Source organism: Mustela putorius, unplaced genomic scaffold, assembly GCF_011764305.1.
Source record: "Mustela putorius furo isolate JIRA1106 unplaced genomic scaffold, ASM1176430v1.1 tig00537275_pilon_pilon_pilon, whole genome shotgun sequence".
Classification (NCBI taxonomy): Eukaryota; Metazoa; Chordata; class Mammalia; order Carnivora; family Mustelidae; genus Mustela; species Mustela putorius.
Genome location: NW_025422413.1, coordinates 1,619,674 through 1,763,228, shown reverse-complemented (window position 1 = coordinate 1,763,228; position 143,555 = coordinate 1,619,674).

Genomic DNA, 143,555 nt, shown 5'->3' with positions numbered 1-143,555 from the left:
ATCCAGCATGTGAGAATGGCCATGACCCAAATCTGTCATCTCTATGCATCCTTGGTATTCAGGCATCTGTCCCCAGACCTTTGCTGTAATCCCTGCCTATGGGGGAACATGAAGCACAATAGATATTTCCTCCTTCCCCATGGCTGGAAACCTGGCCATTGGAATGTGTGTCCATCCCTCAGGGTGGGAGCCAGAACAGGACAATGGGACCACACCCACTCCTGAGGGCCGCCCTGGGCACAAACAGGCATTGTAATGCTCAGCCTGAGCATGCTTTCAAACAAGCCCTCTCAGTTGCACCACCAAGATCCTGCATTGCAGGCCTGGTCTGCCATAAGCCCAAACCCAACCCTTGGTGGGATATTCCAGGTGCCCAGACCTAGAGCCCATCTCTGGAATCCCTGTTTTGGGGCACACCTAAGAAAATAGCACTCTTCCCATCCCAAAAAGTCATCAAACTATTGGGAGCGGCCAGTGTCCTTAGAGGAAAAATCTCCCATGGACCCATGAGACCACAGCTGCATTCTGAGGCCACCCTGGACATACAATCCAGATATAAAAGCCTGTGCTTCCGCCTTCGGGTCATTCCAGTTACTGTTCCTGACGAGTAGCCTTTCAGGTCTATGCATTGCCCTGCGATAACCTAGCCACTAAACCTAACCCGAGTTTGTGTTTGCAGACTTCGCTCCCAAAACCATGGCTCACATGCCCTCCAGTCTCTGGAGCCACACCACAGGACTGTGCTTGTCATCCCCATGGAAATTGTGCCTGTCACAGTTAAGCAAACCCTCCAGAGTTGGTTGAAACATGCAAGGTCCCTGTGGCCACCCCAATATTGGAGGCTACTCTGGACATAAGTGAGCAGTCTGAAACACCCTGATCACCTACATCCTGGCAGACACCCAAGTCAACTGTCCTAAGTCTGAAGATTGAACCTCTCATGCCCCTGGGACTCATTGGAACCCTAGATTAGCTTGTCAGGCATCTGTCTTCCGAGGCCTGTTCTTGAATATGAACTTATGATACAGCATGTGGTCCCTGAGCCACACAACACTACATCTCCTGTCCCCAGAAGGTAACCGTGCTCTTCGACCTGTGTTAAACCCTCAGGGTAGGAGAATACTGCAGGCACCTTAGCCACCAACACATTCTAAGATCTACCTGGTAAAAATCCAGCATTGTAACCCATCTGCAAGAGATTCCATGTCAACTCAAGACCTTGGTGCTTCGCCCCAGAGGCACCGTAAAGAACCAGCATGTTCGTCAGCTGCATTGGTCAATGGAGGTGTGCTTTCCAGGCATCCATGTGTAAGGGCTCTGCTACCCATACTTTTCATATGGGGGGCCCTGGAGCAAACAAACCAGACTCTAACTGTCCAGTAGAAAAAACAAGCTTGCTGTTTGGAGCATCCCACATGCATCAGCGTGGGGAATCCTCCATGGCCTCTTGATGCCTCTCCTCCATTTCTCGGTCATCATAGACACAAACTCCAGTGTGCGCAAACATCTGAAATCCACCTTTATTCAGGTGCTGGATATTTCATTTGTTGTCCACGATAGATACAAACTCTATCATGAGCAGACATCTGACCCTCACCCGTACTTAGATGCTGGATATCTCAAAACAACCGCTGCACATTGGAACGGCCATGTTCTCGGCACTGAGCTTAAGCATAGATTGTGTTTTCAGCCTTCTGTTCTTACACTCCTCGCCTTCAATCCCCCTATATTGGGAATTTGGAGCCACAATGCAGCCTTCTGCCTGCCCACCAGAAAGAAGAGGTGCCCTATGGGTCTGCGTGAAACCCCATATAAGGTTCCACCAGCACAGCCCTCTATAGCACCACAATATCATAGGCCACCTTGTGAACTAATGCTCTGTCTGACACAGCTCAAGCCCCGACCTCCTGGTAGCCACCCAGATAGCGGGACCCATATCTGGCAGGTGTGACCTGCCTTGACCTGAGTCCTTCATCTCAAACCAACCTGGTTATTCACATACCAGTCCCAGAAAATAGCTCAAATTACTGTGCATGGGGGAACCTGAAGCACAAAAGAGTACTCCTCCTTCCCCATGGAAGGAAAATTAAATGTTGATATGGTGGTCCAACCCTCAGATTGGGATCCAGATGCATGGAACAAGAGCCAATGCCCACTCAGGACGGGCAGCTGAGCACAAACAGGCATTGTGACCCTTACCCTGAGACCCATTTCCAACAAGTCCCCATGGGAGCTGGACCAGGGCCCCACAGAGCCAGGCGGTCAAGCCCCTAGGCCCAAATCCTAAGCCTTTGTGGTGTTATCCAGGCACAGGGACCTAGAACCCATCTCTGTAATCCCTGTGTTGACAGGAACCCTGAAACAGTAAACCGCGCTTTCTCCTTCCCAGTAAGACACCAAACTCTTGGGTACTGGGCAGAATCTCCAGAGAGGTAGAATATCCCATGGACACATGAGGACACCCCACCATTCCAAGGCCATCCTAGACACAATCCAGACAGAAAAGACCTTGTTCCTGCCTCCCAGCCACACGAATTTCAAATCCTGAGGAGCTGCCCTCAGGGTCTGCAGATCGGGGCTGCCATCACCTCGCTCCTAACTCATACGCAATTTTGTGTCTGAAGACTTTGGTCCCAGAGCCCTTAACCACGTGCCCTGCAGGATGGGGCTGCCAGAACCACACTACATCACTGGGCCTGCTCTCTGGAGGAAATTCTGCCGTCTCAGTTGCCCAAACCCTCCAGATTAGGAAAAACCTGCAAGGCCCCTGAGCCCACCCCAATTTCATAGGCCACTCTGGAAAAAATGCACAGTCTGACAGCCTCAGCACCTACCTCCAGGAAGACTCGCAGGTCAAAGTCCCTAAGTCCGAAGGTTGAAGATGACATGCCCCTACAACCTCATAAGAACCCTAGCCTAGATATTCAGGCCTCTGTGCCCAGAGACCTGGTTTTGAAATCCAACATATGATCCGACATGTGGTCCCTGAGCCATACAAGAGAACCCCTCCTGTCCCAAGAAGGGAACCTGGCTCCTGGGAACTGGGTCTAACCCTCAGGTAGGAGAATCCTGCATGGCCACAGACCCACCACCACATTCTTTTTTTTTAAATGAATTTATTTATTTATTTGACAGAGAGAGATCACAAGTAGGCATAGATGCAGGCAGAGAGAGAGAGAGGAGGAAGCAGGCTCCCTGCTGAGCAGAGAGCCCGATGCAGGACTCGATCCCAGGACCTTGAGATCATGACCTGAGCCGAAGGCAGCAGCTTAACCCACTGAGCCACCCAGGCACCCTCACCACCACATTCTAAGGTCTCCCTGGACACCCAGCAGCATTGTGTCTCATTAGACTGAGAACATCCGTCAACTTAGATCACTTGGAAATTTGAACGAAAACCAGTAGATCAAGCCTGCCATTGTTCCTCAGCTACAATGGTAATGCAAGGAAGACTTCCGAGGCCCCCATTCGAATCTTTCTATATGGGGGACCCTGGAGCCTTGTAAGCGGACTTCCCCTGTCCCACAGTAGGACACCTTGCTGTTTGGAGCAGCTCACAAGGTCCTGCTTGGGAAAATCTCCAAGAATTCTTGAGGCCACCCCACAATTCGTTGACCATCATGGATGCAAACTCCAGTGTGAGCAGACATCTGACCCTCGCCCATACTCAGGTGCTGGAAATCTCGAAACAACCACTGCACAAGGGAATGATCATGTGCTCGGCACTGAGCTTATCCGTGGCTTGTGTTTTCAGACTTCTGTCCTCACACTCCTCGCCTACAAGCCCTCCATATTGGGAATTCTGGAGCCACAGTGCAGCCTTCTGCTTGCCCACCAGAAAGAAGAAGTGACCTATGGGTCTTCACAGAAACCCACATGAGGATCCTCCTGCACGGCCCTCAATGGCACCCCAATATAATAGACCTACCTCTGCATAAATGGTCTGTCTGACACTGCCTGATCCCCGACCTCCTGTCAGCCACCCAGATAGTGGGCCCCATAACCTCCAGGTGGGTCCAACCTTGGCCCAAGGCCATCATCTTGAAGCAACCTGGATATTCAGGTACCTGTCCCAGACTTAGCTCAAATTCCTGCCCATAGGGGACTCGGAAGCACAAAAGAGTGCTCCTACTTCCCCATGGCCAGAAAACTGAATGTTGAGATGGCTGTCCAACCCTGAGTGGGAACCAGGTGCATGGTCCATGAGACCACGCCTACACAGGATGGGCAGCTGGGCATAAAAAGGCACTGTGACCCTCAGAATGAGACCCCTTTCCAAAGATCCCCCTTGGGATCTGGACCAGGAACCCACAGAGAGAGCATGTCATGCCTCTAGACCCAAAATCGAAGCTTTGGTTAAGTTTTCCCAGCGTCTGGACCCAGAACCCATCTCTGGAATCCCTGTTTGGACAGGATCCCTGAGATGGAAAACAGTCTTTTCCTCTTCCCCAGAAATAAAGCAAACTCTTGGGTGCCAAGCAGAATCACCAGAGTGGAAGAATATCCCATGGACCCATGAGGTCACCCCTCCATTTAGTGGCCATCCTAGACACACAATCCAGACAGAAAAGCCTGTGCTCCTCCCTCCCAGCCACCTGAATTTCAAATCCCGAGGAGCTTCCCTCAAGGTCTGCAGATTCGGACTGCCATCACCTCACTCCTATCTCTTATCTGAGGTTGTGTCTAAAGTCTTTGGTCCCAAAGTCCTGACACACATGACCTCCAGGATGGGGCCTCGAGAAACACATGACATCACTGGGCCTGCTCTCCTGAGGAAACCCTTCCCGCCTCAGTTTCCCAAAACGTCCAGATTAGGAGAAAACTGCAAGGCCCCTGACTGCACCCCAATTTCATAGGCCACTCTAGAAAAAGTGCACAGCCTGACACAGCCTCAGCACCTACCTCCAGGATTACACGCAGGTCAATGGCACTGAGTCCGAAGATTAAACCTGCCATGCCCCTAAAACCTCATCAGAACCCTAGCTTAGGTTTTGAGGCCTCTCTCCCTAGAGGTCTGTTCTGGAAATTCAAGCTAATGGTCCAACCTGTGGTCCGTGAGCCATACAAGAGAACACCTCCTGTCCCGAGAAGGAAACCTGGCTCCTGGGTACTGGGTCTAATCCTCAGGATAGAGAATCCTCAATGACCAGAGAGCCGCCACCACATGCTAAGATCTCCCTGGACACCAAGCAGCATTGGGACATGTTAGACTGAGAACTTCCATCAACGCAAATCACTTGGAACTTGGAATCAGTGTCATTGGTTCAAGCTTACCCTGTTCCTCAGCTGCAATGGTAACACGAGATTGGCTTCCCAGGCCTCCATTCAGAGAGCACTGTATCGAAGCTTCCATATGGGAAACCCTGGAGCCCTGTAAGAAGACTTCTGCTGTCCCTCAGTAGGACACCTTGATGTTTGGAGCAGCTCACAAGCTCCAGCTTGGAAAAACCTCCAAGAATTCTTGAGGCCTCCCCACCATTCGTTGGCCATCATGGATACAAACTCCAGCGTGAGCAGACATCTGACCCTCGCCCAGGTGCTGGAGATCTCGAAACAACTGCTGTACATAGGAATGGACATGTGCTCGGCACTGAGCTTAACCTTAGCTTGTGTTTTCAGACTTCTGTCCTCACACTCCTCGCCTGCAAACCCTCCAACTTGGGTATTCTGGAGCCATAATGCAGCCATCTGCCTGCTCACCATAGAAGAAGTGAAGAAAGGTTCTGTGCAGAAATCCCCCATGAGGATCCAGTTGCACAGCTCTCAAAGGCACCCCAATATCATAGGCGAACTCTGCACGAATGTTCTGTCTGACACAGCTCGAGCCCGACCTCCTGTCAGCCACCCAGACAGCAGGCCTCATTGTCTGCAGGTGGGTCCTGCCTTGGCCCGAGGACCTCATCTCAAAGCGAACTGGGTATTCAGGCACCTGTCCCAGAACTTAGCTCAAATTCCTGCCCATTGGGGAACCTGAAGCATAAAAAAAGTACACCTTCTTCCCCATGGCAGGAAAACTGAATGTTGAGATGGCTGTCCAACCCTCAGAGTGGGAGCCACGTGCATAGCCCGTGTGGTCAAGCCCACTCAGCATGGGCATCTGGGCACAAACAGGCATTGTGACCCTCAGAACGAGACCCATTTCCAACAAGAACACTCGGGAGATATACCAGGAAAACATAGAGCAGGTCTGTCATGCCCCTAGGCCCAAATCCTAAGCCTTGTTGGGGTGATCCAGGCTCCAGAACCCAGGACCCATCTCTGGAATGCCTGTTTGGATGGGATCCCTGACTCAGAAAACTGGGCTCCCCCCATCCCCAAGAAAGACACCAAACTCTTGGGTGCTGAGCAGAATTCCCAGAGAGGTAGAATCTCATATGGGCCCATGAGGCCACCCCTCCATTTCATGGCCATCATAGACAAACAAGTCAGACAGAAAAGCCTGTGCTCCTGCCTCGCAGCCGTCCGAATTTCAAATCCGGAGAAGCTTCCCTCAGGGTCTACAGATCGGGTCTGCCATCACCTCGAACATAACTCTTAACCGAGTTTGTGTCTGAAGACTTTGGACCCAAAGTCCTGACCCATATGCCCTCCAAGAAGGGGCCTCCAGACCACAAAACAGCACTGGGCCTGCTCTCCCGAGGAATGTCATCCTGTCTCAGTTTCCCAAACCAACCAGACTAAGAGAAACTTGCAAGGCCCCTAAGCCCACCCCAATTCCATAGGCAGCTCCAGAAAAAATGGACAGTCTGACACAACCTCAGAATATACCTCCAGGAAGACACCCAGGTCAATAGGAAGGGATGAAATGGCCTATGTCATGGTGGGTTCGATGTGCTGGGTATGCAGCCAACTGTCTCAGTGTGTGTCAGAAGGTCTGGGTTCAGGCTAGGTAGGACAGAGCATAGTGTTTAGGGTAGCCTAAGCAATTGGGGTGTTGCCAAGGGCTGAGCAGGTTGATTTTCATTTGGGGTTTCTGAGCAATGCAATAGACAATGTTTTTCTTAAGGGGGCAGGCAGAGTGCTTCATTGTGGCCCCAGAATTCCCAGTAGGGAGGGTTTGTGGGCCAGGAGTGTGAGGACGGAAGTCTGAAAACACAAGCTAGGGTGAGGATTGGATCCAAGGGCAGAGCAGGCCCACTCTGCAGAGGCTGAATCGAAATCTCCTGCATCTGAAGTCAGGCCGAGGATCAGACGTTGGCTGAGGCTGGAGTTTGTGTCCATGATGGCACCTTCATGGTGGCCTCATGAGGCCAAGGAAGTTTTCCCACGCTGAGTTCGGAGGTTGCCCCAAATCACAAGGTTTCCTTCTGCGGGACAGTCGAGTCCTGTTGGATGGCTCCAGTACATACCATACAGAAGGACTGGAGAGCAGGGTTTGAAGGATGGATCCCTGGAGGTTGTGTGGGTCCAGGCTGTGGGCAAAGAAGTCTGAAAACACAAACTCAGCTTATGGGTGGCACCGAGGGTATGGTAGGCCGAATGTACAGAACGAGAGGGAGCTCCTCGGCTTCTGAAACAAGGATGAGTGGTAGGGGTTCCTTCAGGCTTTTGTCTCTGGATGTTGTGTCCAGGATAGCCGTGGTTTGTAGGGGTGGCCTCAGTGACTGTGGACGAGTCTCCCTCTCTGGGGATTTATCCCAGATCCCAAGAGTTTGGGGTCATTTGGTGGGAAGGGTGGAGTCCTGTTGTCTGGCTCATGTGTCTCTCCAAGCAAGGGATTCCAGAGCAGTGCCCCAGGTACGGGTGGGGTGACTGGAAAACTCAAACACTGTTGAGGATTGGGTGCATAGGGGCTTGGCAAGCCCCATATGCGGGCTCTTGGTCCAGGCCCTGACAGGCCTTTCTTTGACATGGGGCTCATGCTGAGGGTCACAGTGTGAATTTGTGCCCAAGGCGGCACACAAGTTTGGGCGTGGCATCAGGGGCCATGAAGGTTTCTGCCACCCTGACTCCATGCCACGAGCAAGCTTTACAACCATGGGAAGGAGGAGTTCTGATTTGTGCTTCAGATACCCAACTGTGTGGGGAATTGAAATAATGTCTAGGTTCAGATATCTGAAAACCAAGTTAGGAAGAGATGACGGCATAAGACCATGGCATGTCCGAAGTGCTGGGTGTGCGGCCAGCTGTTTCCTTGTCTGTCTGGACGTCTGGCTTCATGCTGTGTCAGACAGAGCATTAGTGCCCAGAGAAGCCTATCCAGTCGGGTACTGTCGAGCCCCGAGCAGGTTGATCCTCATCTGGGGTTTCTGGAGACCCCCAAAGAGAAACGTATTTCTTCCAGTGGGCAGGCACTGGGCTGGGTTGTTGTTCTGGAGTTCCTAGTCTGGAGGGCTTGTTTGCCAGGAGTGTGAGGAAGGAAGTCTGAAAACACAAGCTAGCGTGAAGTTTGGGACCGAGGGCACGGCAGGCCCACTCTGCAGAGGCAGAATCGAGATCTCCTGCATTGAAGTCATGTCAACTATGAGATGTTCCTGAGGCTAGAGTTTTTGTCCATGATGGCCTCTTCCTGAGGAGTGTGGGGGCTTCATGAAGCCAGGGAGGTTTCCCTACAATGGGATTTGTGAGGGCTTCATGAGGCCAGGGAGGTTTCCCTACAATGGGATTTGTGAACTACTCCAAACTTCAAGGTTTCCTTCTGCACGACAGTCGAGTCCTATTGGATGGTTTCAGGATGCCCCATACGGAAAGACTCGAGAGCAGGTGTCTAAGCATGGATGCCTGGGAACGCCACCTCATATTCCCACCCTTGAGTCAGGACAAGGCATGCTCAATCTGCGGGCTCTGGGGTGAGGTACCCAAGGGGGTGAGTTGAAATGGACTCTCCTGAAGATGAGTCCTACTGTGGGTTGGTGGCCTGGGAGACCCTGGAATGTGGAGGTGGCTCAGGGACTCTGCAGGATTCTCCAACATGAGTTGTTTGACACGGCTCCAACAAGGAAGCTTCCCATGTGGAGACGAGAGGTGTTCTGTTCAGTGCCTCAGGAAAGCCCCTTATCCTGTTCTTCGAACCAAAGCCTCTGAGGAGTGACACCGGGAAACCAAAGCAAGAGTTGAGATTAGGGCCTGAGGACCTGTCCGGTTCAACCGTCTGTCTCTGTGCACATCTGTGTGCATGCCTTCGTTTAGGTAGCTGCTCCGCTTGTGTCAGAATGCCCCTGTGTGTCCATGGAGGCTTCCAGTAGTGGGATGTCCTCGGGGGCCTTGAGGTTTATCATATTCTGGAGGTGTGTGGCCAAAGGAATGGACACAGTTTCCCAGGAGAGAGCAGGCATGGTCCTGTGGAATGGCTCCAGAGGACCCAGCCTAGAGGCTGTGTTTGCCAGGGCTGTGCGGACAGATGTCTGAAAAAACAAACTTGGCTCAGGTAGGGGCCAATGTAATGGCAGGCCTGATCTCTAGTCCGTGATGGAGATCCTGTGTATATCAAAGGAGGGCAAGTGGGAGGCAGTAGCTCAGGCTTTTGTATCTGGGTGATGCGTTCACAATGGCCATTCAGGGTAGGGGTTGCTTCAGGGGCTGAGGAAGAGCCTTCCTCACTGGGGATTGTCCAAACTCCCAAGAGTTTGGGTTCTTTCTGTGGGAAGGGAAGAGTACTGTTTTCTGCCACAGGTGACATGTCCAGTAGAGGTATTCTAGAGCACAGCAGTGGGTTCCCTCAACTGGAATACCCGCCATCTAGTTAGGCCTGGGTGCCTATGGGCATAGCAAGCCACATATGCGGGCTCTTGGTCCAGTAACTGAGAGGCATTACTTGAATAATGTACTCACGCTGAGGGTCACAATGTGTGTTTGTGCCCAAGGCGGCCCTCACGCATGGGCGTGGCCTCATGGCCCATGCCGTTTTCTCCTACACTCAAGGTTTGACAGACTGCCAGCAGGAAGGTTTCTTGTCATGGGGAAGGAGGGGTTCTGACTTGTGCATCAGGTTCCCCCCTGTTCAGGGATTGGAGATAAGGTCTAGGTTCCGATGACTGAAACCCAGGTTAGGAATGGATGGTGGCCTAAGGCAGTGGCAGGTCCAATGTTCTGGTTTTATAGCCAGCTGTTTTGGTGTCTTTGGAAGGTCTGGACTCAGCCTATGTGTGACAGAGCATCAGTGTTGAAGTTCGCCTATGCAATTGGGGTGTTGCCGAGGGCCAAGCAGTTTTATCCTCATTTGGGGTTTCTGGGCAGCACCATACACAATGTTTTTCTCCTTGGAGGCAGGCAGAGTGCTTCATTGTGGCCCCAGAATTCCCAGTAGGGAGGGTTTGTGGGCCAGGAGTGTGAGGACGGAAGTCTGAAAACACAAGCTAGGGTGAGGATTGGAGCCAAGGGCAGAGCAGGCCCACTCTGCAGAGGCTGAATCGAAATCTCCTGCATCTGAAGTCAGGCCGAGGATCAGACGTTGGCTGAGGCTGGAGTTTGTGTCCATGATGGCACCTTCATGGTGGCCTCATGAGGCCAAGGAAGTTTTCCCACGCTGAGTTCGGAGGTTGCCCCAAATCACAAGGTTTCCTTCTGCGGGACAGTCGAGTCCTGTTGGATGGCTCCAGTACATACCATACAGAAGGACTGGAGAGCAGGGTTTGAAGGATGGATCCCTGGAGGTTGTGTGGGTCCAGGCTGTGGGCAAAGAAGTCTGAAAACACAAACTCAGCTTATGGGTGGCACCGAGGGTATGGTAGGCCGAATGTACAGAACGAGAGGGAGCTCCTCGGCTTCTGAAACAAGGATGAGTGGTAGGGGTTCCTTCAGGCTTTTGTCTCTGGATGTTGTGTCCAGGATAGCCGTGGTTTGTAGGGGTGGCCTCAGTGACTGTGGACGAGTCTCCCTCTCTGGGGATTTATCCCAGATCCCAAGAGTTTGGGGTCATTTGGTGGGAAGGGTGGAGTCCTGTTGTCTGGCTCATGTGTCTCTCCAAGCAAGGGATTCCAGAGCAGTGCCCCAGGTACGGGTGGGGTGACTGGAAAACTCAAACACTGTTGAGGATTGGGTGCATAGGGGCTTGGCAAGCCCCATATGCGGGCTCTTGGTCCAGGCCCTGACAGGCCTTTCTTTGACATGGGGCTCATGCTGAGGGTCACAGTGTGAATTTGTGCCCAAGGCGGCACACAAGTTTGGGCGTGGCATCAGGGGCCATGAAGGTTTCTGCCACCCTGACTCCATGCCACGAGCAAGCTTTACAACCATGGGAAGGAGGAGTTCTGATTTGTGCTTCAGATACCCAACTGTGTGGGGAATTGAAATAATGTCTAGGTTCAGATATCTGAAAACCAAGTTAGGAAGAGATGACGGCATAAGACCATGGCGTGTCCGAAGTTCTGGGTGTGCAGCCAGCTGTCTCCATGTCTGTCTGGACGTCTGGCTTCAGGCTGTGTCAGACAGAGCATTAGTGCCCAGAGAAGCCTATCCAGTTCGGGTACCGTCGAGGCCAGAGCTGGGGTTTCTGAAGAGCCCTACAGCGAAACTTTTTTCTTCCAGTGGGCAGGCACTGGGCTGGGTAGTGGTTCTGGAGTTCCTAGTCTGGAGGGCTTGTTTACCACAGTGTGAGGAAGGAAGTCTGAAAACACAAGCTACCGTGAGGTTTTGGACCGAGGGCATGGCAGGCCCACTCTGCAGAGGCTGAATCAAGATCTCCTTCATTGAGGTCATGTCAACTATGAGACGTGCCTCAGGCTAGAGTTTTTATCCATGATGGCCTCTTCCTGAAGGGTGTGGGGGCTTCATGAGGCCAGGGAGGTTTGCTTCGATGGGATTTGTGAACTACTCCAAACCTCAAGGTTTCCTTCTGCATGACAGTCTAGCCCTATTGGATGGTTCTAGGATGCCCTATACGGAAAGACAGGAGAGCAGGTGTCTAAGCATGGATGCCTGGGAATGCCACCTCAAATTCCCACCCTTGAGTCAGGACAAGGCAGGCTCAATCTGCGGGCTCTTGGGTGAGCTACCCAAGGGGGTGAGTTTAAATGGACTCTCCTGAAGATGAGTCCAACTGTGGGTTGGTGGCCTGGGAGACCTTGGAATGTGGAGGTGGCTCAGGGACTCTGCAGGATTCTCCAACATGAGTTGTTTGACACGGCTCCAACAAGGAAGCTTCCCATGTGGAGACGAGAGGTGTTCTGTTTAGTGCCTCAGGAAAGCCCCATATCCTGATCTTCGAACCAAAGCCCCTGAGGAGTGACACCTGGAAACCAAAGCAAGAATTGAGATTGCAGCCTAAGGGCCTGTCCGGCACAAACTTCTGTCTCTGTGGACATCTGTGCGCATGCCTTCGTGGATGTAGCTGCTCAGCTTGTGTCAGAATGCCCCTGTGTGTCCAGGGAGGCTTCCAGTAGTGCGATGTCCCCCGGGGGCCTTGAGGTTTATCATATTCTGGAGGTGTGCGGCCAAAGGAATGGGCACATTTTCACATGAGAGAGAAGGCACGGTCCTGTGGAATGGCTCCATACGACCCAGTCTAGAGGCTGTGTTTGCCAGGCCTGTGCGGACCGATGTCTGAAAAAACAAACTTGGCGTAGGTAGGGGCCAAAGTAATGGCAGGCCTGATCTCCAGTCCATGAGGGGAGATCCTCTGGATATCAAAGGAGGGCAAGTGGGAGGCAGTTGCTCAGGCTTTTGTCTCTGGGTGTTGCGTTCACAATGGCCGTTAAGGGTAGGGGCTGCTACAGGGGCCGAGGAGAGCCTTCCTCTCTGGGGATTGTCCAAGCTCCCAAGTGTTTGAGTTCATTCTGTGGGAAGGTAAGAGTACTGTTTTCTGTCACAGGTGACCCCGCAGTAGGGTGGTTCTAGAGCACAGCAGTGGGTTCCCTCAGCTGGAATACTCGCCATCTAGTAAGGCCAGGGTGCCTATGGGCATGGCAAGCCACATATGCGGGCTCTTGGTCCAGTCACTGAGAGGCGTTACTTGAATAAGTTACTCACGCTTTGGGCCACAATGTGTGTTTGTGCCCAAGGCGACCCTCATGCATGGGCGTGTCCTCGTGGTCCATGCCATTTACTTCTACACTGAAGGTTTGACTCACTGCCAGCAGCAAGGTTTCTTGCCATGGTGACGGAGGGTTTCTGACTTGTGCATCAGGTTCCCCCCTGTGCTGGGATTGGAGATAAAGTCTAGGTTCCGATGACTGAAAACCCAGGTTGGGAATGGATGGTGGCTTAAGGCAGTGGCGGATCCAATGTGCTGGGTGGGCAGCCAAATGTGTTGGTGTCTGTTGGAAGGTCTGGGCTCAGGCTATGTGCGAAAGAGCATTAGTGTTTAAGGTAGCCTATGCAATTGGGGTTTTACTGAGGGCCAAGCAGTTTGATCCTCATTTGGGGTTTCTGGACAGCATCATAGACAATGGTTTTCTCTTGGAAGGCATGCAGAGTGCTTCATTGTGGCCTGAGAATCCAAGTTGGGAGGGTCTGTGGGCAAGGGTGTGACGACAGAAGTCTGAATATCACAAGCTAGGGTGAGGATTGGAGCCAAGGGCAGAGCAGGCCCACTCTGCAGAGGCTGAATCGAAATCTCCTGCATCTAAACTCAGGCCGAGGATCAGATCTTGGCTGAAGCTGGAGTTTGTATCCATGATGGCACCTTCAAGAAGTGGGGGCCTCATGAGGCCAAGGAAGTTTACCCACGCTGAGTTTGGAGGTTGCCCCAAACCACAGGGTTTTCTTCTGCGGGACAGTCGAGTCCTGTTGGATGGCTCCAGGACATCCATACAGAAGGACTGGAGAGCAGGGTTCGAAGGATGGATCCCTGTATAGCATACCTCACATTCCCATTGGCCCTTAGAACAAGATATGTTTGATCTGCTGGCTCTGGGGCACACTGCCCAGGGGGCTGATTTGAAATGGCCTCTCCTGAGGATGCATCATAATGTGTGTTTGTGTCCATGGATACCTTGGAATTTGCTGGTAGTTCAGTGTCCCTTCGGAACTCTCCTACCTGAAGGGTTTGATACAGCTCCAGTAAGAATGCTCCCCATGTGGTCCTGTGCCTCAGAAAAGCCCCATATGCTGGTCTACGAAACCAGTCCTCTGAGGATGGACACATGGAAACCAAAGCTAAGGTTCAGATTAGGGCCTAGGGGCTTGTCCATTTAAATCTTCTGTGTCTGGGGACACTGTCTGAGAGTCTAAGTGGAGATAGTTGCTCCGCTGGTGTCAGAGTGCCCCTCTTAGTCCAGGGCGGACTACACTATCGGGATGGCCTCAGGGGCCTTGGAGATTTTCCCTAACCTGTAGGGTTGTGGTCCATTGAATGGGCACACTTTCCTTGGAGAGGGCAGGCACAATCTTTCGGTGTGGCTCCAGAGGCCCTACCCTGGAGGTTGTGTGGGTCCAGGCTGTGGGCACAGAAGTCTGAAAACACAAACTCAGCTTATTAGTGGCACCGAGGTTATGGCAGGCAGGAGGTACAGACCGAGAGGGAGCTCCTCGGCTTCTGAAACAAGGGCGAGTGGGAGGCGTTCCTTCAGGCTTTTGTCTCTGGATGTTGTGTCCAGGATAGCCATAGATTGTAGGGGTGACCTCAGGGACTGTGAACTAGTCTCCCTCTCTGGGGATTTGTCCCAGCTCCCAAGAGTTTGGGGTCATTGTGTGGGACGCGTGGAGTCCTGTTGTCTGGCTCATGTGTCTCTCCAAGCAAGGGATTCCAGAGCAGAGCGTCTGGTCGGACGGGGCGACTGGAAAACTCATACGCTGGTGAGGATTGGGTGCATAGGGGCTTGGAAAGCTCATGTGTGGGCTCTTGGTCCAGGCTCTGACAGGCCTTTCTTTGACATGGGGTTCATCCTGAGGGTCACAGTGTGAATTTGTGCACAAGGCGGCAGTCTAGTTTGGGCGTGTCATCAGGGGCCATGAAGGTTTCTGCCACCCTGACTCCATGGAAGAGCAAGCTTTACAACCATGGGAAGGAGGAGTTCTGATTTGTGCTTCAGATACCCAACTGTGTGGGGAATTGATATAATGTCTACGTTCAGATATCTGAAAATCAAAGTTAGGAAGTGATGACGGCATAAGACCATGGCGTGTCCGAAGTGCTGGGTGTGTGGCCAGCTGTATCCTTGTCTGTCTGGTCATCTGGCTTCATGCTGTGTCAGACAGAGCATTAGTGCCCAGAGAAGCCTATGCAGTCGGGTACCATCTAGGACTGAGCAGGTTGATCCTCATCTGGGGTTTCTGGAGAACCCCAAAGGGAAACGTTTTTCTTCCGGTGGGCAGGCACTGGGCTGGGTTCCTAGTCTGGAGGGCTTGTTTGCCAGGAGTGTGAAGAAGGAAGTCTGAAAACACAAGCTAGAATGAAGTTTGGGACCGAGGGCACGGCAGGCCCTCTCTGCAGAGGCTGAATTGAGATCTCCTGCATTGAGTTCATGTCAACTATGAGACGTGCCTGAGGCTAGAGTTTTTGTCCAAGAAGGCCTATTCCTGAAGAGTGTTGGGGCTTCATGAGGCCCGGGATGTTTGCCTACGATGGGATTTGTGAACTACTTCAAACCTCAAGATTTCCTTCTTACGACAGTCGAGACACGAGACATGAGAGCAGGTGTCTAAGCATGGATGCCTGGGAACGCCACCTCATATTCCCACCCTTGAGTCAGGACAAGGCAGGCTCAATCTGCGGGCTCTTGGGTGAGGTACCCAAGGGGGTGAGTTGAAATGGACTCTCCTGAAGATGAGTCCTACAGTGGGTTGGTGGCCTGGGAGACCCTGGAATGTGGAGGTGGTTCAGGGACTCTGCAGGATTCTCCAACATGAGTTGTTTGACACGGCTCCAACAAGGAAGCTTCCCATGTGGAGACGAGAGGTGTTCTGTTCAGTGCCTCAGGAAAGCCCCATATCCTGATCTTCGAACCAAGGCCTCTGAGGAGTGACACCTGGAAACCAAAGCAAGAGATGAGATTAGGGCCTAAGGGCCTGTCCGGCTCAACCTTCTGACCCTGTGGACATCTGTGTGCATGCCTTCGTGGAGTAGCTGCACAGCTTGTGTCAGAATGCCCCTGTGTGTCCAGGGAGGCTTCCAGTAGTGCGATGTCCTCGGGGGCCTTGAGGTTTATCATATTCTGGAGGTGTGTGGCCAAAGGAATGGGCACATTTTCCCATGAGAGAGAAGGCACGGTCCTGTGGAATGGCTCCAGACGACCGAGGCTAGAGGCTGTGTTTGCCAGGGCTGTGCGGACAGATGTCTGAAAAAACAAACTTGGCGCAGGTAGGGGCCAACGTAATGGCAGGCCTGATCTCCACGCCGTGAGGGGAGATCCTCTGGATATCAAAGGAAGGCAAGTGGGAGGCAGTCGCTCAGGCTTTTGTCTCTGGGTGTTGCGATCACAATGCCGTTCAGGGTAGGGGCTGCTACAGGGGCCGAGGAGAGCCTTCCTCTCTGGGGATTGTCCAAGCTCCCAAGTGTTTGAGTTCATTCTGTGGGAAAAGAAGAGTACTGTTTTCTGTCACAGGTGACCCCGCAGTAGGGGGGTTCTAGAGCACAGCAGTGGGTTCCCTCAACTGGAATACTCGCCATCTAGTTAGGCCTGGGTGCCTATGGGCATGGCAAGCCACATATGCGGGCTATTGTTCCAGTCACTGAGAAGCGTTACTTGAATAAGTTACTCACGCTTTGGGTCACAATGTGTGTTTGTGCCCAAGGCGACCCTCCCGCATGAGCGTGTCCTCGTGGTCCATGCCGTCTACTCCTACACTGAAGGTTTGACTCACTGCCAGCAGCAAGGTTTCTTGCCATGGGGAAGGAGGGGTTCTGACTTGTGCATCAGGTTCCCCTGTGTGCTGGGATTGGAGATAAAGTCTAGGTTACGATGACTGAAAACCCAGGTTGGGAATGGATGGTGGCTTAAGGCAGTGGCGGGTCCAATGTGCTGGGTGGGCAGCCAAATGTGTTGGTGTCTGTCGGAAGGTCTGGGCTCAGGCTATGTGCGAAAGAGCATTAGTGTTTAAGGTAGCCTATGCAATTGGGGTGTTGCCGAGGGCCAAGCAGTTTGATCCTCATTTGGGGTTTCTGGGCAGCATCATAGACAATGGTTTTCTCTTGGAAGGCATGCAGAGTGCTTCATTATGGCCTGAGAATCCCAGTAGGGAGGGTTTGTTGGGAAGGGTGTGACGACAGAAGTCTGAATATCACAAGCTAGGGTGAGGATTGGAGCCAAGGGCAGAGGCTGAATCGAAATCTCCTGCATTTAAACTCAGGCCGAGGCTTAGATCTTGGCTGAGGCTGGAGTTTGTGTCCATGATGGCACCTTCAAGAAGCGGGGGCCTCATGAGGCCAAGGCAGTTTACCCTCGCTGAGTATGGAGGTTGCCCCAAACCACAGGGTTTCCTTCTGTGGGACAGTTGAGTCTTGTTGGATGGCTCCAGGACATCCATACAGAAGGACTGGAGAGCAGGGTTCGAAGGATGGCTCCCTGTACAGCATGCCTCGCATTCCCATTGGCCCTTAGCGACAAGATATGTTTGATCTGCTGGCTCTGGGGCACCATGCCCAGGGGGCTGATTTGAAATGGCCTCTCCTGAGGATGCGTCATAATGTGGGTTTGTGTCCATGGAGACCTTGGAATGTGCTGGTTGTTCAGTGGCCCTGCGGTACTCTCCTACCTGAGGGTTTTGATACAGCTCCAGTAAGAAAGCTCCCCATGTGGAGACGAGAGAGGTTTGGTCTGGTGCCTCAGAAAAGCCCCATATGCTGGTCTACAAAACCAGTCCTCTGAGGACGGACACATGGAAACCAAAGCTAAGGTTCAGATTAGGGCCTAGGGGCCTGTCCATTTAAATCTTCTGTGTCTGGGGACACTGTCTGAGAGTCTAAGTGGAGATAGTTGCTCCGCTGGTGTCAGAGTGCCCCTCTTAGTCCAGGGCAGACTACACTATCAGGATGGCCTCAGGGGCCTTGGAGCTTTTCCCTAACCTGTAGGGTTGTGGACAATGGATTGGGCACACTTTCCTTGGAGAGGGCAGGCACAATCTTTCGTTGTGGCTCCAGAGGCCCTAGCCTGGAGGATATGTGGGTCCAAGATGTGGGCACAGGGAGTCTGAACACACAAACTCAGCTTATGATTGGCGCCCAGGGTATGGCAGGCCGGATGTACAGACCGAGAGGGAGCTCCTCAGCTTCTGAAACAAGGGCGAGTGGGAGGCGTTCCTACACGCTATGTCTCTGGATGTTGTCTCCAGTATAGCCGTGGATTGTAGGGGTGGCCTTAGGGACTATGGCCGAGTCTCCCTCTCTGGGGATTTGTCCCAGCTCCCAAGAGTTTGGGGTCATTTTGTGGGAAGCGTGGAGTCCTGTTGTCTGGCTCCTGTGTCTCTCCAAGCAAGAGATTCCAGAGCGGATACCCACGTATAGGTGGGGCAACTAGAAAACTCAAACACTGGTGTGGAATAGGTGCATAGGGGCTTGGAAAGCACCATATGCGGTCTCTTGGTCCAGGCCCTGACAGGCCTTTCTTTGACATGGGGCTCATGCTGAGGGTCACAGTGTGAATTTGTGCCCAAGGAGGCACTCAAGTTTGGGCGTGGCATCAGGGTCCATGAAGGTTTCTGCCACCCTGAAGGTGTGACTCCATGCCAAGAGCAAGCTTTACAGCCAAGGGGAAGGAGGAGATCTGATTTGTGCTTTAGATACCCAGCTGTGTGTGAAATAGATATAATGTCTAGGTTCAGATATCTGAATACTAAGGTTAGGAAGAGATCACGGCATAAGACCATGGCGTGTCCGAAGTACTAGGTGTTCAGCCAGCTGTCTCCTTGTCTGTCTGGACGTCTGGCTTCAGGCTGTGTCAGACCGAGCATTATGGCCCAGAGCAGCCAATCCAGTTCGGGTACCTTCGAGGCCCGAGCAGGTTGATTCTCATCTGGGGTTTCTGGAGCGCCACACATGGAAACGTTTTTCATCCGGTGGGAAGGCACTGGTCTGGGTTATGGTTCTGGAGTTCCTAGTCTGGAGGGCTTGATTGCCAGGAGTGTGAGGACGAAAGTCTGAAAACACAAGCTAGCGTGAGGTTTGTGCCCGAGGGCACGGCAGGCCCACTCTAGAGAGGCTGAATCGAGATCATCTTCATTGAGTTCATGTCAACTATGAGACGTGCCTCAGGCTAGAGTTTTGTCCATGATGGCTTCTTCCTGGAGGGTGTTGGAGCTTCATGAAGCCAGGGAGGTTTGCCTACGAAGGAATTTGTGAACTACTCCAAACCTCAAGGTTTCCTTCTGCACGACAGTCGAGTCCTATTGGATGGTTCCAGCATGCCCTATACAGAAAGACATGGGAGCAGGTTCTAAGCATGGATGCCAGGGAACGCCACCTCATATTCCCACCCTTGAGTCAGGACAAGGCAGGCTCAATCTGCGGGCTCTTGGGGAGCTACCCAAAAGGTGAGTTTAAAAGGAATCTCCTGAAAATTAGTCCTACTGTGTGTTGGTGGCATGGGAGACCCTGGAATGTGGAGGTGGCTCAGGGACTCTGCAGGATTCTCCAACCTGAGGTGTTTGACACGGCTCCAACAAGGAAGCTTCCCATGTGGAGATGAGAGGTGTTCTGTTCAGTGCCTCAGGAAAGCCCCATATCCTGTTCTTCGAACCAAAGCCTCTGAGGAGTGACATCTGTAAACCAAAGCAAGAGTTGAGATTAGGGCCTGAGTTCCTGTCTGTCTCAACCTTCTGTCTCTGTGCACATCTGTGTGCATGCCTTCGTGGACGTAGCTGCTCAGCTTGTGTCAGAATGCCCCCGTATGTCCAGGGAGGATTACAGTAGTGGGTTGTCCTCGGGGGCCTTGAAGTTTCTCATATACTGGAGGTGTGTGGCCAAAGGAATGGGCACAGTTTCCCAGGAGAGAGTAGGCACCGTCCTGTGGAATGGCTCCAGAGGATCCAGCCTAGAGGCTATGTTTGCCAGGGCTGTGGGGACAGATGTCTGAAAAAAAAACTTGGCTCAGGTAGGGCCCAAGGTAATGACAGTCCTGATCTCCAGTCCATGAGGGGAGATCCTCTGGATATAAAAGGAGGGGAAGTTGGAAGCAGTCGCTCAGGCTTTGGCTCTAGGTGTTGCATTCACAATGGCCATTCAGGGTAGGGGTTGCTTCAGGGGCCGAGGAAGAGCCTTCCTCTCTGGGGATTATCCAAGCTCCCAAGTGTTTGGATTCATTCTGTGGGAAGGGAAGAGTACTGTTTTCTGCCACTGGTGACGCCCCAGTAGAGGGATTCTAGAGCACAGCAGTGGGTTCCCATAACTGGAATACCCACCATCAAGTTAGGCCTGGGTGCCTATTGGCATGGCAAGCCACATATGCGGGCTCTTGGTCCAGTCACTGAGAGGAGTCACTTGAATAAGTTACTCACGCTTTGGGTCACAATGTGTGTTTGTTCCTAATGCGGCCCTCACGCATGGGTGTGGCCTCATGGGACATGCCGTTTTCTCCTACACTGAAGGTTTGACTCACTGCCAGCGGCAAGGTTTCTTGCCATGGGGAAGGAGGCGTTCTGACTTGTGCATCAGGTTCGCCCCTGTGCAGCGATTGGAGATAAGGTCTAGGTTCCGATCACTGAAAACCCAGGTTGGGAATGGATGGTGGCCTAAGGCAGTGGTGGGTCCACTGTGCTGGGTGCGCAGCCAGCTTTGTCGGTGTCTGTTGGAAGGTCTGGGCTCAGGCTATGTACGACAGAGCATCAGTGTTTAAGGTACCCTATGCAATTGGGGTGTAACCGAGGGCCAAGCAGTTTGATCCTCATTTGGGGTTTCTGGGCAGCACCATAGACAATATTTTTCTCCTTGGAGGCAGGCAGAGTGCTTCATTGTGGCCCCAGAATTCCCAGTAGGGAGGGTTTGTGGGCCAGGAGTGTGAGGACATAAGTCTGAAAACACAAGCTAGGGTGAGGATTGGAGCCTAGGGCTGAGCAGGCCCACTCTGTAGAGGCTGAATTGAATTCTCGTTCATCTGAAGTCAGGCCAAGGATCAGAAGGTGGCTGAGGCTGGAGTTTGTGTCCATGATGGCATCTTCATGAAGCGGGGGCCTCATGAGGCCAAAGAAGTGTACCCATCTGAGTTGGAGGTTGCCCCAAACCACAGTGTTTCCTTTTGCGGGACAGTCGAGTCCTGTTGCATGGCTCCAGGAAATACCATACGGAAGGACTGGAGAGCAGGGTTCGAATGATGGATCCCTGTACAGCATGCCTCGCATTCCCATTGTCCATTAGGGACACGATATATTTGATCTGCTGGCTCTGGGGCACGCTACCCTGGGGGCGGAGTTGAAATGGCCTCTCCGAGGATGCGGCATATTGTGGGTTTGTGTCCATGGAGACCTTGGAATGTGCAGGTTGTTCCTTGGCCCTGCGTAACACTCCTACCTGAAGGGATTTTTACAGCTCCAGTAAGAAATCTCCCCATGTGGAGATGAAAGAGGTTTTGTCTGGTGCCTCAGAAAAGCCCCATATGCTGGTCTACGAAACCAGTCCTCTGAGGATGGACACATGGAAACCAAAGCTAAGGTATGGATTAGGGAAGAGGGGCCTGGTCATTTCAATCCTGTGTCTCTGGGGACACTGTCTGAGAGTCTAAGTGGAGATAGTTGCTCCTCTGGTGTCAGAGTGCCCCTCTTAGTCCAGGGCGGACTACATTATCGGGATGGTCTCAGGGGCCTTGGAGCTTTTCCCTAACCTGTAGGGTTGTGGTCAATGGATTGGGCACAGTTTCCTTGGAGAGGGCAGGCACAATTGTTCGGTGTGGCACCAGTGGTCCTAGCCTGGTGGTGGTGTGGGTCCAATCTGTGGGCACAGAAGTCTTAAAACACAAACTCAGCTTATGAGTGGCACCGAGGGTATGGCAGGCCGGAGGTACAGACCGAGAGGGAGCTCCTCAGCTTCTGAAACAAGGGCGAGTGGGAGGCTTTCATTCAGGCTTTTGTCTCTGGATGTTGTGTCCAGTATAGCCGTGGTTTGTAGGGGTGGCCTCAGTGACTGTGGACTAGTCTCCCTCTCTGGGGATTTGTCCCAGCTCCCAAGAGTTTGGGGTCATTTGGTGGGAAGGGTGGAGTCCTGTTGTCTGGCTCATGTGTCTCTCCAAGCAAGGGATTCCTGAGCAGAGCCCCATGTAGGGCGGGGCGACTGGAAAACTCAAACACTGGTGAGGATTGGGTGCATACGTGCTAGTTAGCCCCATATGCGGGCTCTTGGTCCAGGCCCTGACAGGCCGTTCTTTGACATGAGGTTCATGATGAGGGTCACAGTGTGAATTTGTGCCCAAGGCTGCACTCAAGTTTGGGCGAGGAATCAGGGTCCATGAAGGTTTCTGCCACCCTGAAGGTGTGACTCCATGCCAAGAGCAAGCTTTACAGACATGGGGAAGGAGTAGTTCTGATTTGTGCTTCAGATACCCAACTGTGTGTGGAATTGATATAATGTCTAGGTTCATATATCTGAAAACCAAGGTTAGGAAGAGATGACGGCATAAGACTATGGCGTGTCTGAAGAGCTGGGTGTGCGGCCAGCTGTCTCCTTGTCTGTCTGGACATCTGGCTTCAGGCTGCGTCAGACAGAGCATTAGTGCCCAGAGAAACCTATCCAGTTCGGGTGCCGTCGAGGCACGAGCAGGTTGATCCTCATCTGGGGTTTCTGGAAAGCCCCACAGAGAAACGTTTTTCATCCGGTGGGCAGACACTGGGCTAGGTTGTGGTTCTGGAGTTCCTCGTCTGGAGGGCTTGTTTGCCAGGAGTCTGAGGAAGGAAGTCTGAAAACACAAGGTAGAGTGAGGTTGGGGCCCGAGGGCCCACTCTGCAGAGGCTGAATCGACATCTCCTGCATTGAGGTCATGTCAACTATGAGACGTGCCTCAGGCTAGAGTTTTTGTCCATGATGGCCTCTTCCTGAAGGGTGTGGGGGCTTCATGAGCCCAGGGAGGTTTCCCTACGATGGGATATGTGAACTACTTCAAACCTCAAGGTTTACTTCCACACGACAGTCAAGTCTAATTGGATGGATCCAGGATGCCCCATATGGAAAGACTCGAGAGCAGGTGTCTAAGCATGCATGCCTGGGAACACCACCTCATATTCCCACCCTTGAGTCAGGACAAGGCAGGCTCAATCTGCGGGCTCTTCAGTGGGTTGAGGATTGGAGGATTGGAGCCAAGGGCAGAGCAGGCCCACTCTGCAGAGGCTGAATCGAAATCTCCTCCATCTTAATTCAAGCCGAGGATCAGACGTAGGCTGAGGCTGGAGTTTGTGTCCATGATGGCACCTTCAAGAAGCGGGGGCCTCATGAGGCCAAGAAAGTTTTCCCACGCTGAGTTTGAGGTTGACCTAAAACACAGGGTTTCCTTGTGCGGGACAGTCGAGTCCTGTTGGATGGCTCCAGGACATACCATACGGAACGACTGGATAGCAGGGTTCGAAGGATGGCTCCCTGTACAGCATGCCTCGCATTCCCATTGGCCATTAGTGACAAGATATGTTTGATCTGCTGGCTCTGGGGCACACTACACAGGGGGCTGATTTGACATGGCTTCTCCTGAGGAAGGGTCATAATGTGTGTTTGAGTCCATGGAGACCTTGGAATGTGCTGGTTGCTCAGTGGCCCTGCGGAACTCTCCTACATGAAGTGTTTGATACAGTTCCAGTAAGAAAGCTCCCCATGTGGAGACGAGAGAAGTTTGGTCTGGTGCCTCAGGAAAGCCCCATATGCTGGTCTACAAAACCAGTCCTCTGAGGACGGACACATGGAAACCAAAGCTAATGTTCAGATTAGGGCCTAGGGGCCTGTCCATTTCAATCTTCTGTCTCTGGGGACACTGTCTGAGAGTCTAAGTGGAGATAGTTGCTCCGCAGGTGTCAGAGTGCGCCTCTTAGTCCAGGGCAGGCTACACTATCAGGATGGCCTCAGGGGCCTTGGAGCTTTTCCCTAACCTGTAGGGCTGTGGTCAATGGATTGGGCACACTTTCCTTGGAGAGGGCAGACAATCTTTTGGTGTGGCTCCAGTGGCCCTAGCCTGGAGGTTGTGTGTGTCCATGCTGTGGGCACAGAAGTCTGAACACACAACCTCAGCTTATGAGTGGCGCCGTTGGTATGGCAGGTTGGATGTACAGACGGAGAGGGAGCTCCTCGGCTTCTGAAACAAGGGCGAGTGGGATGCGTTCCTTCAGGCTTTTTTTTCCGGATGTTGTGTCCAGATTAGCCGTGGATTGTAGGGGTTGCCTCAGGGACTATGGGCGAGTCTCCCTCTCTGGGGATTTGTCCCAGATCCCAAGAGTTTGGGGTCATTCTGTGGGAATGGTGGAGTCCTGTAATCTGGCTCAACTGTCTCTCCAAACAAGGTATTCCAGATCAGAGCCCCAGGTATGGGCGGGGAGACTGGAAAACTCAAACACCGGTGAGGATTGGGTGCATAGGGGCTTGGCAAGCCCCATATGTGGTCTCTTGCTCCAGGCCCTGACAGGCCTTCCTTTGACATGGGGCTCATGCTGAGGGTCACAGTGTGAATTTGTGCCCAAGGCGGCACTCAAGTTTGGGTGTGGCATCAGGGGCCATGAAGGTTTCTGCCACCCTGAAGGTGTGACTCCATGCCAAGAGCAAGCTTTATAGCCAAGGTGAGGGAGGAGTTCTGATTTGTGCTTCAGATACCCAACTGTGTGGGGAATTGATATAGTGTCTAGGTTCAGATATCTGAAAACCAAGGTTAGGAAGAGATGACGGCATAAGACCATGGCGTGTCTGAAGTGCTGGGTGTGCGGCCAGCTGTCTCCTTTTCTGTCTGGACTTCTGGTTTCAGGTTGTGTCAGACAGAGCATTAGTGCCCAGAGCAGCCTATTCAGTTCGGGTACCATCGAGGCCCGAGCAGGTTGATCCTCATCTGGGGTTCTGGAGAGCCCCACAGGGAAACGTTTTTCATCCGGTGGGCAGGCACTGGGCTGGGTTGTGGTTCGGGAGTTCCTGGTCTGGAGGGCTTGTTTGGCAGGAGTGTGAGGAAGGAGTCTAAAAATACAAGCTAGCGTGAGGTTTGGGTCCGAGCACACGGCAAACCCGCTCTGCAGAGGCTGAATCGAGATCTCCTGCATTGAGGTCATGTCAACTATGAGACGTGCCTCAGGCTAGAGATTTTGTCCATGATGACCTCTTCCTGAAGGGTGTGGGGGCTTCATGAGGCCAGGGAGGTTTCCTTAAGTTGGGATTTATGAACTACTCCAAACCTCAAGGTTTCCTTCTGCAGGACAGTGAAGTCCTATTGGATGGTATCAGGATGCCCCATACGGAAAGACTCGAGAGCAGGTGTCTAAGCATGGATGGCTGGGAACGCCACCTCATAACCCACCCTTGAGTCCGGACAAGGCAGGGTCAATCTGCAGGCTCTTGGGTGAGCTACGGAGAGGGGGGAGTTGAAATGGACTCTCCTGAAGATGTGTCCTACTGTGGGTTAGGTGCCTGGGAGACCTTGGAATGTGGAGGTGGCCCAGGGACTCTGCAGGATTCTCAACATGAGTTGTTTGACACGGCTACAACAAGGAAGCTTCCCATGTGGAGACGAGAGGTGTTCTGTTCAGTGCCTTAGGAAAGCCCCATAACCTGTTCTTCGAACCAAAGCCTCTGAGGAGTGACATCTTGAAAACTAAGCAAGAGTTTAGATTAGGGCCTAAGGGCCTGTACGGCTCAACCTTCTGACCCTGTGGACATCTGTGTGCATGCCGTCGTTGAGGTACCTGCTCAGCTTGTGTCAGAATGCCCCTATGTGTCCATGGAGGCTTACAGTAGTGGGATGTCCTCGGGGGCCTTGAGGTTTCTCAAATTCGGAGGTGTGTGGCCAAAGGAATGGGCACAGTCTCCCAGGAGAGAGCAGGCACGGTTCTGTGGTATGGCTCCAGAGGACCCAGCCTAGAGGCTGTGTTTGCCAGGGCTGTGGGGACAGATGTCTGAAAAAACAAACTTGGCGCACTTAGGGGCCAAAGTAATGGCAGGCCTGATCTCCAGTCCGTGAGGGGAGATCCTCTGGATATCAAAGGAGGGCACGTGGGAGGCAGTAGCTCAGGCTTTTGTCTCTGGGTGTTGCGTTCACAATGGCTGTTCAGGGTAGGGGTTGTTTCAGGGGGGCCGAGGAAGAGCCTTCCTCTCTGGGGATTATCCAAGCTCCCAAGTGTTTGGGTTCATTCTGTGGGAAGGGAACAGTACTGTTTTCTGCCACAGGAGACCCGCGATTAGAGGTATTCTAGAGCACAGCAGTGGGTTCCCTCAACTGGAATACCCGCCATCTAGTTAGGCCTGGGTGCCTATGGGCATGGGAAGTCACATATGCGGGCTCTTGGTCCAGTCACTGAGAGGCGTTACTTGAATAAGTTACTCACGCTGAGGGTCACAATGTGTGTTTGTTCCTAAGGCGGCCCTCACGCATGGGCGTGGCTTCAAGGGCCATGCCGTTTTCTCCTATACTGAAGGTTTGACTCACTGACAGCAGCAAGGTTTTTGCCACGGAGAAGGAGGAGTTTTGACTTGTGCATTAGGTTCCCCCTGTGCCAGGATTGGAAATAAGGTTTCGGTTCCAATGACTGAAACCCAGGTTGGGAATGGATGGTGGCCTAAGGCATTGGAGGATCCAATGTGCTGGGTGTGTAGCGAGCTGTGTCGGTGTCTGTTGGAAGGACTGGGCTCAGGCTATGTGCGACAGATCATCAGTGTTAAAGGTAGCCTATGCAATTGGGGTGTTGCCGAGGGCCAAGCAGTTTGATCCTCATTTGGAGTTTCTGCGCAGCACCATAGACATCGTTTTTCTCCTGGGAGGCAGGCAGAGTGCTACATTGTGGCCCCAGAATTCCTAGCAGGCATGATTTGTGGGCCAGGAGTGTGAGGACGGAAGTCTGAAAATAAAAGCTAGGTTGAGGATTGGAGCCAAGGGCAGAGCAGGCCCACTCTGCAGAGGCTGAATCGAAATCTCCTGCATCTGAAGTCAGGCCGAGGATCAGACATTGGCTGAGGCTGGAGTTTGTGTCCATGATGGCACCTTCATGATCGGGGCTTCATGAGGCCAAGGAAGTTTTCCCAGTCTGAGTTTGGCGTTTTCCCCAAACCACAAGGTTTCCTTCTGTGGGACAGTCGAGTCCTGTTGGATGGCTCCAGGACATGCCATACGGAAGTACTAGAGAGCAGGGTTCAATGGATGGATCCCTGTACAGCATGCCTCGCATTCCCATTGGCCATTAGTGAAAAGATATGTTTGATCTGCTGGCTCTGGGGCACACTCCCCAGGGGGCTGAGTTGAAATGGCCTCTCCTGAGGATGCGTGATAATGTGGGTTTGTGTCCTTGGAGACCTTGGATGTGCTGGTTGTTCAGTGGCCCTGTGGACTCTCCTACATAAAGGGTTTGATACAGCTCCAGTAAGAAAGCTCCCCATGTGTAGACCAAAGAGGTTTGGTCTGGTGCCTCAGAAAAGCCCCATATGCTGGTCTACGAAACCAGTCCTCTGAGGATGGAAACATGAAAACCAAAGCTAAGGTTCATATTAGGGCTTAGGGGCCTGTCCATTTCAATCTTCTGTCTCTGGGGACACAGTCTGAGAGTCAAAGTGGAGATAGTTGCTCCACTGGTGTCAGAGTATCCCTCTTAGTCCAGGGTGGTCTACACTATCGAGATGGCCTCAGGGGCTATGGAGCTTTTCCCTAACGTGTAGGGTTGTGGTCCATGGATTGGGCACACTTTCCTTGGAGAGGGCAGGCACAATCTTTCGGTGTGGTCCCAGAGGCCCTAGCCTGGAGGTTGTGTGGGTCCAGGCTGTGGGCACAGAAATCTGAAAACACAAACTCAGCTTATGAGTGGCGCCGAGTTAATGGCTGCTGGATGTACAGACCGAGAGGGAGCTCCTTCACTTCTGAAACAAGGGCGAGTAGGAGGCGTTCCTTCAGGCTTTTGTCTCTGGATGTTGTGTCCAGGATAGCCGTGGATTGTAGGGGTGGCCTCAGGGATTATGGATGAGTCTCCCTCTCTGGGGATTTTCCCAGCTCCCAAGAGTTTGGGGTCATTGTGTGGGAAGGGTGGAGTCCTGTTGTCTGTCTCATGTGTCTCTCCAAGCAAGGGATTCCAGATCAGAGCCCCAGGTATGGGCGGGGCGACTGTAAAACTCAAACACCGGTGAGATTGGGTGCATAGGGGCTTGGCAAGCCCCATATGCGGTCTCTTGCTCCAGGCCCCGACAGGCCTTCCTTTGACATGGGGCTCATGCTGAGGGTCACAGTGTGAATTTGTGCCCAAGGCGGCACTCAAGTTTGGGCATGGCATCAGGGGCCATGAAGGTTTCTGCCACCCTGAAGGTGTGACTCCATGCCAAGAGCAAGCTTTACAGCCAAGGTGAGGGAGGAGTTCTGATTGGTGCTTTAGATACCCAAATGTGTGGAATTGATATAGTGTCTAGGTTCAGATATCTGAAAACCAAGGTTAGGAAGAGATGACGGCATAAGACCATGGCGTATCCGAAGTGCTGGGTGTGCGGCTAGCTCTCTTCTTGTCTGTCTGGACGTCTGGCTTCAGGCTGTGTCAGACAGAGCATTAGTGCCCAGACTAGCCTATCCACTTCAGGTACCGTCGAGGCCTGAGCAGGTTGATCCTCATCTGGGGTTCTGGAGAGCCCCACAGGGAGAAGTATTTCTTCCAGTGGGCAGGCTCTGGGCTGGGTTGTGGTTCAGGAGTTCCTAGTCTGGAGGGCTTGTTTGCCAGGAGTGTGAGGAAGGAAGTCTGAAAACACAAGCTAGCGTGAGGTTTGGGACCGAGGCCACGGCAGGCCCACTCTGCAGAGGCTGAATCGAGATCTCCTGCATTGAGGTCATGTCAACTATGAGATGTGACTCAGGCTAGAGTTTTTATCCATGATGGCCTCTTCCTGAAGGGTGTGGGGGCTTCATGAGGCCAGGGAGGTTTCCCTACGATGGGATTTGTGAAATAATACAAACGTCATGGTTTCCTTCTGCAGGACAGTCGAGTCCTATTGGATGGTTTCAGGATGCCCCATAAGGAAAGACTCGAGAGCAGGTGTCTAAGCATGGATGCCTGGGAACGCCATCTCATAACCCACCCTTGAGTCAGAACAAGGCAGGGTCAATCTGCGGGATCTTGGGAGAGCTACACAGAGGAGTGTGTTGAATGGAGTCTCCTGAAGATGAGTCCTACTGTGGGTTGGTGGCATGGGAGACCTTGGAATGTGGAGGTAGCTCAGGGACTCTGCAGGATTCTCCAACCTGAGGTGTTTGAAACGGCTCCAACAAGGAAGCTTTCCATGTGGAAACGAGAGGTGTTCTATTCAGTGCCTCAGCAAAGCCCCATATCCTGTTTTCGAAATAAAGCCTCTGAAGAGTGACACCTGGAAACCAAAGCAAGAGTTGATATTAGGGCCTCAGGGCCTGTCCGGCTCAACCTTTCTCTGTGGACATCTGTGTGCATGCCTTCGTGGAGGTGGCTGCTCAGCTTGTTTCAGAATGCCCCTGTGTGTTCAGCGAGGATTACAGTAGTGGGATGTTCTCAGGGACCTTGAGGTTTCTCATAGTCGGAGGTGTGTGGCCAAAGGAATGGGCACAGTTTCCCAGGAGAGAGCAGGCACCGTCCTGTGGTAAGGCTCCAGAGGACCCAGCCTAGAGGCTGTGTTTTCCAGGGCTGCGGGGACAGATGTCTGAAGAAACACACTTGGCTCAGGTAGATGCCAAGGTAATGGCAGGCCTGATCTCTAGTTCGTGAGGGGAGATCCTCTGGATTCAAAGGAGGGCAAGTTTGAGGCAGTCACTCAGTCTTCTGTCTCTGGGTGTTGCGTTCACAATGGCCGTTCAGGGTAGGGGTTGCTTCGGGGGCTGAGGAAGAGCCTTCATCTCTGGGGATTGTCCAAGCTCCCAAGTGTTTGGGTTCATTCTGTGGGAAGGGAAGAGTACTGTTTTCTGCCACAGGTGACCCCCCAGTAGAGGGATTCTAGAGCACAGCAGTCGGTTCCCTTAACTGGAATACCCGCCATCTAGTTAGGCCTGGGTGCCTATGGGCATGGCAAGCCACATATGCGGGCTCTTGGTCCAGTCACTGAGAGGCGTTACTTGAATAAGGTACTCACGCTGAGGGTCCCAATGTGTGTTAGTGCCCAATGCGGCCCACACGCATGGGCGTGGCTTCATGGGCGATGCGGTTTTCTCTTCCACTGAAGATTTAACTCACTGCCAGAAGCAAGGTTTCTTGCCATGGGGAAGGAGTGGTTCTGACTTGTGCATCACGTTCCCCCCTGTGCAGGGATTGGAGATAATGTCTAGGTTCCGATGACTGAAATCCCAGGTTGGGAATGGATGGTGGCCTAAGGCAGTGGTGGGTCCAATGTGCTGGGTGTGTAGCCAGCTGTGTCGGTGTCTGATGGAAGGTCTGGGCTCAGGCTATGTGCGACAGAGCATCAGTGTTTAAGGTAGCCTATGCAATTGGGGTGTTGCCGAGGGCCAAGCAGGTTGATCCTCATTTGGGGTTTCTGGGTAGCACCATAGACAATGTTATTCTCCTTGGAGGCAGGCAGACTGCTTCATTGTGGCCTCAGAATTCCCAGTAGGGAGGGTTTGTGGGCCAGGAGTGTGAGGACATAAGTCTGAAAACACAAGCTAGGGTGAGGATTGGAGCCAAGTGCAGAGCGTGCCCACAATGCAGAGGCTGAATCGAAATCTCCTACATCTGAAGTCAGGCCGAGGATCCGACGTTAGCTGAGGCTGGAGTTTGTGTCCATGATGGCATCTTCATGAAGCGGCGGCCTCATGAGGCCAAGGAAGTTTTCCCATGCTGAGTTTGGAGGATGCCCCAAACCAATGGGTTTCCTTCTTTGGGACATTCGAGTCCTGTTGGATGGCTCCAGGACATACCATACGGAAGGACTGGAGAGCAGGGTTCGAAGGATTGATCCCTGTTCAGCATGCCTCACATTCCCATTGGCCATTAGCGACAAGATATGTTTGATCTGCTGGCTCTGGGGCATGCTCCCAGGGCGCTGAGTTGAAATGGCCTCTCCTGAGGTTGCGTCAGAATGTAGGTTTGTGTCCATGGAGACCTTGGAATGTGCTGGTTGATCAGTGGCCCTGAGGAACTCTCCTACCTGAGGGTTTGATACAGCTCCAGAAAGAAAGCTCCACATGTGGAGACGAGAGAGGTTTGGTCTGGTAACTCAGAAAAGCCCCATATGCTGGTCTAAAAAACCAGTCCTCTGAGGACGGACACATGGAAACCAAAACTAAGGTTCTGATAAGGGCCTAGGGGCCTGTCCATTTCAATCTTCTGTCTCTGGGGACAAAGTCTGAGAGTCTAAGTGGAGATAGTTGCTCTGCTAGTGTCAGGGTGCCCCTCTTAGTCCAGGGCGGACTACACTATTGGGATGGGCTCAGGGGCCTTGGAGCTTTTCCCTAACCTGTAGGGCTGTGGTCAATGGATATGGCACACTTTCCTTGGAGAGGGCAGGCACAATTTTTCGGTGTGGCTCCAGAGGCCCTAACCTGGAGGTTCTGTTGGTCCAGGCTGTGTGCAAACAAATCGGAAAACCCAAACTCAGCTTATGAGTGGCGCCGAGGGTATGGCTGGCCGGATGTACTGACCAAGTGGGAGCTCCTTGGCTTCTGAAACAAGGACGAGTGAGAGGCGTTCGTTCAGTCTTTTGTCTCTGGATGCTGTGTCCAAGATAGCCGTGGATTGTAGGGGTGGCCTCAGTGACTGTGGACGAGTCTGCCTCTCTAGGAATTTGTCCCATCTCCCAAGAGTTTGGGGTCATTTTGTGGGAAGCGTGGAGTCATGTTGTCTGACTCATGTGTCTCTCCAAGCAAGGGATTCCAGAGCAGAGCCCAAGGTACGGGCGGGGAGAATGGAAAACACAAACACTGGTTAGGATTGGTTGCATAGGTGCTGGCAAGTCCCTTATGCATGATCTTGGTCCAGGCCGTTAAAGGAGTTTCTTTGACATGGGGCTCATGATGAGGGTCACAGTGTGAATTTGTGCCCAAGTCGGCACTCAAGTTTGGGCGTGGCATCAGGGGCCATGAAGATTTCTGCCACCCTGAAGGTGTGACTCCATGCCAAGAGCAATCTTTACAGCCTTCTTGAAGGAGGAGTTCTGATTTGTGCTTCAGATACCCAACTGTGTGTAGAATTAATATAATGTCTAGGTTCAGATATCTGAAAACCAAGGTTAGAAAGAGATGACGGTATAAGACCATGGCGTGTCCGAAGTGCTGGGTGTGCGACCAGCTGTCTCCTTGTCTGTCTGGACGTCTGGCTTCAGGCTTTGTCAGACAGAGCATTAGTGCCCAGAGCAGCCTATCCAATTCGGGTACCGTCGCGGCCTGAACAGGTTGATCCTCATCTGGGGTTTCTGGAGAGCCCCACAGGGAAACATTTATATACAGGTGGGCAGGCACTGGACTGGGTTGTGGTTCTGGAGTTCCTAGTCTGGAGGGCTTGTTTGCCAGGAGTGTGAGGACAGAAGTCTGAAAACACAAGCTAGCATGAGGTTTGGGCCCGAGGGCACGGCAGGCCCACTCTGCAGAGGCTGAATCGAGATCTCCTGCATTGAGGTCATGTAAACTATGAGACATGCCTCAGGCTAGAGTTTTTGTCCATGAAGACCTCTTCCTGAAGGTTGTGTGGGCTTCATGAGGCCAGGGAGGGTTCCGTAAGATGGGATTTGTGTACTACTCCAAAACTCAAGGTTTCCTACTGCACGACAGTCGAGTCCTATTGGATGGTTCCAGGATGCCCCATACGGAAAGACTCGAGAGCAGGTGTCTAAGCATGGATGCCTGGGAAGGCCACCTCATATTCCCACTCATTAGTCAGGACAAGGCAGGCTCAATCTGCGGGCTCATGGTTGAGCTACGCAGAGGGGTGATATGAAATGGACTCTCCTGAAGATGAGTCCTACTGTGGGTTGGTGGCCTGGCAGACCTTGTAATGTGGAAGTGGCACAGGGACTCTGCAGAATTCTCCAGCCTGAGTTGTTTGACACGGCACCAACAAGGAAGTTTCCCATGTGTAGACGAGAGGTGTTCAGTGCCTAAGGAAAGCCCCATATCCTGTTCTTCAAACCAAATCCTCTGAGGAGTGACTCCTGGAAACCAAAGCAAGAGTTGAGATTAGGTCCTAAGGGCCTGTCCGGCTCAACCTTCTGTCTCTGTGGACATCTGTGTGAATGCCTTCGTGGAGGTAGCTGCTCAGCTTGTATCAGAATGCCCCTGTGTTTCCAGGGAGGCTTACAGTAGTGTTATGTCTTCGGGGGCTTTGAGGTTTCTCATAATATGGAAGTGTGTGGCCAAAGGAATGGGCACAGTTTCTCAGGGTAGAGTAGGCATGGTCCTGTGGTATGGCTCTATAGGACACAGCCTAGACGCTGTATTTGCCAGGGCTTTGGGGAGAGATGTCTGAAAAAACAAACCTAGCTCACGTAGGGGCCAAGGTAATGGCAGGCCTGATCTCCAGGCTGTGAGGGGAGATTCACTGGATATCAAAGGAGGGCAAGTGGGAGGCAGTCGCTCAGTCTTTTGTCTCTGGCTGTTGCGTTCACAATGTCCGTTCAGGGTAGGGGTTGCTTCAGGGGCCGAGGAAGAGACGTCATCTCTGGGGATTGTCCAAGCTCCCAAGTGTTTGGGTTCATTCTGTGGGAAGGGAAGAGTACTGTTTTCTGCCACAGGTGTCCCCCCAGTAGAGGGATTCTAGAGCACAGCAGTGTGTACTGGTAACTGGAATACCCGCCATCTAGTTAGGCCTGGGTGCCTATGGGCATTGCAAGCCATATAGGCGTTGTCTTGCTCCAGTCATTGAGAGGCGTTACCTGAATAAGGTACTCACGCTGAGGGTCACAATGTGTGTTTGTGCCAAGGCGGCCCTCATGCAGGCCGTGGCCTCATGGGCCCTGCCGTTTCCTCCTACACTGAAGGTTAGACTCACTGCCAGCAGCAAAGTTTCTTGCCATGGGGAAGGAGGGGCTCTGACGTGTGCATCAGGTTCCCGCCTGTGCAGGGATTGGAGATAAGGTCTAGGTTCCGATGACTGAAAACCCAGGTTGGGAATGGATGGTGGCCTAAGGCAGTGGTGGATCCAATGTGCTGGGTATGCAGCCAGCTATGTCGGGCTCAGGCTATGTGCAACAGAGCATCAATGTTTAAGGTAGCCTATGCATTCGGGGTGTTGCCGAGGGCCAAGCAGTTTGATCCTCATTTGGGGTTTCCGGGTAGCACCATAGACACTCTTTTTCTCCTTGGAAGCAGGCAACGAGCTTCATTGTGGCCCCAGAATTCCCAGTAGGGAGGGATTGTGGGCCAGGAGTGTGAGGACGGAAGTCTGAAAACACAAGTTAGGGTGAGGATTGGATACAAGGGCAGAGCAGGCCCACTCTGCAGAGGCTGCATAGAAATCTCCTGCATCTGAAGTCAGGCCGAGGATCTGATGTTAACTGAAGCTGGAGTTTGTGTCCATGATGGCACCTTCATGAAGCGGGGGCCTCATGAGGCCAAGGAAGTTTTCCCACGCTGAGTTTGGTGGTTGCCCCAAACCACAAGGTTTCCTTCTTTGGGACAGTCGAGTCCTGTTGGTTGGCTCCAGGACATACCCTTCGGAAGGACTGGAGAACAGGGTTCAAAGGATGGATCCCTGTATAGCTTGCCTCGCATTCCCATTGGCCATTAGCGACATGATATATTCGATCTGCTGGCTTTGGGGCACGCTCCCAGGTTGCTGAGTTGAAATGGTCTCTCCTGAGGATGCATCATAATGTGGGTTTGTGTCCCTGGAGACCTTGGAATGTGCTGGTTGTTCAGTGGCCCTGAAGAACTCTGCTACCTGAAGGGTTTGATAGAGCTCCAGTAAGTAAGCTCCACATGTGGAGATATAGAGGTTTGGTCTGGTGCCTCAGAAAAGCCCCATATGCTGGTCTACGAAACCAGTCCTCTGAGGATGGACACATAGAAACCAAAGCTACGGTTCAGATTAGGGCCTAGGGGACTGTCCATTTCAATCTTCTGTCTCTGGGGACACTGTCTGAGAGTCTAAGTGGAGATAGATGCTCCGCTGGTGTCAGAGTGCCCCTCTTAGTCCAGGGCGGACTACACTATCGGGATGGCCTCAGGGGCCTTGGAGCTTTTCCCTAACCTGTAGGGTTTTGGTCAATGGATTGGTCACACTTTTCTTGGAGAGGCCAGGCACAATTTTTCGGTGTGGCTCCAGAGGCACTAGCCGGGAGGTTGTGTGGGTCCAGGCTGTGGGCACAGAAGTGTGAAAAGACAAACTCAGCTTACGAGTGGCGCCGAGGGTGTGGCAGGCCAGATGTACAGACCGAGAGGGAGCTCCTCGGCTTCTGAAACAAGGGCGAGTGGGAGGCGTTCCTTCAGGCTTTTGTCTCTGGATGTTGTGTCCAGGATAGCCGTGGATTGTAGGGGTGGCCTCAGGGACTATGGCCGATTCTCCCTCTCTGGGGATTTGTCCCAGCTCCCAAGAGTTTGGGGTCATTTTGTGGGAAGTGTGGAATCCTGTTGTCTGACTCCTGTGTCTCTCCAAGGAAGGTATTCCAGAACATGGTCCCAGGTACGGGCGCTGCGACTGGAAAACACAAACACTGGACTGATCTCCCGTGGTAAATCTGCCCGTCACAGTTTCGCAAAATTTCCAGATAAGGAGGAACTTGCAAGGCCCCTGAGCCCACACCTATTTTGTAGGCCGCTCCGGAAAAAATGCACAGTCTGACACATCCTCAGCACATACATCCAGGAAGAACGCAGGTCAGTGGACCACATTGGATCCCAAGCTTAGGTTTGCAGGCCTGTGTCCCCAGAAGGCCTGTTCCTGAAACCAACATACGGTCAATCATGTGGTCTCTGAGCCCTACAACAGATACCCTCCTGTCCTGAGAAGGAAACCTGGCTCTTGGGAACTGGGTCAAGCCTCAGTGTAGGAGAATCCTGCATGGCTTCAGGTCCACTGCCACATTCTAAGGTCTCCCTGGATACTAAGCAGCATTGGGAACTATCAGACTGAGAAACTCCGTCTACCCAGATCACTTGAAACTTCTAACCAGAGCCTACAGATCAAGTCTGCCCTCTCCCTCAGCTGGAATGGTAATGGGAGTAGGGCTCTTCAGGCATCCATTCAGAGAGCTCTGACGTTGAATCTTTCCATATGGGCATACCTGGAGCCCTCTAAACGGATTTCACTTGTCTCACGGAAAGGCACCTTGCCATTTGGAGCAGCTCACAAGCTCCAGCTTGGGAAAGCCCCCAAGGATTCATGAGGCCACCCCGCCAGTTGTTCGATCATGCATACAAACACCTGCATGAGCAGACATCTGACACTTGCCCTTTCTCAGGTGCTGGAGATCTCGAATCAGCCACTGCACATTGGAAATGCCATGCATTTGTCACTGAACTTAACTGGAGGTAGTGTTTTGAGAATACCTTCCTCACATTCCTCCCCTCAAACCCTCCATATTGGAAATTCTGGAACCACAACACAGCCTTCTGCCTGCCCACCAGAAAGACGAAGTTCCCTATGGGTTTGCCCGAGGATCCACCTGCACGGCCCTCATTGGCACCCCAATAGCATGGGCCACCCTGTGCACTAATGTACTGGGTGACACAGTCTGAGCCAGGACCTCCTGTCAGCCACCCAGAGAGCGGGCCCCATATCCTGCAGGTGGGAACTGATTTGGCCAGAGGCCATCATCTCAACCAACATAGGTAGTCAGGTCATGTCCATAGAACATAGCTCAAATTCCTGTCCAGTGGGCAATGGAAAGCACAAAAGAATACACCTCCTTCACCAAGCAGGATAACTGGATGTTGAGATGGTTGTCCAACCCTCAGAGTGAAAGCCAGCTGCATGAGACATGAGAACACGTCCACTCAGGAGGGGCATCTGGGAAGAAACAAGCATTGTGACCCACAGCGTGAGTTCCCTTTCAAAAAAGTCCCCTCCTGAGCCAACAGTGTGGGCTTCACATGCCCATAGCCCAAGTCCTAATCCTTGCTGTGGTTTTCTGGCGACCGGACACAGAACCGTCTCTGGAATCCCTGTTTCGCCAGGACCCCTGAGACGGATAACAGCACTCTTCCCATCTCCCAGAAAGACACCAAACTCTTGGGAGCCGGGTAGAATCCCAAAACAGGAAGGATCTCCCATGGATCCATGGGGCCACCCGTCCATTCTGTGGCCATCCTAGACACACAATCCAGACAGAAAAGCCTGTGCTACTGCCTCCCAGCTGCACGAATTTCAAATGCTGAGGAGCTGACCTCACGGTCTGCAAATGTGGCCTCCCATCACCTCGCCCCTAACCCTTACCTGAGTTTGGGTCTAAAGACTTCTGTCTCAAAGCCCTGACCCAGGTGCCTCCACGATAGGGCCTCCAGAATCACACCGCATACTGGGCCTGCTCTCCCGAGTAAAATCTGCCCGTCTCAGTTGGCCAAATACTCAATATAAAGAGAAACCTGCAAGACCCTGAGCACACCCCAATTTCGGAAGCCTCTCTGGAAAAAATGCACAGTCTGACACATCCTCAGCACATACGTCCAGGAACACACGCAGATCAATGTCACTGAGTCTGAATATTGAACCTGACATGCCCCTAGGACCTCATTGGATCCATGGCTTAGGTGTTCAGGCCTGAGTCCGGGGAAGCCCGTTTAAAGAAAACAAAACAAAACAAAACAAAACAATCAAACCAAAAAAACTTATGACCCAACTTGTGGTCCCTGATCCATACAACAGAACCCCTCCTTTACCGAGATAGAAACCTTTCTCTTGGGAACTAGGTTCAACCTTCAGTGTAGGAGTATCCTGCATGGCCCCAGAGCCATCGCCACATTCTAAGGTCCCCCTGGACACCAAGTACCATTGGGACTCATCAGAATGAGAACCTTGTCTACCCAGATCTCTTGGAACTTCGAACCAGAGCCTTCGGATCAAGCCTGCATGGCTGCTCAGCTGCAATGGTAACATGAGTAGGGCTCTTCAGGCATCCATTCAGAGAGCACTGTTGTCGAATCATTACAATAGGCGAACCTGGAGCCCTCTACTAGTCTTCCTCGTCCCACAGAAGCGCACCTTGCTGTTTGGAGCGGCTCACAACCTCCAGCTTGGGAAAAACTGCAAGGATTCTTGAGGCCACCCTGCTATTTGTTGGATCATGCATACAAACTCCAGCATGAGCAGACATCTGACACTCGTCCTTTCTCAGGTGCTGGAGATCTTGAAACAGCCGTTGCACATTGGAATTCCCATTCGCTCGGCACTGACTTTAACTGGAGCTCGTGTTTTCAGACTTCCATCCTCACACTTCTCACTTGCAAGCCCTCCATATTGAAAATTCTGGAGCCATGACACAGACTTCAGCCTGCCCACCAGAAAGCTGAAGTGTCCTATGCATTTGCACTGAAACACCACGTGAGGATCCACCTGCACGGCCCTCAATGGCACCCCAATATCATGGGCCGCCCTGTGCAGTAATGATCTGTGTGACACAGCATGAGCCCCATCCTCCTGTCAGCCACCCAGGTAGAGGGCCCAATTTCCTGCAGGTGGGAACTGCTTTGGACCGAGTACATCATCTCAACCAAGCTGGGTATTAAGGTTATATCCTCAGAATGTAGCTCTAATTCCTGTCTGGGGGGAACCTAAAGCCCAAAAGAGTACTCCTCCTTCGCCAAGCACGAAAACTGGATGTTGAGATGGTTGTCCAACACTCAGAGTGTGAGCCAGTTGCATGGCGCGATAGACCACTCCCACTCAGGTGGGCAGGTGGGCAGAAACAGGCATTGTGACCCTCAGCGTGAGACCCCTTTCAAAACCCCCCCATGGGAGACGGGTCGAATCCCCAGACAGGAAGGATCTCCCATGGACACATGAGGCCACCCTTCCATTCTATGGCCATCCTAGACACACAATTCAGACAGAAAAGTCTGTGCTACTGCCTCTGAGCTGCACGAATTTCAAATTTCGAAAAACTGACCCTAGTTCCTTCAGTGGTGAACTGCCATCATCTCGCTCTTAACCCTCACCTGAGTTTTGGTTAGAAGACTCCCATCCAAAGCCCTCACCCACATGCCTCCAGGATGGGGCCTCAAGAACCACACCGCATCACACGACCTGATCTCCCCAAGAAAATCTGCCCGTCTCAGTTGCCCAAAACTTCCAGATAAGGAGGAATTTGCAAGGCCCCTGAGCCCACACCAGTTTCGTAGCCCGATCCTAATTTGGGGTCAATCTGTGGGATGATAGTAGTCCTTTCAGTTTGGTTAACTCAGGTGTCCCACCAAAGGAGTGATTCTAAAGCAGAGCACTGTGGAGGGGCGAATTGACAACCTTAATTATGGTTAAAAATTGGGGCTTAGGGGCATGGCAAGCCCAATATGCCATCTCTTGTTCCAGCCACTGAGAGTCCTTACTTGGGGACTGGGCTCACGCTGTGGGTCACAATGCATATTTTTGACCAACGAGGCCCTCAAGCATGGCGGGGTCACAAGGGCCACACAGGTTTCAAATACACTGAACAATGGGCAACATGCCAACCACAAGATTTCTTGCCATGGGGAAGGAATTCTGATTTCTGTCTTATGTTCAACCATGGGCTGTGATTGGAGAAAGCGTCTAGGTTCTGAAGCCTAAAAACCGAAGTTGGGAACAGATGACGACCTGAGGCTTTGGCAGGTCTGATGTGTTCAGTGTGCATCCAGCTGGCTGGCTGAGGGTCAGGAGGTCCAGGCACAGGCTGTGTAAGAAAGGGCATTAGTGCCCAGGGCATGCTGTAGAATTGGGGTACAGTCAAGTGGCCAGAATTTTTATCCTCATTTGGGGTTTCTGGGTAGCCCCAGAGGGCCATGTTTTTTCTTCTGGAGGGCAGGCCAAGGGCTGCATTGTAGTTCTGGAATTGCCAAACTGGAGTGCTTGTGGGCCAGGAGCTGAGGACAGAACTCTGAAAACACAAGCAACCTTAGGTTTCTGGGCGAGGACATGGCAGGTACGCTCTGCAGAGCTGAAACGAGATCTTGTGAATCTGAAGTCAGGCGAGGATCCGATGAACACTCAGGTTGGAGTTTCTGTCCCTGATGGCCCTCTTCATGAAGAGGGGGAGGATCACAAGGCCGTGGAATTTTTCCCACGATGGAAGTTGTGACATGCTCCAAACCGTAAAGATTCTTCTGCAGGACAATTGAGACCTGTTGGTTAGCTCGAGGACTTCACATACAGAACGATTCAGAGCAGGGTTCTAAGGATGGATGGCTGGCAGCCCGACTTTCATTCCTCTTGTGTCCTAGTGACAAGACAGGTTAGATATGCTGGATCTGGGGGAGAAACTGAGGGGGTTGAGTTGAAATTTATTCCCTTGTGGATGGGTCCTAATGTGGGTTTCTGTCCATGGAGAATTAGGAATGAGGCAGTGGCACAGGGTCCCTGAAGGGTTTTCCTAATCAGAGGCTTTGACACAGCTCCAACGTGCAAGATTCCCACATGGAGACGAGATTTGTTCTGATGGGTGCCTCAAGAAACAGCCATATGCTGGTATTGGAATCCAGGCCTCTGAGTAGAGATACCTGGACAACAAAGCAAAGGATCCGATTAAGATCTAGTGGCCTACTCATTCCAATTTACCTCTGGGGATATCTGTCCGCCTTTCTAAGTGCAGGTAAATGCTCCGCTGGTGTCAGACCGCCCTTGTTTTTCCTAGGCAGCCACACTATTGGGATGGCCCCAGGCACATTGGAGGTTTATCCTATTTTTAGGTTTGTGGCCAATGGAATGGTCAGAATTCCCAGGTACAGTCCTCAGGTTTGGCTCCAAGAACCTGTGCCTGTAGGTTTTGTGGGCCAGGGCTGTGGGGAAAGTTGTCTGAAAACACAATCTCGGCTTAGATTTCACATCGAAGGTATTGCAGGACTGATCTACAGCTGTGAGGAGAACTCTTCAGGATATGAACAAAGGGCAAGTGTGAGACGCTTGCTCAAGATTTTGTCTCTGGATATTGTGTCACTGATGGCCATGGCATGTCTGGGTGGCCTCATGGGCTATATACGAGTCTTCCTCTCTGGGAATTTGGCCCGATCCAAAGAGTTTGGGGTTATTCTTTGAAATGGGAAGAGTCCGTCTCGTTTTGTTTTTACCTCAGGTGTCACACCAAAAGAGAGTTTCCAGAGGAAAGCCCTGGGGAGGGGCGACTGGACAACCAGAAATCTGGGTAAAACTTAGGGCCTAGGGGCAAAGCAAGTAAATTATGAAGTCTAATGGGCCACCCACTGAGAGGACTTACTTGAGGACAGGACTCACGCTGAGGGTCACAATGCGTGTTTGTGCCCTCTTCGTACTCAAGCATTGGCAGGGCCTCATGGTGAACGCTGGTTTCTCCTATACTGAACGTTGGACAACATGCCAACCACAAGGTTTCTTGCCATGAGGAAGGAGGAGTTCTGATTCTACATCACGTTCACCCCTTGGTGGTGTTTGGATTTAAGGTCTCTGTTCTGAAGCCTGAGAAGCTAGGTTGGGAATAGATGACGAGCTAAGGCCATCGCGGGATGATGTGCTCAGTGTGCGGTCAGCTGTCTGGTGTTGGTCAGGAAGTCAGGGCTTCAGGCTATGTCAGACAGTGTATTATTGCCCAGGTATGTCGATATAATTTGGTTACAGAAGGGTGCCGTGTAGGTCTAGGCACATTTGGGGTGTCTGGGAAGCTCCATAGGGCAAGATATTTTTTTTTTCTTCTGGAGGGCAGGCAGAGTGCTGCATTGTGGGTCCAGAATTGTCAAACATGAGGTCTTGGGGAACAGGAGTGTGAGGACGGACATTGGAAAACAGAAGCTTCACATAGGTTTAAGGGTGAGGGCAAGGTCGACACACTCTGCAGAGCTGAATAGATATGTCATGCATCTAAATTCAGGCCGTGGATAAGACGTTGGCTCAGGTTGGAGTTCCTGTCCATGATTTCCCCTTCAAAAAGGGGGTGGGGGATTCAGAAAAGCCATCACGGTTTTTCCATGTTGGGAGTTGTGAGATCCTCCAAAACACAAGGATTCCTTCTGCAGGACATTTGAGACCTTTTGGATGGGTCCAGAATGTTCCATATGGAACGACGCCAGAGCAGGTTTCTACGGATGGAGGCCTGGGTAAGTCGCCTAGCATCTCAATTGTCTCCTAGCGACACGACAGGTTCTATCTGCTGGCTCGGGGAGAGCAACCAAGAAGCCTGAGTTGAAATGGACTCTCCTGCGAATGGGGGCTAATGTGGGTTTGTGTCCATAGTGACCTTGGAATGGGGTGGTGGCTCTGGGCACTGAAGTGTTCTCTTAACTAGAAATTTGACACAGTTGCTACCTACAAGTTTCCCATTTGGAGACGAGATTTGCTCTGATGGTGCCTCCAGAAACCCCCCCCCCCCCCCCATGCTGGTATTTGAAAACATGCCTCTGAGGAGAGATGCCTGGACACCAAAGCAATGGATCCAATTACAGCCTAGGGACCTGTGTGGTTCAATCTAATTCTCTGGTGACATCCAGCTATGGTATGAGGGAGGTAGATGCTCAGCTGGTGTCAGACGCCCTTGTTTGTCCCGGGCAGCCTACACTATTGGGATGGCTTCAGGGACTTTGGAGGTTACTCCTAATTTGTAGGCATGTCATCAAGTGAATGGGCAGAATTCCATTGGAATGGGCAGGCACACACTTGATGTGTGGCTCCAGAGGCCCCAGCCGGGAGGGGGTGAGGGCCAGGACTATGGGGATAGAAGTCTGAAAACACTAACTCGGCTTACGTTTGGGGACGTAAGTATGGCAGGCCCGATCTACACACCGTGAAGAGAACTCTTTGGGATATGAAGCAAGAATGAGTGTGAGGCATTTATTCAGGCTTTTGTCTCTGGATTTCGTGTCAGCAATGGCCATGGAATGCCAGGAGGCCTCATGGGCCATGGACAAGTCTTCCTCTCTGTGGATTTGGCCCGAAACCAATTGTTTTGGGTCAATCTTGGGGATGGGTGGAGTCCTTTAAGTTTGGTTACTGTCAGGTGTCCCAGCAAAAGAGGGATTTCAAAGCAGAGCCCTGGGGAGGGGCGAATGGACAAACAGAACTATGGTTAGTTCCAGCCACTGAGAGGCATTTTTTGAGGACAGAACTCACGCTGAGGGTCACAATGTGTGTTTATGCCTTCTAGGAGCTCAGGCATGGGCGGGGACTCATGGTGCACACTGTTGTACCTACACTGTACATTGGGCTCCATGTCAACCACATGTATTCTTGCCATGGGGAAGTAGTAGTTCTAATTTTTTCATCTCTTTCACCCCTTGGCAGTGATTGGAGTTAAGGTCTAGGTTGTGTAGTCTGAAAACCGAGCTTGGGAAGAGATGACAACTTAAGTCCATGTCGGGTCCAACGTGGTCAATGTGGAGCCAGCTGGCTGAGTATTGGTCGGGAGGTTCAGGCCTAGGCTGCGTCAGACCAGGCATTAGTTTTCACGGTATATTGTATAATTGGGGGAGAGTCGAGTGCCGTGCAATTTAATCATCATTTAGCATTTCTGGGTAGACCCAAGGGCAATGTTTTTCATCTGGAGGGCAGGCAGAGTGCTGCATTGGGGCTCCGGAATTCCAAACTAGATGCCCTGTGGGCAAGGAGTGTGAGGATGGAAGTATAAGAACACAAGTTAGGCATAGGTTTCAGGGCGAGGGCACGGCAGGCACTCGCTGCAGATCTGAAACGGGACTTCATGCATCTGAAGTCAGGGCGAGGTTCAGACCTAGTCTCAGGTTTGAGGTTCTGTCCATTATGGCCCTTTCTTGAAGGGGGCAGCATCTCGAGGCCATGGAGGTTTACCCAGGATGGGAGTTGGGATATGCTCCAAGACACAAGGATTTTTTCTAATCAGCAATTGAGAACTGTGGGATCGCTCCAGGATGTCTCATACGGAACGACGCCAGAGCAGGGATCTAAGGATGGATGCCTGGGCAGGCTGCTCACATTCTGTTTCCTAGGTAATAGACAGTTTTGATATGCTGGCTCAAGGGGAGCAACCGAGGTGGCTGCTTTGAAATGGACTCTCCTGAGGATGGCTAATGTGGGTTTGTGTGCATGGAGACCTTGGCATGGGGCGGTGGCACATGGATCCTGAATGTTTCTCCTTACCAGAGGTTTTGAGTCATCTCCAAAGACAAGTTTCCCATGTGGAGACTAGATTTTTTGTGATTGGTGCCTCAGGAAACCCCCACAAGCTGATATTGGAAACCAGGCCTCTGATGAGAGATAGCAGGAAACCAAAGCAATGGACCCAATTAGGGCCTACGGGCCTGGCCCGTTCAATCCCCTTCTCTGGGGACATCCATCTACAGTATGAGTGGAAATTGATGCTCATCTGTTTCCAGACAGCCCTTGTTTGTCCCAGGTGTTCTATACTATTAGGATGGCCTTGGGGACTTTGAAGGTTTCTCCTAGTTTGTATGATTGTGGTCAATGGAAGGGGCAGAATTCCCGTGGAGTTGACACGCACAAACCTGATGTGTTGCTCCAGGGTACCCAGGCTGGTTGTATGTAAGCCGGGAGTGGGGGCACAAAAGTGTGAAAACACACACTCGGCTTGTTTTGGGTACGAATGTATGGCAGTCCCGATCAACAGACCGTGAGGAGAACTCTTTGGGATATGAAGAAAGAGCAAGTGTGAGGCACTTATTCAGGCTTTGGCTCTGGATTTTGTATCAACAATGGACGTAGAATGTTGGGGAGGCGTCATGGGCCATGGATCTGTCTTCCTCTCTGTGGATTTGGCCCGATCCCAATTTGGGGGTCAATCTGTGGAATGGGAGGAGTCCTTCAGGTTGGTTACCTCTGGTGTCCCACCAAAAGAGGGATTCTAAAGCAGAGTACTGGCAGGGGGGCGAATGGACAAACCAAACTCTCGTTAGTTCCAGCCACTAAGAGGCCTTTCTTGAGGACAGAATTCACGCTGAGGGTCACAATGTGTGTTTATGCCTTCTAAAAGCTCAGGCATGGGCGGGGACTCATGGTGCACACTGTTGCTCCTACACTGAACGTTGGACTCCATGCCAACCACATGTATTCTTGCCATGGGGAAGTAGTAGTTCTGATTTTTCACCTCTTTCACCCCTGGGCAGTTATTGGAGTTAAGGTCTAGGTTGTGTAGTCTGAAAACCGAGCTTGGGAAGAGATGACGACTTAGGTCCATGTCGGGTCCGACGTGCTCAGTGTGGAGCCAGCTGGCTGAGTGTTGGTCGGGAGGTTCAGGCCTAGGCTGCGTCAGACCAGGCATTAGTTTTCAGGGTATATTGTATAATTGGGATACAGTCGACTGCCGTGCAGGTTGATCCTCATTTAGCGTTTCTGGGTAGCCCCAAGGGCAACGTTTTTCTTCTGGAGGGCAGGCAGAGTGCTGCATTGTGGCTCCGGAATTCCCAAACTGGATGTCCTGTGGGGAAGAAGTGTGAGGTCGGAAGTATAAGAACACAAGTTAGGCATAGGTTGGGGCGAGGGCACGGCAGGCACTCGCTGCAGATCTGAATCGGGACTTCGTGCATCTGAAGTCAGGGCGAGGTTCAGACCTAGGCTCAGGTTGCATTTTCTGTCCATTATGGCCCTTTCTTGAAGGGGTAGCATCTCGAGGCCATGGAGATTTGCCCAGGGTGGGAGTTGGGATATGCTCCAAGACACAAGGATTTTTTCTGATCAGCAATTGAGACCTGCTGGATCGCTCCAGGATGTCTCATACGGAATGACGCCAGAGCAGGGATCTAAGGATAGATGCCTGGGCAGCCCGCCTCACTTTCTAACTGTCTCCTAGCTAATAGACAGTTTTGATATGCTGGTTCTAGGGGAGCAACTGAGGGGGCTGTGTTGAAATGGACTCTCCTCAGGATGGGTCCTAAGGTGGGTTTGTGTGCATGGAGACCTTGGCATGTGGCGGTGGCACACAGACCCTGAATGGCTTCTCCTAACCAGAGGATTTGAGTCTTCTCCAAAAGACAAGTTTCCCATGTGGAGACTAGATTTTTTCTGATTGGTGCCTCAGGAAACCCCCACATGCAGATATTGGAAACCAGGCCTCTGATGAGAGATACCAGGAAACCAAAACAATGGACCCAATTAGGGCCTAGGGGCCTGTCCCATTCAATCTCCTTCCTGGGGACATCCATCTAAAGTAAGAGTGGAGATGGATGCTCAGATGGTTGCAGACAGCCATTGTTTGTCTCGGCCTTTCTATACTATTGGGATGGCCTTGGGGACATTGGAGGTTTCTCCTAGTTTGTATGATTGTGGTCAATGGAAGGTGAAGAATTCCCGTGTATTTGTCAGGCTTAGACCTGATGTGTGGCTCCAGGGTCCCCAGGCTGGAGGGCATGTAAGCCAGGAATGTGGGGACAGAAATCTGAAAACACAAACTCGCCTTGTTTTGGGGACGTAGGTATGGCAGGCCCAATTTACAGACCGTGAGGAGAACTCTTTGGGATATGAAGAAAGAACGAGTGTGAGGCGATTATTTAGGCTTTTGTCTCTGGATTTTGTGTCAACGATGGGCATGGAATGTCGGGGAGGCCTCATGGGCCATGAATGAGTCTTCCTCTCTGTGGATTTGGCCCGATCCCAATTTGGAGGTCAATCTGTGGGATGGGAGTAGTCCTTTCAGGTTGGTTACCTCAGTGTCCCACCAAAAGAGGGATTCTAAACCAGAACCATGGGAGGGGTGAATAAACAACCCGAACTATGGTTAAAAATTGGGGCCTAGGGGCATGGCAAGCCCAATATGCCGTCTGTTGGTCCAGCCACTGAGAGACCTTACTTGGGGACTGGATTCACGCTGAGGGTCACAATGCATATTTGTGACCAACGCGGCCCTCAAGCATGGCGGGGTCAGAAGGGCCACACTGGTTTCAACTCCACTGAACATTGGGCAACATGCCAACCACAAGATTTCTTGCCATGGGGAAGGATTTTTGATTTCTGCCTCATGTTCAACCCTGGGCAGAGATTGGAGAAAACGTCTAGGTTCTGAGGCCTGAAAACCGAAGTTGGAAAGAGATGATGACCTAAGGCTTGGCAGGTCCAATATGTTCAGTGTGTGTCCAGCTGCCTGGATGTGGGTCGGGACGTCCAGGCTCAGGCTGTGACAGATAGGGCATTAGTGCCCAGGGCTTCCTTTAGAATTGGGGTACAGTCAAGTGGCGAGAAGGTTGATCCTCATTTGGGGTTTCTGGGTAGCCCCTGATGGCAATGTTTTTTTCTTCTGGATGTCAGGCAGAGGTCTGCATTATAGTTCTGGAATTGCCAATCTGGAGGGTTTGTGGGCCAGGAGTTGAGGACAGAAGTCTGAGAACACAAGCAACCTTAGGTTTCTGGGCGAGTGCATGGCAGGTATGCTCTGCAGAGCTGAATGGAGATCTTGTGCATCGGAAGACAGGTGAGGTTCCGAGGAATGCTCTGGTTGGAGTTTCTGTCCCTGATGGCCCTCTTAATGAAGAGTGGGTGGATTATGAGGCCATGGAATTTTTCCCACGATGGGAGTTGAGAGATGCTCCAAACCGTAAAGACTCTTCTGCAGGACGACTGAGACCTGTTGGTTGGCTCCTGGACTTCCCAAATGGAACGATTCTTAGCAGGGTTCTAAGGATGGATGGATGGGCAGCCCGACTCTCATTCCTCTTGTGTCCTAGGGACATGATATGTTAGATCTGCTGGCTCTGGGGCGCTACTGAGGGGGCGGAGTTGAAATGGACTCTCTAGGGATGTGTCCTAATGAGGGTTTGTGTCCTTGGAGACCTTGTAATGAGGCAGTGGCACAGTGTCCCTGAAGGGTTCTCCGAACCAGAGGCTTTGACACAGCTCCAACGTGCAAGATTCCCACGTGTAGACGAGATTTGTTCATATGGGTGACTCAAGAAACAGCCATATGCTGGTATTGGAATCCAGGCCTCTGAGGAGAGATGCCTGGACAACAAAGCAATGGATCTGATTAGGATCTAGGGGCCTGCTCATTCCAATTTACCTATGGCGACATCTGTGGACGGGTCTAAGTGCAGGTAGATGCTTAGCTGGTGTCAGACCACCCTTGTTTATCCTGGGCAGCCAACACTATTGGGATGGCCCTGGGCACTTTGGAGGTTTATCCTATTTTTAGGTTTGTGGCCAATGGAATGGTCAGAATCCCCAGGTACTGTCCTCAGGTTTGGCTCCAAGAACCTGTGACTGTAGGTTTTGTGCGCCAGGGCTGTGGGGACAGTTGTCTGAAAACACAAAACTCGGCGTATGTTTCGGGTCGGTGGTATTGCAGGACTGATCTACAGACCGTGAGGAGAACTCTTCAGGATCTGAACAAAGGGCGAGTGTGAGACACTTGCTCAAGATTTTGTCTCTGGATTTGTGTCACTCATGGCCATGTAATGTCCGGGTGTCCTCATGGGCCATGGACGAGTCTTCCTCTCTGGGGATTTGGCCTGATCCCAAGAGTTTGGGGTTATTCTGTGAGATGGGAGGAGTCTGTTTTTTTTTTTTTACCTCAGGTATCCCAACAAAAGAGAGTTTCCAGAGCAGAGCCTGGGGAGGGGTGACTGGACAACCAGAAATCTGGTTAAACTTGGGGCCTAGGGGCATGGCAAGCCCATTATGACGTCTAATGTTCCAGCCCCTGAGAGGACTTACTAGAGGACAGGACTCACGCTGAGGGTCACAATGCGTGTTTGTGCCCTCTTCGTACTCAAGCATATGCGGGGCTTCATGGTGAACGCTGGTTTCTCCTACACTGAAGGTTGGACAACATGCCAACCACAAGGTTTCTTGCCATGGGGAAGCAGCAGTTCTGATTTCTGCATCAAATTCACCCCTTGGCGTGGTTTGGATTGCAGGCCTATGTTCTGAAGCCTGAGAAGCTAGGTTGGGAATAGATGACGAGCTAAGGCATGGCGGGTCTGATGTGCTCAGTGTGCGGTCAGCTGTCTGGTATTGGTCAGGAAGTCCGGGCTCAGGCTGTGTCAGGCAGTGTATTAGACCCAGGTTTGTCGATATAATTTGGGTACAGAAGGGTGCCGTGTAGTTCTCATTTGGAGTGTCTGGGAAGGTCCATAGGGCCACCTTTTTTTTGTTTCCTCTGGATGGCAGGCAGAGTGGTGCATTGTGGGTCCAGAATTGCCAAACCTGAGGTCTTGGGGGCCAGGAGCGTGAGGACGGATATTGGAGAACAGAAGCTTAACATAGGTTTAAGAGTTAGGGCAAGGCCGGCACTCTGCAGGCCTGGGCAAGGCCAGCACACTCTGCAGAGCTGAATCGAGATCTCCTGCATCTGAATTCAGGGCGAGGATCAGTCGTTGGCGCAGTTTGGAGTTCCAGTCCATGATTTCCCCTTCAGAAAGGGGGTGGGGGCTTCAGAATGCCATCACGGTTTTCCCATGTTGGGAGTTGTGACATGCTCCATAATGCAAGGATTCCTTCTGCAGGACATTTGAGACCTTTTGTATGGGGCCAGCACGTTCCATATGGAATGACGCCAGAGCAGGGTTCAAAGGATGGAGGCCTGGGCAACCCGCCTCCAATCTACATTGTCTCCTAGCGACAAGACAGGTTCTATCTGCTGGCTCTGGGGGAGCAACCAAGAGCCTGAGTTGAAATGGACTCTCCTGCGAATGGGGGATAATGTGGGTTTGTGTCCATGGAGACCTTGGAATGGGCTGTGGCACCGGGCCATGAAGGATTCTCCTTCCCGGAAGTTTTGACACAGTTCCAACCTGCAATTTTCCCATGTGGAGAAGAGATTTGCTCTGATGGTGCCTCCAGAAACCCCCGAATGCTGGTATTTGAAAACATGCTTCTGAGGAGAGATGCCTGGAAACCAAAGCAATGGATCCGATTACGTCCTAGGGACCTGTGCGGATCAATCTCCTTCTCTGGTGACATCGAACTTCGATATGAGTCGAGGTAGAAGCTCAGCTTGTGTCCGACCCCCTTGTTTGTCCCGGGCCTCCTACACTATTGGGATGCCTTCAGGGACTTTGGAGGTTTCTCCTAAATTGTAGGCATGTGGTCAAGTAAATGGGCAGAATTCCATTGGAGTGGGCAGGCACAGGCCTGATGTGTGGCCCCAGGCGCCCCAGCCTGGAGGGTGTGTGGGCCAGGACTATGGGGATAGAAGTCTGAAAACACTAACTCGGATTTCGTTTGGGGACGTAAGTATGGCAGGCCCGATCTACAAACCATGAGGAGAACTCTTTGCGATATGAAGAAAGTGTGAGTGTGAGGCATTTATTCAGGCTGTTCTCTCTGGATTTTTGTTTCAACAATGGCCGTGGAATGTCGAAGAGGCCTCATGGGCCATGGTCGAGTCTTCCTCTCTGTGGATCTGGCCTGAACTCAATTGTTTTGGGTCAATCTTGGGGATCGGAGGAGTCCTTTCAGTTTGGTTACCTCAGGTGTCCCACCAAAAGAGGGATTTCAAAGCAGAGCCCTGGGGAGAGGCGAATGGACAAACCAAACTATGGTTAGTTCCAGCCACTGAGAGGCCTTCCTTAAGGACAGAATTCACGCTGAGGGTCACAATGTGTGTTTATACCTTCTAGGCGCTCAGGCACGGGCGGGGACTCATGGTGCACACTCTTGCTCCTACACTGAACATTGGGCTCCATGCCAACCACATGTATTCTTGCCATGAGGAAGTAGTTGTTCTGGTTTTTTCATCTCTTTCACCCCTGGGCAGTGATTGGAGTTAAGGTCTAGGTTTTGTAATCTAAAAACCAAGAATGGGAAGAGATGACGACATAAGAACATGTCGGGTCCGACGGGCTCAGTGTGGGTCCAGCTCGCTGAGTGTTGGTCGGGAGGTTCAGGCCTAGGCTGCGTCAGACCAGGCATTAGTTTTCAGGGTATATTGTATAATTGGGGTACAGTCGAGTGGCGTGCAGTTTGATCCTCATTGAGCGTTTCTGGGTAGCCCCAAGGGCAAAGTTTTTCTTCTGTAGGGGAGGCAGACTGCTGCATTATGTCTACAGAATTCCCAAACTGTTTGCCCTGTGGGCAAGGAGTGTGAGGACAGAAGTATAAGAATACAAGATAGGCATAGGTTTCGGGGAGAGGGCACGGCAGGCACTCGCCGCAGATCTGAATCGGGACTTCGTGCATCTGAAGTCAGGGCGAGGTTCAGACCTAGGCTCAGGTTGCATTTTCTGTCCATTATGGCCCTTTCTTGAAGAGGTCAGTATCTCGTGGCCATGGAGATTTACCCAGGGTGGCAGTTGGGATATTCTTCAAGACACAAGGACTTTTTCTGATCAGCAATTGAGACCTTTTGGATCGCTCCAGGATGTCTCATACAGAACGACGCCAGAGCAGGGATCTAAGGATGGATGCCTGGGCAGCCCGCCTCACATTCTAACTGTCTCCTAGCTAATAGACAGTTTTGAAGTGCTTGCTCTAGGGGACCAACCGATGGGGCTGCGTTGTAATGGACTCTCCTGAGGATGGGTCCTAAGTTGGGTTTGTGTGCATGGAGACCTTGGCATGTGCCGGTGGCACACGGACCCTGAATGCTTCTCCTAACCAGAGGTTTTGAGTCTTCTCCAAAAGACAAGTTTCCCATGTGGAGACTAGATTTTTTTTGATTGATGCCTCAGGAAACCCCCACATGCTGATATTCGAAACCAGGCCTCTGATGAGAGATACCAGGAAACCAAAACAATGGACCCAATTAGGGCCTAGGGGCCTGTCCCATTCAATCTCGTTCCTGGGGACATCCATCTAAAGTAGGAGTGGAGATGGATTCTCAGCTGGTTCCAGACAGCCATTGTTTGTCCGGGGCATTGTATACTATTGGGATGGCCTTTGGGACTTTGGAGGTTTCTCCTAGTTTGTATGATTGTGGTCAATGGAAGGTGAAGAATTCCCGTGTATTTGTCAGGCTTAGACCTGATGTGTGGCTCCAGCGTCCCCAGGCTGGAGGGCATGTAAGCCAGGAATGTGGGGACAGAAATCTGAAAACACAAACTCGCCTTGTTTTGGGGACGTAGGTATGGCAGGCCCGATCTACAGACCGTGAGGGGAACTCTTAGGGATATGAAGAAAGAGCGAGTGTGAGGCGATTATTTAGGCGTTTGTCTCTGGATTTTGTGTCAAAGATGGGCATGGAATGTCGGGGAGGCCTCATGGGCCATGGATGAGTCTTCCTCTCTGTGGATTTGGCCCGATCCCAATTAGGGGTTCAATCTGTGGGATGGGAGGAGTCCTTTCAGTTTGGTTACCTCATTGTCCCACCAAAAGAGGTATTCTAAAGCAGAGCACTGGGGAGGGGCGAATAGACAACCCGAACTATGGTTAAAAATTGGGGCCTAGGGGCATGGCAAGTCCAATATGCTGTCTCTTGGTCCAGCCACTGGGAGACCTTACTTGGGGACTGGGCTCATGCTGAGGGTCACAATGCGTATTTGTGACCAACGCGGCCCTCAAGCATGGCGGGGTCAGAAGGGCCACACTGGTTTCAACTACACTGAATGTTAGGCAACATGCCAACCGTAAGATTTTTTGCCATGGGGAAGTAGTAGTTCTGATTTTTTCATCTCTTTCACCCCTGGGCAGTATTGGAGTTAAGGTCTACGTTGTGTAGTCTGAAAACCGAGCTTGGGAAGAGATGACGACTTAACTCCATTTCGAGTCCGACGTGCTCAGTGTGGAGCCAGCTCGCTGATTGTTGTTCGGGAGGTTCAGGCCTAGGCTGCGTCAGACCAGGCATTAGCTTTCAAGGTATATCGTATAATTGGGGTACAGTCGACTGCCGTGCAGGTTGATCCTCATTTATCGTTTCTGGGTAGCCCCAAGGGCAACGTTTTTCGTCTGGAAGGCAGGTAGAGTGCTGCATTGTGGCTCTGAAATTCCCAAACTGGTTGCCCTGTGGGCAAGGAGTGTGAGGACAGAAGTAAAAGAACACAAGTTAGGCATAGGTTTCGGGTCGAGTGCTCGGCATGCACTCTCTGCCGATCTGAATCAGGACTTCGTGCATCTGAAGTCAGGGCGAGGTTCAGACCTAGGCTAAGGTTGCATTTTCTGTCCATTATGGCCCTTTCTTAAAGGGGGCAGCATCTCGTGGCCATGGAGATTTACCCAGGGTGGGAGTTGGTTTATGCTCCAAGACACAAGGAATTTTTCTAATCAGCAATTGAGACCTGTTGGATCACTCCAGGACGTCTCATATGGAACGACGCCAGAGCAGGGATCTAAGGATGGATGCCTGGGCAGCCCGCATTCTAACTGTCTCCTAGCTAATAGACAGTTTTGATATGCTGGCTCTAGGGGACCAACAATGGGGCTGCGTTGTAATGGACTCTCCTGAGGATGGGCCCTGAGTTGGGTTTGTGTGCATGGAGACCTTGGCATGTGCCGGTGGCACACGGAACCTGAATGCTTCTCCTAACCAGAGGTTTTGAGTCTTCTCCAAAAGACAAGTTTCCCATGTGGAGACTAGATTTTTTCTAATTGGTGCCTCAGGAAACCCCCACATGCTGATATTCGAAACCAGGCCTCTGATGAGAGATACCAGGAAACCAAAACAATGGACCCAATAGGGCCTAGGGGCCTGTCCCATAAAATCTCCTTCTTGGGGACGTCCATCTAAAGTAGGAGTGGAGATGGATGCTCAGCTGGTTCCAGACAGCCCTTGTTTCCCGGGCATTGTATACTATTGGGATGGCCTTTGGGACTTTGGAGGTTTCTCCTAGTTTGTATGATTGTGGTCAATGAAAGGGGCAGAATTCCCGTGTATTTGAAAGGCTCAGACCTGATGTGTGGCTCCAGGGTCCCCAGACTGGAGGGTATGTAAGCCAGGAAAGTGGGGACAGAAATATTAAAACACAAACTCGCCTTGTTTTGGGGACATAGGTATGGCAGTCCCGATCTACAGACCGTGATGGGAACTCTTTGGGGTATGAAAATAGAGCGAGTGTGAGGCGATTATTTAGGCTTTTGTCTCTGGATTTTGTGTCAACGATGGGTATGGAATGTCGGGGAGGCCTCATGGGCCATGGATGAGTCTTCCTCTCTGTGGATTTGGCCTGATCCCAATTTGGGGGTCAATCTGTGGGATGGGAGTAGTCCTTTCAGTTTGGTTACCTCAGTGTCCCACCAAAAGAGGAATTCTAAAGCAGAGCACTGGAGAGGGGCGATTGGACAACCCGAACTATGGTTAAAAATTGGGGCCTAGGGGCATGGCAAGCCCCATATGCCATCTCTTGGTCCAGCCACTGAGAGACCTTAATTGGGGACTGGGCTCACGCTGAGGGTCACAATGCGTATTTGTGACCAACCCGGCCCTCAAGCATGGCGCGGTCCGAAGGGCCACACTGGTTTCAACTACACTGAACGTTGGGCAACATGCCAACCACAGGATTTCTTGCCATTTGGAAGGATTTCTGATTTCTGCCGCATGTTCTAGCCTGGGCAGAGATTGGAGAAAACGTCTAGTTTCTTAATCCTGAAAACCGAAGTTGGAAAGAGATGATGACCTATGGCTTTGGCAGGTCCGATATGTTCAGTGTGTGTCCAGCTGGCTGGGTGTGGGTCGGGAGGTCCAGGCTCAGGCTGTGACAGAAAGGGTATTAGTTCCCAGGGCATCCTGTAGATTGGGGTACAGTCAAGTGGCGAGACGGTTGATTCTCATTTTGGGTTTTTGTGTAGCCCCAGTGGGCAATGTTTTTTCTTCTAGAGGGCAGGCAGAGTGCTGTATTGTAGTTCTGTAATTGCCAAAGTGGAGGGCATGTGGGCTAGGAGTTGTGGACAGAAGTCTGAGAACACAAGCAACCATAGGTTTCTGGACGAGTGCTTGGCATGTACGTTCTGCAGAGCTGAATGTAGATCTCGTGTATCGGAAGACAGGTGAGGATCTGCCTAACGCTCTGGTTGGAGTTTCTCTCCCTGATGGCCCTCTTCATGAAGAGGGGGTGGATCACGAGGCCATGGAATTTTTCCCATGATTGGAGTTGTGAGAAGCTCCAAACCGTAAAGACTCTTCTGCAGGACGATTGAGACCTGTTGGTTGGCTCCAGGACTTCCCAAACGGAACGATTCTGAGCAGGGTTCTAAGGATGGATGGCTGGGTAGCCCGACTCTCATTCCCCTTGTGTCCTAGGGACAAGACAGGTTAGATCTGCTGGATCTGGGGGAGCTACTGAGTGGTGGAGTGGAAATGGACTCTCTTGTGGATGGGTCCTAATGTGGCTTTGTGTCCTAGGAGAACATGGGCTGAGGCAGTGGCACAGTGTCCCTGAAGGGTTCACCAAACCAGAGGCTTTGACACAGCTGCAACGTGCAAGATTCCCACGTGTAGATGAAATTTGTTCAGATGGGTGACTCAAGAAACAGCCATATGCTGGTATTGGAAACCAGGCCTCTGAGGAGAGATGCCTGGACAACAAAGCAATGGATCCAATTAGGATCTAGGGGCCTGCTCATTCCAATTTACCTCTGGGGACATCTTTCGACGGGTCTAAGTGCAGGTAGATGCTCAGCAGGTGTCACACCTCCCTTGTTTATCCTGGGCAGCCAACACTATTGGTATGGCCCCGGGCACTTTGGAGGTTTATCCTATCTTTAGGTTTGTGACCAGTGGAATGTGCAGAATTCCCAGGTACTGTCCTCAGGTTTGGCTCCAAGAACCTGTGCCTGTAGGTTTTGTGGGCCAGGGCTGTGGGGACAGTTGTCTAAAAACACAAACTCGGCGTAGGTTTCGGTTCGTGGTATTGCAGGACTGATCTACAGACCGTGAGGAGAACTCTTCAGGATCTGAACAAAGGGCGAGTATGAGACGCTTGCTCAAGATTTTGCCTCTGGATATTGTGTCAGTGATGGCCGTTGAATATCCGGGTGTCCTCATGGGCCATGGACGAGTCTTCCTTTCTGGGGATTTGGCCTGATCCCAAGAGTTTGGGGTTATTCTGTGAGATGGGAGGAGTCTGTTTTTTTTTGTTTTTTTTTTTTTTTTTACCTCAGGTATCCCAACAAAAGAGAGTTTCCAGAGCAGAGCCTGGGGAGGGGTGACTGGACAACCAGAAATCTGGTTAAACTTGGGGCCTAGGGGCATGGCAAGCCCATTATGACGTCTAATGTTCCAGCCCCTGAGAGGACTTACTAGAGGACAGGACTCACGCTGAGGGTCACAATGCGTGTTTGTGCCCTCTTCGTACTCAAGCATATGCGGGGCTTCATGGTGAACGCTGGTTTCTCGTACACTGAACGTTAGAGAACATGCCAACCACAAGGTTTCTTGCCATGGGGAAGGAGGAGTTCTGATTTCTGCATCACATTGAACCCTTGGCGTGGTTTCGATTTAAGGTCTATGTTCTGAATCCTGAGAAGCTATTTTGAGAATAGTGACGAGCTAAGGCCATGGTGGGTGATGTACTCGGTGTGCGGTCAGCTGTCTGGTGTTGTTCAGGAAGTCTGGGATCAGGCTGTGTCAGACAGTGTATTAGTACCCAAGTTTGTCGATATAATTTGGGTAAAGACAGGTGCCGTGTAGTTCTTTCACCATTTAGAGTGTCTGGGAAGCTCCATAGGGCAACATATATTTTTTTTTCCTCTGGAGGGCAGGTAGAGTGCTGCATTGTGGTTCCAGAATTGCCAAACGTGAGGTCTTGGGGGCCAGGAGCGTGAGGACGGATATTGGAGAACAGAAGCTTCACATAGGTTTAAGGGCGAGGGCAAGGCCGGCACGCTCTGCAGAGCTGAATCGAGATCTCCTGCATCTGAATTCATAGCGAGGATCAGACGTTGGCTCAGGTTGGAGTTCCTGTCCATGATTTCCCCTTCAGAAAGGGGGTGGGGGCTTTAGAAAGCCATCACGGTTTTCCCATGTTGGGAGTTGTGACATACTCCAAAACGCAAGGATTCCTTCTGCAGAACATTTGAGACCTTTTGGATGAGGCCAGCACGTTCCATATGGAATGACGCCAGAGCAGGGTTCTAAGGATGGAGGCCTGGGCAACCCGCCTCGCATCTCCATTGTCTCCTAGCAACAAGACTGGTTCTATCTGCTGGCTTTTGGGGAGCAACCAAGAAGCCTGAGTTTAAATGGACTCTCCTGTGAATGGGGGCTAATGTGGGCTTGTGTCCATGGAGACCTTGGAATGGGGTGGTGGCACCGGGCCATGAAGGATTCTCTTAAACGGAAGTTTTGACACAGTTCCAACCTGCAATTTTCCCATGTGGAGACGAGATTTGCTCTGATGGTGCCTCCGGAAACCCCCACATGCTAGTATTTGAAAACATGCTTCTGAGGAGAGATGCCTGGAAACCAAAGCAATGGATCCGATTACATCCTAGGGACCTGTGCGGTTCAATATCCTTCTCTGGTGTCATCCAACTTCGGTATGAGTGGAGGTAGATGCTCAGCTGGTGTCAGACGCCCTTGTTTGTCCCGGGCGGCCTACATTATTGGGATTGCTTCAGGGGCTTTGGAGGTTTCTCCTAAATTGTAGGCATGTGGTCAAGTAAATGGGCAGAATTCCATTGGAGTGGGCGGGCACAGACCTGATGTGTGGCCCCAGGGTTCCCAGGACTATGGGGATAGAAGTCTGAAAACACTAATTCGGCTTACGTTTGGGGACGTAAGTATGGCAGGCCCGATCTACAGACCGTGAGGAGAACTCTTTGCGATATGAAGAAAGAGTGAGTGTGAGGCATTTATTCAGGCTTTTGTCCTGGATTTTGTGTCAACAATGGCCTTGGAATGCTGAGGAGCCCTCATGGGCCATAGACGAGTCTTCCACTCTGTGGATTAGGCCCGAACCCAATTGTTTTGGGTCAATCTTGGGGATGGGAGGAGTCCTTTCAGTTTGGTTACCTAAGGTGTCCCACCAAAAGAGGGATTTCAAAGCAGAGCCCTGGGGAGGGACGAATGGACAAACCGAACTATGGTGAGTTCCAGCCACTGAGAGGCCTTCATTGAGGACAGAACTCACGCTGAGGGTCACAATGTGTTTTTATGCCTTCTAGGCGCTTGGGCATGGTCGGGGACTCATGGTGCCCACTGTTGCTCCTACACTGAACGTTGGGCTCCATGCCAACGACATGTATTCTTGCTATGGGGAAGTAGTAGTTCTGATTTTTTCATCTCTTTCACCCCTGGGCAGTGATTGGAGTTAAGGTCTAGTTTGTGTAGTCTAAAAAACGAGCTTGGGAAGAGATGTCGACTTAAGTCCATGTCGGGTCTGACGTGCACAGTGTGGGGCAGCTCTCTGAGTGTTGGTCAGGAGGTTGAGGCTTAGGCTCTGTCAGACCAGGCATTAGTTTTCAGGGTATAATATATAATCGGGGTACTGTCGAGTGCCGTGCAGGTTGATCCTCATTCAGCGTTTCCTGGTAGCCCCAAGGGCAATTGTTTTCTTCTGGAGGGAAGGCAGTGTGCTGCATTGTGGCTCCGGAATTCCCAAACTGGATGCCCTGTGGGCAAGGAGTGTGAGGACCGAAGTATAAGAACACAAGTTAGGCGTAGGTTTCGGGGCGAGGGTACAGCAGGCACTCTCTGCAGATCTGAATCGGGAATTCGTGCATCTGAATTCAGGGCGTGTTTCAGACCTAGGCTCAGGCTGGCGGTCCTACATGTGGAAAGTTTGGGTAGCAGAGCTCTCCCACATGGATGCCTGGAATGCACACCTCCATTGACCTTTGAAGCTGAGGAACATGGCAGGTTCGTTTTAATGGCTTTAGGGGCAGTACCAAGGCCTTGAGTTGAGAGATAATTGGTTGCAGATGGGTCAAAATGCTGGTTTGTTACTAGTGAGATCTTAGCATGTGCTGATGGCTAAGGGGCTGTGCAGGATTCTCCCACCCTGAGGGTTTGACACAGGTCTAAGAGTACGGTTTCCTTATGTGAATTGACGTTCTGTTGTGTGGCTCAGGGACCACATGTTGTATCTTATGTTGGTATTCCAGAACAGGCCACTGAGGACAGAGGACTAAAAACCTAATCTAGGTTTCCAATGAGGTCCTAGGGGAATGTCAGGTTCAATATTCTGACTCAGGAAGATTGTTTTAGTGTCTGTCGGGATGGAGGTGATCAGGGTGTTACAGACTGCACATTTGCATCCTGAGCAGCCTCCAATATTGTGGTGGGCTCAGGGGCCTTGCAGGTTTCTCCTAATCTGGAGGGTATGGGCAACTGAGACAGGCACATTTTCCTTGGGAATGGCAGGCACAGTCCTGTGGTGTGGATCCAGAGACCCAATCCTGGAGGGCATGTGAGGCATGGTTTTGGTTGAGAAGTCTGCAAACACAAAATCGGGTTAGGGTAATTGGTGAGGTTATCACATGCCCTATGCATAGACCTGGAGGGCAACCCGTCAGGAACTGTAATTACGGTGACTTGAAGGCGGTCCACAGGCTTTTCTATCTGGATTGTGTTTCCAGGATGGTTCGGAATGCAGGTGTGATCTCATGGATCCTTGGGGGATTTTTCCTCTTTAAGTATCCCAGCTGTTCCCAATACTTTGTTGGCTTTCACAGGGAAGGGAAGAGTGCTATTTTCCATCTTAGAGTGTCCCAAACAGGGATTCCTGAGATGGACTCTGGGTTGGGAGCATGGAAATTCCCACCAAGATTTAGGATTTGCGCCTAGGGGTGTACCAGGCCTTCAAGGCTAGATGATGGTGGTGTAACTAAGAATGCTATCTTTAAAGCATGCTCAAGTTGAGGGTCTACATGCCTGTTTGTGCCCAGGGCGGGGCCCATGAGTGGGAGTGGTCTCATTGGCCATGCAGCTGGCTCCTACTCTGAGGGTTGGAAAACCATCCCAAAAGCCTTGTTTCCTGCCTTGGGGAAATAGGAGTTCTCTATTGTGCTCAAGGTTTCCTCATTGGCAGGGATTCCAGCACAGGTCTGAATACAGATGCCTAAATACCAAGAATGGGTAGAGAGGACAGACGTTGGCCATGGCCGGTCTTACATGCTGGATACGGGCCCGACTCTGTGTGGCTGAAACGAGGTCGGGACTCAGGTTCTGTCAGACACAACACTAGTGGCCAGTGATCCTATAAATCGGGGTTCCCTCGAGGGCTGAGCAGACAGATCCTTTTGTGGGATGTCCTGGCAGTCTCTCAGGCACTTCTTCTTTCTATGGGGAAGGCAGAATGTTGCGTTTTGGCTCCAGAATTCCCTATCAAGAGGGCATGGTGAAGAGTAGGGTGAGAATGGAATTGTAAACCAAAAAGACACGGTTAAATTCAGTGCCCGGCTAAAGTATGTTCTAATGTGCAGCGATTTTTCGAGATATCCAGCTCATGAGAACGGGCGGATGTCACATGTTTGCTCACACTGGAGTTTGTCTCTATGATGAGCAAGAAATGGAAAGTTGGCGTAAAGAGGCCCTAGAGGATTTTCCACACTGAGGCTTGTGAGATGCTCCAAACAGCAAGATTTCCCTCTACTAGACAGGTGGAGTCTGATTTGATTGCTCCAGGGTCCCCTATGTGGAAAGTTTGGGTAGCAGAGCTCTTCCACATTGATGCCTGGAAAGCACATCTCCATGGACTATGCAGCTTAGGAGCATGGCAAGTTCATTATGGTGGCTCTGTGATGAAGTACCATGCCCTTGAGTTGACATGGCATCTCTAACAAAGGGGTCACCATGCTGGTTTGTTACAAGGGAGATCTTATAATGTGTTGGTGGCTAAGGTGCCATGCAGGATTCTCCTAACCTGGACGTTTGACACAGGTCCAAGAGCACTGGTTCCTTCTAGGGGCAGGAGTTTTTCTGTTGTGTGGCTCAGAGACCACATGCTGTATTATAAGTTGTTATTCCAGAACATACCTCTGAGGACAGATGCCTGAAAACCTAATTGGAGTTCCAATGCAGTACTAGGGGCGTGTCAGGTTCAATCTTCAGACTCGGAACCATTGACTTGGATGTCTGTCTGGATGTAGGGAATTAGGGTGTTTCAGAGTGCGCATTCACGTCCAGAGCAGCCTCCAATATTGGGGTGGACTCAGGGTCTTTTCAGGTTTCTCCTAATCTGGAGGGTTTGGGCAACTGTAATGGCCAAAGTTTCTTTGGGGATGGAGACACAGTCCTGTGGTGTGGCTCCAGGGACGAGATCCTGGAATGCATGTGAGCCATGGTTTTGAGAGAGAAGCCTGCCAACACAAACTTGGGTTAGTGATAGTAGGGAGGTGATCGCAAGCCCAGTGCGTAGACCTGGAGCACAGATTGACAGGAATTGTAATTAGGGTGACTCTAGGCGGTAGCACAGGCTTTCATATCTGGATTGTGTGTCCACAATGGCCTCAGAATGCAGGTGTTGTCTCATGAATCCATGAGATTTTTTTTTTCTCTCTCAAAGGATCCTGGCAGTTCCCAATAGTTTGGTGGCTTTTTGGGGAAGGGAAGAGTGCTGATTTCGATCTTTGAGGTGTCCGAACACAGTGATTTCAGAGAAGGGCTCTGTTTCTGGGCGCCTGGATAATCCAACCAAGTGTCAGGATTTCGGCCTAGGGGTGCCCCTGTCCTGCAATGTGGTATCCTGGTGGTGTAACTGGGAGGGATTTTTTGAAAGCATGCTCAGGTTTAGGGTCAACATGCCGGTTTGTGCCCAGGGCGGCTCTCAGGACTGGACGTCATCTCATTGGCCATACAGCTGGCTCCCAATTTGAGGGTTGGACACCCATCCCAAAAGCCAGGATACCTGCCATGGGGAAGGAGGAGTTCTCCATTGTGATTCAGGTTCCCCCATTGTCAGGAATTCCAGCAAAGGTCTAGGGACAAATGCCTGAATACCAGGATGGGTAGAGACAATGGCCTTGGGCCATGGACGGTCTTACATGCTGAATTCGGGCCACGCTCTCTGGAAGGCTGACATGAGTTCGTTGTTCACACTCTGTCAGACACAACACTAGTGGCCAAGGCAGTCTATAAATCAGGGTTCCCTCAAGGCAAGAATAGATTGATCCTCATGTGGGGTTCCTGAGAAGACTCACCAGGCACTACTTTTATGGGGAAGGCGGAATGCTGTGTTGTGGCTCAAGAATTCCCAATCAAGTGGGCTTGGGGACCAGTAGGGTGAGGATGGAATTGTAAACTCAAGCTACAGTTAAATTCAGTGCCAGGTGGAAGGCAGTTCCAATGGGCTGCTTATTATGCGAGATATGCAGCATGTGAGTAAGGGTGGATGTCAGATGCTTGCTCCACTGGAGTTTGTGTCTCTGATGACTGACAAATGGAGGGTTGGCATCCAGAGGCCAGGAGGATATCCCGCACTGTGGTTTGTGAGATGCTCCAAACAGGTAAGGTTCTTTCTACTGGACAGTTGGAGTTTGGCGTGTTAGCTCCAGGGTTCCCCATATGGAAATTTGGGGTAACAGAGTTTTCCCACATGGATACCCAGAAAGCATATCCCAATGGACCATGCAGCTGAGGAACATGGCCATTTCTTTCTGGTGGCTCTGGGGTGAAGTACCAAGGCCTTGTGTTGACATGGAATGTCTTGCACAGGGGTTACAATGCTGCTTTGTTACCAGGGAGAACTTGGACTGTGCTGGTGGCTAAAATGCCATTCAGGAGTCTCTTTCCTTGAGGGTTTGACACAGGTCCAAGAGCACGTTTTCCTTCTGCTGTGTAGCTTAGGGACCACATGCTGTATCATAAATTGGTACTCCAGAACAGGCCTCTGAAGACAGATGCATGAAATTCTAATTGGGGTCCCAATGAGGTCCTAGGGGCATGTGTGTTTCAATCTTTAGATTCCGGACCATTGACTTGATTGTCTGCTTAGATGTACGGACTAAGGGTGTTTCAGACTGCGCATTTGCATCTAGAACAGCCTCCAATCTTGGGGTGGGCTCAGGGGTCTTGCAGATTTTTCTAATCTGGAGGGTTTGGGAAAGTGGGTTGGGCAAAGTTTCCTTGGGTATGGCAGGCAAAGTCCTGTGGTGTGGCTCCAGAGACACCATCCTTGAGGGAATGTGATCCATGGTGTGAGAGGGAAGTCTGGAAACACAAATGAGGGCTAGGGTTAATGGTGAAGTGATTGCAGGCCCAGTGTGTAGACCTGGAAGGCAGTTCATCAGGAACTTTAATTATGGTGATGCGGGGCAGTAGTGCAAGCTTTTATAATAGGGCTCTTGTCCCGGATGGCCTCGGAATGCAGATGTTGTTTCATGGGTACATGGGAGATTTTTCCTCTCTTAGGATCCTAGCCACTCCCAATAGCTTGGTGGCTTTTTTGGGGAAGTGAAAAGTGCTGTTTTCCATCTTAGGGGTGACCCAAAACAGGGATTCCATAAATAGGCTCTCGGTCTGGGACCCTGGAATATCCCAACAAGAGTTAGTATTTGGGACTAGAGGCATACCAGGCCTTCAATGCGGGATCTGGGTGGTGCAACTGAGAGGGCTTGTTTGAAAGCATACGCAGGCTAAGGGTCACAATGCCTCTTTGTGTCCAGAGAGGCTCCCATGAGTGACCGTGGCCTCATGGACTGTGGCCTCATGGGCCACGCAGCTGGTTCCCACTCTGAGGGTTGAACACCCATCCTAATAGCCAGGTTTCTTACCATCAGGAAGGAGAAGTACTCCTGGGCTTCAGTTTCCCCCATAGGCAGGGATTTGAGCTATGGTCTGGGGAGAGATGCCTGAATATCCAGGTTGAGTAGATGTGACTGTTTCGTGCCGTCAGGCTTTGGGCCAACAGGTCCCACCTGCAGAATATTGGACCCACTGTCTGCGTGGCTTAATGGAGGTCATGGCTCAGGCTGTGTCAGACAGAGCCTGAGTGCCCAAGGCGGCCTCTGATATTAGGGATCCCTCAAAGGTTATGTAGGTGGATCCTCATGTGGGTTTTCTTGGCAGACTCACCAGGCACTTTTTTCTGTGGGACAGGCAGAATGCTGCATCATGGCTCCAGAATGCCCTATCAAGAGGCCTTGGGGAACAGGAGGGTGAGGATGGAATGGTAAACACAAACTACGGTTCAATCCAGTGCCACACAGAAGGATGATTCGAGCTATCCAGCACCTGAGTAAGGGCGGATGTCAGATGTTTGCTCACACTGTAGTTTGTGTCTATGATGAATGGCAAATGGAGGGGTGGCACAAGGGTCCATGGAGGTTTTCCCATGCTGTGATTTGTGAGATGCTCCAATCAGCAAGGTTTCCGTTTACTGGGCAGGGGGATTTTGGTTTGTTTGCTCCAGAGTCCCCCATATGGAAAGATTGGGTAGCAGAGCTCTCCCATGTCGATGCCTATAAAGCACACCTCCATGGTCCATTGCAGCAGAGGAAATGACAGGTTCGATCTGATGGCTTTGGGGCTAAGTTCCAAGCAGTCTGAGTTGACATGGAGTTTCATGCTGTTGGATCACAATGCTGGTTGGTATCAGGGAGAGGTTAGAATATTGGTGTGCTCAGAAGGCCATGCAGGATTCTCCTACACTGTGTCTTGGACACAGCTACCAAGATCAAGGTATCCTTCTGGGGACAGGAGGGGTTCTCTAGTGTGGCTCAGGGACCACAAGTTGGAATATAAGATGGTATTGGGAAACAGGACCCTGGGAATAGGCAACTGAATATCTAAGCTCGGGTATTGATGAAGTCCTAGAGACATGTCAGGTTCAATCTGCTGACTCAGGGCCTTTGACTTGGATGTCTGCCAGGAGGCAGGGTCTCATTGTGTGTCAGAATGCGCATTTGGGTCCAGAGCATTCTTCAAAATAGAGGTGGGCTCAGGGTTTTGTACCTCACTCGTAATCTTCAGGGTTTTGGGAACAGTGAGGGCAGAGTTTCCTTTGGGAGGATAGGCACAGTCATCCAGTGTGACTCGAAAGGCCCCATCCTGAGGGCATGTGGGTCAGGGCTTTGGGGACAGAAATCTGGAACACGGACTAGGGTTAGGGTGAGGCCGAGGTGATCGTAGGCCCGATCTGCAGGCCTTGAGTGCAGCTCATATTGTACTGAAATGAAGGTGCCTCCATAGAGGCAGTAGTGCAGGCTTTTCTGTTGGGATTGTGTGTCCAGGATGGTCGCAAAATGTAGGGGTAGATTATGGGACCAGAGAAGATTCTTTGTCTCTGGGGATTCTGATCAGATCCAGAAAGTTTGGTGTGTTTGGGGGAAGGGGAAACTGCTGTTTTCCGTCTCAGGAGACCCCCAAAAGAGGGATTCCACAGACAGGTTCTGGGTGGGTTCCTGGAAATCACAAACGAGGGTGAGGATGTGGCCCTAGGAACCTGGCATGACCCTCTGTGGGCCCCTGGTCCAGCTACCGAGGTGGTGTGTTTGAAAGCAGGCTCATGCTGAGGGTTACAATGCCTGTTTGTGCCCAGGGCGTCTCCCTTGTGTGGCCATGTTCTCATGGGCCATGTAGCTGGTTTCCACTCTGAGGGTTGGACACCCATCACAACAGCCAGGTTTCCTACCATCGGGAAGGAGGAGTTCTCCTGGGCTTCAGGTTCCCACATAGGCAGGGATTTGAGCTACAGTCTGGGGAGAGATGCATGAATATCCAGGTTGAGTAGATATGAAGGCTTCGGGCCTCGGCAGGTTCCCCCTGCAGGATATGGCAACCTCTGTCTGTGTACCTGACTGGAGGTCGTGGCTCAGGTTGTGTCAGACAGAGCCTGAGTGCCCGTGGAAGCCTATGATATTAGGGTGCCATCGAGGGCCATGTTGGTGGAACCTCATGTGGGGTTTACAAGCAGACACACCAGGCACTTCTTTCTGTGGGGTAAGCATAATTCTGTGTTGTGGCACCAGAATTCCCTATCAACTGGGTTTGTTGACCAGGAGGCTGAGGATGGAATTGTAAACACAAGGTTCGGTTATTCAGTGCCAAACAGAAGGCAGTTCCAGTGTGCAGTGGCTGTTGTGAGATACCATGTACCTGAATAATGGTGGATTTCAGATGTTTGCTCACCCTGGAGTTTGTGTCTATGATGACCACCAAATGGAGGGTGACGTAACAAGGCAATGGAGGATTTCCCACACTGGGGCTTGTGAGATGCTCCAAACAGCAAGGTTTCCTTGACTGGACAGGGGGATTCTGGTTTTTTTTTTGCTCCAGGGTTCCCCATGTGGAAAGTTTGGTAGCAGAGCTCTCCTGCATGGATGCCTAGAAAGCACAACTCCATTGACCATTGTAGCTCAGGAACATGGCATGTTCGATCTGTTGGCTCTGGGGCGATTTTCCAAGCAGGCTGAGTTGACATGGAGTTTCATGCTGTTGTATCACAAAGCTGGTTTGGGAGACGTTAGAATGTTGGGGTGGTCAGGGGTCATGCAGGATTCTCCTACACTGAGTCTTGGACACAGCTACCAAAGCAACATATCCTTCTGGGGACAGAAGAGGTTCAGTTGTGTGGCTCAGGGACCACATTTTGAAATATAAGTTGGTATTGCATAACAGGCCCCTGGGGATAGGCACCTGAAAACCTAAGCTTGGGTATAGATAAGTCTTAGAGGCATGTCACGTACAATCTTCTGACTCAGGGCCTTTGACTTGGATGTCTACCTGTAGGCAGGTCCTCATTGTGTGTCAGAATGTGCATTTGTGTGCAGTTTTCCTTTGAATTGAGGTGGGCTCAGGGGCTTTGTACTTTGATCCTAATCTTCAGGGTTCTGGCAACAGTTAAGGGCAGAGTTTCCTTTGCAAACATATGCACACTTGTCCAGTGTGGCTCCATAGACCCCATCCTGGAGGGCATGTGGGCCTGAGCTTTGAGGACAGAAATCTGCAAATGCAAACTAGGGTTAGTGTGAGGGACGAGGTGATCAGAGGCCCAATCTGCAGGCCCTGAGGGCAGCTCATATTGTACTGAAATTAGGGAGTCGTGGAGGTGTTAGAACAGGCTTTTCTGTCTGGATAGTGTGTACAGGACGGTCGCAAAATGTATGGGAGTCTTCATGAGGCCATGGGAGATTCTTTATCTCTGGGGATTCTACCCAGCTCCCAAGAGTTTGGTGTCTCTGGGGGAAGGGAAGACTGCTGTTTTCCGTCTCAGGGGAATGCCAAAAGAGGGATTCCAGAGACAGTTTCCGGGTCTGGATGCCTGGAAAACATGAATGAGTGTGAGGCTTTGGCCCTAGGGACCTGGCATCCCCGCTCTGAAGGCTCCTAATCCAGCTACCAAAGGGGTTTCTTTTAAAGCAGGCTCACGTTGAGGGTCACAATGCCTGTTTGTGCCCAGGGCAGCAGCCATGATTGACCGTGGTCCCATGGGCCATGCAGCTGGTTCCCACTCTGAGGATTGGACACTCATCTGAACATCCAGGATTCCTGACATAGAAAAGGAGGAGTCCTCCTGTGCTACTTTCCCCCGTAGACAGGGATTTGAGCTATGGTCTGGGGAGAAATGCCTGAATAACCAAGTTGAGTAGATGTGACGGTTTTGGGCCACAGCAGGTCACACCTGCAGGATATGAGGTCCACTGTCTGTGTGGCTGACTGAAGGTCATAGCTCAGGCTATGTCAGACAGAGCCCGAGTGCCCATGGTGGCCTAAGATATTAGGGTCCCATCAAGGGAAGACTCACCAGGCACTTCTTCTTTCTGTGGGGCAGGCAGAATGCTGCGTTGTGGCTCAAGAATGTCCTATGAAGAGGGTTAGGGCAAAAGGAGGGCGAGGATGGAATTCTAAATACAAGCAAAGGTTATTGCAGTGACAAGCAGAAGGCAGTTCCACTGTGCAGTGGCTGATACGAGATATCCAGCACGTGAGTAAGGGTGGATATCAGATGTTTGCTCACACTGGAGTTTGTGTCTATGATGACTGTCAAATGGAAGGGTGGCATCATGAGGCCATGGAGGATATCCCACACTGTGACTTGTGAGATGCTCCAAACAGCAATGTTTTATTTTCTACTGGACAGGTGGAGTCTGGTTTGTTTGCTACAGGTTCCACATTATGGAGAGTTTGTGTAGCAGAGCTTTCCCTCATGGATACCTGAAAGCAAAACTACATTGACCATTGAAGCTGAGGAACATGGCAGGTTTGATCTGGTGCCTCTGAGGCTAAGTTCCAAGAGGCTTGAGTTGACATGGAGTTATATGCTGTTTGGTCACAATGCTGGTTGTTATCCAGGGAGACGTTAGAATGTTGGGGTTGTCACGGGGCCATGCAGGATTATCCTGCACTGAGTCTTGGACACAGCTACCAAGAGCAAGGTATCCTTGTGGGGACAGGAGGGGTTCTTTTGTGTGGCTGAGGGACCACATGTTGGAATATAATTTGGTATTTAAAAACAGGCCTCTGGGTACAGGAGCCTGAAAACCTAAGCTAGGGTATCTATGAAGTCCTAGAGGCATGTCAGCTTCAATCTTCTGACTCAGGGCCTTTTACTTGGATGTCTGTCAGAAGCAGGTGCTCATCGTGTATCAGAATATGCACTTGGGTCCATAGCGTTCTTTGAAATTGAGCTGGACTCAGGTGCTTTGTACTTTGCTTATAATATTCATGGTTTTGGAAAACGTGAATGGCAGTATTTTCTTCGGGAGTGTAGGCACACCCATCCGGTGTGGCACCAGAGGCCCCATCCTGTAGGGCTTGTGGGCCAGGGCTTTGGGGACAGAAATCTGCAAATGCAAACTATGGTTAGGGTTAGGACGGTCGCAAATGGTAGGGGTGGCTTCATGAGGCCAAGTGAGATTCTTTGTCTCTGGGCATTCTGCCTAACTCCCAAGAGTTTGGTGTCTCTGAGGGAAAGGAAGACTGCTGTTTTACGTCTCAGGGAACATCCAAATGTGGAATTCCTGAGACAGGTTCTGTGTCTCAGCGCCATGATAAATGAACTAGGGTAAATATTTGGTACTAGGGACCTGGCAGGCATGCTCGGCGGGCTCCAGGTCTAGCTACCAAGGGCGTTTGTTTCAAAGCAGGCTCATGCTGAGGGTCACAATGCATGTTTGTGCCCAGGGCGCCTACCAAGAGTGTCCATGGTCTCATGGTCCATGCAGCTATTTCTCACTCTGAGGGTTGGACACCCATCTCAACAGCCAGGTTTCTTGCCATCTGGAATAAGGAGTACTCTTGTGCACCAGGTTCCCCCATACTCAGGGATTTGAGCTATGGTCTGGGGAAGGATGCCTGAATATCCAGATTGAGCAGATGTGACGGCTTCAGGACAAGGCAGGTCCCACCAGCAGGTTATGGGGCCCACTGTCCATGTGCCAGACTAGAGGTTGTGGCTCAGACTTTTTCAGACAGAGCCTGAGTGCTCTTGGTGTCCTATGATATTAGGGTGCCAGCAAGGGCCAGGCAGGTGGATCCACATGTGGTTTTTCTGGGCAGTCTCACCAGGCACTTCTTATTTCTGTGGGGCATGAAGAATGCTGCATTGTGGCTCCAGAATTCCCTATCAAGTGGGCTTGTGAACCATGAGGGTGAGGATGGAATTGTCAACACAAGCTACAGTTAAATTCAGTGCCAAGGAGAAGGCAAGTTAAGTGTGTAGTGGCTTATTCGAGATATCCAGCACCTGAGTAAGGCAGATGACAGATGTTTGTTCATACTGGAGTTTGTATTTATGATGACCACCAAATGGAGGGGTGGCGTCACGAGGCTATGGAGAATTACGAGGCTGGGGCTTGTGAGATGCTCCAAACAGCAAGGATTTGTTCTACTGGACAGGTCGAGACTGGGTTTTTTGCTCCACCATTCTACATATGGAAAGTTTGGGTAGCAGAGCTCTCCAACAGAGATGCGTGCAAATCACACCTCCATTGACCATTACAGATGAGCAACATTGCAGGTTCAATCTGGTGGCTCTGGGGAAAAGTTCCTTCCAGCCTGAGTTGACATGGAGGTTCATGCTGCTGGATCACAATGCTGGTTTGTATCCAGGGAGATTTTAGAATGTTGGAGTGGTCGGGGGCCATGCAGGATTCGCCTGCATGAGTCTTGGACACAGCTACCAAGAGCAAGGTATCCTTATTGGGACAGGAGGGGTTCTGTTGTGTGGCTCAAGGACCACATGTTGGAATATAAGTTGGTATTGGAGATGTACCAAGGGTGATCAGTTAACATGGAATATATTTCAGATGGGTCACAATGCTGGCTTGTTACCAGGGAGATCTTAGAATGTGCTGGTGGCTAAGGTGCCATCCAGGATTCTCCTCCTCTGAGGGTTTGGCAGAGGTCAAAGAGCATGGTTTCCTTCTAGGACAGGAAATGTTCGTTGTGTGGCTCAGGGACCACATGTTGTATCATAAGTTGGTATTCCAGAATAGGACCCTGAGGACAGATGCCTGAAAACCTAATCAAGGGTTTCAATGAGGTCCAAATGCATGTCAGGTTCAATCTTCTGACTCAGGACCATTGACGTGTAGCTCAATGTAGCTGATCCAAGTGTTTCAGACTGTGCATTTGCATCCCGTGTGGCTACCAAACTTGGGGTGGGCTCAGGGGCCTTGCAGGTTTCTCTTAATCTGTAAGGTTTGGGCAACTGTGATAGGCAGAGCTTCTTTGGGGAATGCAGCCACATCCCTGTGGTGCACCTCGATGGACCCCATCCTGGAGGGCATGTGAGCCATGGTTCTGGGAGAGAAGTCTGCAAACACAAATTTGGGTTCAGGTTAGTCGCGAAGCGATCGCAGGCCCAATGCATAGACCTGGGGGTCAGCTCGTCAGGAATTATAATTAGGGTCACTGGAAAATGGTAGCACAGACCTTTCTATCTGAATTGTGTGTCCAGAATGACCTCGGAATGTAGGTGAAGTCTTATGGGTCCATGGAAGACTTTTCCTCTCTAAGGATCTTGGCAGCTCCCCATAGTTTCATGTTTTTTTCGGGGAAGATAAGAGTACTGTTTTCCATCTTAGAGATGCCCCAAAACAGGGATTCCAGAGACAGGTTCTGGGTTTGGGTGCCTGGAAAATCCCACCAAAGATTAGGATTTGGGCCAGGGGCGTACCAGGCCTGCAATGCAGGAACCTTGTGGTGGAACTGAGAAGGTTTGTTTGAAAGCATACTTGGGTGAGGGTCACAATGCCTGTTTGTGCCCCAGACAGCCCTCAGGAGTTGACGTGGTCACATTGGCCATGTACCTTAGTCCTACTTTGAGGGCTGGACACCCATCCCAACAGCCAGGTTTCCTTCCAAGAAGAAGGAGTAGTCCTCTATAGTGCTTCAGGTTCCCCCATTGGAAGGATTTCAGCAAAGTCTGGGGAAAGGTGCCAGAATACCAAGTATGGGTAGAGATGACGCACTTGGGCCATGGCCAATCCCACATGCTAGATATGGGGCCAGCTTTCTGTGTGACTGACACTAGGTCGGGGTTCAGGCTCTGTCAGACACAACACTAGTGGCCAGGGCCGTCTATAAATCTGGGTTACCTCCAGGGCCGAGCAGATTGATCCTCATGTGGGTATTCTGGGCAGAGTCAACAAGCGCTTCTTCTTTCTATGGGGGAGGCAGAATGCTGCGTCGTGGCTCCAGATTTCAATATCAAGAGGCCTTGGGAAGCAGTAGGGTGAGGATGGAATTGTAAATACAAGCGACTGTACAATTCAGTGCCAAGTGAAACGCAGTTCAAATGTGAAGCGTCTTTTTCCAGATATCTAGCAATTGAGTAAGGGTGGATGTCAGATGTTTGCTCACACTAGAGTTTGTGTCTATGATGACTACAAATGGAGGTGTGGTATCAAGAGCCCGAGAAGGATTTCTCACTCTGAGGCTTGTGAGATGCTCCAAACAGCAAGGTTTCCTTCTACTGAACAGGTGGAGTCTGATTTGTTTGCTCTATGGTACCCCATGTGGAAAGTTTGGGTAGCAGAGCTCTTCGGCATGGATGTCTGTAAAGCACACCTCCATTGACCAGTGCAGCTGAGGAACATGGCAGTTTTGTTCTGGTGACTCTGGCGCGAAGTACCAAGGCCTTGAGTTGATATGGAATGTCTTGCACATGGGTCACAATGCTGGTTTGTTACCAGGGAGTTATTAGAATGCGCTGTTGGCAAACTGACCTTGCAGGATTCTCCTACCCTGAGCATTTGACACAGGTTTAAGACCACGGTTTCTTTCTGGGGACAGGAGTTGTTCTATTTTGTGTCTCAGGGATCACATGTTGTATCATAAGTTGGTATTCCAGAACAGGCCTCTGATAACAGATGCCTGAAATAATAATGGAGGGTTTCAATGAGGTCCTAGGGGCGTGTCTGGTTCAATATTCTGACTCAGGACCATTGACATGGGCGTCTTCCTGGATGTAGGGAATCAGGGAGTTTGAGTGTGCATTTGCATGCAGAGTGTCCTCCAATATTGGGGAGAACTCAGGGACCTTGCAGGTTTCTCCTAATCTAGAGGTTTTGGGCAACTGTGATGGGCAAAGTTTCCTTGGGAATGGCAGGGACAGTCCTGTGGTGTGGTTCCAAAGACAAGATCCTGGAGGGCATGTGAGCCATGGTTTGGGAGAGACGTCTGCAAAGATAAACTTGGGTAAGGGTTAGTGTCGAGGTGATCGCAGCCCCAATGCATAGACCTGGAGAGCAGCTCGTCAGGAACTGTAAAGAGGGTGACATGAATGTGGTAGCACAGGCTATTATATCTGGATTGTGTGTCCCGGATGGCCTCGGAATGCAGATGTTGTCTCATGAATACATGGGAGATTTTTCTCTCTAAGGATTCTAGCGGCTCCCAATAGTTTGGTGGCCTTTTCAGGGAAGGTAAGAGGGCTGTTTTCCATATTAGGGGTGCCTAAAAACAGGCGTGATGAGGCCATGGAGGATTTCCCACGCTGGGGCTTTAGAGATGCTCCAAACAGCAAGGTTTCCTTCTACTGGACAGATGGAGTCTGGTTTGTTTTCTCCAGTGTCCCCCATATGGAAAGTGGGTGCAGAGCACTCCCACATGGATGCCTGAAAAACACAACTCCATTGACCACTGAAGCCGAGGAACATGGCAAGTTCGATCTGGTGGCTCTGGAGCAAAGTTCCAAGCGGCCTAAGTTGACATGGAGTTCCATGCTGTTGGATCACAATGCTGGCTTTTATCCAGGGAGACATAAGAATGTTGGGGTGGTCAGGGGCAATGTAGGATTCTAAATCATTGAGTCATGGACACAGCTACCAAGTGCAAGGGATCTTCTGGGGACAGTAGTGGTTCTGTTGTGTGGCTCAAGGACCACGTGTTGGAATATAAGTTGGTTTTGGAGAACAGGCCTCTAGGGGCAGACGCCTAAAATTCTAAGCTAGGGTATCGATGAAATCCTATAGTCATGGCAGGTTTAAACTTCTGGCTCAGGGCCTTGGATTTGGATGTCTGCCTGAAGGCAGGGGCTCATTGTGTGCCAGAATTCACATTTGGGTCCAGAGCCTTCTTCTGGAAGTCCAGGAATTGAGGTGGCCTCAGGGTCTTTGTATTTTGTTCCTAATCGTTGGGGTTCAGGCAACTGTGAAGGGCACAGCTTCCTTCAAGAGCACAGGACAGTCGTCTCGTGTGGCACCAGAGGCCCAATCCTGGAGGGCGTGTGGGCCAGTGTTTTTTGGGGACAGAAATCTGCAAACACAAACTAGGGTTAGGGTGATGGCTGTGGTGATTAGAGGCCCGAACTGCAGGCCCTGTGGGAAGCTCATAGAGTACGGAAATTATGGTGCCAGGCAGGCGGTAGGGCAGGCTTTTTTCTCTAGATTGTGTGTCCAGGACAGTCGCAAAAGGTAGGCGTGTCTTCATGAGGTCATGGGATATTCTTCGTCTCTGGGGATTCTGCCAAGCTCTCAGTGTTTGTTGTCTCTCAGAGAAGAGAAGACTGCTGTTTTCAGTCTCATGGGACCTCCCCCCCAAAAGAGGGATTCTGGAGACAGGTTCATGGTCTGCACACCAGGAAAACAAGCACGATGGTGAACATTTGGCCCTACAGACCTGGCAGGCATGCTCTGCATGCTCCTGTTCCAGCTACCAAGGGGGTTTGTTAGAAAGCAGGCTCACGCTGAGGATAACAATGCCTGTTTGTGCCCAGGGCAGCCCCCAAGAGTGGCCATGGTCTCATGGACCATGCAGCTGGCTCCCACTCTGAGGGTTGGACACCCATCTCAACAGCCAGGTTTCCTGCCTTTGGGAATGAAGAGTACTCTTGTGCTTCAGATTCCCCCATAAGCAGGGATTTGAGCTATGGTCTGGAGACAGATGCCTGAATACCCATGTTGAGTAGAGATGATGGCTTCAGCCCATGGCTGGACCCACCTGCTGGATAAGGGGCCCACTGTCTGTGTGTCTGTCTGGAGGTCGTGGCTCAGGCTGTGTCAGACAGAGCCTGAGTGCCCATGGCGGCCTATGATATTAGGGTGCCGTCGATACCCATTAAGGTGGATCCTCATGTGGGGTCTGGGCAGACTCACCAGGCACATCATCATTCTGTGGGGTAGGCAGAATGCTGCGTTGTGGCTCCAGAGTTCCCTGTCAAGAAGGTTTGGGGACCAGGAGGTTAAGGTTGGAATTGTAAACACAAGCTACGGTTAAATTCAGTGCCAGGCAGAAGGCAGTTCCAGTGTGCAGTGGCTGATTCAAGTTATCCAGCACCTGTGTTAGGGTGGATGTCAGATGTTTGTCACACTGGATTTTGTGTCTATGATGACGGCCAAATGGAGGGGTGGTTTCATGAGGACATGGAGGATTTCCCACCCTGGGGTTTGTGAAATGCTCCGAATAGCAAGGTTTCCTTCTACTGGACAGGGGGGCCTGGTTTGTTTGCTTCAGGGTCCCCCATATGGAAAGATTGGGTAACAGAACTATCCCACATGGATGTCAGGAAAGCACAACTGCACTTACCATTGCAGCTGAGGTACATGGCAGGTTCGATATGGTGGCCCTGGGGAGAAGTTCCAAGGGGTCTGATTTGACATGGAGTTTCATGCTGTTGGATCACAATGCTGGTTTTTATCCAGGGAGACGTTAGAATGTTGGGGTGTTCAGGGGCCATGAGGATTCTCCAACACTGAGAATCAGAAGGAACCTGAGTCCCCCGGCGGCCTAGGATATTAAGGGACCTTCAAGAGCCAGAGAGGTGGATCCTTAGGTGGGGTTTAAGGCAGAATCAACAGGCATGTCTTCTTTCTGTGGGGTAACAGAATGCTGGGTTGTGGCTCCAGAGTTCCCTATCAAGAGGGTTTGGGGACGAGGATGATGAGGATGGAATTGCAAACACAGCTACGGTTAAATTCAGTGCCAAAGAGCAGGCAGTTCCAGTGTGCAGCGGCTGATTTGAGATATCCAGCACCTGAGTAAGGGCGGATGTCAGATGTTTGCTCACTCTGGAGTTTGTGTCTATGGTGACCGACAAATGGAGGGGAGGCATCATGAAGCCAAGGAGGATTTCCCAAGCTGGGGCTTTTGAGATGCTCAAAACAGCAAAGTTTACTTCTAATGGACTGGTGGAGCCTCGTTTGTATGCTCCAGGGTCCCCCATGTGGAAAGTTTGGGGAGCAGAGCACTCCTGCATGGATGCCTGGAAAGCACACCTCCAGTGTCCATTGCAGATGAGGAAATGGCAGTTTTGTACTGGTGATGCTGGTGCGAACTTCCAAGTCGCTGGTGTTCACATGGAGTTTCATGCTGTTGGATCACAATGCTGGTTTGTATTCAGGAGATGTTAGAATTTTGGGGCGGTCAAGGGCCATGCAGGATCCTCTCACACTGAGTCTTGGACAAGCTAGCAAGAGCAAGATATCCTTAAGGGACAGGAGGGGTTCTGTTGTTTGGCTCAGGGACCACATGTTGGAATATAAGTTGTTATGGAAGAACAGGCCTCTGGGGACAGGCACCAGAAAATCTAAGCTAGGGTATTGATAAAGTCCTAGAGGCATGTCAGGTTCAATCTCTGGCTCAGGACCTTTGACTTGGATGTCTGCCTGGAGGCAGGGTCTAATTGTGTGTCAGAATGCCTCCTTGGGTCCAGAGTTTTCGTCAGAATTTAGGTGGGCTCACGGGCTTTGTACTTTGCTCCTAAACTTCAGGGATTGGTCAACAGTTAAGGGCAGAGTTTCCTTCAGGTGTGTAGGCACAGTCGTCTGGTGTGGCTTCAGAGGCCCCATATGGAAGGGCATGTGGGCCAGGGCTTTGGGACAGAAATCTGCAAAAGCGAACTAGTGTTAGAGTGAGGGCGGAGGTAATTACAGGCCTGTTCTCCAGGCCCTATGGGCAGCTCATAGTGTACTAAAGTTAAGGTATCATGGAGGCCGTAAAGCAGGCTTTTGTCTGCATTGTTTGTCCCAGATTTTCACAAAATGTAGGGGTGTCTTCATGGGGCCATGAAAGATACTTCGGCTATGGGGATTCTGCTCAGCTGCAAGAGTTTGTTGTCTCTGGGAGAAGAGAACACTGCTGTTTTCCGTCTCGGCGAACCCCCAAAAGACGGATTCCAGAGAAAGGTTCTGGGTGTGGGTGCCTGGAAAACACGTACGAGGGTCAGTGTTTAGCCCTAGCGTGGCAGGTGTGCTCTGTGGGCTCCAGATCCAGCTACTGAGGGGTTTTGTTTGAAAGCAGCCTCATGCTAATGGTAACAATGCAAATTTGTTCCCAGAGTGGCTCCCATGAGTGGCCGTGGTCTCATGGGCCATGAAGCTGGTTCCCAATCTGGGGGTTGAACACCTATTTCAATAGCCAGGCTTCCTGCTTTTGGGAAGGAGGAGTACTCTTGTGCTTCAAGTTTCTCCATAGTCAGGGATTTGAGCTACAATCTGGGAAAGATGCTTGAATATCCTGGTTGATTAGAGATGATGGCTTTGGGCCACAACAAGTCCAACCTGCAGGATATGGGGCCCACTATCTTCATAGCTGACTCTAGGTCTTGGCTCAGGCTGTGTCAGACAGAGTCTTAGTACCCATCTCAACAACCAGGATTCCTGCCATCGGGAATAAGGAGTACTCTTGTGCTTCAGGTCCCCCCATAGGCAGGGATTTGAGCTACAATTTGGGAAAGATGCCTGAATATCCAGGTTGAATAGAGATGACGGCTACCGGCCAAGGCAGGTCCCACCTGCAGGATAGAGGGCCACTGTCTGTGTGGCTGCTTGGAGGGCGTGGCTCCAACTATGTCAGACAGAGCCTGAGAGCCGATGGCGGCCTAAGATATTAGGGTGCCATCGAGGGCCATGTAGGTGGATCCTGATGTGGGGTTTCTGGGCAGACCAACCAGGCACTTCTTTCTATGGGGAAGGCAGAATGCTGTGTTGTGGCTACAGAATTACCTATCAAGAGGGCTTGGTGACTAGGAGGGTAAGGATGGAATTATAAACACCAGCTATGGTTCATTTCAGTGACAAGCAGAAGGCACTTCCAGTGTGCAGCGGCTGATTTGAGACATCCAGCACCTGAGTAAGGCCAGATTTCAGATATTTGCTCACACTGCTGTTTGTGTCTAGGATGACGGACAAATGGTGGGTTTGCGTCAAGAGGCCATGGAGGATTTCCCACTCTGTGGCTTGTGAGATGCTCCAAACAGTAAGGTTTCCTTCTACTGGACATGGGGAGTCTGGTTTATTTGCTCCAGTGTCCTCCATATGGAAAGTTTGGTAGCAGAGCTCTCCCTCATGGATGCCTGGAAAGCACATCTTCATTGACCATTGCAGCACAGGAACATGGCAGGTTCGATCTGGTGGCTCTGGGGCGAAGTTCCAAGTGGCTGAGTTGACATGGAGTTTCATGCTATTGGATCACAATGTTGTTTTGTATCCAGGGAGACCCTGGAATGTTGGGATGGTCAGGGTCAATGCAGGATTCTAATACACTGCGACTTGGACACAGCTACCAAGAGAAAGGTATCCTTCTAGGGACAGCAAGGGTTCTGTTGTATGGAACAAGGGCCACATGTTGGAATATAAGTTGGAATTGGATAACAATCCTCTGGGGATAGGCACCTAAAAATCTAAACTAGGGTATCGATGAAGTCTTATAGTCATGGCAGGTTCAAAGTTCTGACTCAGGGCCTTTGACTTGGATGTCTGCCTGGAGTTAGAATGTGCATTTGGGCCCAGAGCCTTCTTCAAAATTGATGTGGGCTCAGGGTCTTTGTACTTTGGTCCTCATCTTCAGGGCTTGGGCAACCGTGCAGGGAAGAATTTCCTTCAGGAGCATAGTGACAGTCGTCCTGTGTGGCACCAGAGGCCCATCCTGCAGGGCATGTGGGCCAGCGCTTTGGGGAGAGAAATCTGCAAAAGCAAAGAGGGTTAGAGTGGCAGCCGAGGTGATCACAGGCCTGATCTGTAGTCCCTGAGGGCATCTCATAGTGTACTGAAATTAAGGTGTCATGGGTGTGGTAGCGCAGGCTTTTCTGTCAGGTGTGTGTACAGGATGGTCGCAAAAGGTAGGGGAGTCTTCATGAGGCCATGGGAAATTCTTCATCTCTGGGGATTCTGCTCAGCTCCCACGTGTTTGGTGTCTCTGGGGGAAGGGAAGACTATTGTTTTCCGTCTCAGAGGACACCCAAAGAGGGATTCCAGAGACAGGTTCTGGGTATGGTTGTCTGGAAAACACGAACGAGGGTGAGGATTTGGCACTTGGGACCTTGCAGTCCCACTCTGCAGGCTCCTGGTCCAGCTACTGTTGGGTTTTGTTTGAAAGCTGCCTCACACTCAGGATCACAATGCCTGTTTGTATCCAGTGAGTCTTCCATGTGTGACCATAGTCTCATGGGCCATGCAGCTGGTTCCGACTCAGTGGGTTGGGAAGGAGGAATACTCTTGTATGTCAGGTTCCCCCATAGGAATGGATTTGAGCCAGTCTGGGACAGAGGCCTGAATATCCAGTTTGAGTAGATAAATGGATTCGGGCCACAGGAAGTCACACCTGCAGGGAAATGGGGCCCACTGTCTGGGTGGCTGACTGGAGGTCGTGGCTCAGGCTGTGTCAGACAGAGCCTTGGTGCCCATGGAAACCCATGATATTAGAGTGTCATCGAGGGCCATACAGGTAGATACTCATGTGGGGTTTCTGGGCAGACTCAGCAGGAACTTCTTCTTTCGATGGGGCAGGGGGAATGCTGCGTTATGTCTCCAGAATTCCCTATTAAGAGGGCTTTTGGACCAGGAGGATGAGGATGGAATTGTAAACACAAGCTACTGTTAAATTCAGTGCCAAGAGAAGGCAGTTCCAGTGTGCAGTGGCTGATACAAATTATCCAGCACCTGTGTAAGGGCGGATGTCAGTTGTTGACTCACACTGAAGTTTGTGTCTATGACAACTGAAAAATGGTGGGGTGTCCTCAAGAGGCCATGGAGGATTTCCCACGCTGGGGCTTGTGAGATGCTCCAAACAGCAAGGTTACTTCTACTGGACAGGGGGAATCTGGTTTGTTTCCTCCAGGGTCCCCATATGGAAAGTTTGGGGAGCAGAGTTCTCCCACATGTATTCCTGGAAATCACAGCCCCATAGATAGGTTCGATCTGGTGGCTCTGGGGCCAAGTTCCAAGGGAGTTGAATTGACATGGAGTTTCATGCTGTTGGATCACATTGCTGGTTTGTATCCAGGGAGATGTTGGGAAGTTGGCATGGTCAGGGGCCATGCCGGATTCTCCTACACTGAGTCTTGGACACAGCTACCAAGAGCAACTATCATTCTGGGGAGAGGAGAGGTCTGTTGTGTTTCTCAGGGACCACATATTGTGATATAAGATGGTATTGGAGAACAGGCCTCTCGGGAAAGGCGCCTGAAAACCTAAGCTAAGGCATCAATGAAGTCCTAGGGCATGTCAGGTTCAATCTTCTGACTCAGGGCCTTTGACTTGGATGTCTACCTAGACGCAGGTGCTCATTATGTGTCAGAATGTACACTTGGGAATTCCTCAAGAAATTAAAAATAGAACTTCCCTATGACCCTGCCATTGTACTCCTGGGTATCTACCCTAAAGATACAGATATCATGAAAAGAAGGGCCATCTGTACCCCAATGTTTATAGCAGCAATGGCCACGGTCGCCAAACTGTGGAAAGAACCAAGATGTCCTTCAACGGATGAATGGATAAGGAAGATGTGGTCCATATACACTATGGAGTATTATGCCTCCATCAGAAAGGACAAATACCCAACTTTTGTAGCAACATGGAAGGGACTGGAAGAGCTTATGCTGAGTGAAATAAGTCAAGCAGAGAGAGTCAATTATCTTATGGTTTCACTTATTTGTGGAGCATAACAAAAAGCATGGAGGACATGGGGAGTTAGAGAGAAGGGGTTGTGGTAAATTGGAAGGGGAGGTGAATCATGAGAGACTATGGACTCTGAAAAACAATCTGAGGGGTTTGAAGTTGTGGGAGATCAGGGTACCAGGTGGTGGGTATTATAGAGGGCACGGATTGCATGGAATACTGGGTGTGGTGAAAAAATAATGATACTGTTATGCTGAAAATAAATAAATGAAAAAAAAAAGAATGTACACTTGGGTCTGGAGCATACTGGGAAATTGAAGTGTGCTCAGGGGGTTTGTACTTTGCTCTTAATCTTTAGGGCTTGGTCAACAGTGAAGGGCAGAGTTTCCTTCAGTAGGGTAGGCACAGTATTCCGTTGTGACTCCAGAGGCCCCATCCTGGAGGGCATCAGGGCCAGGGTTTTGGAGACAGAATCTACAAATGCAAACTAGGGTTAGGGTGAGGGCCGAGGTGACCACAGGCCAGATATGCAGGCCCTGAGGGCAGCCCATAATGTACTGAAATTAAGGTGTCATGGAGGTGGTAGTGCAGGTTATTTTGTCTGGATTCAGTGTTCATGATGGTTGCAAAAGGTAAGGGAGGCTTCATGGGGACATGGGATTTTCTTCGTCTCTAGGTATTCTCCCAGCTCCCAAGAGTTTTGTGTCTCTGGGGGAAGGGAAGACTGCTGTTTTCAATCTCAGGGGAACCACAAAAGAGAGATTCTGGAGACAGTTTCTGGGTCTGGGCACCTGGAAAACACCAACAAGGGAGACGATTTGGCCATAGCAACCTGGCAGGCCAGCTCTGCTGACTCCTGGTCCAGCTACCGAGGGCGTTTGTTTGAAAGCAGGCTCATGCTGAGTGTCACAATGCCTGTTTGTGCCTAGGGTGACTCCCATGTGTGACTGTGATCTCAAGGCCCATGCAGCTGGTTTCCATTCTGAGGGTTTGACACCCATCTCACAGGCCAGATTTCCTGCCACTGGGAAGGAGGAAGTACCCCCGAGACAGATGCATGAATAACCAGGTAGAGCAGGCTGTGTCAGACAGAGCCTTAGTGCCCATGGCAGCCTATGATATTAGGGTGTCGTCGAGGGCCATGCAGGTGGATCCTCATGTGTGCATTCTGGGAAGACTCACCAGGCACTTCTTCTCTCTATGGGGCAGGTAGAATGCTGTGTTGTGGCTCCAGGATTCCCTATCAAAGGACTTTGGGACCAGAAGGGTGAGGATGGAATTGTAGACACAAGCTACGGTTAAATTCAGTGCCACGTGGGAGGCTGTTCCAGTGTGCAGCAGCTGATTTGCAACATCCAGCACCTGAGTAAGGGCAGATGTCAGATTTTTGCTCTCACTGGAGTTTGTGTCTATGACGACTGACAATGGAGGGGTGGCGTCACAAGGCCATGGATGATTTCCCCTGCTGCAGCTTGTGAGATGCTCCAAAGATCAAGGTTTACTTCTACTGGATAGGGGGAGTCTGGTTTGTTTGCTCCAGTGTCCTCCATCTGGAAATTTTGGGTAGCAGTGCTCTCCCGCATAGATGCCTGAAAAGCACACCTCCATTGACCATTGCAGCTCAGGAACATGGCACGTTCTATCTGGTAGCTCTGGGATGAAGTTCTAAGGGGGCTGAGTTGACATGGAGATTCATGCTATTGGATCACAATGCTGGTTTGTATCCAGGGAGGCGTTAGAATGTTGGTGTGGTCAGGGGCCATGCAGGATTCTCCTACACTGAGACATGGACACAGTTACCAAGAGAAAAGTATCCTTCTAGGTACAGCAGGGGTTCTGCTGTGTGGCTCAAGGACCACATGTTGGAATATAAGTAGTATTGGATAAGAAGCCTCTGGGGATAGGCACCTAAAAATCTAAACTAGGGTATCGATGAAGTCTTATAGTCATGGCAGGTTCAAAGTTCTGACTCAGGGCCTTTGACTTGGATGACTTTCTGGAGGCAGGGGCTCATTGTGTGTCAGAATGCGCATTTGGGCCCAGAGCCTTCTTCGAAATTGACGTGGGCTCAGGGTCTTAGTACTTTGATCCTAATCTTCAGGGTCCAGGCAACTGTGAAGGGCAGAGTTTCCTTCGGGAGCATAGTGACAGTCGTCCTGTGTGGCACCAGAGGCCCATCCTGCAGGGCAAGTGGGCCAGCACTTTGAGGAGAGAAATCTGCAAAAGCAAACTAGGGTGAGAGTGACAGCCGAGGTAATCACAGGCCCGATGTGTAGGCCCTGAGGGCAGCTCATAGTGTACTGAAATTAAGGTGTCATGGAGACGGTAGCACAGTCTTTTCTGTCGGGTGTGTGTCCAGAATGGTAGCAAAAGGTAGGGGTGTCTTCATAAGGCAATGGGAAATTCTTCATCTCTGGGGATTCTGCCCAGCTCCCAGTGTTTGGTGTCTCTAGGAGAAGGGGAGACTGCTGTTTTCCGTCTCAAATGACCCCCAAAAGAGGGATTCAAGAGACAGGTTCTGTGTCTGGGGTCCTGGAAAGCACAAACGAAGGTGAGGATTTTGCCCTAGGGACCTGGCAGGCCCACTCTGTGGACTCCAGGTCCAGCTACCGAGGGTGTTTGTTTGAAAGGAGGCTCACGCTGAGGGTCACAATGCCTGTTTGTGCCCAGGTTGTCTCCCATGAGTGGCCCTGGTCTCATGGGCCATGCAGCTGGTTCCCAATATGAATGTTAGACACCTATCTCAACAGCCAGTTTTCCTGCCATCAGAAAGGAGGAGCAATCCTGTGCTTCAGGTTCCCCCATCGGCAGGTATTTTAGCTACGGTCTGGAGACAGATGCCTGAATATGCAGGTCGTGTAGAGATGATGGCTTCGGGCCATGGCAGGTCCACCTGCAGTATATGGTGCCCACTCTCTGCATGGCAGCCTGGAGGTGGTCGCTCTGGCTGTGTCAGACAGAGCCTGAATGCCCATGATGGCCTATGATATTATGGTGCTGTCGACGGTCATGCAGGTGGTTCCTCATGTGGGGTTTCTGGGCAGACTCACCAGGCACTTCTTCTTTCTGTGGGGCAGGCAGAATGTTGCATGGTGGTTCCATAATTCCCTCTCAAGAGGGCCAGGGACCAGGAGGGTGAGGATGGAATTGTAAACACAAGCTATGGTTAAATTCAGTGACAAGCGGAAGGCACTTCCAGTGTGCAGCACCTGATTCAAGTCATCCAGTATCTGAGTAAGGGCGGATGTCAGATGTTTGCTCACTCTGGAGTTTGTGTCTATGGTGACTGACAAATGGAGGGGAGGTGTTATGAAGCCGTGGAGGATTTCCCACGCTGGGGCTTTTGAGATGCTCAAAACAGCAAGGTTTCCTTCTAATGGACTGGTGGTGCCTCATTTGTATGCTCCAGGATCCCTCATGTGGAAAGTTTGGGGAGCAGAGCACTCCTGCATGGATGCCTGGAAAGCACACCTCCAGTGTCCATTGCAGATGAGGAAATGGCAGTTTCGTACTGGTGATGCTGGTGCGAACTTCCAAGTTGCTGGTGTTCACATGGAGGTTCATGCTGTAGGATCACAATGCTGGTTTGTATTCAGGAGACGTTAGAATTTTGGGGCAGTCAGGGGCTATGCAGGATCCTCTTACACTGAGTCTTGGACAAGCTAGCAAGAGCAAGATATCCTTAAGGGACAGGAGGGGTTCTGTTGTTTGGCTCAGGGATCACATGTTGGAATATAAGCTGTTATGGAAGAACAGGCCTCTGGGGACAGGCACCAGAAAATCTAAGCTAGGGTATTGATAAAGTCCTAGAGATATGTCAGGTTCAATCTCTGGCTCAGGACCTTTGACTTGGATGTCTGCCTGGAGGCAGGGTCTAATTGTGTGTCAGAATGCCTCCTTGGGTCCAGAGTTTTCATCGGAATTTAGGTGGGCTCACGGGCTTTGTACTTTGCTCCTAAACTTCAGGGTTTGGTCAACAGTGAAGGGCAGAGTTTCCTTCAGGTGTGTAGGTACAGTCGTCTGGTGTGTCTTCAGAGGCCCCATCTGGAAGGGCATGTGGGCCAGGGCTTTGGGACAGAAATCTGCAAAAGCGAACTAGGGTTAGAGTAAGGGCTGAGGTGAGTACAGCCCCGATCTCCAGGCCCTGTGAGCAGCTCATAGTGTACTGAAGTTAAGGTATCATGGAGGCAGTAAAGCAGGCTTTTCTGTCTTCATTGTTTGCCCCGGATTTTCTCAAAATTAAGGGGTGTCTTCATGGGGCCATGAAAGATACTTTGGCTATGGGGATTCTGCTCAGCTCCCAAGAGTTTGTTGTCTCTGGGAGAGGGGAACACTGTTGTTTTCCATCTCAGAGAACCCCCAAAAGACGGATTCCAGAGAAAGGTTCTGGGTGTGGGTTCCTGGAAAACACCTACGAGGGTCAATGTTTAGCGCTAGGGTGGTAGGCCATGCTCTGCGTTCTCCAGGTCAAGCTACTGAGGGGTTTTGTTTGAAAGCAGCCTCATGCTAATGGTAACAATGCATATTTGTTCCCAGAGTGGCTCCCATGAGTGGCCGTGGTCTCATGGGCCATGCAGCTGTTTCCCACTCTGAGGGTTGAACACCTATTTCAACAGCCAGGCTTCCTGCCTTTGGGAAGGAGGAGTACTCCTGTGCTTCGGGTTCCTCTGTAATCAGGGATTTGAGCTACAATCTGGGAAAGATGCTTGAATATCCTGGTTGATTAGAGATGATGGCCTTGGGCTATGACAAGTCCAACCTGCAGGATATGGGCCCACTATCTGCATGGTTGACTCTAGGTCGTGACTCAGGCTGTGTCAGACAGAGTATTAGTACCCATCTCAACAACCAGGATTCCTGCCATCGGGAATAAGGAGTTTTCTTGTGCTTCAGGTTCCCCCGTTGGCAGGGATTTGAGCTATAATTTAAGAAAAATGCCTGAATATCCAGGTTGAATAGAGATGACGGCTACCGGCCAAGGCAGGTCCCACCTGCAGGATAGGGGGCCCACTGTCTGTGTGCCTGCTTGGAGGGCGTGGCTCCAGCTATGTCAGACAGAGCCTGAGAGCCGATGGCGGCCTAAGATATTAGGGTGTCATCGAGGGCCATGTAGGTGGATCCTGATGTAAGGTTTCTGGGCAGACCAACCAGGCACTTCTTCTTTCTATGGGGAAGGCAGAATGCTGCGATGTGGCTACAGAATTACCTATCAAGAGGGTTTGGTGACCAGGAGGATGAGAATGGAATTATAAACACAAGCTACGGTTCAATTCAGTGACAAGCAGAAGGCACTTCCAGTGTGCAGGGGCTGATTTGACACATCCAGCACATGAGTAAGGCCGGATGTCAGATATTTGCTCACACTGCTGTTTGTGTCTAGGATGACGGACAAATGGTGGGTTTGCGTCCAGAAGCCATGGAGGATTTCCCACTCTGCGACTTGTGAGATGCTCCAAACAGCAAGTTTTCCTTCTACTGGACATGGGGATTCTGGTTTGTTTGCTCCAGTGTCCTCCATATGGAAAGTTTGGTAGCAGAGCTCTCTCTCATGGATGCCTGGAAAGCACTACTCCATTGACAATTGCAGCTCAGGAACATGGCAGGTTTGATCTGGTGGATCTGGGGAAAAGTTCCAAGGGGGCTGAGTTGACATGGAGTTTGATGCTGTTCGATCATAATGCTGGTTTGAGTCCAGGGAGACACTGGAATGTTGGGATGGTCAGGGGCAATGCAGTATTCTCATACCCTGAGTCTTGGACACAGCTACCAAGAGCAAGGTATCCTTCTGGCACAGGAGGGGTCTGTAATGTGGCTCAGGGACATATTGGAATATAAGATGTTATGGGAGAACAGTCCTCTTGGGATAGGTGCCTGTAAACCTAAGCTAGGGCATCTATGAAGTCCTAGGGTCATGTTATGTTCAATCTTCTGACTTAGGGCCTTTGACTTGGATGTCTGCCAGGAGGCGGGTGCTCACTGTGTGTCACAATGTACAGTTGGGTCCAGACCGTTCTTGTAAATTGAGGTGGACTCAGGGTCTTTGTACTTTGCTCCTAAGCTTCAGTGTTTGGGCAAAATTGAAAGGCAGAGTTTCCTTCCAGAGGGTAGGCACAGTCATCCGGTGTGGCTCCAGAGGCCCCATCCTGGAGGGCATGTGTGCCAGGGTTTTGGAGACAGATATCTGAAAACTCGAACTAGGTTTAGGCTGAGGCCTGAGGTGATCACAGGCCCAATATGTAGACTCTGAGGGCAGCTCATTGGGTAGTGAAATTAAGGTGTCATGGAGGCAGTTGGGCAGGCTTTTCTGTCTGGATTTTGTGTTCAGTACGTTGGCAAAATGTAGGGGTGGCTTCATAGGGCCATGGAACCTTCTTCATCTCTGGGGATTCTGCCGATCTCCCAAGAATTTGCTGTCTCTGGGGGAAGGGAAGACTGCTGTTTTCCGTCTCCATATACCCCCACAAGAGGGATTCAAGGGACAGTTTCTGGGTCTAGGCAACTGAAAAACACCAATGAGGGTGAGGATTTGCCCCTAGGGACCTGGATGTCCCAGTTTGTGGGCTCCTGGTCCAGCTACCGTGGAGGTTTGTTTGGAAGCAAGTCCATGCTGAGGGTCACAATGCCTGTTTGTTCACAGGCGGCTCCCATGTGTGGCCATGGTCTCATGTCCATGCAGCTGGTTCCTACTCTCAGGGTTGGAAACCCATTCCAACAGCCAGATTTCCTGCCATCAGGAAGGAGGAGTAACCTTGAGCTTCAGGTACGCCATAGGCAGGGATTTGAGTTACGAACTGGGCACCGAGGCTTGAATATCCAGGTTGAGTAGAGATGATGGCTTTGGGCCACAACAAGTCCCACCTGCAGGAAATGGGGTCGCTGTCTGGGTTGCTGACTGGAGGTTGTGACTCAGACTGTATCAGAGAGAGCCTTAGATTCCACGGTGGCCTAAGATATTAGGGTGTCGTCGAGGACCCTGCAGGTGGATCCTCATATGCGGTTTCTGGGCAGACTCAACAGGCAGTTCTTCTTTCTTGGGGCAAACAGAATGCTATGTTGTTGCTTCAGAATTCTCTATTAAGAGGGCTTGTGGACCAGGACGATGAAGATGGAATGATAAACACACGCGACTGTTAAAGTCATTACCAAGCGGAAGGCAGTTCCAGTGTGCAGCGGCTGATTGGAGATATTCAACACCTGAGTAAGGGCAGATGTCAGCTGTTTGCTCACACAAGAGTTTGTGTCTATGATGACCAACAAATGGAGGCTGGTGTCAAGAGGCCATGGAGGATTTCCCACGCTGGGCTTGTGAGATGCTCCAAACCGCAAAGTTTCATTCAACCGGACAGGGGTATTCTGGTTTGTTTGCTGAAGGCTCCGCCATGAATAAAGTTTGTGTAGCAGAGCACTCCCATATGGATGCCTGGAAAGCACACATCCGTTGACCATTGCAGCAGATTGACATGGCAGGTTCGTTCTGGTGGCTGTGGGGCGAAGTACCAAGCCCTGGAGTTGATATGGAGTCTCACGAAGATGGATCACAGTGCCGGTTTGTTACCAGGGAGATCTTAGAATGTGCTGGTGGATAAGGGGCCATGCAGGATTCTCCAACTCTGAGTGTTTGACAAAGTATGAGGAGAACGGTTTCCTTCTGGGGGACATGAGATGTTCTGTTGTGGGACTCAGAACCACATGTTGCATCACAAATTGTTAATTCAGAAAGTTCACTGAGGACAGATGCCTGAAAACCTAATCTAGGGTTCCAGTGAGGTCTTAGGGCCATGTCCGTTTCAAACTTCTGACTCAGGACCATTGACTTGGGTGTCTGCCTCGATGGAGGTGATCAGGGTGTTTCAGACTGGGCATTGTGTGCAGAGGGGCCATCAATATTGAGGTGAGTTCTGTGGCCTTGAAGGTTTCTCCAAAATTGAAATGTTTGGGCAACTGAGACGGGCAGTTTTCTTGAGGAATGCAGGCATAGTCCTGTGCTCTAGCTTCAGGGACAACATCTTGGAGAGCAAGTGACCCATGGTTTTGGGAAAGAAGTCTGCAAGCACAAATTCTGGTTGGAGTTAGTGGTGAGGTGATCGCAGGTAAAATGCTTACACCTGGAGGGCAACTTGTGAGGAGAGCCCAAATCTCATTCCTCTAGTGTCCTAGTGACAAGAGAGGTTAGATATGGTGGTCTGGGGGAGCAACAGAGGGGACTGTGTTGAAATGGACTCTCTTGTGGATGGGCCCTAATGTGGGTTTGTGTCCATGGAGAACTTTGAATAAGGCAGTTGAACAGGATCCCTGAAGGGTTCTCCAAACCAGAGGCTTTGACACAGCTCCAACGTGCAAGATTCCCTTGTGAAGACGAGAGTTGTTCTGATGGGTGCCTCAAGAAACAGCCATATGCTGGTATAGGAATCCAGGCCTCTGAAGAGAGATGCCTGGACACCAAAGCAATGGATCCGATTAGGATCTAGGGGCCTGCTCATTCTAATTTGCCTCTGGGGATATAGGTCCACGGGTCTAAGAGCAGGCATATGCTCAGCTGGTGTCAGACCGCCCTTGTTTATCCTGGGCAGCCAACAGTATTGGGAAGGCCCCGGGCATTTTGGGGGTTTATCCTATTTTTAGGTGTGTGCCTAATGGAATGGGCAGCATTCCCAGGTACAGTCCTCAGGTTTGGCTCAAAGAACCTGTGCCTGTAGGTTTTGTGCGCCAGGGCTGTGGGGACAGTTGTCTGAAAACTCGGCGTAGGTTTAGGGTCATAGATATTGCAGGACTGATCTACAGACTATGAGGAGAACTCCTCAGGATATGAACAAAGGGCGAGTGTGAGACGCTTGCTCAAGATTTTGTCTCTGGATATTGTGTCACTGATGGCCATGGAATGTCCGGGTGTCCTCAGGGGCCATGGACGAGTCTTCCTCTCTGGGCATTTGGCCTGATCCCAAGATTTTAGGGTTATTCTGTGAGATGGGAGGAGTCCATTTTGTTTTGTTTTTACCTCAGGTGTCCCACCAAAAGAGAGTTTCCAGAGCAGAGCCCTGGGGAGGGGCGACTGGACAACTAGAAATCTGGTTAAAACTTGGGGAATAGGGGCATGGCAAGCCCATTATGACGTCTAATGGTCCAGCCACTAGAGGACTTACTAGAGGACAGGACTCATGCCGAGGGTCACAATGCGTGTTTGTGCCCTCATCGTACTCAAGCATGGGCGTGGCCTCATGGTGAACGCTGGTTTCTCCTACACTGAACGTTGGACAACATGCCAACTGCAAGGTTTCTTGCCATGGGGAAGGAAGAGTTCTGATTTTTGCATCACATTCATCCCTTGGCAGCATTTGGATTTAAGGTCTATGTTCTGAAGCCTGAGAAGCTAGGTTGGGAATAGATGACGAGCTAAGGCCATGGAGTATCTGATGTGCTCAGTGTGTGGTCAGCTGTCTGGGTGTTGGTCAGGAAGACCGGGCTCTGGCAGTGTCAGACAGTGTATTAGTGCCCAGGTTTGTCGATATAATCTGGGTACAGAAGGGTGCCATGTAGGTCTATCCTCATTTGGGGTGTCTGGGAAGCTCCATAGGGCAACATATTTTTTTCTTCTGGAGGGCAGGCAGAGTGCTGCCTTGTGGGTCCAGAATTGCCAAACCTGAGGTCTTTGGGGCCAGGAGTGTGAGAACGGAAATTGGAGAACAGAAGCTTCACATAGGTTTAAGTCGAGGGCAAGCCCAGCACACTCTGCAGGGCAAGGGCAAGGCCGGCACACTCTGCTGAGCTGAATTGAGATGTCGTGCATCTGAATTCAGGGCGAGGATCAGACGTTGGCTCAGGTTGGAGTTCCTGTCCATGATTTCACCTTCAGTAAGGGGGTGGTGGCTTCAGAAAGCCAGCACTGTTTTCCCATGTTGGGAGTTGTGAGATGCTCCAAGAAGCAAGGATTCCTTCTGCAGGACATTTGAGACATTTTGGATGGGTCCAGGACGTTCCATATGGAATGACGTCAGAGAAGGGTTCTAAGGATGGATGCCTGGGCAACACGCGTCGCATCTCAATTGTCTCCATGCGACAAGACAGGTTCTATGTGCTGGCTCTGGGGGAGCAACCGAGAAGCCTGAGTTGAAATGGACTCTCCTGCGGATGGGTCCTAATGTGGGTTTGTGTCCATGGAGACCTTGGAATGGGGTGGTGGCACTGAACCCTGAAGGAATCTCCTAACCGGAAATTTTGACACAGGTCCAACCTGCAAGTTTCCCAATGGAGGCGAGATTTGCTCTGATGGTGCCTCCGGAACCCCCCACATGCTGGTATTTGAAAACATGCCTCTAAGGAGAGAGCATTGGAAAACAAAGCAATGTATCCGATTATGGCCTAGGGACCAGTGCGGTTCAATCTCTCTCTCTGGTGACATCCAACTACTGTATGAGTGGAGGTAGATGCTCAGGTGGTGTCAGATGCCCTTGTTTGTCCCGGGCAGCCTACACTATTGGGATGGCTTCAGGGACTTTGGAGGTTTCTGCTAATTTGTAGGCATGTGGTCAAGTGAATGGGCAGAAATCCATTGGAGTGGGAAGACACAGACCTGATGTGTGACTCCGGGGGCCCAGGCTGGAGGGTGTGTGGGCCAGGACTCTGGGGATAGAATTCTAAAAACACTAACTCGGCTTACGTTTGGGGACCTAAGCATTGCAAGCCCTATATATAGACTGTGAGGAGAACTCTTAGGGATTTGAAGAAAGAGTGATTGTGAGGCATTTATTCAGGCTTTTGTCTCTGGATTTTGTGTCAACAATGGCCGTGGAATGTCGAGGAAGCCTCATGGGCCATGGACGAGTCTTAGTCTCTGTGGATTTCTTCCAAACCCAATTTGGTGGTCAATCTGTGGGATGGGAGGAGTCCTTTCAGTTTTGTTACCTCAAGGGTCCCACCAAAAGAGGGACTCTAAAGCAGAGCCCTGGGGAAGGGAGGAATGGACAACCCGAACTATGGTTAAAAATTGGTGCCTAGGGGTATGGCAAGCCCAATATGCCGTCTCTTTTTCCAGCCACTGAGAGACCTTAGTGGGGACTGGGCTCACGCTAAGGGTCACAGTGCGTTTTGTGACCAACGCGGCCCTCAGGCATGACGGGGTCACAAGGGCCACACTGGATTCAACTACACTGAACATTGGGCATCATGCCAACCACAAGATTTCTTGACATGGGGAAGGATTTCTGATTTCTGCCTCATGTTCAACCCAGTGCAGTGATTGGAGAAAACGCCTAGGTAATGAAGCCTGAAAACCGAATTTGGGAAGAGATGACGACCGAAGGCTTTGGCAGATCCTATGTGTTCAGTGTGCATCCTGATGGCTGGGTGTGAGTCGGGAGGTCCACACTCAGGCTGTGACAGAAAGGGCATTAGTGCCCAGGGCATCCTGTAGAATTGGAGTACAGTATAGTGGTGAGAAGTTTGATCCTCCTTAGAATTTCTGGGTAGGCCCAGAGGGCAATGTTTTTTCTTCTGGAGGGCAGGCAAAGGGCTGCATTGTAGTTCTGGAATTGCCAAACTGGAGGGCTTGTGGGCCAGGAGGTGAGGACAGAACTCAAGGAACACAAGCAACCTTAGGTTTCTGGGCGAGGGCATGGCAGGTACGCTCTGCAGAGCTTAATCGAGATCTCGTGCATCTGAAGTCAGGTGAGGATCCGACGAACGGTTAGGTTGTAGTTTCTGTCCCTGATGGCACTCTTCATGAAGAGGGGGTTGATTACGAGGCCACGGAATTTTTCCCAAGATGGGAGTTGTGAGATGATCCAACCCGTAAAGATTCTTCTGCAGGACGATTGAGACCTGTTGGTTGGCTCCAGGACATCCCATATGGAACGATTCTGAGCACGATTCTAAGGACGGATGGCTGGGATGGGGAGCCCGACTCTCAATCCTCTTGTGTCCTAGTGACAAGACAGGTTACATCTTCTGTATATGGGGGAGCAACTGAGGGGGTTGAGTTGAAAAGGACTCTCTTGTGGATGGGTCCTAATGTGGGTTTGTGTCCATGGAGAACTTGGAGTGAGGCAGTGGCACAGGGTCCCTGAAGGGTTCTCGTAACCAGAGGCTTTGATACAGCTCTAACGTGCAATATTCCCATGTGGAGAGGAGATATGTTCTGATGGGTGCCCCAAGAAACAGCCATATGCTGCCTTTGGAATCCAGGCCTCTGAGGAGAGATGCCTGGACAACAAAGCAATGAATCTGATTAGGATATAGGGGCCTGCTCATACAATTTACCTCTGGGGACATCTGCCGACGGGTCTAAGTGCAAGTAGATGCTCAGCTGGTGTCAGACCGCCCTTGTTTTTCCTGGGCAGCTAACACTATTGGGATGGCCCCGGGCACTTTGGAGGTTTATCCTATTTTTAGGTTTTTGGCCAATGGAATGGTTAGAATTCTTAGGTACAGTCCTCAGGTTTGGCTCCTAGAACCTGTGCCGGTAGTTATTCTGGGCCAGTCATGTGAGGACAGTTGTCTGAAAACACAAACTCGGCGTAGGTTTCGAGTCCTAGGTATTGCAGGACTGATCTACAGACCGTGAGGAAACTCTTCAGGATATGAACAAAGGGAGAGTGTGAGAGCTTGCTCAAGATTTTGTCTCTGGATATTGTGTCACTGATGGCCGTGGAATGTCAGGGTGGCCTCATGGGCCATAGACGAGTATTCCTCTCTGGGCATTTGGCCCAAACCCAAGAGTGGGGGGTTATTCTGTGAGATCGGTGGAGTCCGTTTTGTTTTGTTTTTACCTCAGGTGTCCCACCAAAAGAGAGTTTCCAGGGCAGAGCCCTGGGAAGGAGCAACTGGACAACCAGAAAACTGGTTAAAAATTGTTTCTAGGGGCATGGCAAGCCCATTATGACGTCTAATGGTCCAGCCACTGAGAGGACTAACTAGAGTACAGGACTCACGCTGAGGGTCACAATGCGTGTTTGTGCCCTCTTCGTACTCAAGCATGGGGGGGGGGCACTTGGAGAACGCTGGTTTCTCCTACACTGAACGTTGGACAACATGCAAACCACAAGGTTTCTGGCCATGGGGAAGGAGGAGTTCTGATTTCTGCATCACATTCATCTCTAGGCGGGGTTTGGATTTAAGGTCCATGTTCTGAAGCCTGAGAAGCTAGTTTGGCAAACAATGACAAGCTAAGGCCATGGCGGGTCTGATGAGCTCAGTGTGTGGTCAGCTGTCTGTGTGTTAGTCAGGAAGTCCGGGCTCAGGCTGTGTCAGACAGTGTATTGGTGCCCAGGTTTGTCGATATAATTTGGGTACAGAAGGGTGCCGTTTAGGTCTATCCTCATTTGGGTTTTCTGGGAAGCTCCAGAGGGCAAATATTTTTTTTTTCTTGAGGGCAGGAGAGTGCTGTCTTGTGGGACCAGAATTGCCAAACCTGAGGTCTTTGGGGCCAGGAGTGTGAGGAAGGACCTTGGAGAACAGAAGCTTCACATAGGTTTAAGGGCGAGGGCAAGGCCGGCACACTCTGCAGTGCAAGTGCAAGGCCGGCACACTCTGCAAAGCTTAATCGAGATGTCATGCATATGAATTCAGGGCGAGGATCAGACGTTGGCTCAGGTTGGAGTTCCTGTCCATGATTTCCCCTTCAGAAAGGGGGTGGTGGCTTCAGAAAGCCATTACGGTTTTCCCACGTGGAAGTTGTGAGATGCTTCAAAATGCAAATTTTCCTTCTGCAGGAAATTTTAGACCTTTTAGATGTCCAGGACGTTCCATATGGAACGACGCCAGTGAAGGGTTCTAAGAAAGGAGGCCTGGGCAACCCGCCTCGCATCTCAATTGTGTCCTAGCAACAAGACAGGTTATATGTGCTGGTTCTGGGAGAGTAACTAAGAAGCCTGAGTAGAAATGGACTCTCTTGCAGATGGGTCCTAATGTGGGTTTGTGTCCATGGAGACCTTCGAATGGGGTGGTGGCACCGGGCCATGAAGATTCTCCTAACCAGAAGTTTTGACCCAGTACAACCTGCAAGTTTCCCATGTGGAGACGAGATTGCTCTGATGGTGCCTCCGGAAATCCCCGCATGCTGATATTTGAAAACATGCCTCTGAGGAGAGATGCCTGGAAACCAAAGCAATGTATCCGATTACGCCTAGGGACCTGTGCGGTTCAATCTCCTTCTCTGGTGACATCCAACTATGGTATGAGTGGACATAGATGCTCAGCTGGTGTCAAACGACCTTGTTTGTCCTGGGCGGCCTACAGTATGGGGATGACTTCAGGGACTTTGGAGGTTTCTCCTAATTTGTAGGCATGTGGTCAAGTGAATGGGCAGAATTCCATTGGAGTGGGAAGGCATAGACCTACTATGTCTCCAGGTACCCCCGCATGGAGGGTGTGACGGCGAGGACGGTGGGGATAGAGGTCTGAAAACACTAACTCTGCTCACGTTTGGGGACATAGTATGGCAGGCCCGATCTACAGACCGTGAGGAGAACTCTTCCGGATATGAAGAAAGAGTGAGTGTGAGACATTTATTCAGGCTTTTGTCTCTGGATTTTGTGTCAACAATGGCCGTGGAATGTCGAGGAGACCTCATGGACCATGGACGAGTCTTCCTCTCTGTGGATTTGGCCCGAACACAATTGTTTTGGGTCAATCTTGGGTATGGGAGGAGTCCTTTCAGTTTGGTGTCCCATCAAGGAGGGATTTCAAAGCAGAGCCCTGGGGAGAGGCGAATGGACAAACCGAACTATGGTTACTTCCAGCCAAGGAGAGGCCTTCCTTGAGGACAGAACTCACGCTGAGGGTCACAATGTGTGTTTATGCCTTCTAGGAGCTCAGGCATGGGCGGGGACTCATGGTGCACACTGTTGCTCCTACACTGAACGTTGGGCTCCCTGCCAACCACATGTTTTCTTGCCATGGGGAAGTAGTAGTTCTGGTTTTTTCATCTCTTTCACCCCTGGGCAGTGATTGGAGTTAAGGTCTAGGTTGTGTAGTCTGAAAACTGAGCTTTGGAACAGATGACGACTTAAGTCCACGTCGGGTCTGACGTGTTCAGAGTGGATCCAGCTCGCGGAGTGTTTTCGGGAGGTTCAGGCCTAGACTGCATCAGAACAGGCATTAGTTTTCAGTGTATATTGTATAAGTGGGGTACAGTCGAGTGGCGTACAGTTTGATCCTCATTGAGGTAGCCCAAAGGCCAACCTTTTTTCTTCTAGAGGACAGGCAGAGTGCTGCATTGAGGCTCCAGAATTCCTAAACGGGATGCCCTGTGGCCAAGGAGTGTGAGGACGGAAGTATAAGAACACAAGTTAGGCGTTGCTTTCGGGGCAAGGGCACGGCAGGCACTCTCTGCAGATCTGAGTCGGGACTTCGTGCATCTGAAGTCAGGGCGAGGTTCAGACCTAGGCTCAGGTTGGAGTTTCTGTCCATTATGGCCCTTTTTCAAAGGGGCAACATCTCGAGGCCATGGAGGTTTACCAAGGAAGGGAGTTGGGATATGCTCCAAGACACAAGGATGTTTTCTGATCAACAATTGAGACCTGTAGGATGGCTCCAGGATTATTCATATGGAACGACGCTAGAGCAGGTATCTAGGATGGATGCCTGGGCAGCCCGCCTCACATTCTAACTATCTCCTAGCTAATAAACAGTTTTGATATACTGGCTCTAGGGGAACAACCGAGGGGGCTGAGTTGATATGGAATCTCCGGCGGATGGGTCCTAATGTGTGCTTGTTTGCATGGAGACCTTGGCACGGGGCGGTGGCACACGGACACTAAATGCTTCTCCTAACCAGAGGTTTTGAGTCATCTCCAAAAGACAAGTTTCCCATGTGGAGACTAGATTTGTTCTGATTGGTGTTTCAGGAAATCCCCACATGCTGATGTTGGAAACCAGGCCTCTGATGAGAGATAGCAGGAAACCAAAACCATGTATCCAATAAGGGCCTAGGGGCCTGTCCCATTCAATCTCCTTCTCTGGGGACATCCATCTACACTATGAGTGGAGATGGATGCTCAGCTGGTTCCAGACAGCCCTTGTTTGTCCCGTGCGTTCTGTACTATTGGGATGGCCTTGGGGACTTTGGAGGTTTCTCCTCCTTTTATGATTGTGGTCAATGGAAGGGGCAGATTTCCCGTGGAGTTGACAGCCACAGAACTGATATGTGGCTCCACGGTTCACAGGCTGGAGGGTATGTAAGTCGGGAATGTGGGGACATAAGTCTCAAACACACACTGGGCTTGTTTTGGGGACATAGGTATGGCAGGCACGATCTACAGACCGTGAGGAGAAATATTTGGGATTTGAAGAAAGAGCGAGTGTGAGGCGCTTATTCAGGCTTTGTCTTGGATTTTTTGTCAACGATGGGTGTGGAAAGTCGTGGAGGCCTCATGGGCCATGGATGAGCCTTCCTCTCTGGGGATTTGGCCCGATCCCAATTTTGGGATGAATCTGTGGGATGGGAGGAGTCCTTTCAGTTTGGTAACCTCAAGTGTCCCACCAAAAGAGGGATTCTAAAGCAGAACAATGGGAGGGGCAGACGTACAACCCGAACTATGGATAAAAATTCGGGGCTTGGGGCATGGCAAGCCCAATATGCCGTCTCTTGGTCCAGCCACTGAGAGATCTCACTTGGGGACTGGGATCACGCTGAGGGTCACAATGCGTATTTGTGACCAACCCGGCCCTCAACCGTGGTGGGGTCACAAGGGCCACACTGCTTTCAACTACACTGAACGTTGGGCAACATGGCAAACACAAGATTTCTTGCCATGGAGAAGGAATTCTGATTTCTGCCACATCTTCAACCCTGGGCAGTGATTGGAGAAAACGTCTAGGTTCTGAAGCCTGAAAACCGAAGTTGGGAAGAGATGACGACCTAAGGCTTTGGCAGGTCCGATGTGTTTAGTGTGCATCCAGGTGGCTGGGTCTGGGTCGTGAGGTCCAGGCTCAGGCTGTGACAGAAAGGGCATTAGTGCCCAGGACATCCTGTAGAATTGGGGTACAGTCAAGTGGCGAGAAGGTTGATCCACATTTGGGGTTTCTGGGTAGTCCCAGAGGGCTATGATTTTTCTTCTGGAGGGCAGGCCGAGGGCTGCATTGTAGTTCTCGAATTGCCAAACTGGAGGGCTTGTGGGCCAGAAGTTGAGGACAGAAGTCTGAGAACACAAGCAACCTTAGGTTTCTGGGCAAGGGCATGGCAGGTACGCTCTGCAGAGCTTAATCGTGATCTCATGTATCTGAAGTCAGGTGAGGAACAGACGAACGCTCTGGTTGGAGTTTCTGTCCCTGATGGCCCTCTTCATGAAGGGGGGGTGGATCAGCAGGCCATGGAAGTTTTCCCACGATGGGAGTTGTGAGATGCTCCAAACTGCAAACATTCTTCTGCAGTACGATTGAGACCTGTTGGTTGGCTCCAGGACTTCCCATACGGAACGATTCTGAGCAGGGTTCTAAGGATGGATGGCTGGGCGGCCCAACTGTCATTCCTCTTGTGTCCTAGTGACAAGACAGTTTAGATCTGCTGGAACTAGGGGGGCAACTGAGGGGGTTGAGTTGAAATGGACTCTTTTGCGGATGGGTCCTATTGTGGGTATGTGTCCATGGAGAACTTGGAGTGAGGCAGTGGCACAGGGTTCTCCCAACCAGAGGCTTTGACATATCTCCACGGTGCAAGTTTCCCAGGTGGAGACGAAACTTGTTCTGATCGGTGCCACAAGAAACAGCCATATGCTTCTATTGGAATCCAGGCCTCTGAGGAGAGATGCCTGGACAACAAAGCAATGGATCCGATTAGAATCTAGAGGCCTGCTAATTCCAATTTACCTCTGGGGACATCTGTCGGCGGGTCTAAGTGCAGGTAGATGCTCAGCTGTTGTCAGACCGCCCTTGTTTATCCTGGGCAGCCAACACTATTGGGATGACCCAGGGCAATTTGGAGGTTTATTCTATTTTTAGGTTTGTGGCCAATGGAATGGGCAGAATTCCCAGGTTGATTCCTCAGGTTTGGCTCCAAGAACCTGTGCCTGTAGGTTTTGTGGGCCACGGCTGTGGGGACAGTTGTCTGAAAGCACAAACTCGGCTTAGGTTTTGGGTCGTAGGCATTGCAAGACAGATCTAAAGACCATGAGGAGAACACTTCAGGTTATGAACAAAGGGCGAGTGTAGAGACGATTGCTCAAGATTTTGTCACTGGATATTGTGTCAGTGATGGCCGTGGATATTCCAGGTGGCCTCATGAGCCATGGACGAGTCTTCCTCTCTGGGCATTTGGCCCGTACCCAATATTTGGTGGTTATTCTGTGAGATGGGAGGAGTCTGTTTTGTTTTGTTTTTACCTCAGGTGTCCCACCAAAAGAGAGTTTCCAGAGCAGAGTGCTGGGGAGGGGCGACTGGACAACCACAAATCTGGTTAAAAATTGGGGCCTAGGGGCATGGCAAGCCCATTATGACGTCTAATGGTCCAGCCACTGAGAGGACTTACTAGAGGACAGGACTCACGCTGAGGGTCCCAATGCGTGTTTGTGCCCTATTCCTACTCAAGCATGGGTGGGGCCTCATGGTGAACACTAGTTTCTCCTACACTGAACGTTGTACAACATGCCAACGGCAAGGTTTCTTGCCATGGGGAAGGAGGAGTTCTGATTTCTGCATCACATTGAACCCTTGGCGGGGTTTGGATTTAAGGTCTATGTTCTGAAGCCTGAGAAGCTAGATTGGGAATAGATGACGACCGAAGGCCATGGTGGGTCTGCTGTGTTCAGTGTGCGGTCAGCTGTTTGGGTGTTGGTCAGGAAGTCCGGGATTAGGCTGTGTCAGACAGCGTAACAGTGCCCAGGTTTGTCGATATAATTTGGGTACAGAAGGGTGTCGTGTAGATCTATCCTCATTTGGTGTGTCTGGGAAGCTCCATAGGGCAAAATTTTTTTTTTTTTTCTTCTGGAGGGCAGGCAGAGTGTTCCACTGTGGGTCCAGAATTGCCAAACGTGAGGTCTTGAGGGCCACGAGCGTGAGGACGGTCATTGGAGAACAGAAGCTTCACATAGGTTTAAGGGCGAGGGCAAGGCCGGCACACTCTATAGGGCGAGGGCAAGGCCGGCACACTCTGCAGAGCTGAATCTCAATTCAGGACGAGGATCAGACGTTGGCTCAGGTTGGAGTTCCTGTCCATGATTTCCCCTTCAGAAAGGGGGTGGTGGCTTCAGAAAGCCATCACGGTTTTCCCACGTGGGGGGGGGGTTGTGAAATGCTCCAAAACGCCAAGATTCCTTCTGCAGGACATTTGAGACCTTTTTGATGGGTACAGGAAATTCCATATGGAATGACGCCAGAGCAGGGTTCTAAGATGGATGCCTGGGCAACACGCGTCGCATCTCAATTGTCTCCTATCGACAAGACTGGTTCTATCTGCTGTCTCTGGGCGAGCAACCAAGAAGGCTGAGTTGAAATGGACTCTCCTGCGGATGGGTCCTAATGTGGGTTTGTGTCCATGGAGACTTTGGGATGGGGTGGTGCCACTGTGCCCTGAAGGATTCTCCTTCCCGGAAGTTTTGACACAGTTCCAACCGGCAAGTTTCCCATGTGGAGACGAGATTTGCTCTGATGGTGCCTCCGGAAACGCCCGCATGCTGGTACTTGAGAACATGCCTCTGAGGAGAGATGCCTCAAAACCAAAGCAATGGATCCGATTACGGCCTAGGGACCTGTGCGGTTCAATCGACTTCTCTGGTGACATCCAACTATGGTATGAGTGGAGGTACATGCTCAGCTGGTAGTCAGATGCCCTTGTTTGTCCCGGGCGGCCTACACTATTGGGATGGCTTCAGGGACTTTGGAGATTTCTCCTAATTTGTAGGCATGTGGTCAAGTAAATGTGCAGACTTCCATTGGAATGGGCAGGCATAGACCTGATGTGTGGCTCCACGGGCCCCAGACTGGAGGGTGTGTGGGCCAGGCCTATGGGGAGAGAATTCTGAAAACACTAACTTGGCTTACATTTGGGGACGTAAGCATGGCAGGCCCGATCTACAGACCGTGAGGAGAACTCTTCGCGATATGAAGAAAGAGTGAGTGTGAGGCATTTATTCAGGCTTTTGTCTCTGGATTTTGTGTCAACAATGGCCGTGGAATGTCGAGGAGACCTCATGGGCCATGGACGAGTCTTCCTCTCTGTGGATTTGGCCCGAACACAATTGTTTTGGGTCAATCTTGGGGATGGGAGGAGTCCTTTCAGTTTGGTTACCTCAGGTGTCCCACCAAAAGAGGGATTCCAAAGCAGAGCCCTGGGGAGAGGCGAATGGACAAACCGAACTATGGTTACTTCCAGACACTGAGAGGCCTTCCTTGAGGACAGAACTCACGCTGAGGGTCACAATGTGTGTTTATGCCTTCTAGGAGCTCAGGCATGGGCGGGGACTCATGGTGCACACTGTTGCTCCTACACTGAACGTTGGGCTCCATGCCAACCACATGTATTCTTACCTTGGGGAAGTAGTAGTTCTGGTTTTTTCATCTCTTTCACCCCTGGGCAGTGATTGGAGTTAAGGTCTAGTTTGTGTAGTCTGAAAACTGAGCTTTGGAACAGATGACGACTTAAGTCCACGTCGGGTCTGACGTGTTCAGAGTGGATCCAGCTCGCGGAGTGTTTTCGGGAGGTTCAGGCCTAGGCTGCATCAGACCAGGCATTAGTTTTCAGTGTATATTGTATAAGTGGGGTACAGTCGAGTGGCGTGCAGTTTGATCCTCATTGAGCGTTTCTGGGTAGCCCAAAGGCCAACCTTTTTTCTTCTGGAGGACAGGCAGAGTGCTGCATTGTGGCTCCGGAATTCCTAAACTGGATGCCCTGTGGCCAAGGAGTGTGAGGACGGAAGTAAAGAACACAAGTTAGGCATTGGTTTCGGGGAGAGGGCACGGCAGTGACTCTCTGCAGATCTGAGTCGGGACTTCGTGCATCTGAAGTCAGGGCGAGGTTCAGACCTAGGCTCAGGTTGGAGTTTCTGGCCATTATGGCCCTTTCTTCAAGGGGGCAACATCTCGAAGCCATAGAGGTTTACCAAGGATGGGAGTTGGGATATGCTCCAAGACACAAGGATGTTTTCTGTTCAGCAATTGAGACCTGTTGGATTGTTCCAGGATTTCTCATATGGAACGACGCCAGAGCAGGTATCTAGGATGGATGCCTGGGCAGCCCGCCTCACATTGTAACTGTCTCGTAGCTATTAGAAAGTTTTGATAGGCTGAGTTGAAATGGAATCTCCGGCGGATGGGTCCTAATGTGTGCTTGTTTGCATGGAGACCTTGGCATGGGGCGGTGGCACACGGAACCTGAATGCTTCTCCTAACCAGAGGTTTTGAGTTACCTCCAAAAGACAAGTTTCCCATGTGGAGACTAGTTTTGTTCTGATTGGTGTTTCAGGAAACCCCCACATGCTGATGTTGGAAACCAGGCCTCTGATGAGAGATAGCAGGAAACCAAAACCATGTATCCAATTCGGGCCTAGGGGCCTGTCCAATTCAATCTCCTTCTCTGGGGACATCCATCTACACTATGAGTGGAGATGGATGCTCAGCTGGTTCCAGACAGCCATTTTTTGTCCCATGCGTTCTATACTATTGGGATGGCCTTGGGGACTTTGGAGGTTTCTCCTCCTTTTATGATTGTGGTCAATGGAAGGGGCAGATTTCCCGTGGAGTTGACAGCCACAGAACTGATATGTGGCTCCACGGTTCACAGGCTGGAGGGTATGTAAGTCGGGAATGTGGGGACAGAAGTCTCAAACACACACTGTGCTTGTTTTGGGGACATAGGTATGGCAGGCCCGATCTACAGACCGTGAGGAGAAATATTTGGGATTTGAAGAAAGAGCGAGTGTGAGGCGCTTATTCAGGCTTTGTCTTGGATTTTTTGTCAACGATGGGTGTGGAAAGTCGTGGAGGCCTCATGGGCCATGGATGAGTCTTCCTCTCTGTGGATTTGGACTAATCCCAATTTTGGGTGAATCTGTGGGATGGGAGGAGTCCCTTCATTTGGTTACCTCAGGTGTCCAACCAAAAGAGGGATTCTAAAGCTGTGCACTGTGGAGGGGCATAAGGACAACCTGAACTGTGGATCAAAATTGTGGGTAAGGGGTATGGCAAGCCCAATATGCCGTCTCTTGGTCCAGCCACTGAGAGACCTTACTTGGGGACTGGGATCACGCTGAGGGTCACAATGCATATTTGTGACCAACGCGGTACTCAAGCATGGATTGCTCACAAGGTCCACACTTCTTTCAACTACACTGAACGTTGGGCAACATGCCAACCACAAAATTTCTTGCCATGGGGAAGGAATTCTGATTTATGCCTCATGTTCAACCCTGGGCTGTGATTGGAGAAAACTTCTATGTTCTTAATCCTGAAAACCGAAGTTGGGAAGAGATGACGACCTAAGGCTTTGGCAGGTCCGATGTGTTCAGTGTGCGTCCAGGTGGCCTAGTCTGGGTCGGGAGGTCTAGGCTCAGGCTGTGACAGAAACTGCATTATTGCCCAGGACATCCTATGGATTTGGAGTACAGTCAAGTGGTGAGAAGCTTGATCCTCATTTGGGGTTTCTGGGTAGTCCCAGAGGGCAATGATTTTTCTTCTGGAGGGCAGGCCGAGGGCTGCATGGTAGTTCTGGAATTGCCAAACTGGAGGGCTTGTGGGCCAGGAGTTGAGGACAGAAGTCTGAGAACAGAAGCAACCTTAGGTTTCTGGGCGAGGGCATGCCTGTTAAGCTCTGCTGAGCTGAATCTAGATCTCCTGCATCTGAAGTCAGGTGAGGAACGGATGAACGCTCAGGTTGGAGTTTCTTTCCCTGATGGCCCTCTTCATGAAGAAGGGGTGGATCACGAGGCCATGGCATTTTTCCCACGATGGGAGTTGTGAGATGCTCCAAACCGTAAAGATTCTTCTGCAGGACGATTTGACCTTTTAGTTGGCTCCAGTACTTCCCATACGGAACGATTCCGAGCAGGGTTCTAAGAATGGATGGCCGGGCACTCCGACTCTCATTCCTCTTGTGTTCTAGTGACAAGAAGTTTAGATCTGCTAGAACTAGGGGGGCAACTGAGGGTGTTGAGTTGGAATGGACTCTCTTGCGGATGGGTCCTAAAGTGGGTTTGTGTCCATGGAGAACTTGGAGTGAGGCAGTGGCACAGGGTCCCTGAATGGTTCTCCTAACCAGAGGTTTTGACACAGCTCCACCGTGCAAGTTTCCTACGTGGAGACGAAATTTGTTCTGATGGTTGCCTCAAGAAACCGCTATATGCTTCTATGGAATCCAGGCCTCTGAGGAGAGATGCCTGGACAACAAAGCAATGGATCCGATTAGGATCTAGAGGCCTGCTCATTCCAATTTACCACTGAGGACATCTGTCGGCGGGTCTAAGTGCAGGTAGATGCTCAGCTGGTGTCACACCGCCCTTGTTTTTCCTGGGCAGAAACACTATTGGGATGGCCCCGCGCACTTTTGAGGTTTATCCTATTTTTAGGGTTGTGGCCAATGGAATGGGCAGAATTTCTAGATACAGTCCTCACGTTTGGCTCCTAGAACCTATGCCTGTAGGTTTTGTCGGCCAGGGCTGTGGGGACAGTTGTCTGAAAACACAAACTCGGCTTAGGTTTCGGGTCATAGACATTGCAGTATTGATCTACAGACCTTGAGGAGAACTCTTCAGGATATGAACAAAGGGCGAGTGTGAGACGCTTGCTTAAGATTTTGTCTCTGGATATTGTGTTAGTCATGACTGTGGAATATCCGGGTGGCCTCATGGGCCATGGATGAGCCTTCCTCTCTGGGGATGTGGCCTGATCCCAAGAGATTGGGGTTATTCTTTGAGATGGGAGGAGTCCTTTTTGTTTTGTTTTAACCTCAGGTGTCACACCAAAAGAGAGTTTCCATAGCAGAGCCCTGGGGTGGGGGAGACTGGACAACCACAAATCTGGTTAAAATGGGGGCCTAGGGGATAGCAAGCCCATTATGATGTCTAATGTTCCACCACTGAGAGGACTTAATAGATGACAGGACTCACGCTGAGGGTCACAATGCGTGTGTTTGTGTCCTCTTCGTACTCAATCATGGCCGGGGCCTCATGGTGAACACTGGTTTTCTCCTACATTGAACGTTGGACAACATGCAAACCACAAGGTTTCTTGCCATGGGGAAGGAGGAGTTCTGATTTCTGCATCACATTCAACCTTTGGCGGGGTTTGGATTCAAGGTCTATGTTCTGAAACCTGAGAAGTTAGGTTGGGAATAGATGGCGAGCTAAGCCCATGGTGGGTCTGGTGTGTTCAGTGTGCGGTCCGCTGTTTGGGTGTTGGTCAGGTAGTCTGGGATCAGGCTGTGTCAGACAGCGAAATAGTGCCCAGGTTTGTCGATATAGTTTGGGTACAGAAGGGTGCCGTGTAGGTCTATCCTCATTTGGGGTGTCTGGGAAGCTCCATAGGGCAACATATTTTTTTTCCTTTGGAGGGCAGGCAGAGTGCTGCTTTGTGGGTCCAGAATCGCCAAACGTGAGGTCGTAGGGGCCACGAGTGTGAGGACGGACATTGGAGAACAGACGCTTCACATCGGTTTAAGGTCGAGGGCAAGGCCGGCACACTCTGCAGGGGGAGGGGAAGTCTGGCACACTCTGCAGAGCTGAATCGAGTTGTCGTGCATCTCAATTCTGGGGCAGGATCAGACTTTGGCTCAGGTTGGAGAGCTTGTCCATGATTTCCCCTTCAGAAAGGGGGTGGGGGCTTCAGAAAGCCATCATGGTTTTCCCACGTTGGGAGTTGTGAGATGTTCCAAAACACAAGAATTCCTTCTGCAGGACAGTTGAGACCTTTTGGATGGATCCATGATGTTCCATATGGAACATCGCCAGAGCAGGATTCTAAGGATGGAGGCCTGGGCAACCCACCTCGCATCTCAATGGTCTCCTAGTGACAAGACAGGTTCTATCTGCTGGCTCTGGGGGAGCATCCAAGAAGCCTGAGTTCAAATGGACTCTCCTGCGGATGGGGCCTAATGTGGGTTTGTGTCCAAGGAGACCTTGGAATTGGGTGGTGGCACCAGGCCCTGAAGAATTCTCCTAACCGGAAATTTTGACACAGATCCAACCTGCACGTTTCACGTGGAGACGAGATTTGCTCTGATGATGCCTCCGGAAACCCTGGCATGCTGGTATTTCAAAACATGCCTCTGAGGAGAGATGCCTGGAAACCAAAGCAATGGATCCGATTACGGCCTAGGGACCTGTGCCGTTCAATCGACTTCTCTGGTGACATCCAACTACGGTATGTCTGCAGGTAGATGCTCAGCTGGTGTCAGACGCCATTGTTTGTCCCGTGCGGCCTACACTATTGGGATGGATTCAGAGACTTTGGAGGTTTCTCCTAAATTGTAGGCATGTGGTCAAGTAAATGGGCAGAATTCCATTGGAGTGGGCAGGCACAGGCCTGGTGTGTGGCTCCAGGGGCCCCAGCCTGGAGGGTGTGTGGGCCAGGACTGTGGGGATCCAAGTCTGAACACACTAACTCGGCTTACTTTTGGGGATGTAAGTATGGCAGGCGTGATCTACAGACCGTGAGGAGAACTCTTCGTGATATGAAGAAAGAGTGAGTGTGAGGCATTTATTCAGGCTTTTGTCTCTGGACTTTGTGTCAAAAATGGCCGTGGAATGGCCTCATGGGCCATTGAGGAGTCTTCCTCTCTGTGGATTGGTCCGATCCCTATTTGGGGGTCAATCTGTGGGATGGGAGGAATCCTTTCAGTTTGGTTACCTCAGGTATCCCACCAAAAGAGGGATTCTAAAGCAGAGCCCTGGGTAGGGGCGAATGGACATACCGAACTATGGTTAGTTAGTTCCAGCCACTGAGATGCCTTCCTTGAGGACAGAACTCTCACTGACGGTCACAATGTATGTTTATGCCTTCTAGGCGCTCAAGCATTGGTGGGGCTCATGGTGCACACTCTTGCTCCTACACTGAACGTTGGACTGCATGCCAATCACATGTATTCTTGCCATGGGGATGTAGTAATTCTGATTTTCTCAGCTCTTTGACCCCTCGGCAGTGATTGGAGTTAAGGTCTAGGTTGTGTATTCTGAAAACCGAGCTTGGGAAGAGATGACGACTTAAGTCTATGTCAGGTCCGACGTGCTCAGTGTGGAGCCAGCTGGCTGAGTGTTGGTCGGGAGGTTCAGGCCTAGGCTGCGTCAGACCGGGCATCAGTTTTCAGGGTTTATGTATAATTGGTGGAGAGTCGAGTGCCGTGCAAGTTGATTCTCATTTAGCGTTTCTGGGTAGCCCCAAGGGCAAAGTTTTTCTTCTGGAGGGCAGGCAGAGTGCTGAATTGTGGCTCCGGAATTCCCAAACTGGATGCCCCGTGGGCAAGGAGTGTGAGGATGGAAGTATAAGAACACAGGTTAGGCGTAGGTTTCGGGGCGTGGGCACGGCACGCACTCTCTGCAGATCTGAATCGGGACTTCGTGCATCTGAAGTCAGGGCGAGGTTCAGACCTAGGCTCAGGTTGGAGTTTCTGTCCATTATGGCCCTTTCTTCAAGGGGGCAACATCTCGAGGCTATAGAGGTTTACCCAGGATGGGATTGGGATATGCTCCAAGCCACAAGTATTTTTTCTGTTCAACAATTGATACCAGTTGGATCGCTCCAGGATGTCTCATACAGAATGACGCCATAGCAGGGATCTAAGGATGGATGCCTGGCATCCCGTCTCACTCTCTTTCTCCTAGCTAATAGACAGTTTTGATATGCTGGCGCTAGGGGAGCAACCGAGGGGGAAGAGTTGAAATGGACTCTCCTGCATAGGGGTCCTAATGTGGGTTTGTGTGCATCGAGACCTTGGCACACGGACCCTGAAGTCTTCTCCTAACCAGAGGTTTTGAGTCATCTCCAAAAGACAAGTTTCCCATGCTGAGACTAGATTTGTTCGGATTGGTGCCTCAGGAAACCCCCACATGCTGATATTGGAAACCAAGCCTCTGATGAGAGATACCAGGAAACCAAAACAATGGACCCCATTAGGGCCTAGGAGCCGGTCCCGTTCAATCTCCTTCTCTAGGGACATCCATCTACAGTATGAGTGGAGATGGATGCTCATCTGGTTCCAGACAGCCCTTCTTTGTCCCGGGCATTCTATACTATTGGGATGGCCTTGGGGACTTTGGAGGTTTCTCCTAGTTTGTATGATTGTGGTCAATGGAAGTGGCAGAATTCCCATGGAGTTGACAGTCATAGACCTGATATGTGGCTACAGGGTCCTCAGGCTGGAGGGTATGTAAGCCAGGAATTTGGGGACAGAAGTCTGAAAACACAAACTTGGCTTCTTTTGGGGACGTAGGTATGGCTGGCCCGATCTACAGACCGTGAGGAGAACTCTTGGGAAAGGAAGAAAGAGCGAGTGTGAGGCCCTTATTCAGGCTTTTGTCTCTGGATTTTGTGTCAACGATGGGCGTGGAATGTCAGGGAGACCTCATGGGCCATGGATGAGTCTTCCTCTCTGTGGATTTGGCCCGATCCCAATTTGGGGGTCAATATTTGGCATGGTAGGAGTCCTTTCAGTTTGGTTACCTCAGTTGTCCCACCAAAAGAGGAATTCTAAAGCAGAGCACTGGGGAGGGGCGAATGGACAACCCGAACTATGGTTAAAAATTTGGGCCAATGGTCATGGTAAGCCCAATATGCCATCTGTTGTTCCAGCCACTGAGAGACCTTACTTGGGGTTGGGCTCATGCTGAGGGTCACAATGCGTATTTGTGACCAACGCGGCCCTCAAGCATGGCAGGGTCACAAGGGCCACACTGCTTTCAACTACACTGAACATTGGGCATCATGCCAACCACAAGATTTCTTGCCATGGGGAAGGAATTCTGATTTCTGCCTCATGTTCAACCGTGGGCCGTTACTGTAGAAAAGGTCTAGGTTCTGAGGCCTGAAAACAGAAGTTGGGAAGATATGACGACCTAAGGCTTTGGCGGGTCTGATGTGTTCAGTGTGCAGCCAGCTGGCTTGGTGTGGGTTGAGAGTTCCGGGATTAGGCTGTGTCAGATTGGGCATTAGTGCCCAGGGCAGCTTGTAGAACTGGGTACAGTCAACTGGCGTGCAGGTTGATTCTCACTTGGGGTTTCTGTTTAGCCCCAGAGAGCATTGCTTTTCTTCTGGATCGTAGGCAGAGTGCTGCATTGTAGTTCTGGAATTGCTGTAGTGGTGGTCTTGTGGGTCAGGAGTGTGAGACCAAAGACTGAGAACACAAGCTAGTCTTAGTTTTCCTGGCGAGGGCACGGCAGGCACACTCTGCAGAGCTGAATCGAGTTCTCATGCATCTGAAATCAGGGCAAAGATCAGACGATTGCTCTGGTTGTAGCTTCTGTCCCTTATGGCCCCTTCATAAAGAGGGGGTGGTTCACAAGGCTATGGAATTTTTCCCACGATGGGGATTGTGAGATGCTCCAAACCACAAAAATTATTCTGCAGGACCATTGAGACCTGTTGGTTGGATCCAGTACTTCCCATATGGAACGATTCTGAGCAGGGTTCTAAGGATGGATGGTTGGGGAGCCTGTCTCTCATTCCAGTTGTGTCCTAGCGACAAGACAGGTTAGATCTTCTGGATCAGGGGAGCAATCAAGGGGGCTGAGTTGAAATTCACTCTCCTGCGGAGGGGTCCTAATGTGGGTTTGTGTCGATGGAGACCTTGGAATGAGGCAGTGGCACAGGGTCCCTGAAGGGTTCTCCTAACCAGAGCTTTGACACAGCTCCAATGTGCAAAATGCCCATGTGGAGACGAGATTTGTTTTGATGGGTGCCTCAAGAATCAGCAATTGCTGGTATTGGAATCCTGGCCTTGAGGAGAGATGCCTGGAAAACAAATCAATGGTTCTGATTAGGCCCTAGGGGCCTGTTCATTCCAATTTACCTCTGGGGACATCTGTCTATGGTCTGAGTGCAGGTAGGTTTTCAGATGGGCTCAGATAGCCCCTCTTTGTTCTGGGAAGCCAACAGTATTGGGGCACCTCGTGGACTTTGGTGGTTTATCCTATTTTTAGGTTTGTGGCCAATTGAATGGGCAGAATTCCCTTGGAGAGGGCAGGTACAGTCCTCAAGTTTGGCTTTAGGGGCCTGAGCCTGTAGGGTGTGTGGTCCCAGCCTGGGGTACAGAAGTCTTAAAACGGTTCTCCTACCGATCTACAGACTGTGAGGAGAACTCTTCGGGATATGAACAAATGGCGAGTGTGAGGCACTTGCTCAGGCTTTTGCCTCTGGATTTTGTGTCAATGATGGCTGTGGAATGTCTGGGTGGCCTCCAGGGCCTTGGAGGATTGTCCCTCTGTGGCGATTTTGTCTGATCCCAAAAGTTTGGGCACATTTTGTGGAACGCGTTTTTTTTTTTTTTTTTTTTTTTTTTAACCTTTGTTGTCTCACCAAAGTGGGATTCTAGAGCAGAGCCCTTGGAATGGGCAACTTGACAGCCCAAACTCGGCTTAGGTTTGGGGATGTAGGAATGGCAGGCCTGATTTACAGACCGTGAGAAGAACTCTTTGGGATATGAACAACTTTGGGATATGAACAAATGGCAACTTTGAGGCACTTGCTCAAGCTGTTGTCTCTGGATTTTGTGTCAGCCATGGCCGAGCAATGTCAGGGAGGCCTCCTCGTCCATGAATGAGTCTCTCTCTCTCTGTGGATTTGGCCCATTCCCAAGTGTTTTGTGTCAATCTGTGGGATGGGTTTAGTCATTTCTGTTTTGTTACCTCAGGTGTCCCACCACAAGTGGGATTCCAGAGCAGAGCCCTGATGAAAGACGACCGGACAACCCGACATCTGTTTAAATATTGGGTCCTAAGGGGTTGGCAAGTCTAATATGCCATCTCTTGGTCCAGCCACTGAAAGGCCTTACTTGAGGACAGGACTCACGCTGAGGGTCCCAATGGGTGTTTGTGCCCTCTCGGCACTCAAGCATGTGCAGGGCCTTTGGACCATGCAGGTTTCTCCTACACTGAATGGTTGGGAACATTCCATCCACAAGGTTTCTTGCCATGGAGAAGGGGGAGATCTGATTTCTGTATCACGTCCACCTCTGGGCCTCATTAGAGTTAAGGTTGGTTGGGATGAGATGATGACACAGGCCATGGTGGGTCCGATGTGTTCAATGTGCGGCCAGCTGTCTGGGAGTCGGTTGGGAGTGTCGGGCTCAGGGTGTGTCAGAGAGGGCATTAGTGCCCAACATATGCTGTATAATTGGGGTACAGTGAGTGGCATGCAGGTTAATAATCATTTGGAGTTTCTGGGTAGCCCCATAGGGCAACGTTTATCTTTTGGAGTGCAGGCAGAGTGCTTCACTGTGGCTCTGAAATTCCCAAACTGGAGGGCTTGTGAGCCAGGAGTGTGAGGATGGAAGTCTGAGAACACAAGAGAGGCTTAAGTTTAGGGTCAAGGGCACAGGAGGCACACTCTGCAGAGCTGAATCGAGATCTCGTGCATCTGAAATCAGGGTGAGGATCAGATGTTGCCTCAGTTTGGTGTTTCTGTCCATAATGGCCCTTTAATGAAGCGGATGGGGCGACACGAGGCCATGGAATTTTTCCCTCAATGGGAGTTTTGAGATGCTCCAAATCGCCAGAATTCCTTTTGCGAGATAATTGAAACCTCTTGGAAGGCTCCAGGACGCCCCATATGGAATGACTCCAGATCACGGTTCTAAGGATATATGCCTGGGCAGCCCGCCTCGCATTCCAATTGTCTCCTAGTGACAAGACAGGTTCGATCGGTTGGCTCTTGAAGAGAAAGCGAGGGGGTTGAGTTGAAATGAACTCTTCTGTAAATGGGGCTTGATGTGGGTTTGTGTCCATGCAGGCCTTGGAATGGGGTGGTGGCACCAAGGCCCTGAAGGATTCTCTTAACCGGAGCTTTTGACACAGCTCCAACCCACAAGTTTCCCATGTGAAGACGAGATTTGCTCTGATGGTGCCTCAGGAAATCCCCATATACTGATATTGGAAAACAGGCCTCAGAGGAGAGAGGACCGGAAAACAAGCAATGGATCATATTACGGCCTAGGGTCCTGTCCGGTTCAATCTTCTTTTCTGTGGACATATGTCTATGGTTATGAGTGGAGGCTGTTGCTCAGCTGATATCAGATCCTCCTTGTTTGTCCTGGGCGGCCTACACTATTGGGATGGCCTCGAGGACTTTGGAGGGTTGTCCTAATGTGTATGGTTGTTGCCAATGGAATGGGCAGAATTCCCTTGGAGAGGACAGGCACAGTCCTGAGTTGTGGCAACAGGGGCCCCAGCATGGAGGGTGTTTGGTCAGGGCTGTGGGGACAGAAGTCTGAAAACACAAACTCGGCTTAGGTTTGGGGACATAGGTATGGCAGACCCGATCTACAGACTGTGAGGAAAACTCTTTGGGATATGAACAAATGGCGAGTGTGAGGCACTTGTTCAGGCTTTTGCCTCTGGATTTTGTGTCAACGATGGCTGTGGAATGTCTGGGTGGCCTCCAGGGCCTTGGAGGATTGTCCCTCTGTGGGGATTTTGTCTGATCCCAAAAGTTTGGGCACATTTTGTGGAACGCGTTTTTTTTTTTTTTTTTTTTAACCTTTGTTGTCTCACCAAAGTGGGATTCTAGAGCAGAGCCCTTGGAATGGGCAACTTGACAGCCCGAACTCCAGTTAAGGATGGTGCCTAGGGGCACAATAAGCCCCATAAGCGGGCTCTTGGTCCAGCCACTGAGAGGCCTTACTTGAGAACAGAGCTCACACTGAGGGTCACAATGCGTGTTTGTGCTGAACGCTCCCCACAAGCATGGGTTGGGCCTCATGGGCCACCAGGTTTCTCCTACACTGAATGTTGGACAACATGACACCCACAATATTTCTTACCATGGGTAAGAATGAGTTCTGATTTCTGCATCACATTCACCCCTGGTCAACGATTGGAGATAAGGTCTAGGTTCTGAAGCCTGAAAAACGAGGTTGAGAAGAGATGAGGACCTAAGGCCATGTCGGGTCTAATGTGCTCAGTGTGCGGTCAGCTGTCTGGGTGTCGGTCGGGAGTTCCGGGCTCAGGCTGTGTCAGACAGGGCATTAGTGCCAAGGGTTAGACTGTATAATTGTGGTAGAGTCTAATGGCGTGCAGGTTGATAGTCACTTGGCATTTCTGGGTAGCCCCAGAGGGTAACGTTTTTCTTCTGGAGGGTAGACAGAGTGCTGCATTGTGGCTCCAGTACCGCCAAACTGGAGTACTTGTGGGCCAGGATTGTGAGGACAGAAGTCTGAGAACACAAGCTAGCCTTAGGTTTTGGGGCGAGGGCATGGAAGGCACCCTCTATGGAGCTGAATTGAGATCTCATGCATCTGAAGTCAGGGCAAGGATCAGACGTTGGCTCAGTTTGGTGTTTCTGTCCATGATGGCCCCTTCATGAAGGGAGCGGAGCATCATGAGGCCATGGAATTCTTCCCACGATGGGACTTGTGAGATGCTCCAAACCACAAGGTTTCCTTCTACAGGACAATTGAGACTGTTGGATGGCTCCAGGACGTCTCATGGCTCAGGACGTCTGGAATGACTCCAGAGCACGGTTCTAAGGATGTATACCTGGGCAGCCTTCCTCGCATTGAATTGTCTCCTAGCAACAAGACAGGTTTGATCTCCTGGCTCTGTGGGAGCAACTGAGGGGCATGAGTTGAAATCGACTCTCCTGAGGGTGGGTTCTAATTTGTGTTTGTGTCCATAAGGACCTTGGAATGTGGCGGAGGCACCGGGTTCCTGAAGGATTCTCATAATCGGAGGTTTTGAGACATCTCCAAAGGACAAGTTTCCCATGTGGAGATGAGATTTGTTCCTATGGGTACCTCAGGAAACCCTCATATGCCGGGATTGGAAACCAGGCCTCTGAGTAGAGATGCCTGGAAACCAAAGCAATGGATCAAATTACAGCCTAGGGGCCTGTCTGGTTCAATCTTCTTCTCTGGGAACTTCTCTCTACAGGTCTGAGTGGAGGTTGTTGCTCAGCCTGTGTCAGATCGTCCCTGTTTATCCTGGGTGGCCTACACTATTGGGATGGCCTCGGGGACTTTGGAGATATTTCCTAATTCGTACAGTTGTGGCCAATGGAATGGGCTGAATTCCATTTGAGAGGGCACACACAGTCGTGAGGTGTGGCTCCACGGGCCCCAGTCTGTAGGGTGTTTGGTCACGGCTAAGGGGACAGAAGTCTGAAAATACAAACTTGGCTTAGGGTGGGGATGTAGATATGGCAGACACGATCTATAGACCATGTAAATCTCTTCGGGGTAAACTCTTCGGGATATGAACAAAGGGTGAGTGCGAGGTGCATGAAATGGCTTTTGTCTCTGGATTTTGTGTCACCGATGGCCATCGAATGTTGGGGTGGCCTCAAGGCTCATGGACAAGTCTCCCTCTCTGGTGTTTTAGCCCAATCCCAAGAGTTTGGGGTCATTTGGTCAGATGGGAGGTGACCTTTCTGTTTTTATACCTCAGGTGTGCCACCAAAGGATGGATTGTAGAGCAGAACCCTGGGGAGGAGCAACTGGACAACCCAAACTCTGGTTAAGATTGAGGGCCTAGGGGCATCGCAAGCGCCATATGCCTGCTCATGGTCCAGCCACTAAGAGGCCTTAATTGAGGAAAGGGTCACAATGTCTGTTTGTACCCAACACAGCCCTCAAGCTTGGGTGGGGCCTCATGGGCCACACTGGTTTCTTCTACACTGAACATTGGACAAAATGCCAACCACAAGGTGTCTTGCCATGGGGAAGGAGGAGTTCTGCTTTCTGCATCACGTTCACCCCTAGGCAGTGATTGGAGATAAGGTCTAGGTTCTGAAGCCAGAAAACCGAGATTGGGAAGAGGTGAGGAACTAGGGCATGGTGGGTCCAAATGTGCTCAGTTTCCGGCCAGCTGTCTGGGTGTAGGTCGGGAGGTCAAGGCTCAGCCTGTGTCAGACAGGGCATTAGTGCCCAGGGTAGACTGTATAATTGGGGTACAGTCGAGTGGCGTGCAGGTTGATCTGCATTTGGGGTTTCTGGGTATCCCCAGAGGGCAACTTTTTTCTTCTGGAGGGCAGGCAGAGTGCTGCATTGTGGCTCCAGAATTACCAAACTGGAGGGCCTGTGGCCAAGTGTGTGAGGACAATAATCTGACAACACAAGCTAGGCATAGGTTTCGGAGCGACGGCACGGCAGGCACACTCTGCAGAGTTAAATTGAGATCTTGTGCATCTGAAGTCAGGGCGAGGTTCAGACGTTGGCTCAGGTTGGAGTTTCTGTCCATGGTGGCCTCTTCATGAAGGGGCAGGTCATCACGAGGCCATGGAGGTTTTCCCATGATGGGAGTTGTGAGATGCCCCAAACCGCAAGGATTCTTTCTGTGGAAAAATTGGGACCTGTTGGAATGCTCCAGGTCATCCCATATAGAATGACTCCAGAGCAGGGTTCTGAGGATGGAAGCCTGGGCAGCCCACATTCCAGGTGTCTCCTAGTGGACAAGACAGGTTCGATCTGCTGCCTCAGGGGGAGCAACCAAGGGAGCTGAGTTGAAATGGACTCTCCTGAGGATGGGTCCTAATGTGGGTTTGTGTCCATGGAGACATTGGAATGGGGAGAATTTCATTCTAGGGACAGGAGATGTTCTGTTGAGTTACTCAGGGAACAGATGTTGTATATTAAGTTGGTTTTAGAAAACAACCATCTGTGGACAGGTGCCCGAAAACCTATTTTTGGGTTCCAGTGATGTCCTAGGGGCATGTCGGTTTCAATTTTCTGACTCAGGACCATTGAATTGGGTGTCTGCTGGATGTAGGTGATCAGGGTGTTTCAGGCTGCATTTGCATCTGGAACTGCTTCTAATAATGCAGTGGGATCAGGGACCTTGGAGGTTTCTCCTAATCTGGACGGTTTGGTCAAATGTGATGGGCAAAATTTCCTTTGGGGTGGCAGGCACAGTCCTGTGGTGTGGCTCCAAAGACCCCATCCTAGAGGACATGTGAGGCATGGTTTTGGGAGAGAAGTTTGCAAACGAAAACTAGGTTTAGGCTTAGTGACACAGTGATCACAGCCCAATGCATTGACCTGTAGGGCAGCTCATCAGGAACTGTAGTTAGGGTGACTCGATGACGGTAGCACAGCCTTTTCTATCGGTATTGTGTGTCCAGGATAACTTCGGGAGGGAGGTCTGGTCTCATGGGTCCATGGGAGATTTTTCCTCTCTAAGGATCCTGGCGGGTCCCCATAGTTTGGTGGCTTTTTCGGGGAAGGGAAGAGTGCTGTTTTCTATCTTGGGGTGCCACAATACAGGGATTCCAGAGACGGGCTCTGGGATTGGGCACCAAAAAATTCCCACCAACAGTTAGGATTTGGGCCTAGGGGCATTCCAGGCCTGCAAGGCGGGATCCTGGTGGTGCAATAGAGAGGGCTTGTTTGAAAACATGTTCAGGCTGAGGGTCACAATGCCTGTTTGTTCTTAGGGCACCCCTCAGGAGTGGGCATGGTCTCATTGACCATGCAGTTGGCTCCCTATATGAGGGTTGGACAACCATCCCAACAGCTAGGATTCCTGCCTTGGGGAAGGAGCAGTTCTCTACTGGACTTCAGGTTCCCCCATTGGCAGGGATTCCAGCAAATGTCTGGAAACAGGTGCCCAAATACAAAGGATGCGAAGAAAGAATGGATTGGGTCATGACCAGTCTCAAATGCTGGATATGGGCCCCACTTTCTGGGTGTCTGACACGAGGTTGGGTGTCAGGCTCTGTCAGACACAGCACTAATGGCCAGGGCAGCCTATATATCGGGTATCCTCGAGGGCCAAACACATGATCCTCATGTGGGGTTTTGGGCAGTCTCACTAGGCACTTCTTTCTATGGGGAAGGCAGAATGCTTCATTGTGGCTCCAGAATTCCCTATCAAGAGGGCTTGGGGATGATTAGGGTGAGGATGAAATTGTAAACACCAGCTATGGTTAAATTCAGTGCCAAGCAGAAGGCAGTTCCAATATGCAGCAGCTTATTCGAGATATCCAGCACCTGCTCACACTGGAGTTTGTGCCTATGATGGCCAACAAATGGAGGGGTGGCTTCAAGAGGCCATGGAGGATTACCCATGCTTTGGATTGTGAGATGCTCCAAACAACAAGGTTTCCTTCTACTGGACAGGAGGAGTCTGGTTTGTTTGCTCAAGTGTCCCCCATGTGGAAAGTTTGGGTAGCAGAGCTCTCCCGCATGGATCCCTGTAAAGCACACGTCCAATGAACATTGCATCTGATTAACATGATAGTTTAGTTCTGGTAGCTCTGGGACGAATGCCACGGCCTTGAGTTGACATGGAATCTCTTACAGATGGGTCCCAATGCTGATTTGTTTCCATGGAGATCTTAGAATGTGCTGGTGCCTAAGGTGCCATGCAGGATGCTCCTACCCTGAGGGATTGGCACAGGTCGAAGGGCACAGTTTCCTTCTTGGGATGGGAGATGTTCTGTTGTGTGGCTCAGGGTCCACATGTTGTATCCTAACGTGGTATTCAAGAATAGGCCTCTGAGGACAGATGCCTGAAGCCTAATCTAGGGTTCCAACTATGTCGCAGGGGCATGTCAGATTCAATTTTCTGATTAAGGATCATTGAAATGGGTGTCTACCTGAATGTAGGTGATCAGGGAGTTTCAGACTTTGTGTTTTCATCCAGAGAGGCTTCCTATATTGGGGTGGTATCAGGGGCTTTTGAGGTTTCTCCTAACTGGGAGGGTTTTGGCAAATGTGATGGTCAAAGTTTCCTTGGGGGTGGCAGGCACAGTCCTGTGGTGTGGCTCCAGATACCCCATCCTGGAGGACATATGAGGCATGGTTTTGCAAGAGAAGTCTGCAAATGAAATCAAGGTTTAGACTTAGTAGCATGGTGATCCCAGTCCAATGAGTCGACCTGGAGAGCAGCTCATCAGGAACTGGAATTAGGGGGACTCAGTGGCGATAGCCTAGCCTTTTCTATCAGCATTGTGTGTCCGGGATGGCCTCGGAATGCAGGTGTGTTCTCATGGGTCCATGAGATATTTTTTTCTCTAAGGATCCTGGCGGATCCACATAGTTTGGTGGCTTTTTCGGGGAAGGGAAGAATGCTGTTTTCCATCTTAGGGGCACCCAACAACAGGGATAACAGAGATGGCTCTGGGTCTGGGCACCAAGAAATTCCCACCAAGGGTTAGGATTTGGGCCTAGGGGCCTACCAGGCCTGCAATGAGGAATGCTGGTGATGTAAATGTGAGGGGTAGTTTGAAAGCATGCTCAGGCTGAGGGTCACAATGCCTGCTTGTTTCCAGGACACCCTTCAGGAGTGGGAATGGTCTCATTGGCCATGCAGCTGGCTCCCTTTCTGAAGGTTGGACACCCATACCAACAACTATATTTCCTGCCACGGGGAAGGAGCAGTTCTCTCTTGGGCCTCAGGTTCCCCAATAGGCAGGAATTCCTGCAAAGTTATGGAGACAGATGCCTGAATACCAAGGATGGGTAGTGAGGATGGACTGGGCCATGGCCAGTCTCATGCTGGATATAGGTCCTGCTCTCTGGGTGGCTGGCACGAGGTCAGGGCTCAGGCTCTGTCAGACACAGCATTAGTGGCCAGAGCAGCCTATAAATCGGAGATCCGTGAGGGCCGGGCAGATGATACTCATGTGGGTTTTTTTTACAGTCTTACCAGGCACTTCTTCTTTTTATGGGGAAGGCAGAATGCTGCATTGTGGCTCCAGAATTCCCTATCAAGAGGACTTTTGGACCAGTAGGGTGAGGATGGAATTGTAAACACAAGCTATTGTTAAATTCAGTTCAAAGCAGAACGCAGTTCAAATGTTCAGCGACTCATTCGAGACATCCAGCAACTGAGTAGGGGCGGATGAAAGATGTTTGCTCATACTGGAATTTGTGTCTATGATGACCGACAAATGGAGAGGTGGCGTCAGGAGGCCATGGAGGATTTCCCATGCTGCGGCTTGTGAGATGCTCCAAATAGCAAGGTTTCCTTCTACTGGACAGGTGGACTCTGTTTTGTTTGCTCTGGGGTTTCTCATGTGGAAATTTTTGGTTGCAGAGCCCTTCCACATGGATCATTGGAAAGCACAAGTGCAATGACCATTGCAGCTGATGAACATGACAGGTTTGTATTGGTGGCTCTTGTGCCAAGTGCCAAGGCCTTGACTTCACATGGAATCTTTTACAGATGGGTCCCAATGCTGGTCTGTTACTCGGTAGGTCTTAGAATGTGCTGGTGGCTAATGGGGCAAGAGGGATTCTCCTACCCTATGGATTTGACACAGGTTGAAGTACACAGTTTCCTTCATGGGACAGGAGATGTTCTGTTGTGTGGCTCAGGGTCCACATGTTGTATCCTAACTTGGTATTCCAGAAGAGGCCTCTGAGTTCAGATGCCGGAAACGTAATCTAGGGTTCCTATGATGTCCTAGTTTCATGTCAGGTTCAATTTTCAGACTCAGGACGATTGACGTGGGTGTCTGCCTGGATGTAGGTCATCAGGGTGTTTCACACTGTGCATTTGTGTCCAGAGCAGCTTCCAATATTGGGGTGGGATCAGGGGCCTTGGAGGTTTCTCCTAATCAGGAGGGTTTGGGGAAATGTGATGGGTAAAGTTTCCTTGGGGATTTAAGGCACAGTACTGTGTGTGGCTCCAGAGACCCCATCCTGGAGGGCATGTGAGCCATGTTTTTGGGAAAGAAGTCTGCAAACAAAATTTCGGGTTAGTGTTAGTTGCAAGGGGGTCACAGGCCCAATCCGTAGATGTTGAAAGCAGCTCGTCAGGAACTGTAATTATGGTGATTGGAAGTTGGTAGCACAGGCTTTTCTATCTGGATTGTGTATTCAGGATGGGCTCGGAATTTAGGTGTGGTATCATGGGTCCATGGGAGACTTTTCCTCTCTAAGGATCCTGGTGGCTCCCCATAGTTTGATGGCTTTTTTGGGGAACTGAAGAGTGCTTTTTTCCATCTTAAAGGTGCCCAAAACAGGGATTCCATGGATGGGCTTTGAGTCTGGATACCTGGAAAATCCCACCAAAAGTTAGGATTTGGTCCAAGGGGCATACCAGGCCTGCAATGTGGGATCCTGGTGGTGCCACTGAGAGGGCTCGTTTGAAAGCATGCTCAGGCTGAGGGTCAAAATGCCTGTTTGTGCCCAGGGCAGGCCCTAGGAGAGGGTGTTGGCTCATTGGTCATGCACCTGGCTTCTACTTTGAGGGTTGGACACCAATCCCAACAGCCAAGTTTCCTACCTTGGAGAAGGAGTAATATTCTATCGTGCATCGGGTTCCCCCATTGGAAGGATTCCAGCAAAGTCTGGGGAAAGAAGCCAGAATAACAATGATGGGTAGAGATGACATACGTGGCCATGGCCAGGACCAAATGCTAGATATGGGGCCCTGCTCTCTGGCTGGCTGACAGTAGGTCTGGGCTCAGACTCTGTCAGAAACAGCACTAGTGGCCAGGGCAGCCTCCAAATCGGGGTTCCTTCGAGAGCCGAGCCTATTGGTCCTCTTATGGGGATTATGGGCAGACTCAGCAATCACTTCTTCTTTTTATGGAGAAGGTAGAATGCTGTGTTGTGGCTCCAGAATTCAATATCAAGAGGCCTAGGGGACCAGTACGGTGAGGATGGAATTGTAAACACAAGCTATGGTTCAATTCAGTGCCAAGCAGAAGGCAGTTCAAATGTAAAGCATCTTTTTCGAGATATCCAGCACCTGAGTAAGGGCGGATGTCAGATGTTTGCTCACACTAGAGTTTGTGTCTTGATGACCGACAAATGGAGTGGTGGCGTCAAGAGGCCATGGGGGATTTCCCACATTGAGCCTTGTGAGATGCTCCAAATAGCAATGTTTCCTTCTACTGGAATGGTGGAGTCTGGATTGTTTGCTTCAGGGTCCTCCATGTGGAAAGTTTGGGTAATAGAGCTCTCCCATATTGATGTCAGGACAGCACAGCTCCATTGAACATTGCAGCTGAGGAACAAGGCAGGTTCGTCTGTTGCCTCTGTGGCAAAGGACCAAGGCCTTGAGTTTACATGGAATCTCTTGCAGATGAGCCACAATGCTGGTTTGTTACGAGGCAGATTTTAGAATGTGCTGGTGGCTAAGGTGCCATGCAGGATTCTCCAACCCCGAGGGTTTGCTACACATTGAAAAGCACGGTTTCCTTCTCAGGACAGGACATGTTCTGTCGTGAGGCTTAGCGACCACATGTATCATATGCTGGTATTCCAGACAGGCCCCTGAGAACAGATGACTGAAAACCTAATCTAGGGTTCCAATGAGGTCGTATGGGCATGACAGGTTCAATCTTCTGAATCAGGACCTTTGACATGGCTGTCTGACTATGTCGGTGATCAGGGTGTTTCAGACCGTGAGTTTGCACCAGAGCAACCACCAATATAGGGGTGGGCTTAGGGGATTTTCAGGTTTCTCCTAATCTTGAAGGTTTGGGCAACTGTGATGGGCACAGTTTCCTTGGGGATGGAAGGCACAGTCCTTTGTTGTGGCTCCAAAGGCCCCATCCTTGGTGGCATGAGAGCCATGGTTTTGGGAGAGAATTCTGAAAACTGAAATTCGGGTTAGGGTTAGTGGGGAGGCGAATAGTCCCAATGCATAGACCTAGAGAGCAGCACATCAGGAACTGTAAATAGGGTGAATAGAAGGCAGTAGCACAGGCTTTTCTTTCTGGACTGTGTGTCCAAGATAGCTTCGGAATGCAGGTGTGGTCTCATGGGTCCATGGGAGAATTTTTCTCACTAAGGATCCTGGAGGCTCTCCATAGTTTGGTACCTTTTTCGGGGAAAGAAAGAGTGCTGTTTTACATCTTAGGGGTGCGCCAATACAGGGTTCCAGAGATGGGCTCTGGGTCTGGTTGCCTAGAAAATCCCACCAAAGTTTAGGATTTGGGCCTAGGGGTGTGCCTGGCCTGCATGTGGGATCCTGGTGGAGCCATTTTTAGGGCTTGTTTGAAAGCATGCTCAGGCTGACGTCACAATGCCTGTTTGTGCCCAGGACACCCTTTAGGAGTGGGAATGGTCTCATTGGCCATACAGCTGGTTCCCTCTTTGAGGGATGTTCAACCATCCTAACAGCCAGGTTTCCTGCCATGTTGAAGGAGGAGTTCTCTATTGTGCTTCAGGTTCCCTCATTGTCAGGGATTCCTGTCAAGGCCTGGGTACAGGTGCCTGAATACCAAGGACGTGTAGAGATGAGAGATTTGGGCCATGGCCTGTCTCACATGCTGGATATGGGGCCCACTTTCTGGGGTGTTGAAACTAAGTTTGGTCTCAGGCTCTGTCAGACACAGCAATAGTAGCCAGGGCAGCCTATATTTCAGTGTTCCCTCGAGGGCCAAGCAGATTGATCCTCATGTGGGGTTGCTGGGCAGACTCACCAGGAACTTCTTCTTTCTATGGGGAAGGCAGAATGCTGTGTTGTGGCTCCAGAATTCCCTATAAAGAGTTCTTGGGAGCCCCATAGGTTGAGGATACAGTTGTAAACACAAGCTACAGTTCAATTCAGTACCAACAAAAGGCAGCTCCAATGTGCAGTGTTGGATTCAAGATATCCAGCACCTGAGTAAGGGCGGATGTCAGATGTTTGCTCACACTGGAGTTTGTGTCTATGATGGCTGACAAGTGGAGGTGTTGGGTTAAGAAGGCTTGGAGGATTTACCAACCTGAGGCTTGTGAGATTCTCCAAACAGCAAGGTTTCCTTCTACAGGACAGGGGGAGTCTGGTTTGTTTGCTCCAGTGCCCCCCATGTGGAAAGTTTGGGTAGCAAAGCTCTCATGCATGGATGCCTGGAAAGCACACTTCCATTGACCATTGCAACTGAGGAACATGGCAAGTTCATTCTGGTGGTACTTGGCGACGTACCAAGGCCTTAAGTTGACAGGGAATCTATTACAGCTGGGCCACAATGCTGGTTTGTTACCAGGTAGATGTTAGAATGTGCTGGTGGCTAAGGTGCCATGTAGGATTCTCCTACCCTTGAGGGTTTTGCACAGGTCGAATGCACGGTTTCATTGTGGGGAAAGGACAAATTCTGTTGTGTGGCTCAGGGACCCAAAGTTGTATTATAAGGTAGTATTCCAGAATAGGCCTTGGAGGACAGATGCCTGAAAACCTATTCAAGGGCTCCAATGAGGTCCTAGGGGCATGTCTGGTACAATCTTCTGCCTCAGGCCCATTGACTTGGGTGTTTGCCTGCATTTAGGTGATCAGGGTGTTTTAGACTGTGCATTTGCTTACAGAACAGCTTCCAATATTGGGGTGGGCTCAATTGCAGATTTCTCCTAATCTGGTGCGTTTGTGCAACTGTGACTGGCAAAGATTCCTTGGGGATGGGAGGCCCAGGACAGTAGTGTGGCTCCAGAGACCCCATCCTGGAGGGCATGCGAGCCATGGTTTTGGGAGAGAAGTCTGCAAACACAAACTCGGGTTAGGGTTAGTGGCGAGGTGATCTCAGGCCCAAAGCATAGACCTGGAGGGCAGCTCATCAGGAGCTATAATTAAGGTGACTGGAAGGAGGTAGCACAGACTTTTTTTATCTGGTTGTGTAACCAGGATGGCCTCGGAATGCAGGTGTGGTCTCATGGGTCAATGGGAGATTTTTCATCTCTAAGGATCCCCTCTTCTCCCAATACCTTGGTATTGGGGAAGAGTGCTGTTTTCCATCTTAGTCCTGCCCCAAAACAGGGATTCCAGAGACAGGCTCTGGGTCTGCGTGCCTGGAAAATCCCACGAAGTGTTAGGATTCGGACCTAGGGGCATCCCAGGGCTGCAATGCGGGAAACTGGTGGTGCAAATGAGAGGGCTTGTTTGAAAGCATACTCTGGCTGAAGGTCACAATGCCTGCTTGTTCCCAGGGTGGCCCTTATGAATGGGCATGGTCTCATTGGCCATGTAGCTGGCATTCAATTTGAGGGTTGGACACCCATCCCAACAGCCAGGTTTCATGAAATTTGGAAGGTGGAGTTCTCTATTGTGCTTCAGGTTCCTCCATTGGCAGCGATTCCAGCCAAGGCCTGGGGACAGGTGCCTGAGTACCAAGGATGGGTAGAGTTGATGGACTGGGGCCAAGGTTGGTCTCACATGCTGGATATGGTGCCCTCTCTCCAGCTGGCTGACACGAGTTCGGGGCTCAGGCTCTGTCAGACACACCACTAGTGGCCAGGGAAACCTGTAAATCGAGGCAGCCTATAAATCCCTTGATGGCCGAGCAGATTGATCCACATTTCGTGTTTCTGGGCAGACTCACCATGCACTTCTTCTTTTTATGGGAAAGGCAGAGTGCTGCAATGTGGCTTGAAAATTCCCTACCAAGAGGGATTTGGGTCCATGGGGGTGTTTATGGAATTTTAAATCCAAGCTACAGTTATATTCAATGTCACACAGAAGGCACCTTAGTAAGGGTGATGTCAGAGTTTTGCTCACACTGGAGTTTGGCAGCAAATGGAGGGGTGGTGTCAAGAGGCCATGGAGGATTTCGCTCGCTGGGGCTTGGGAGATGCTCCAAACAGTAAGGTTTCATTCTACTGGACAGGTGGAGTCTGGTTTGTTTTCTCCAGTGTCCTCCATGTGGAAAGTTTGGGTAGCAGAGCACTTCTGCAAGGATGTGTGGAAAGCACACCTCCAATGACCATTGCAGCTGAGGAACATGAGAGGTTCGTTCTGGTGGCTAAGGCACGAAGTATCAAGGCCTTGAGTTGACATGGAATCTCTTGCAGATCAGTCTCAATGCTAATTTGTTACCAGGGAGATCTTAAAATGTGCTGGTGGCTAAGGGGCCATGGAGGATTCTACCACCCTGAGTGACACAGGTCCAAGAGCATGGTTTCCTTCTGGGGACAGGACGTGATCTGTTCTTTGGCTCAGGGAACACATGCTGTAATATAAGTTGGTTTTCCAGAACAGGCCTCTGAGGACAGATGCCTGAAAACCTAATCTAGGGTTCCAATGAGGTCCTAGGGGCATGTTAGTTTCAATCTTCTGACTCAGGACCATTGATTTGTGTATCTGCCTGGATGGAGGTGATCACGGTGCTTCAGACTGGGCTTTTGCATCCAGAGCTGCCTCCCATATTGGCGTAAGCTCAGGGGCCCTTTAGGTTTATCCTAATATAGAGAATTTGGGCAACTGTAACGGGAACAGTTTCCTTAGGGATGGCAGGCACAGTGCTGTGGCTCCAAAGACCCCATTCTGGAGGACATGTGAGCCATAGTTTTGGGACAGAAGTCTGCAAACCCAAATAGGGTTATGGTTAGTGGCGAGGTGATTGCAGGCCCAGTGCATAAACCTGAAGGTCAGCTCATCAGGAAATATAATTATGGTGCCTGGAAGGCGATAGCATAGACTTTTCTATCAGGATTGTGTGTCTAGGATGGCCTCGGAATGCATGTGTGGTCTCAAGGGTCCATGGGAGATTTTTTCCACTCTAAGGATCCTGGCGGCTCCCCATCATTTGGTGGCTTTTTTAAGGAACGGAAGAGTGCTGTTTTCCATCTTAGGTGTGCCCCAAAACATCCATTCGAGAGCCAGGCTCTGGGTCTGGGCGCCTGGAAAATCCCACAAAATGTTATGATTTGGGCCTAGGGGCATACCAGGCCTGCAATGCAGGATCCTGGTGGTGAAACTGAGAGGGCTTGTTTGAAAGCATGCTCAGGCTGAGGGTCACAATGCCTGCTTGTGCCCAGGGCTGCCCTTAGGATTGGGTGTGGTCTCATTGGCCTTGCACCTGGCTCCCACTCTGAGTGTTGGACACCAATCTCATCAGACAGGATCCTGCCATCTGGAAGAAGGAGTTCTCTATGGTGTTTAAGGCTCCCCTGTAAGGGGTCTGATTGGCCAGAGGGAGTCATTTTGTGTTTATGTAGTAAACTTAGATTGACCCTATGCAGTAAACTTAGATTGACCTTGCCCTTCCCAGAGGAACTTACTTGCAAAGCCTAGATACAAGGGCCGTTCAGACCAGGTGAAGACATCAAATCAGTGGGGCATGCATATATCTACTAGGGTAAATTGAAATACAATTGGGCACCCGTGTTTTACCTAGCATTTTTTTTCCTGTGTGTGGTAATTTAGCATGACTGTGCAATGTTCACTGTGTATTGCAATCTCATTGGTCACGTGTGTATGGCCTGGCTAAATACCTCTATAAAAGTTAGTCTGTGAGGTTGGGAGGGGTCGCCTCTTTGCAAGAGATGGCCCTGACCAGTCAGTTTGATTCTCAATGCTGGCGCGAAATAAAGCTTTGCTTGACCTTCATTTTGTATCTGTCTCACTCCTTTGATTATGGGCCCTAACATTGGAGAGGGCACCCGGATTCAAACGATGAGAACTGAGCCAGCATCGGAATATTTGGGAAAAGCCTCCAGAAGTAAGATCACAGGATCATATCTGTCTGTCTGGTTAAAGATCCAGGGTATGACCCACCAGGGAGAAGATGGATGCAGCCATGCCCCCCAGGGCTGGAATGGATGCAGGGATGCCCCATCTGTCTCTTGATAGATCAACGGGGGGGTTCAAGTCCCCTGGGCGGTCGGGGGTTTTGAGTCCCGCTAGGCTGTCGCCGGGGTGTTCGAGTGCCCCTGTCAGTCAGGGGCCTGCCGGGGAGGTTGAGTCCCCATAGGCGGTTGGGGGGTTCAAGTCCCCCTAGATGGCTAGGGGGTTGAGTCTCCCTGGATGGTTCGGGGGTTCGAGTCCCCCTTGGCAGTTGGGGGGTTTGAGTCCTCCTAGATGGCCAGGGGGTTCAAGTCTACCGAGACGGTCAAGGGCTTCGAGTCCCCATGGGCGTTTGGAGAGTTGGAGTCCCCCTAGAAAGTTGGGGGGTTTGAGTCCCCTTGGGCGGATGGGGGTTCGAGTCCCCCTGGGTGGTTGGGGGGTTCGAGTCCCCCTGGGTGGTTGAGGGGTTTGAGTCCCCCTAGGTGGTCGGGGATAAAGCCCCCACCAGTGGCAGGTTATGGGTAAGAATCCTTGGGCCTGCGGTTGTCTTTGCCTGGTCCTTTTGTTGTCTGTTGTGCTGTTTGTTATGATTGAAGGAATGGGGAAAGCAGAGAGTAAGGAGACTCTGACTTCATCTCTCTGTTCTTCATAATATATGTAAGGCTTCTCGCTCACTCATTTTGTGTGTTAAGGGCTATGACTGGAGTCAACTGAGGTTAGTCGAATGCCAGGTTAAGGTGCCCAGTGCTGGCTCATTGGAGCCAGGCGTGGAATATAGTGCCTAGTGGGCCACTTTTGGTAAGCAGAACTGGCACGCAAACTGAAGAGAGACAAAGACTTTAAGGAATATTCCCAAGCAGCTGCAGAAACTCCCTTTGTTTTGGGGAATTCCTTGCCTTTTCTGGCCCAACGTGGACTGTAAAGCCCCTCCCCCTTGCTGTCGGGAGAGCATGGCATCAGACGGGGAGATGGTTATTTGTCTGTCTCAAGGTTTTAATGGGTAATTGTTAAAGTGGCTTCCGAAGTCTTTGGTAACCTGAAACTCTGAAGAGTTGCTTGGATGACAAGTGGAATTAAATTTGTTGGACATGTAGGTCTTAACCAAATTGGATGAAATGTTAGAGCGTTGAGTGCTGGAACTGAGTCTGTGCTTTTGAAATCTGCTGGTGAACACGTTCTGTGCTTAACTGATTGATAAATTGGCCATGTAATGAATTCTGTTGTACTAACTCACAATTGGTTTATATTTAGTCTACAGTAGAGTTTCAGGGATTTCTAAGAATACAAAATTCTGTTAAGTGTAATTAAGACTGAAGGAAATGAGAAAAACAACTCTGTATGTAAGAAGTAGGAGATAGGTAAAAGTTTGAATCTGAAAAGTGCCTGACTGTGTGATTGTGTCTGTATGGCTCCACTTCTGCTACAGAGTCTAAGTGGGCTGCACCCTGAGTCTCGCAGGGCGTCTTATGGCATAACGGTCATCTACTCCACGGAGTGTCCTGGTCCTGGGTTTATATGGACAGAACTTAGCTAAGACGCGAGCAGGAAAGCATCTGAAAGATCCCCCTCCCTTTGTCTGTGACATCATTCACGATGGGAGGAAAACCTAGTAAACTCATTATCTGCTTACTTAAAAAAGAGAGAGAGAGAGAGACATTGGTATAGAAAAGCTGGTTTTCTCTCTGTTTAAGAAGACAAAGTTTTCTTAAGTTAATTGATCTGTTATGGTTTTCTCTTTGCCTGCCGAGAAAATTCATTTTCTATGTTTTCTTTATCAGGTGTTTAGCATCCCTAATTATATTTAGGCATGTGTTTTCAAACTTTTGAAGGGTTTAGCAATTGTTGACAGGAATTAAACCAATGATAAACCTTGGGTTACATTTGGGAAAATGCCATTTATTTCCTAAAGTTTTAATATGTTGATAGATCACCACTTGATATTGTGATTATGGAAATGTTACGTGTTACAGAAGTAACCTTATTTTCTTGCCAGTTACATTGTAAATTCTCATCTCACCAGCTCTTTACCATATTTATTCTGAGTTTTTTTCATTTGTAATTGTTTTAGTTCCCTTGGACGATAAATTCCGTCTCAAAGAAAATTCATATGGGAGACTTTCAGGACAAATACACGTCTTTGATATGTTGAAATTCTTGAACTGAAATGGGTAAGAATTTACAGAAGAAAAAGCTGCATTCGGACTAAACCAGAATTATTAACATGGGACTAGGTGAACTAAGACTGTAATGTTGTATCTCTTGAAGTTTTGTCTTATATTTGCTCTTTCAGACTAGGGAAACTTATTCTTAAGTCTGTAACTTACAGAGATAAAATGTAGTCACTTGTAACCAAATCAAGGTATTCAACCGTTTCTCTCTATTTGAACCCTCTGAAATCAAAAAGCCTCAGCAAGTATTCTTTCTTCCATGGCAATCAGTCATTTGCATATGTTCAATAAGAATCCATTCTCCTTGTAACAGGACACCATTGGAAACATTGGTTATTTTATTTTACCATGGCTTTGACTGGAATGCCATATTAGAAAAGACTCAGATATGACTAGACAGCGTAAAGGAACTAAGGTTGACTTTATAAAATCTGGAACTGTAAAGCCCTTTGGAACTGTTGACCTGATACCTTGCTTACAGAGTTCTCAGCAGCCTCACCAGGCGAGTAAAGGATGTTACTCCCTGGCAGGTGAAGGAACCGCAGGATTCTTTGGGGGCATCAGGAGGAGGAATTCACCCAAATCAACAGGTATCGCAGGCATGTCTGATGACAAGTATGTAGCTTGGCTTCTGGCCTGGAGAGGCTATCATAAGTTCAACCTAGCGATTTCTAAAAAGAAGTTCCAACAGAGCAGATTCTAAAAGATCCCTCACTGTTATTGCTGAGCTTATGTAAATAATTAGACCAATCTTGTTAAAACTGGACTTATCTTTCAAATAAATTAGTCCTGATTTGGCTATCTCTGAAAACGAGGGTTATTTTAGAGAGAAAAATTATGTATTAATAACACACCTTTATGGATGTTATATCCTAGATTTGATTGTCTTTAAATGTTTGTTTACTGAAGCTAGACAACCTGAGGTAAACTTCAGGGAAGTTGCACGATAGCTCACTTAGACGATCTTGCTTTGTCAGTCACTCACCCCAGATATAGGGAACTTCAGAAAATTGAAGGATTTGGAGGGAAGAATCTGACTGAGTTAGTGGGAATAGCAGAAAAGTTGTTTAACAACAGGGATGCACAGGAAGATGAAAAAAGACATAAAAAACTGGTTAAGGTTTTGACATTACATGAGGCAGAGAGATGGGTAGGGGATAGTAAATGGAAGGAAAAGCCTAAGCACAGAGAAGGCAAGTGGGAAGACTTAGATTCAGATCAGTGTGCTTACTGTAAGGAAAGAGGACATTGGGCCATGGAGTGCCCCCAAAGGAAGAGAAAAGTGCTTGCCACCAGAGATTGAAGGGTTCATGTTTCAGAGCTCCTCCCCAAACCTCGGGTAAAAATTGAAGTGGAGGGGAAATCAGTTTATTTTTTGGTGGACATGGGAGCCCAATTTTCATCATTACTTAAACCAATAGGAACACTACTTGGAGAGGAAATCTAGGTAAAAGGAGCAAATGGCACAGAGAGACATAAATGGGCAACAGAAAGGACTTTAAATTTGGCCCCAGGAATAGTTAAACATCAATTTTTGGTCCTCCATAATGCCCCATATAACTTGGGAAGAGATCTACTCCACAAGTTAAGAGATGGCATTCAGTTCTCAGAAGGAGGCATGACTGTAACCTTGAGACAACCCACTGTACAAGGGCTTATGGCAGCAGTAGATGGATACCTCTTTTACGAGCCAGTCTCAAAACCAGAGGAAACAAAATGGAGGAAGCCTTCTCCAAATCCTACAGGACGAGTTTCCCGAGGTCTGGGCAGAAGGGAAGCCCCCTTGGTTGGCCAAGGAACAACCTCCAGTGGTGGTATAATTAAAGGCGACAGCTATGGCTGTTTGCATTCAGCAGTACCCACCTTCCCCAGGAAGAAAAGGAAGGGATCAGAAAACACATTAACCACCTCCAAGGTGAGGGGATCCAAGTTCCTTACAAATCTCCATGGAACACACTTTTGCTGCCTGTCAAAAAGGCCGAGACTGGGGAGTACCAACCTGTCCAGAACTTGTGGGAAGTTAATAAATGGGTTGAATATATCCACCCAATGGTGCCTAACCCCTATACCCTACTCCCCCTCCTAGGCCCCAAAAGAACTGTGTATACCATCTTAGAGCTCAAGGATGCATTTTTTCTGCATGCCTTTAGCAAAGGAATTCTCAGCACCTTTCTGCTTTTGACTGGTTTGACCCACAGGAAGGATTCCAAGGCCAGCTCACCTGGACAAGACTTCCCCAAGGGTTCAAGAATTCACCCACTATCTTCAACGAAGCCCTACATGAGGATTTGTGTGAGAACAGAACCTCCAACCCAGAACTCACTCTGTTGCAGTACATTCATGACTTGCTAGTAGCCACTTAGGAGTATAAGTCATGTTTGCATGGGACGAGAGCTCTCTTACAGACTCTGCAGGAAAAAGGGTATTGTTTGTCAGCAAAGAAAGCACGGCTCTGTCAGAGCCATGCCATTTAAAGGCTTTTATCTCCATGAGGGAGTGCATTCACTGTCTGAGTCCAGGAAACAGGTGACCACCCAATACGCCCGCCCCACCACATCCCGACAAGTGAGGGAGTTTCTTGGGACAGTGTGCTACTGTAGGCTGTGGATACCGTGGTTTGCAGAGATTGCCTGACCTCTCTACGAACTGGCAAAAGGAGGGTTCACTATGATAGAGTGGACAGCTGAGGCAGAAGGAATATTTCTGGAATTACAAACAGCCTTAATGAGTGCCCCAGCATTGTCCATCCCAGATGTTACAAATCCCTTCCATATTGCTGGGTCACCAAGGGGACTAATCTGATTTCAAAAGGAAACCACTTAGCAGATCAAACCACAAATCAAGCAGCCTGAGAAACAATGCGAGATCTGGTTACACTCCCAGCTCTAGTCCTACCAGAAAAACCAGACTATTCAGAGGAAGATTTAAACTATTTACCAAAATGGGATTAATTAGACTACGAAGGAGACTGGGCTAAGACTAAAAGAGGAAATTTAATTCTTCTTAGAAGACGAGGTAAGAAGTTAGTAGACCAGATACATCAGGGTATTTATTTGGAGATACGCAAACTCAAGGACATTATAGGCAAGCAATTCCAGGTTTCTAAATTAGGGCATATGGTTCAGGATGTAATTGATAGATGTGCTCAATGCCAGGCAGTTGAGGTGGGAGGAACTAGAATTGGAAGAGGGAAAGAGGAATGAGGTAAAGAACCAATAATTTATTGGGAAATTGATCTTACAGAAATGAAACTTCTAAAATATGGGCAAGAGTATATGTTAGTTTTTGTCGCTAACTTTTCAGGCTGGGTAGAAGCTTTTTCCACCAAATGTGAGACGGCAGGAGTGGTAGGCAGAAAAAGGTTACTAGAAGAAATAATTCCTAGGTTTGGGCTGCCTCTCGCGATTGGGTCATACAATGGTCCTGCATTTGTGAGCTCAGTGTCACAGACATTGGCCAAGGCCGTGGGCACAAACTGGAAACTACATTGTGCCTATTGGTCCCAGAGTTCTGGGCAAGAAGAAATAACCAGGCTCTTGAAGAGACCTTGACAAAACTAATTCTGGAGACTGGCAGTCATGGGTGGATCTTCTTCCTTCTCCCTCCTCAGGGAACGATGTACACCCTATTTAAACAAGGTGACCCCATTTAAAATAATGTTTGGGAGACCGCCCTTCCCCCACTCTGTCCTCAGCTACAAGAGGTTGCCCTAGCAGAAATTACTGATCAGTCTGTACTCCAGTCACTGCAGGCATTACAGTCTGCCTTAAAATAAAGCTCATGCCGGGATCTGGACTGCCCACACTGGGATGGAGACATAGCTGGAACCACATCCTTAACAAGCCAAGGACTTGGATTGGATACATCGCTATCAAGTGGAGAATTTGAAGCCTCACTGAAAGGGACTATTTACTGTTATCCTGACCTCCCCCACAGCAATAAAAGTAGAAGGCATCAGGGCCTGGATTCACAAGGGTCATGTCAAGTGAGCTGAGGATGAAGATGCCTCCCAGAGGTAGAAGCTTCAGCCAATGGACCCCGCTGACCATGGACTAAAGCTAAGACTCAAAAGACTATGAGTTTATTGTTGCTCTTATTGTTACCTGTTTATGTAAAGTATAGGTAAGAAATTAGATGAAGCAGTAAATGGCTAACTCATCAGCCGACTGTGCTCTTTTGTCATTTGTACAAAAGAAAACTAGAGCGATAAAAGTTTTAGACTTACATGCTCAATATAAGCCCTTACACCCAAAGAACATAGAACTGGATGAAAAGTCAAGGATTTGACTAATCTCCAAAGAAAAGAGGAAATGTAAGGGCCTGGTTGGCCAGAGGACGTCTTTTTGTGTTTATGTAGTGAACTTAGATTGACCTTATGCACTAAACTTAGATTGACCTTGCCCCTCCCAGAGGAACTTAATTGCAGAGCCTAGATACAAAGAAGGTTCAGGCCAGATGAAGACATCCACTCAGTGGGGCACGCATATATCTCCTAGGGTAAATTGAAATTCAGTTGGGCACACGTGTGTTACTTAGCATTTTTTATTTTGTGTGAGGCAGACATACCATGCATGTGCAGTATTCTCTGTGTACTGCAATCTCATTGGCCACATGTGTATAGTCTGGCTAAACTACCTCTATAAAAGTTAGTCTGTGAGGCTGTGAGGGGTCTCCTCTTTGCAAGAGATGGCCCTGACCAGTCAGTTTGATCTCGATGCTTGGCACGAAATAAAGCTTTGCTTGACCTTCGCTTTGTATCAGTCCTGCTTCTTTGTTTATCGACCCTAACACCCCAATTTGCAGGGATTCCAGGAAAGGACTGGGGAGAGATGCCTGAATAACAAGGATGGGTATAGATGATGGACTTGAGCCATGACCAGTCTCACATGCTCGGTATGGGCCCCGCTCTCTGGGAGGAGGGAACTAGGTAAGGGCTCAGGCTCTTTCAGACAAATTACTAGTAGCCAAAACAGCCTATAAATCTGGGCTCCCTCGAGGGCCGAGCAGATTGATCCTCAAGAGGGGTTTCCAGCAGACTCACGGGGCACTTCTTCTTTATACGGGGATGGTAGCATGCTGTGATGTGGCTGGATAATTCATTTGACTTCATATGGAATTTCTTGCTGATTGGTCTCAATGCTAGTTTGTTACCAGGGAGATCTTAGAATGTGCTGGTGGCTAATGGGGCCATGCAGGATTCTCACAACTTGACGGTTTGACACAGGTCGAAGGGCACATTTTCCTTCTAGGGACAGGAGATGTTCTCTTGTGTGGCTCAGGGAACACATTTTATATCCTAAGTTGGTATTCTAGAACAGGCCTCTGAGGACAGATGCCTGAAAACCCAGTCTAGTGTTCCAATGAGGTCCTAGGGGCATGTCAGGTTCAATCTTCTGACTCAGGGCCTTTGACTTGATATCTACCTGGAGGCAGTTCCTCATTGTGTGTCAGAATGTGCATTTGGATCCAGAGTTTTCCTTTGAACTGAGGTGGGCTCAGGGGCTTTGTACTTTGCTCCTAACCTTCAGGGTTTTGGCAACAGTGAAGGGCAGATATTCCTTCAGGAACATATGCACACTTGTCCAGGGATCCAGATACCCCATCCTGGAGGGCATGTGGGCCTGGGCTTTGGGGACAGAAATCTGCAAACGCAAACTAGGGTTAGTGTGAGGGCCGAGGTGATCACAGTCCTGATCTGCAGGCTTTGAGGGAAGCTCATAGTGTACTCAAATTAAGGAGTCATGGAGGCAGTAGCACAGGCTTTTCTGTCTGTATAGTGTGTCCAGAACGGTCGCAAAATGTATGGGAGTCTTCATGGGGCCATGGGAGATTCTTCGTCTCTGCGGATTCTATCCAGCTCCCAAGAGTTTGGTGTCTCTTGGGGAAGGGAATACTGCTGTTTTCCGACTCAGGGGACCACGAAAAGAGGGATCCAGAGATAGTTTCTGGGTCTGGGCATGTGGAAAACATGAACGAATGTGTGAATTTTGCCCTAGGGAATTGGCAGGCCCGTTCTGCAGGCTCCTGGTCCAGCTACCAAGGGGGTTTGTTTGAAAGCTGGCTCATGATGAGGGTCACAATGCCTGTTTGTGCCCAGGGTGGCTCCCATGTGTGACGGTGGTCTCATGGCCCATGCAGCTGATTCCCACTCTGAGGGTTGGACATCCATTTCAACAGCCAGGTTTCCTGCCATCGGGAAGGAGAAGTACTCCTGTGCTACACTTTCCCTCACTGGCAGTGATTTGAGCTATGGTCTGGGGAGAAATGCCTGAATATCCAAGTTGAGTAGATGTGACGGCTTCAGGCCATGGCAGGTCCTACCTGCAGGATATTAAGTCCACTGTCTGCATAGCTGACTGAAGGTCGTAGCTCAGGCTGTGTCAGACAGAGCCTGAGTGGCCATGGCGGCCTAAAATATTAGGGTCCCGTCGAGGGCCATGCTGGTGGATCCTAATGTGGGGTTTCTGGGAAGACGCACCAGGTACTTCTTCTTTCTCTAGGGCAGGCAGAATGCTGCATTGTGGCTCAAGAATTCCCTATCAAGAGGGCGTGTGCAAAAGGAGGGTGAGGATGGAATTGTAAACACAAGCTAATGTTAATTGTAGTGACAATCAGAAGGCAGTTCCAGTGTGTGGCGGCTGATACGAGATATCCAGCACCTGAGTAAGGGTGGATATCAGATGTCTGCACACACTGGAGTTTGTGTCTATGATGACTGCCAAATGGAAGGGTTGCGTCACGAGGCCATGGAGGATTTCCCACGCTGTGACTCATGAGTTGCTCCAAGCAGCAATGTTTCCTTCTAATGGACAGGTGGAGTCTGGTTTGTTTGCTACAGGTTCCACATTATGGAAATTTTGTGTAGCAGAGCTCTCCCTCATGGATGCCTGAAAGCACAACTTTATTGACCATTGCAGCTGAGGAACATGGCAGGTTTGATCTGGTGCCTCTGAGGCGAAGTTCTAAGAGGCCTGAATTGACATGGAGTTATATGCTGTTGGGTCACAATGCTGGTTGTTATCCAGGGAGATATTAGAATGTTGGTGTTGTCACGGGGCCATGCATGATTCTCCTGCCATGAGTCTTGGACACAGCTACCAAGAGCAAGGTATCCATCTGGGGACAGGAGGGGTTCTGTTATGTGGCTGAGGAACAGCATGTTGAAATATAAATTGGTATTGGAGAACAGGCCTCTGGGTACAGGAGCCTGAAAACCTAAGCTAAGGTATCGATGAAGTCCTAGAGGCATGTCAGGTTCAATCTTCTGACTCTGGACCATTGACGTGGTTGTCTAGCTGAATGTAGCTGATCAATGTGTTTCAGACTGCGCATTTGCGTCCAGAGCAGCCGCCAAAATTGGGGTGGGCTCAGGGGACTTGCAGGTTTCTTTTAAACTGTAAGGTTTGGGCAACTGTGATAGGCACAGTTACCTTGGGGAATTCAGCCACAGTACTGTGGTGCACCTCGAGTGACCGCATCCTGGAGGGCATGTGAGCCACGGTTTTGGGAGAGAAGTCTGCAAACACAAATTTGGGTTTGGGTTAGTCGCAAGGCGATCACAGGCCAAATGCATAGACCTGGGGTTCAGTGTGTCAGGAACTGTAATTAGGGTGACTGGAAGACCATAGCACAGACTTTTCTATCTGGATTGTATGTCCAGAATGACCTCGGAATATAGGTGACATCTCATGGGTCCATGGGAGACTTTTCCTCTCTAAGGATCCTGGCAGCTCCCTATAGTTTGGTGGCTTTTTCGGGGAAGATAAGAGTGCTGTTTTCCATCTTAGAGGTGCCCCCAAACAGGCATTCCAGAGAAGGCTTCTGGGTCTGGGCTCCTGGAAAATCCCACCAAGTGTTAGGATTTGCGACTAGGGGCATACCAGGATTGCAATGCAGGAAACTTGTGGTGAAACTGAGGGTTTGTTTGAAAGCATACTCGGCTGAGGGTCACAATGCTTCTTTTCCCCGGGCAGCCCTGAGGAGTTGGCGTAGTCACATTGGCCATGTACCTTGCTCTCACTTTGAGGGCTGGACACCCATCCCAAAAGCCAGGTTTCTTTCCATGGGGAAGGAGTAGTACTCTAGAGTCTTTCAGTTTCCCCCATTGGAAGGATTTCAGCAAAGTCTGGTGAAAGGTGCCAGAATACCAAGTATGGGTAGAGATGATGGACTGGGGCCATGGCCAGTCCCACATGCTAGATATGAGGCCTGCTCTCTGGGTGACTGACACTAGGTCAGGGCTCAGTCTCTGTCAGACACAACACTAGTGGCCAGGGCAGTCTATAAATCGGGGTTCCCTCCAGGGCCGAGCAGACTCAGCAGGCACTTCTTCTTTCTATGGGGGAAGCAGAATGCTGCGTTGTGGTTCCAGAATTCAATTTCAAGAGGCTGTGGGGAGTAGTAGGGTGAGGATGGAATTGTAAACACAAGCTACTGTAGAATTCAGTGCCAAGCGGAATGCAGTTTCTATGTGAAGCATCTTTTTCAAGATATCCAGCACCTGAGTAAGGGGGAATGGCAGTTGTCTGCTCATACTAGATATTTTGTCTATGATGAATGACAAATGGAGGGGTGGCATCAAGAGCCCATGGAGGATTTCCCATGCTGAGGCTTGTGAGATGCTCCAAACAGCAAGGTTTCCTTCTACTGGATAGGTGGAGTCTGGTTTGATGCTCCACGGTACCCCATGTGGAAAGTTTGGATAGCAAAGCTCTTCAGCATGGATGCCTGGAAAGCACACCTCCATTGACCATTGCAGTTGAGGAACATGGCAGGTTCATTCTGTTGACTCTGGGGCAAAGTACCAAGCCCTTGAGTTGACATGGAATGTCTTGCCCATGGGTCACAATGCTTGTTTGTTACCAGGGAAATCTTAGAATGTGCTGATTGCAAAGGGGCCTTGCGTGATTCTCCTACCCTGAGCGTTTGACACAGGTCCAGGAGCACAATTTCCTTCTGGGGACAGGAGTTGTTCTGTTGTGTGGCTCAAGGACCACATATATCATAAGTTGTTATTCCAGAACAGGCTTTACCTCAGGTGTCCCACCAAAGAGGGATTCCAGATCAGAGCCCTGAGTAGCAGTGACTAGATATCTCGAACTCTGGTTAAGATTGGGTGACTTGGGGCATGACAAGCCCCATATGCGGGATCTTGGTCTGGTCACTGAGAGGCTTTACTTGAGGACAGGGCTCACGCAGAGGGTCACAATGTATGTTTGTGCCATCGCGGCCCTCAAGCATGGGCGGGGTCTCATGGGCCAGCTGGTTTTCCTACAATTAACGTTGGACAACATCCCAACCACAATGTTCTGGCCAGGGGGAAGGAGGAGTTCTGATTTCTGAATTTCGTTCACCCCAGGTAAGTGAGTGGAGATAAAGTGTAGGTTTCTGAAGCCTGAAAACTGAGGGTGGGAAGAGATGACGACTTAAGACCATGGAGGGTCCGATGTGCTCATTGTACGGCTAGTTGTCTGTGTGTCGGTCGGGAGTTCTGGGCTCAGGCTGTGTCATACAGGGCTTTTGTGCTCGGACTAGACTGTATAATTGGGGTACAGTCTAGTGTCGTGCAAGTTGATCCTCATTGGGCATTTCTGGGTAGCCACATAGTGCAACATTTTTCTTCTGGAGGGCAGGCAGAGTGCTACATTGTGGCTCCAGAATTCCGAAACTGGAGGGCTTGTGGGCCAGGAGTGTGAGAACGGAAGTCTGAGAACACAAGTAGACTTAGGTTTCGGGGCGAGGGCACGGCAGGCACACTCTGCAGAGCTGAATCGAGATCTCGTCCATCAGAAGTCAGGGCATGGATCAGACATTGGCTCAGGTTGGAGTTTCTGTCCAGGATGGCCCTTTCATGAAGGGAAGGGGGCATCACGAGGTCATGGAGGTTTTCCCATGATGGGAGTTGTGAGATGCTCCAATCCACAAGGATTCCTTCTGCCTGACAGTCGAGACCTGTTGGAAGTCTTCAGGACGTCCCATACAGAATGACGCCAGAGCAGGGTTCTAAGGATGGATCCCTGGAGAGCCCACCTCACATTCGTATTGTATCCTAGCAAAAAGGCAGGTTCCATTTCCTGGCTCTGGGGGAGCAAGCGAGGGGGCTGATTTGAAATGGACTCTCCTGCGGATGGGTCATAATGTGCGTTTGTATCCATGGAGAACTTGGAATGGGGCAGTGGATCCGGCGACCTGACTATTTGTCCTAACTGGAGGTTTTGACACAGCTCCAAAGGACAAGTTTCCCATGTGAGACGAGATTTCCTCTGATTGGTACCTCAGGAAACCCCCTTATGCTGGTCTTGGAAACCAGGCCTCTGTGGAGAGATGCCTGGAGACAAAAGCAATGGATCCAATTAGGACTTAGGTGCCTGTCCGGTTCCATCTTCTCTGGGCACCATGTGTCTGACGGGAGGTAGTTGCTCAGCTTTTGACCGATCTCCCATATTTGTCCTGGGCAACCTACACTATTGGGAAGGCCTCGGGGACTTTGGAGGGTTCTCCTCATCTGTACAGTAGTCGCCAATGGAATGGGCAGATTTCCCTTGGAGAAGGCAGACACAATTCTGAGTTGTGGCTTCAGGGGACCCAGCCTGGAATGTGTGTGGGCCAGGGCTGTTGGGACTGAAGTCTGAAAACACAATCATGGCTTAGGTTTGGGGATGTAGTTATGGCAGGCCCTATCTACAGACCGTGAGGAGAATTTTTCGGGATATGAACAAAGGGCAAGTGTGAGGCCCTTGCACAGGCTTTTGTCTCTGGATATTGTGTAAATGGTGGCCATAGAATGTCGGGGTGGCCTCATGGGCCATGGGCGAGTCTTTCATTCTGGGGATTTGGCCAGATCCCAAGTGTTTGGGGTCATTCTGTGGATGGGAGGAGTCCTATCTCTCTCTCTCTCTCTCTTTATTTTATTTTATTTTATTTTATTTTATTTTTTACCTCAGGTGTCCCACAAAAGAAGGATAACAGAACAGAGACCTGAGTATGCATGACTAGACATCTCAACCTCTGGTTAATATTGGGGGACTAAGGGCATGGCAATCCCCATATGTGGGTTCTTTGTCCAGTCACTGAGAAGGTTTACTTGAGGACAGGGCTCATGCTGTGGGTCACAATGTGTGTTTGTGCCCATCGCGGCCCTCAAGCATGGGCGGGGCCTCATGGTCCACGCTGGTTTCTCCTACACTGAACGTTGGCCAACATGCCAAGCACAAGGTTTCTGACCATGGGGCAGGAGGAGTTTTGATTTCTGCATCACGTTCACCCGTGGACAGTGAGTGGAGATAAGTTTCGATCTGCTGGCTCTGGGTAGCATCCGAGGGGGCTGTGTTGGAATGGACTCTTCTGAGGATTGGTCATAATGTGGGACTGTGTCCATGGATACCTTGGAATGGGACAGTGGCTCCGGGGCTCTGAAGGATTCTCCATTAGGAGGTTTTCACACAGCTCCAAAGAGCAAGATTCACATGTGGAGAAGAGATTTGTTCTGATTGGTGCCTCAGGAACCTCCATAAGCTAGTATTGGAAACCAGGCATCTGAAGAGAGCTCCCTGGAATCCAAACCAATTGATCTATTTCACGCCTAGGGGCCTGTCCTCTTCAATCTTCTCTGGGCACATCTGTCTGTGGTTCTAAGTGGAGGTTGTTGCTCAGCGTGTGTCAGATCAACCCTCTTTGTCCTGGGTGGCCTAACCTAGTGGGATGGTCTCAGGGACTTTGAGGGTTTTACCTAATCTGTAGGGTTGTGGCCAATGGAATAGGCAGAATTCCCTTAGAGAGCGCTGTCACAGTCCTGATATGTGGCCCCAGCTGTCCAGGTGATGGTTGGGAGATCCAGGATCAGGCTGTGTCAGAGAGGGCAATAGTACCCAGGCTAGACTGTATAATTGGGGTACAGTCTAGTAGCGTGCAGGTTGTTCCTCATTTGTCATTTCTGGATGGCCCCACAGGGCAACATTTTTCTTCAAGAGTGAAGGCAAAGTGCTGCACTGTGGCTCCGGAATTCCCAAACTGGAGGGCGTGTGGTCCAGGAGAGTGAGGATGGAAGTCTGAGAACACAAGCTACACTTAGGTTTTGGGGCAAGGGCACGGCAGGCACACTCTGAATAGCTGAATCGAGACCTCATGCATTTGAAGTCAAGGCGAGGATCAGCCATTAGCTCAGGTTGGAGTTTCTGTCCATGATCCATCTGCCTTCATGAAGATTGGGGGCATCATGTGGCCAATGAAGTTTTCCCACGATGTGAGTTGTGAGATGTTCCAATCTGCAAGGACTCCTTCTGCGGGACAGTCGAGAGCTGTTGGATGGCTCCAGGACGTCCCATACAAAACGACACAAGAGCAGGGTTCTAAGGATGGATGTCTGAAGAGCCGGCCTCTCATTTCAATTGTCTCCTAGTTACAAGGCAGGTTCGATCTGCTTGCTCTGCGGGAGCAACCGAGGGGGTTGAGTTGAAATGGACTCTCCTGAGGATGGGTCATAATGTGGGATTGTGTGTCCATAGAGACCTTGGAAAGGGGCAGTGGCTCCGGGTACCTGAAGGTTTCTTCTAACTGGAGGTTTTGGCACAGCTCCATAGAGCAAAATTCCCATGTGGAGACAAGATTTGTTCTGATTGGTACCTCTGGAAACCCCCATAGGCAGGTATTGGTATGCAGGCTTCTGAGAAGAGATGCCTGGAAACAAAAGCAATGGATCCGATTAGGGCCTAGGGGCTTGTCCTGTTCAATCTTCTTTTCTATGGATATCTGTCTATGGGTCTAAGTGGAGGTAGTGGCACAGTTTGTATCAGATCACCCCTGTTTGTCCTGGACGGCGTACACTATAGGGATGGCCTCGGGAACGTTGAAGGTTTCTCCTAATCTGTAAAGTTGTGTCCAAAGGGGTGAGGAGAATTCCCTTGGATACGGCAGGCACAGTCCTGAGGTGTGGCTCCAGGGCCAGAGCCTGGAGGGTGTGTGGGCCAGGACTGTGGGTATAGGAGTCTGAATAAAAAACTCGCCTTATATTTGTGAACATAGGTATGGAAGGCACAATCTACAGACCGTAAAGAGAATTTTTCAGGCTATGAACTAAGGGCGAGTGTGAGGCGCTTGCTCAGGCTTATGTCTCTGAATTTTGTGTCAACGGTGGCCATGGAACATTGGGCTAGCCTAATGGGCCATGGACGATTCTTTCTCTCTGGGGATTTGGCCTGATCCCAAGTGGTTGGGGGCATTCTGTGGATGGGAGGAGTCCTTTCTGTATTTATTTACCTCAGGTATCCTACCAAAGAGGGATTCCAGAGCAGAGCCCTGAGTAGGGGTGATTAGATATCTTGACCTCTGGTTAAGATTTGGAGACTTGGGGCATGGCAAGCCCCATATGTAGGCTTTTGGTCCAGTCACTGAGAGGCTTTACTTGAGGACAGGGTTCATGCAGAGGGTCCCAATGTGTGTTTGTGCCCATCGCGGCCCTCAAGCATGGGCAGGGCCTCATGGGCCATGCTGGATTTTCCTATACTGATTGTTGGGCAACATGCCTACCACAAGTTTCTGACGAGAGGGAAGGAGAGTTCTGATTTCTGCATCATGTTCACCCAATGGAAGTGAGTGGAGATAAGATCTAGGTTTTTGAAGATTGAAAACCGAGTTTGGGAAAAGATGACGACCTAAGCCTTGGCGTGTCCAATGTGCTCAGTGTCCGGCCAGCTCTCTGGGTGTCGGTCACGAGGTCTGAGCTCAGGCTGTGCCAGACAGGGCATTAGTGCCCAGGGTAGACTGTATAATTGAAGTACAGATGAGTGGTGTGCTGGTTGATCCTCATTTGTGGTTTCTGGGTAGCCCCATATGGCAACGTTTTTCTTCTGGAGGGCAGGCAGAGGGCTGCATTATGCTCCAGAATTCCCAAAGTGGAGGGCTTGTGGGCCAGAATTGTAAGGAAGGAAGTCTGAGAACACAAGCTAAGCTTAGGTTTCAGGGCGAGGTCACGGCAGGCATACTCTGCAAAGCTAAATTGAAATCTCGTGCATCTGATGTCAGGGCGAGGATCAGATATAGTCTGAGGTTGGAATTTCTGTTCAGGATGGCCCCTTCATGAAGGTGGGGGCATCATGGGGCCATGGAGGTTTTCCCACAATGGGAGTTGTAAGATGCTCCAATCGGCAAGGATTCCTTCTACAGGACTGTCGAGACTGGCCAGATGGCTCCAGGATGTCCCATAAGGAACGACGCCAGAGCAGGGTTCTAAGGATGGATGCCTGGAGAGTCTTCCTCGCATTCTTATTGTCTCCTTGTGACAAGGCAGGTTTGATCTGCTTCCTCTGGGGGAGCAACTGATGGGGCTGTGTTGAACTGGACTCTCCTGAGGATGGGTCATCATGTGTGTTTGTGTTCATGGAGACTTTGGAATGGGGCAGTGCCTCCGGGAACCTTAAGGTTTCCCTTAACTGGAGGTTTTGACACAGCTCCAAAAAGCACATTTCTAATGTGGAGATGAGACTTGTTCTGATTGGTATCTCTGGAAGAACCAATATGCTGGTGTTGGAAACCAGTCCTCTGAAGTGAAATGCCTGGAAACATAAGCAATGGATCAGATTAGGGCCTAGGTGCCTGTCCGGTTCAATCTTCTTCTCTGGGGATATCTGTCTATGGGTCTGAGTTGAGGTAGTTGCCTAACTTGGGACAGATCGCCCCTGTTTGTCCTGGGTGGCTGACATTTTTGGGATGGCCTCGGGGACTTTGCATGTTTCTCCTAATATGTAGGATTGTGCCCAATGGAATGGGCAGAATTCCCCTCGAGAGGGCAGGCACAGTCCTGAGACTTGGATCCAGGAGCCCCAGCCTGGAAGGTGTGTGGGCTAGTTCTGTGGGGACAGAAGTCTGAAAACCCAAACTTGGATTAGGTTTGGGGACGTATGTATGACAGGCCCTATCTATAGACCATGAGGAGAATTTTTTGGGCTATGAACAAAGGCCAAGTGTGAGGCGCTTGCCCAGGTTTTTGTCTCTGGATTTTGTGTCAAACGTGGCTGTGGAGATCTGGGCTCAGGCTGTGTCAGAGAGGGCATTAGTGCCCAGGGTAGACTGTACAATTGGTGTACAGTCGAGTGGAATGCAGGTTGATCCTCATTTGGGGTTTCTGGGTAGCCCCATAGGGCAACATTATTCGTCTGGAGGACAGTCAGAGTGCTGCATTGTGGCTCCAGAATTCCCGAAATGGAGGGCATGTGGCCCAGGAGTGTGACGAAGGTAGTCTGAGAACACAAGCTAGGCATAGGTTTCCTAGCAAGGGCATGGCAGGCACACTCTGCTGAGCTGAATCGAGATCTTGTGGATATGAAGTCAGGAGTGAGGATCAGACTTTGGCTCAGGTTGGAGTTTCTGTCCATTTCCCTCCTTCATGAAGGGCCAGACGCATCATGAGGCAATGGTGGTTTTCCCAAGATAGGAGTAGTGAGATGCTCCAATCCGCAAGGATTCCTTCTGTGGGACAGTTGAGACCTGTCGGATGGCTCCAAGACGTCCATTATGGAATGATGCCAGAGCAGGGTTCTAAGGATGGAATTATGGGCAGTTCTCCTTGCATTCCAATTATCTACTTGTTATAAGGCAGGTTCGACTGCTGGCTCTGGGGGACCAACTGAGGAGTCTGAGTTGAAATGGGGTCTCATGAGGATGGGTCGTAATGAGGGTTTGTGTCCATGGGGACCTTGGAATGGGGCAGTGGCTCCGTGTACCTGAAGGTTTCTCCTAACTGGAGGTTTTAACACAGCTCCAAAGAGCAAGATTCCCATTTGGAGATGAGATTTGTTCTGACTTATACCTCCAGGAACCTACATATGCTTGTATTGGAAACCAGGCCTCTGAGGAGAGATGCCTGGAAACCAAAACAATGGATCCAATTAGGGCCTAGGTATCCGTCTGGTACAATTTTCTTCTC